Source organism: Python bivittatus, unplaced genomic scaffold (assembly GCF_059951505.1).
Source record: "Python bivittatus isolate LINGU-HERP-01145 unplaced genomic scaffold, Pbiv_v1 ctg000350_np1212, whole genome shotgun sequence".
Lineage (NCBI taxonomy): Eukaryota > Metazoa > Chordata > Lepidosauria > Squamata > Pythonidae > Python > Python bivittatus.
The window spans coordinates 21,982,184-22,126,362 of NW_028277074.1; the positions used below are offsets into that span (position 1 = coordinate 21,982,184).

The 144,179-nt window shown below is 39.0% G+C and overlaps 4 protein-coding genes across 8 annotated transcripts in view; 3 read left to right on the forward strand and 1 right to left on the reverse strand.

Moving 5' to 3' along the window:
* The first annotated feature begins 4,543 nt into the window (after positions 1–4,543).
* On the forward strand, positions 4,544–38,979 carry BACE2 (beta-secretase 2). Of its 2 annotated transcripts, XM_007436541.4 has the most exons (9): positions 4,556–5,329; positions 20,121–20,209; positions 21,452–21,668; positions 24,006–24,134; positions 26,654–26,788; positions 29,906–30,007; positions 31,432–31,581; positions 32,581–32,749; positions 34,485–38,979. In XM_007436541.4, the coding sequence occupies exons 1-9, from the start codon at positions 5,012–5,014 to the stop codon at positions 34,733–34,735; spliced, it is 1,560 nt and encodes a 519-aa protein (XP_007436603.2). In that variant the 5' UTR covers positions 4,556–5,011; the 3' UTR covers positions 34,736–38,979. The 2 variants fall into 2 exon arrangements, with proteins under 2 accessions (XP_025027871.2, XP_007436603.2); XM_025172103.2 differs by lacking the exon at positions 32,581–32,749 and having other exon boundaries at positions 4,544–5,329.
* Positions 38,980–45,769: 6,790 nt separating this feature from the next.
* On the forward strand, positions 45,770–67,313 carry FAM3B (FAM3 metabolism regulating signaling molecule B). Of its 2 annotated transcripts, XM_025172101.2 has the most exons (9): positions 45,770–46,011; positions 50,875–51,010; positions 53,583–53,726; positions 57,219–57,342; positions 57,695–57,753; positions 62,538–62,588; positions 64,833–64,920; positions 65,677–65,809; positions 66,965–67,313. In XM_025172101.2, exons 3-9 carry the CDS (start codon positions 53,588–53,590, stop codon positions 67,055–67,057), a joined length of 687 nt encoding a protein of 228 aa, XP_025027869.1. In that variant the 5' UTR covers positions 45,770–46,011; positions 50,875–51,010; positions 53,583–53,587; the 3' UTR covers positions 67,058–67,313. The 2 variants fall into 2 exon arrangements, with proteins under 2 accessions (XP_025027869.1, XP_025027868.1); XM_025172100.2 differs by lacking the exon at positions 50,875–51,010.
* A 70-nt stretch (positions 67,314–67,383) lies between these two features.
* On the forward strand, positions 67,384–107,115 carry LOC103052965 (interferon-induced GTP-binding protein Mx3-like). 2 transcript variants are annotated; one of them, XM_088144697.1, is made up of 14 exons: positions 67,386–68,757; positions 69,851–69,936; positions 72,629–72,821; positions 74,115–74,258; positions 77,608–77,762; positions 78,762–78,900; positions 88,411–88,609; positions 89,008–89,086; positions 89,504–89,626; positions 95,751–95,892; positions 99,350–99,508; positions 103,211–103,287; positions 103,965–104,183; positions 105,617–107,115. In XM_088144697.1, the coding sequence occupies exons 1-14, from the start codon at positions 68,670–68,672 to the stop codon at positions 105,845–105,847; spliced, it is 2,034 nt and encodes a 677-aa protein (XP_088000823.1). In that variant the 5' UTR covers positions 67,386–68,669; the 3' UTR covers positions 105,848–107,115. The 2 variants fall into 2 exon arrangements, with proteins under 2 accessions (XP_088000824.1, XP_088000823.1); XM_088144698.1 differs by lacking the exons at positions 103,211–103,287; positions 105,617–107,115 and having other exon boundaries at positions 67,384–68,757; positions 103,965–104,107.
* Positions 107,116–119,202: 12,087 nt separating this feature from the next.
* Positions 119,203–144,179, reverse strand: part of TMPRSS2 (transmembrane serine protease 2) — a 25,773-nt gene continuing 796 nt past the window's right edge. For both annotated transcript variants that reach the window (XM_025175397.2, XM_007441770.4), the window contains exons 2-14: positions 134,324–134,380; positions 133,791–133,992; positions 132,775–132,861; positions 132,162–132,281; positions 130,677–130,806; positions 129,735–129,845; positions 128,417–128,460; positions 127,742–127,916; positions 126,193–126,368; positions 123,641–123,736; positions 122,726–122,868; positions 121,815–121,967; positions 119,203–120,685 (exon numbers count right to left, since the gene is read on the reverse strand). In XM_025175397.2, coding sequence (XP_025031165.1) covers positions 120,674–120,685; positions 121,815–121,967; positions 122,726–122,868; positions 123,641–123,736; positions 126,193–126,368; positions 127,742–127,916; positions 128,417–128,460; positions 129,735–129,845; positions 130,677–130,806; positions 132,162–132,281; positions 132,775–132,861; positions 133,791–133,992; positions 134,324–134,338 — 1,464 coding nt within the window. In that variant the 5' untranslated portion in view covers positions 134,339–134,380 and the 3' untranslated portion in view covers positions 119,203–120,673. The remainder of the gene's footprint in view (positions 120,686–121,814; positions 121,968–122,725; positions 122,869–123,640; positions 123,737–126,192; positions 126,369–127,741; positions 127,917–128,416; positions 128,461–129,734; positions 129,846–130,676; positions 130,807–132,161; positions 132,282–132,774; positions 132,862–133,790; positions 133,993–134,323; positions 134,381–144,179) is intronic.

Here is a 144,179-nt window from a genome sequence, read left to right on the forward strand (position 1 = left end):
TTCCTCCAATTATAAAACCACATTCCACTCCTTTCAATCCAGCTTCCCTTAATATACATTTGGCATACAAGTTGAATAAATAAGGGGATAGTATACAGCCTTGTCACATGTTTTTGCCAAGCTGGAACCAATCTGTTTCACCATGTTCTGTCCAGACTGTGGCTTCCTGACCAGTATATAAGTTTCTTATGAAGACGATATGTTCTGGGGTTCCCAATTTTCTGAGCACATTCCACAGCTTGATGTGATTGACACAATCAAAAGCCCTTCTATAATCAATGATACATATAGTGACTTATTTTTGGCATTCTTTGGCTTCCTCAATTATCCAGTGGGCATCAGCAATAATGTCTTGTGTTCCTCAGCCTTTTCTAAAGTCAGCTTCACCCTCTGGCATCTGTTTTTCAGTGTAGGGCTCTAATCTGTGTTGGATGATCCTAAGCATTATTTTGCTAGCTCGTGAAATTAAAGAGATTGTACGACAGTTTGCACACTCTGTTAAGTCTCCTTTTTTTTTTTTTTTTGGTATTGGAATGTAGATTGACCTCTTCCAACCTATTGGCCACTGTGTCATTCTCCAGATTTGCTGGCACCACTTGCTAAGAACCTTAACTGATTCATCTTCTGTTGCTTGCCATATTTCTGTAGGTATTCCATCAGTTCCTGTAGCCTTCTGATGTGGTAATGACCGGACTGCTGATCTAACTTCATCTTCTAGTACTAGAGGTTCTTGTACATAGAGAATATTTTCTAAGGAAGTTTTGATGCTGACATCTCTACTATACAGTATTTCAGTATACCCCTTCCATCTTAGTTCTATCTCCTTTGAATCAGTTACTATCTGCAGGTGTCCTTTAGCATACCAATTCGAGGTTGGAATCTCCTTCTGAGTTCAGAGATCTTTTGAAAGACTTTCCTTGATTTTCTATGTCTGTTTCCAACTTCAATATTTTTACAGATGTTGTAATGCTGCTTCTTGTCTCTTCTAACAGCTCTGAAACTGTTTAGCTTTGGCTTCTCTTCTCTTCTTGGCAATTTCACAGTATGTTTTGACATGCAGTTTGGTTTCTTCTTCTTTCTTCATTTTTGGCAGTCTCTTTTCACATTCATCCTTAATAACATCTTTAAGTTCATTCCATAATTCATCTGGTTCTCTATCAATGAGGTTCTGGACTTCAAAGGTTCTCCTTGAAAATGGTGGGTATCTGTTCAAGATCATATTGTGGAAACTGACTGGATTTCTTCTTCTTTAGCTTAACTTGGAACTTGCACATGAGGAGTTTGTGATCTGTTCCACAGTCAGCACCTGATCATGAATTCAATGCTATAATTGAGCTCTTCCACCTCCTTTTGGCAATAACACAGTCAATTTGATTTCTATGTACTCTCTCTGGTGATGGCCATATACAGAGGTATCATTTTGGTTTTTGAAGACAGTGTTGGCTATGAAGAAATTGGAATGGCAGAAATTGATAAGTTGGTCTCCTGCTTATTTCAGTTTCCTAAGCCACACTGTCCAACTACATTTTCCTCTTTAATGTTTCCACCTTTGACATTCCAGCCTCCATTCACAAGCAGCACAACTTGCTTGAATGTTCTGTCAATTTCAAACTGAACTTCATCATAAAACTCATCAACCTCCTCTTCTTGTACATTGGTGATTGGAGCATAAACTTGAATGATTGTCAAAGGGTTGGCCACAAAGTCTAATTTATATGATTCAGTCATTGATTGCATTGTGGCCAAGAATTGTTCTTGCTAGACCCTTCCTAACTATAAAAGTAACATTGTTCCTTTTTTGTTTTTCCCATTCTGAGTAATAAACAGTGTGATCTTTTCACTGAAAGTGTCTAATCTCAGTCCATATTAGTTTACTGATACCTAAGATATCAGTCTGTGGTTGTTTCATTTCATCTTTCACAGTATTGAGCTTTCCCACATTCATACTTCTTACATCCCATGTTCCCACTATAACTCTGTCTTTGCAGCTTCGGATGTTCTTTTCCTGTGGCAACATCAGCAACTAGACATCCTGAAGGCTTTCATCTAACCACATCATAAAAACCATTAGTACTCCAGACGATCCTGTTCTTCCTCAGTAGCATGCTAAGTGTCATCCAATCTGAGAATCAATATTGCAAATCATTTTCTATTTTCTATGCATGTGGTTTTCTTGGTAAAAATACAGAGTGGTTTACCACGGCCTTCTCTTCTGCAGCATCAATTGATGCCTTTACCATTGTCACTAAAGTGATCACCTGCCTCCAGCATCTTCCTATATAGCTGCTACCCAATATAGGTGCCTGCTTGCTTCAGCTGGGCAGCCCTACACACCTTGGGTTATCCTGCTGGGAATATATACTGGTTATATATACTAACCCCCACTACGATGAGGCAGCACAGCAGGACCTGGCAGGGGGGCATGTCTCTGAATGGCCCAGTCATATATTTCTGTATTCTCTCTTCTCAATTAATAACCCTCTGTTCATGTTAGCTAGCAATTTTTTTTTCTCTCCTGGATCACATTCATAGAATGTTCCAGAAGTTTTCCAAAAACTCATTTCTGGTTCTGTCATCAGTCATTGGAACATACCCAGGAATATCTGCGAGGGCCATCAACGATATCAAAATGGCAGGCACAATCACTCAGTTAAAGCCATGGTCCTTTTTAATGTGTACTGCACACATCATATGCATGTAAAAGAAGAAAGACTTTGATTGCCTGGTCATATGCACCATTTAGATGTTGCTGATGACTCTTGTGGATGTACCCAAACATAACATGCAGTTATTATCAATCTATGGAAGCACACTTTCTGATTCATAACAAAGATTATATCAATTCATAGTTTCTGAGATACATTTGAATCATTTCATTCATTATTAAACCTACACTTTCACTTCTCTACATGTATTAATCAGCTCTGGGGGGGGGGTTCTTTTTAGATTTTTTTTTTATCTTGCCTTTATTATTTTTATAATAAATTAGGCAGCAAACATACCTAATACTCCTTCCTCCTCTTATTTTCCTCACAACAACAATCCTGTGAAGTGAGTTGGGCTGAGAGAGAGTGACTGTCCCAAAGTCACCCAGCTGGTTTTCATGCCTAAAACAGGACTAGAACTCAGTCTCCTGCTTTCTAGCCTGGTGCCTTAGCCACTAGACCAAACTGGCTCTCTTCTACAAGATCATTTTTATTCAGATACAGTATATTACATCCTTTCCCTTTATTTTATTTTCATAGACATGTAACATGTTTTTCTTTCATTTCATTCACTAATTCATGCTCTTTACCATTTACTTCTTTTATAAAACTACAATTTACAAATTCCCATATGCCACAGTTGTCACCAGATGGGCCCACAGGTCCTGACCCCCACTACCCATGATGGCTTTGCTCAATCAAGATTATCACATGATACTTGTAAATAAGATAGAGAATGTGTGGACTAGATTAGCAGCCTCAATCATTCCAGTGCTATCTGCAGCAGTGAGAACAGCAGTGGTCAGTTCTGGTAGATTTGGGATAGCATGTCACAATTGCTGCCGAATCCCAATTTTACTCCAAACATGCTTCTGTTATTCTATGCAAGGTAGGATATCTAATTTACAGACATGGAAACGCGCAACCCACAAACTAGGAGGTAAATCCAGTATACGGATACACAGTCAGGATATAGGAATTTACTGCACCTAGCTGGCATACAACTTTGATCAATTGATGGGGTACGGATCAGTTCTACCCTCCCTCTCCTTCACAATGGCCTTCTCCAGTTGCAGAAGCATGGACAAAGCTGCCTCTAAGCCAATAAATGATTATATCCTAATCTTCACAACTCTTACCCACTTCTTTCACTGCAAGACACATCCAAACATTATTTTTGGCACTAAGCACACTATGTCTTGTTCATACAATGACAGCCATAATTATGGCTTAACTATGGTTTGTTGAATGAACCACAATTTTTGGGATCACAAAAATTGGGATCACACATTACACTAACCCATAAATTATGATTTACAAATAAGGCAGAGGTCACACAACATGCTCAACCAAAACAGACCAATTTACACTATGGCATAGCCAAATATTTGGCCTCAGTTTACATATGACACCTTGGTAGAGTTGTATCTGGTGGGTACCACAAATAAATGCTGTACATAGGCACAATTAGCCAGGCCCAACATCTAGAAAAAGAAATGCTGGAACAACTGGGGCCTGAAATGGAGGTTTTCAGTGATTGCGCATGGGACATCTTTGGACGCCCGTGTGAGAGTCAGAGTCAGGATGGTCAGGAAAGATGTTGTCATTGTTCTGTTTCTCTAGCACGGGTTACAGGACTCTGAACCACGTGCAAATTGACCTCTGGGCTAATGAGAAAGTAGATTTTGAAGAACAGAGAGCGCTGCATCAATCAGCTGATTAGACCTTCTGTGCAACAGGAAAGCTTCCACACGGGCTGCCGCACCCCCAGGCAGTTTCTCTTTACAGACACCCCGCCCCCCACTCCCCCCGTTTTCTAACAGCATGGCTCTCGCTGTCGTCCGCCACCCCCTTACAAAAGCTGGGGGAGAAATTCCTCCCTCTTCCTCACTGGCGCCTTCTCCGCCTCCGAGGCGTTCGCGGGCCACGTGGAGGGCTGACTGGCCCACCGGCTCAGGCGGGGAGTGCTGTTTGCCGAGCTGACCGCCCTGCGGGGAACTTTTCTTCGGAACTGTTTTCAACCCCGTCACATCCGCTGGGAAGTTACTTGGCGAGTGTCTGGAAGAGAAGACGGCGCGCCCCGCAGTGGTAAGCAAAGTGCTGAGACGCTTGAGCTCCGGAAAGAAACTTTCTTTCTCTGGGCGTCAAGGTAGCTCTTCGCAGGACCGGCATGCGGGAAGGAGCGCCATGAAGCTGGGCCGTCCCGGCGCCCTCCTCGCCTCGCACAGCCGCGGCCGCTCTGAGAAGCAGCGCAGGGGCAGGCAGCGGCTCCCTCCTTTCTAATTGCCTCGGGTTGCGGCGACGGGATGTCGCGGACGGCTGGCTGTCTCTTGCTGCTGCTCCTGGTGGCCGTGGCCGAGCGCGGCCGGGCTCGCTTCGCCTTCCGCCTCCAAGTGTCTTCTCCGGTGAGCCCCGACGGCGCTCTGGTTCCCACGCCGGTGCTGCTAAAGTCGCGGAGCAGCGGCGGAACCGGCAGCCAGCCGGCGCTCCAGGAAGCCTCGGGCTTGGCCTTAGCGTCGGATCCCGGCGGCTCCCTCAACTTTATGGCGATGGTGGACAATCTGCAGGGAGACTCGGGACGCGGCTACTATATCGAGCTGCTCCTCGGCACCCCGCCGCAGAAGGTAGGGGCGGCGCCGGAGCGGGGCTGGTGGACCACCGAGGGAGGTTCCCTACAAAGTTGGCCCATTTGTGGTTCGGGCTCGGGACGGCTCGGCAAACGTCTCCTTCCCACCATCGCATCCTGCCATCATGGAACGGATCCCTTCCCTTCCCTTCCCTTCCCTTCCCTTCCCTTCCCTTCCTTTCCTTTCCTTTCCTTTCCTTTCCTTTCCTTTCCTTTCCTTTCCTTCCCTGGGCGATTCAAGGACCTGGACGCGGGGGTAGAGCGCTTAAGGCAGCCTTCATCCACAAGGCGCTCTCCAGGCGGAGTGTGAATTTAAGGAGTTACGGTTCCAACACGTCTGGCGTCCCGGTGGGGAAGACTGGCTTAATGCGTACGAAGGCTATTGTGAGAAATAGATGGGGCTTTCTGAAGTACTTAAAAGTATCTAAGATCCGACCGATCCTGCTACCTATTCTCCGTCGTGGCTAAATCAGATGCTTCCAGGGAGCCCACAAATTACCAAGGCTGTAGTTCTTTTCTGCTGTTCCCTTTCTTTCTCCAGCAACCGGTGTTTAGAAATACCTTTTCTCTGGCTCTGGGGTGTTTGGTAAATTGTCAACATCTTCATGTTTATAACTCTATTATGTCTTTGAATGCTTTTGTTCAGCCTGATGTTATTGTCATTCAGCTTTACTGGTTAATATCAATCAGTATTTTAAAATAATGTAGGTAATTTTTTATCAATATCTAACATTTAGTTATCTCTCTGAAAAATTTGGTACCCAAACCGTATTTTTTTTTCCTCTTTGAAGTGTGAGATTTTGCAGAAAAATGGTCAGAACTTTGAACTCTCTCTGTTAATTGTATTGGATGGGGTGAGGCTTTAATTAAAACTATGTTTCCACTTTTTGGGTGACATTTTGTGTCTCACTTCCGAGTGATGGCAGAAGTAGTATTAGAAGTCTATTTGAGTGAAACCTGATTGCACTATATACTTTTTAATTTATTGTTCATGCATCTGAAACACAGGAACAGTTTCTGGCTGGGGGGGGGGGGTATTTTAGTGCCCAGAAAAGTAAAATATTACTTTCCTTCCCACAAAAAAAAACCCTCTATCTCTCTTTCCCTCCCCAAGTATTGAGCGCGCTTATTGATGTCTCTTGATATTTTCTGAATTTTGAACAGCTCTATAATACTTTAGAATAACCTGAATTCTGATATTCATTGTGGTTTTGTTTGCATGAATAACATTTTGAATCACAAGCTGTGACCTTGCTACAGCATTTGCTACTTCTGAAATTGGGAACAAAGGATCTTTCTGTAACTATGTAGCAAAATCCTGGTATAGATGCTGATTCCAATGTGGCTTGCTGATTGTGTCACTGTAGGCATTCTATTGCCATTGTAAGTCTTACAGTTGGCGCATAAGCACGAAAGTGCTTCAAATGTGAGGTAAGCTTTTCCTGTAGATAGGACAGCTCATGTTTGTCTGACACTCCTTTTTCCCCACCCTGTGCCAAGCTGGATTCTGACCAGGTTGCACATCCTGCTAAGCCAAAAACAAATCAACCACATTATGGTTTAGACACTGTATGATCTAAGCCTTTATCTATGCGGATAGAAAGTATGATTGGTATATATTCCACATCAAGCCCCTTATAGGTATTTGAATTCTAATCCATAACCATAGAACCCCGCATAGTACTGACCTTTGTGCTCACTGACTTCTGTGAGTCACTAGGGTAAAATCTTTCCACTTTATTGTGATTGTGAGAATATTGAGAAAATAATCTCATAATTGTTAAGGCAACGTTTGTTTTAATTATGGCTTGATGAATGAACTACAGTGATGTGGTTTACACATTCTCCTAAGTCATGTGCATATAACTTTTTCTAAGCTTTTGAGTATCATGGACCCGGTTTTTCTCTGTTGCAGCATTTGCCCTCTGGAACAACATCCCTGCACAGATTAATTTGGTCTTCACCCTGACCTTGTTCAAAATTGCTGTTAAAATCTGCCTCTTCCCCCAGGCATTGAGCTAGAGTCTGTGACTGGCCCCTTGTGTAGTGTGTATGTATATATGTTTGTTTGTTTATTTAGAAATTTTTTTTTCTAGATGCTAGTTGTCTTTTGTTGTCTAGTCGCAATGGAATTAGATAGCCTTATAAAGTTATATTCTAAACCGGAGGGGCCAAGACAAAACTAAATTAGATTTATTTTTATTTATGTTTCAGTTGAAATGTATTATACTTCATACGATTACTCTCTGTTTATGTATTTAATCATTTTGCCCTTCTGTTTAATAATTACAATTTTATAACAATTCTTAGAAGTCTGTACACAATCCTTGTATGTTAGGATCTGCACCTAACAAAATCACAAACTATAGTTCACAAACTACAGTGGCTGAGTTCACATAACATGCTAAGCCAAAACCAAACAAATCATGAAAAGTGTGAATTTAGCCTTTAATGTGAATGAGCTGCAGAGGTGTCAAACTTGTACATTCATTCCCTGGCAGGCTGTTGAAAAGTGACCATTTTTGCTTTTAGTTAATCATGTTTTGGGACTTATAGTTACTATGAACTTTGGTAAATTTATCAGAAGGAAATGTCAGGTGAGGAAGTTCTAGTCATCTTGAGTTCATGTTAATCCTATTCTAGGTCTGAATAATGTAACAAATTATGTTTAATCCAGCAGAAGCTTTCAAACTCCTTGCAATTGTGAATCCATGCAGCTAGATCTCCCCTTCAGACACTGATTCATTGCAACAAGGTCTTGGAGTAGAAGAAGGCTGGACATGCTTGAAAGCAATAGTATGGATCAGAGTGGGGAGCCCCACCTTTCAGCCCATGTGAATTCAGATGAATGCCTGAATAACAGTAGGGAGCACTCTTTTCTGGGTCCAGCAACACCATTTCCCAGATAATTCCACCTCCTCTCCTTTCCATTAGTGCTGGGATCATGCTGATGATTGTTATTGTGCTGTTTATCCCAAAAGATAATGAAAGTTATAGTTGATAGTGTTGAGTTCCTAACTGAGAAAGGCTATTCTATGTGATAAACAATGAAGGAGACGAGTGAGGAAACACTTAAGACCTCCTGATTCAGTTATTTATCAGTTGCTGCTAGTTTACAAAATGTCTGGGGTCAGAGTTTCTTACAGGATAGAAATACGTGGTAGGGATGATCCATAGCTATTCAGGATGTTAAAACAAAATAGAAATAGATGCAAATGGACTGACTCAGTGAAAATTATAACTTTCTTCTTAAGTTCCCTTGCAGTTCTTTAGAACCACTGAATCAAAACAACTTTTTTAAAGAAAAATAGCATACTGAACATTACTACTGCTACTTTCGTGGAGTCATGGAATGCAGCTCTGTACACATTTACCCAGGAAATAAGCCTAACGTGGCTCTGTGGACCTTGCCTTTAAACAGGCCCATGTAGAACGGCATCGCTAATGCAGTCTTAAATGTTGGATTCGGCATATCAAAACATTCCTATAGGGAATCAAAGTTTAAAAGTGCATTAGCAATACAGTTCTGTGTGGGTCCATTTGGAAGTAAGGCCTACAAAGTCCAGTAAGGGTTACTCCCTGGGTAAATGTGTATTATAGCTGCAGCATATGACTTTGTAATAGTAGTAGTAATGCGCAGTAAGTTATTTCAGTTATCTCTCTCTCTTTCTCTCTCTCTCACACACACACATACACACACACACACACAGACATAATATGTAAGATAGATAGATAGAAAGAAAAATATTGTTTAAATAGATCAATAAGGTCAGAAGTAACCTGACTACTTATCTAACACAGGAATGTGCACACTCTGCTTTTAAGGTGATTACATCTTTAATCATTAGTTTATATAAGTATTTTTTTTCCTATAAGTTTTATCAGAAGCTGGAATGCTAAATTGCTAAACTAAAAACCTCAGTAGTTTGTTTATGTGCATCTTTGTGTTGTGTGTTGAATTCTTTGAAGTTTTGGAAGCTTAACTTTTTTTCCCTCTGTATCATGAGACTGCATGTGAAGACATCATGTCTCATTGGGCAGGATGACTGGTCAGATGATAAAGATCAACTACTTAATCCTCAGAATCTTCAGAGTCCTAAAGTGCATAAAAGTCAGTTGTGTTGGTTCTAAAGAAGCATTCTGACAAGCTGAACCTTATTTCCCCAAAGCCTGCAGGGCCTTAAACATTCGTTTTTGCAAATATAGTAGTTCTTTGTAATATTTCAATTAATCATTATAGGACATTGCTGATGTAAATGGGATGGGAAGGAAGGAAGGAAGGAAGGAAGGAAGGAAGGAAGGAAGGAAGGAAGGAAGGAAGGAAGGAAGGAAGGAAGGAAGGAAGGATGGAGAATTTCTTCCTCTGTTTCTGTTTTTCTCTGTTCCATTAGGTTTAACTCTTAATATCCTTTTGGCTGAAGTAGTGCTTGTCTTCCTCCTCATCTGATTTGGTACTATTGTCTTACCATAAAGGGAATTTTCTGTTTTTTTGGTTTTAAACATCGACTATTGGAAAGGATTTTCACTGAATTATCAGCATGCAATTAGAGCTATTCTTCCACCTGTTAAATATTTTTTATAAAGTCGCACCCACTGTTTGCGATTGTTCTACCAATGGACAGATGGGATTGTTTTGTTTCTTAAACAAATAAATAGGTTACTTTTCCATTCTTTTTCAGTTGAGGAGGCCATTATGGAGAGAGAAAGGCAGAGAAAACCTCTTTGTGAGCGCTTCTTCGAGTTTGGATTTTGAAGCCATAGTCTGAATATTTGCAAGGATTAAACATTTATGCCAAGATACCATCAACATATTTCTAACTACTTAGTGCGGGAGGAGGGGCATCTGCAGCCCTTTAGAAGCTCTAAACTACAATTCTCGGCAGCCCACTCAACTTGGTTAATGCTGAGGGATGTTGGAGATCCATAGTTCCTTCCCCCTGAGCTAGAAACCATTTGCCCTCTTCGTAACTGGTTCCCCACATGGATCAGACTATAGTAATTTTGCATTCAGACTTTCCTAAGCAGAATTGTGATTCCACACAGTGACTTCCAAGTAATCCAGTGGATTCATGTGGAAAGCCATTTACAGCTATAATCACAGTATTTCAAAACCTTGCATTGTTGGCAGCTGACTCAAACAATAATAAAATAAAAGCTGACACTAAGAATAAAATTGGACTTCATTATACTATTTTTCTAACATCTTTCTACTGTTCACTTGGACAGTTAAGATACTAACGCCCTTGAACCAACAGCTTCTAAAATATTTATTTCATTTGCTTTTACAGGTTTTGCTCAGCATTGTTTCTAATAGAAAATAGAAGGGTTAATAGCCTTTTAAAATGAAAATAAGTACTCCTCATCTAATATCTTCTAGCATACAAATTCAGGATTTCAGAATGTAGGTCTTCTGTGATTTTAATAGAAGGGACTTTTTCTCTTGAAGAGCCAATAACTGACTTTTTTTCTCCTATTTCTGGAATTTAACATGAACATAAATTGAATACTCGCCATGGATTTTCTTATGTTTGGGGAATAAAAAGAACTGGCCCAGTTTCTGTGTTATTTTTCTTTCTTTGATATCTTTGTATTACCTTTGTTTCCTGTTCTGTGTTCTTCTCTTGAATTCCACCTACTTTATAAAAATATTTCTAATACAAAAGAGAGTTGGCTGTAAGTAGTTAAGTGTTCAGAAGCAAATAAAAGAAATGGTATATTTCAGTCACTCTGTCAAAATCAGTAGGAAATGATGTGACAAAGTGACAAAGTTGTAGTGAACAAGGAAATGTTGTGGATATAATATATCTACCAGTGAAGCGTTTGATGAAGTTCCACATGACATTCTCATTGACAAGCTATTGAAGTGTGGTTTGGATGGCACCATGGCTCTATATCAAGTTGAAGATCAGGAACCAGTAGGGCTCTGCAGGAATCACTCTTGGGGCCAGTATTATTCAACATTTTTATTAAGGACCTGGATGGTGGGATTGATGGCCTGCTTATCAAATTTGTGGATGACACAAAACTGGATGGTCTGGGTAACATACAGAATGAGATCGCAGCCTAATCTGAATACGTTGAAAGACTGGACTGAGAAGAACAAGATGCCCTTTAACAGAGAGAAATGTAAGATATTACTTTTAGGGAGAAAAAATATAGGACATACATATAATATCAGGGACTCATGGTTTGGAAACATTACATCTGAGAATAGATGGGAAGCTACAGGGAAGGTGGCCAGAACTATTTTCTGTGGCAGGAGTTCTTAAACTTTTTGCCATCACATCTCCCTTTAGTGTAATCTTAATGTACACATCTCCCCTAAAAATCCAAACACCAAAATGAACACAAATGAACAATGAAAACAATACAATGAAACTTTGGGAAAGTTGGAGTTATTGTAACAATGTACAACTAAAAGGTTCTTCACACCTCTCCTGGAGGTGCGCCTTATAGTTTAGGGAACCCTGTACTATGGCTACAAAAACTAGAATTAACATCTATCTAGATCACATTTAAATATAAACTTCCTGACAGTAAGATCCCAGGAAATGTTTAAAAAGAGGTTGGACAGCCACTGCTCATGAGTGGTTTCATTGGTTTTCCTGCACACTGTAGATGGTTGGACTAGATAACTGTTGTGGTCCCTTCCAGCTCTACAGGTTTCTGGTGCTATATCATCAAAAGATTGTTGAATGTGAAGAGTCTTGTCAAGAAGGTAGATTTGCTTTATAATGGTTTCCTTTGTGATTTCAAATATTCAGTGCAACAGAATTTCAAGAACATGCCTGTTTTTGTTTCTTTATTGACATTGACAAATCAAGATAATGTGTTACACACAGCAAAATGTTCTGTCCTGCATCAGCACAAACTGCTGTTAAATTTGGAAAATACTCTGTGTATGTAAAACAGGCATTTTATATCAATACTAATAAAAAAATTGAAGGGCTATGTTGAATGCCTAAGTACAGGTTTAGTTATGTGGTTCTGTGGTTTCATTAGTATATTTTCCTTCCTGAATTCTTGCAGAACCTGGAGTCAGTTTTATTCTATACTAACAGAATAGTCTAGCACTGTGTCCTGATTTGTTACAGCTGCAATTAATTTGCCTCCAAGATTAAGGGCTGCTTTTTTTTTTTTTTGAAATTTTAAAGAAGTGTTTTATTTAATAAATGTTATATTTATTTCATTCACTTAATTAGAACAATTGTCAATACCAAATTTTGATACAGCATTCAGATAAATTTCGATATCAAAATTTAATATAGTTTGAAGTTTCTTTGCACTGCTTGTTACTTCCCTTTGCTGCTTTATTAATCATCCTTGCCTTTGTTTCCTTTTCCACAAAGACAAATACTTCTTTAACAGGCCAAAAAGTACTTTATAATCCTATACGGTACAAGAGTTAATTAGAGCAACTTTTTCAAGCTTGGATAATTTTGTGGCTGTGTGTCAAATTTAATGTGAGGCTGTTTTGAACAATTTGTGTAACATTAAATAAATATGGTACATACTTCATGCCACTTTCTCATTACCAGAATGACAGAAACTTTATTTTGGTCATTGATCAATAAAATACATTCATTAAACAAACAAAGCAAAGTTAACCCCTAACAACAATGACTGTTGGCAATCATTTGTGGACGAAGCGTGCACATAATGTAGCAAAATTTTGTTACTTTTAAAGATAAAAATTTATCCTGATTGTCTACCAAATAATGCAAATAAAAATTATCAAAGTGCCCCAGAAATTTAGATAAAAAGGGGTTAATCAACTGGTGACAAATGTCGCTGTAGAACTGACAGTACAAAAGAATATGGGCCGTAGTTTCTATAGCACCAGCATCACAGGGGCAGCATCTAGTTTCATAAGGGGTTTTCCTATATTTCCCTTTCAGAACAGCTTTGGGGAAAATATTAAATCTCATTACCATTCATTAATATGTGCTAAAAAGAATAGGATTAGTTCAGATCCAAGAAGGTTTGCAGTCCCTGGGCTTTTTCTATTGAGGACAGCTGTAAGGTGTAAATATCAGTCTTCTGTTTTTGTTTTTTCATTCTTATTTTAGCCCGTGACTGAAACATGAAAAAAAAATCTTGTGTCAAAGCCACTTTGCTTTTTAAAATGATTTTAGAGGTATCTTTGAGAAATATTCAGTGTGTATGTGAGTATATGTATGTGTGTGTATTATACATAGGTTTTAAACAAGTACAGTTCATATGTGGATATCATTATGCTGTGGGTTATGTTCTAAAACCCTAGCAGGTAGCAGTACTTGGCTGACCTTGTGTGGGCTTGGAAGCAAAGTCAGATTTGGTTAATCCTTGGATAGGAGACTACCAGGGAATATCGGGGCTGTAGTCTAGACTGCTGGGTCGACAAACATCCTGAAAGAATGAAATGCTAAATCATTTTCAAGTATCGCAGAACACTCTGGATGTGTCCATGAAGATACCCAGAATCAAACTGTATGAAAATGGTGGGTAATAAAAACTATAAGGAAGCAGAGTAAGAAAACTAGCCTAATTCCATGCATGAAATGAGAACAGAAATCCAAATCCTCAGAAGTTCAAAGTGTACATGGACTAAAATTTGAAACATCCTCACTTTGTATATTTCTCTAAGGAGAACATATTTTGTAAAGAATAGAAAATTGTAAATAGAATGTTAATTGTTGGGTGGATATTTTTTTTTCCACTGGTCAATAGAAGACTGGCTTTACTGTATTCTCTTGTATGTTGTATGAGGTTGTGTCTCCCCGCCGCCCCCGGAAGCCAGCTGTCCAAAAGCAATGACAAACCTTCATAGGTTTGATCCTAGAAAATTATATAATTAATAGTGAAATAAACTCCCAATGGAATGAGTACCCTAATTTCTCTTCCATTTTCTAAGAAATTCACTTGTCACTGTCTTCCAGTGGGGCCCTGCATACACCTGAAGGATCTTAAGTTGCAGTTGTTGTACCACTAACAGCAATAAATACAACTGCAGAAATAAAAATGATGTTCCAAAGAGAGGCAATCCAGGCCTCCAAGGTAACCGATCACAATAGTAACATACATACATACATACATACATACATACATACATACATACATACATACATTTAAATAAGAGTGAGATCATGATTCTTACTCCACCTGCATTTCAGGAAAATTAATGAGAATGTTCAATCTGCCTGCCTCTTTGTTTTTTTCTCAGAGAAACAATAACATTTGAGCACCTCCTCTGATATGATGTGCTACAACTCATCTTTGCTTGGGCAAGCATTTAGTAGTGCAGTGAGCCACGGTCTGATTTTTTAGTGGCCTGTCATTATATAGAAGGTTGTAGCCCCAGGGCTTCAAGGTTAGGCAAGACAAACATTGCAGGATTGATCAAAGATTATTTGGTTAATGATTTTAGAAGTCTCTGCACAGTTTAGTGTTAATTGTGGAGAATATAACATTTACAAGTCCTTTCCACATCATCTACTGCAGCACAGATTATAATTAATAATAGATTTTCATTTACTGCTCCAAAGACTCATTAATTGGTTAACTTTGTTCCTTGAGTAAGTTTTGCCAAATGAAAGTAAGAAGTTGGATACAAGCAAAAGGAGTTTGTGTAGTTAACATTTACAAATCTGAGTATTTCAAACCTGTTAGAAATTATTTTGAGAGCCAAAATAGAGCAGGAGGCATTGAAGAAACATAGCAGTATGTTTGTTTCTTTCACGCTTTATAGTATCAGAGAGAATTGTCTGCAATCTTGAGGGATCAAATACATGAAATGTAGGAGATCTAGTCATTCAAGAAGTCACATTTTTGCTTATCATGGTGAATATACCATGTCTTTTGGTGAATGTGAGGAATCCTGGCCTTTCCCTTTGGGGATGGCAATGGGATACCTCTACCACCTTCCAAGCTGATTGGATACCTGGTGGGGGGAGGCGGATGGCCTGGTAACTGAATTGCTAATGTACAGAAAAACACATGAAACCTCAGTTAGAACTAGGATATGAGAAGAAAGTTTTAGGTCAAAACAGCATTGGGACAAATGAAAGTTAATCTAGCCAGATGTGTTGTGTGAATACCAAAACCTATCCAGCTATGCATCAGACCAGAATCTCTTTCCACTCAGTCCCTTAAGAACTAGAGATTGTGGTTCTTAGCAGTATTAATTGCTGGCATCTGGGAGTCTCTAGCTATACCTCACAAACACTGATTGGCTATAGTGTCCAGACAGTGCTGCCTGGCCAATGGAGAAAGGGCAACTGAAGAATAAAGCCTTGCCAGTACACTCCTGTATCAGAGAGACCTTGAATTTCTCAGATTGGCAGTCTTTGACCCAATGAGTTGCTGCATGCAACATAAAGGAACTGTGATTGACCAGGTAATGTGTTAGTGAACTTAACCCTGTAAGACTGTAAAAGCAGCCTTTTCCCAGCTGCACAGTGTAATAAGAGAATGATGATTTACCTGAGGCTGAAGTGACTCTTGTGCATTACACTCATTCCTGGCATCACGGTATGTGTAAATTGGGTGTGAATAGTTTTTCTGGGGAGTTGAAACTTCTTCACAATCTTAGTTCCAAAAAAGATAAGAACACCCCCATCAAGGCAGCTTTCTAAGGGAGGAGATAAAGCATTAGGAGATTTGGTGGCAGGTCTACCCCTACCTCCATCTTATCTCTTTGGCCTTGTGTCTCTATTGTTAGCACAATTCCCTAGAAAGAAGTCCTTTTTAAATCAGTGGTATTTAGTTCTGGGTAAATAAGATTAGAATCATACTTTAAATATCCTAACAATGAAGGGTGGGAGAGTGGTGATTAACTTTGGCCTCTCTCTAAATCACAGGAGCAATGCTGTGTGTAAAATGCAGCTCTTAAAATAATGAAGTACTCCTTTTAAGTAAATGTGAGCAGAGACTGCAACCAGTTGAAATAGAATCTGAGTGAGCCTTGCTCTATGATCAGCCTGTTATCTGGCACTCTAAATGGAAAGACAATTGTTAACTTCCTTCAGTGCCTGCTGATCAATTGGGACTCTAAGATAACCTGAAGAGCCTTTGATGGCTACAAAGAAATTAACTGAGCAAATTCTGCTATAGTGGAATATCTCTGGTTTAACAGGAAAAGCAGGATGGTGCTGGAATGTGCCCTATCAAGACAACATGCCTTAAATTTTGGTTTCCCTTTATTGTTTCTCAAATCAGACTAAATAAATGTGTTTTGCAGTTTAATAGAATGTCCAAAATGCAGTAAAACAACTTTGCAGGTAAGGCTGAAAGGAAGCTCATTTTAAATAAATTGGATTGTTTCTGAGATAACAGTACATTAAATTAGACACAGGATATTTTATCTGAATATTTTGACTCAGTATTACTTATTCTCATGTAAAGCAGGTGCAAAGGCTGAAAATGGAACAGTTTGAAAGGAGAGACCTGAAATGGGTGGTCATGCTTGCACCTAACATTCTTCCATAATAAACCATGGTTTGAATTAATCTGTGCTGTTCTATAAAACCAACTTGCTCTTATTTTATAGATATAAACTTTAATGAATAAATGCCATCCTCAGCTGCATTTTTTTTAGTTCCCATCTAAAATTGCCTAAAAGAAATTTAAACTATATTTCTAGATCTTAGTTACTTTGAAATAACATATGAATTCAGAAGTACAAGGAAAAGAAAAAAATGTGTTGCTTTCTAAAAATGAGATTCCCACTCATTTTGCTCATAGTTTGATTTCACATTAAAAATCAGCAACTAAATTGCAATCACTAATTCTGTTTCTCCAAAAGCCAATATGAGTACAGTGAACTGGAGGAAGAATCATATTTACAAACTCAATGTGAGCAATAATACATAGTAACATTGGGCTAACGGCACACATTATAGCAGTTTGAGTGCTTTATCTTCTGTTTTGGTTGGAAGCGGCTCTTCCAGAATGAATGGTTGATGATGTAATTAGAGATTGTTGTGTTAAATGAGGCAGCATTTAAATTGGCTTCTAATTTTCCCACCTATTAACCAGCTTTCTTTTTTTCTCCACTTTTGCAAAAATCATTGTACTAGAATAATTCCCAGCAGCTGATTATTAACTATAGAATATTAAGAATCCTTTGCTCTAGCCACCAGAAAATCAGCATGCAGATACATATTTCAGTCTGGCTGACATTTCCTTATTCCTTAGATAAAAGTTCATTTTTCCTACTGCTTAATTAGTTTTGTAGAATTCACTATTGCTTACTGAGGAGATGATCATTTCTTAGATGGTTTTAAAATAGAATGGCAACAGAAGCTATCACGAAATTCCATATGATGGCAAAAGTCACCCCAAATTTCATAGGATCACCAATTTTCATGAGATTTTTCCAGGCTTGCCCTCAAACTTGTGAGATCTTACACAAGAACATTGGGATCTTGCACAGGAATGTTTGGCAATCTTCGAAGAAAGGAGATCTGTAAGATTTGTGATTAGCAAGTTCCACATAAAAGATCAGAATCATCAGAAAAGCAATATGAGCTCATCACTATTTTTTGTATTTGATCCAAACTAGTGGGTGTAAAGTTCTTACATCCAGTTCTTCACTAAGCAAGTCAGGATAGAAATGCAGCTGGTCACAATGACCATTTAGGTCAGGGGTCCCCAAACTCTTTAGCTTATTGACCCCTTCATGAAGTTTCAGATTGTTCACCAACTGTCAAACATTTATTATATGAAAATGATTTAATTAATGCTACTTTAATAGTACTATGAAAAATCATCATCATCCCTTGGATAATTCCATCAACACTTGATGTTGATATTGATCATTTTGGGGAACCCTGATTTAGGTGCTATTACTGCCTTTACAGTATTACAATCTTTGAAGAAAGGAAGATATACTTTGTTAGAGTGATTATCTGCCTGTTCCTTTTTATTCCATCCAATAAAGTTCCCTTTGTAGGGAAAAGAGGAACAATCAGACAGGTCCTTCTTTGGAACTTCTGTTAATGTGATTCTGTTCCCTTCCCCAGCTTGGCAAATATCTTAGGACTTCTAGAATTCCTATACAGCATGATTTCCAGCTGAGAATTCAGGGGTTTATTCTCCCAACACAACTGGAGCTGAGGAAGGCTGTCACAGATTTTTGTCTAAGACTATACTATTCTTGTTAGTATTATTAGTGATATGAGCTGGTATTCCAAGATTAGTAATTTTTACCACATAATCATTGTCCTTTCTCTTGTGCTTTTTACATTCTATGCCAGTTTCGTGTAATTGTGGAATGTTAATCTGAATAGCGATTAATCCCTGAATTCTGGTCATGCTAAAGTGGGTTTACCTATTTGGTATTTGACTAAACTGAATTGTAGATATTTTTGTTTGTTTAATAGCTAGTGGGAAAAAGTATGTTTTCAACAAACTGAACAAGATTTCAAATATGCTGCCTATTTTAAAAGATTTATTTGAATTCCTTAGTGATATCACTCAAAGGTGTCTTTGTGATGCTAATAATGTTTAACTGAAGCATTGTTTCTATTAGCTATTGTATGGTGATGTGCTTTGTCAAATAACAGTTTTACCCAACCATTGTGTGGGACTAATAATTTACAAATGCTTAACTTTGTCTTGAGAACTGTTGCAGTGAAGAATCAAAAATCACTCTAAGCTTTGTATGTTTTCTCTGAATATGTCCAAACTTTTCCATTGTGCTTCTCTACTAGCAATCTCTATATCTAGGTAATATATTATAGTTCCCAAGTTTTGAAGTATTGAAGACATATCCTTAACCTTCCTGAGTGTTTGTTCCTATTCCAAAAAACATTATTTCTGAATAGTCTTAAATTCTGGCTTTGTTAGTTATAAATGTGGCTTTATATACACGATCACGTTTAATTCTATGTAAAGTTGTTTCTTGATGATCAATGATTCAAGACAGGGGAAAAGAAATAATTCCCATCATGGTTTTTAGTCAAGGAATGCCCCTGCAGGTAAAGTTTTAAGAAGGAAAGCAAAAGCAACTTATGCTGCATGTCTACTCTATGCAGTTACCTGCTGAAATATAGCAATAATGTAGCAATAACTACAAACATATGGTTTGCTGAACTAAATAATTTACAGGATGTTTATTTGAATTAAAAAAAGGTACAAAATGCATTACTGAGATTGCTAAGGATTCTTTTTTTAAAACAATCTTTTTTTTCAGATCAAATAAAATCTGTGTTCTCGATTCTGTTGCTTTCTTCACATTCCATCCTTATTACTCTATTCTTTCTGCTGCTATTAATCTATACTTTTCCCACAGAATTCTTGCTTTGGTGCTACTCCGTACAATATGAAAGGATGAGAAATCTCCAGCCCCCACTACTTCTGATTCACCCTCCCTTCCTTGGTTTTTACCCTATTCATCTCTCAGCAACATGGTGCTTTGGCTTTTCAGAAATTATCCTCAAGCAAAGGTAGCCTTCAAAGTACCTAAGAGTTCCAGTTCCTACTACAGGTAGTCCTCGGATAAAAACACCCGGTTTATGGATGACCTGTGATTAAGAATGGAGCCTACTGTAGCAAAATTTGAGTTCAGTACACAATGATTCAAGTTAAATACACAATGTTCTGAGTTAAAAAAAAAAAATTAAATCTTTAAAATTTAAAGATCTGAAAATATTTTCAATAGCCAAGAACTACCAAAACCTGGTAGGAGGTTGAAAAGTTGAAAAAGTAATGATTTTTAAATTGCATTTCACACTTAGGTCACAAGCTTTTTTAAAAAATCATTTTTTCTGTATATAATACAATATATAACTCCCTTTTCTTTTCAACAGCTAAATATTCTTGTCGACACGGGAAGCAGCAATTTTGCAGTTGCGGGTGCATCCAATACAGATTTGACCTCATACTTCAATGCAGAAAAGTAAGACTTTTGGTCCCTGCCTCCCACTTCTTAGGAAAGAGTATTGAAGTTTCTATAATATGTCAGGAAAAAATAGTAAAGGTAGATGAAAACTTTTCTTTAGAGAACATTGAACGGGATGCAGCCTCCCTATTTCTCATTTAATTATTCCCACATACTTCTGATTGTGCATGTGTATTAGAATTATTTAACTGATACACCTGATATGATTTCCTCCAGTGGCCGCTCTTCAGCAAATGAAATTTGCTAAACACGAAAAGAAAAATCCTTATCCCATCCTAGTATTGTTGGAAAAGCTTGGCATGTCATTGTTATAATCTGCAAATATGCAATGGAATTCTTCTTTTTTTCTATAGCACCTGTGGCTCTGACTGCAGTAACAGTGCCACACAGAGTCAATCAGGTCTCTGTATAAGACTTATGCTTATACACAGGCATATGGATACAGGCTTATATAAAATGTGTATGTAGTGTGTGTGCGATGAAGCAATATTATTGAAATGATGAATTAATACTTCAACTCTGCTCTGATAGATGAACATGAACATGTGTTTTTTTGGCAGGAATTTTATTGGTTACACGACTGAAATTAAACTAAATGCTAGAGAAAGGACTAATATTCGGCAAAGAACTGCATTAGACAAAAATGCCATAAGGAAGGCTAAAATTGCAGTAACAAGTGCATTACTAATGCAGCTAAAGGTCATGTTGTCTTGAAGATGAAATAGTTGCACTCTTCTATTTCATATTCTGACATTGTAAACCATCTAGTAGCTGGACAAGCTTAATTGTGATGGAATCTAAATGACAGCTAACTTTGTACAGGAAACGGTGTTCATGCATAATATTTTCCCTGCAAAAAGGGAGATTTGGAGAGAAAGGATATCTAGCCATGTCTGAAGGAAGTCCTTTGCCCCAGTTAGGGTTTGTTTTTTTTTTTATGTTTAAAATTAAATGTATAATTTATCTATAAATTAAAAGACTGAAATGTATGCAAGCATATGTGGAGAGAGAGAATTGGCCTGGCTGATGTGGTATCTGGAAAATGGTGGCTGTACTACATTCTGCTTGGTTGGTTGTATTATATTATATCCCTGAGAAAAAAAGGTGATTTTTTTGCTGATTTTACATAACAGATACAGTTTCTATTCTTGAGAATGAGGGTTGACTGTGTATAAAATTACTACTTATATCCCAGAATATGGAACAACTTGGTTTATAACTTTTTATTTCTTTTCTTAGGTCAAGCACATATAAATCACTGGATGTTGAGGTTACTGTTAAATACACCCAAGGAAGTTGGACTGGAATTCTTGGAACAGATGTTATTAGAATGCCTAAAGGAATCAATGGCACTTATGTCATCAACATTGCAACCATTTTTCAATCTGAAAATTTCTTTTTAAAAGGCGTTCAGTGGCAAGGGATCCTTGGTTTGGCGTATAGTGCATTGGCTAAGGTAACTGGACTTCTTATTTACCGGTTCCTTTATATGAAAATAAAGGCAGGTATTGTGGACAAATGAAAATTTCAAAGCTCCTTGTAGGATTTTAACAAATTTGTAGCCTAATCTACATTCCTGGTATTCCCACAATTTCACATCCAAGCACTAACCAGGCTTAACCCTTCCTGGCTTTTTGAAATCAGCTAAAGTCAGCTATGCTTATTCAGTAGTGATAAATATTTTATGTTCTAAATAGTTTTAAATTCATTCTTATGAAGCAGAGGTGAATCTGCAGCTCCAAGGCTGCATGTGTTCCCATCCTCCAAAAATTACCCTCAAACTATAACTTCCAGTGCAAAGGGGAAATTATTAAATGCACGGGGAAATAATCGTATTAACTGTACTTAAATCTAAATGAAATGAAATTAATATAGCCTAAATCAAGGTACATGAGACTACATATGTACAATTCTGGTCATTTCCCTTAAAAGGGATGTTATAGTGCTAGAAAAGGTGCAAAAAAGAACAGCCAAATGGTTAGGGTGCCTTTGCTCCTCCCCTGCAAGGCAAGACTATAGCAATTAGGGATCTCTACTGAAAAAGGAGCATGATAGAAGTATATAAAATCATGCATGGCCTAGATAATATGGATAGGAAGAGGCTTCCCTCTCTCTCTCTGTCTCTCTCCCTCCCTCTCAAAATATTGGAACGTGAGGTCATGCATTGAAACTAAATGCAGGAAGAATTATTAGAAGGGAAAAGGAAATACTTTTTATACTATAAATGGTTAAACTGTGAAATTTGTTGCCAGTATGTTAAAGAAATGGCATCCAATTTCTTTAGGAGACTGGACAGGGTCATGGAGGACTGCTACCACTACTTGCTACTAAAATTGATGGCTGTTTACTACCTCCTAAATCATAGATACCGTAACATAAATAGTAGTTGTTGGGAAGCAAGAGCTTAGAGGGCCATCTCCCTCTATCTAAGCTTATGAGCATCCCAGATGCATCTGGTAGAGTCATTGTGAATATAGAATGCTGGCCTAAATCAGCATATAGCCTACAGTCAGTCACCAGATGTTAGGTATAAATGAGATACAAATGATGCATTAAATGTTATATAGCCTCTGCTTAAGCCTCCCCATGGAAGACTGTTGGGACTGAAAGTTGGTATAAAGGCATAACAGTTGAGGAAGTGATAAGGGACTTTCCAACCCCTGAAGGGCAGGGAAAAAAGCATAATCCATTGTGGCATAACATTTGATATGAATCTAGAGAGGAACTGCAGGTAGTCCTCAGGTTACAACAGCAATTGGGACTGGAATTGCCGTTGCTAAGCAACACAATCATAAAGCACAATATCATGTGACTATGTCACTTAGTGATTGCACTTCTGGCAGTCCTGGTCGCCATTATTAAGTGAGGACCACACGTGACCATGACTTCCAACTTGCTGCCGGCTTCCCCATTGACTTTGCTTGTGGGAAGCCAGTAGGGAATGTCAGAACTTGTGATCTCATGAGCACAGGAACTCTGCGATGGCCAGAACTCCAGGGACCAGTCGTAATTCCCCCTCGTTCAGCGCCATTGCAAGTTTGAACAGTTGCTGGATGAGTGGTCATAACCCAAGGACCACCTGTACTGAAGTTTTATCTTTTTTTTAAAAAGCTATTTTATTATTAGAATAATGAAATACAAAGAGAAAAAAAAACTATATTGGATAGTAACAATTAAATAACACAGAGAGAAACAACTACTAACATAGATAAAACATAAATAAAAGTAGTATGGGATAACTTTCTTATAACACATTCTTCTCTTCCCTTATTTCCCTAGATGATCACACCCTCATGACCTAGATAATTTCCCCTAGAAAAATCAACCTAAATGATTTCTGCAGCTGCTGGCCACAACCTAGATCAGAGTGGAAGACCAAAATTGGAGAATATGCAGCAATGGCAAAATTGACAGTTTATATCCATAATGGAAGTCTAACCAAATTTGAGCAAGAATGGTTCCCATATATATTACACAATGCACAGCATGGCAAATTTAGACATTTGCAATATGGTTTTTAGGAAGACAGTTATGAATCTAATCAAAAATAATAGATGAAAGGTTTTAAACAGATACTAGCAATTTTCTTTAATGTTTAATGTGTAGCATGAGTTTCAGCTTTTAATAACAATTCATGTTTTAATAATGTAGTGATGCTTAAATTTGTGATTCTTAAAATTTCTCTTCTTATCTAGCAAAAATAATCTGCATGGGTTGTTCTGTATCAATTTTTTCAGGGTGCTTCAATTTGTGTACAGCTGAAGTTTTGCAACTCTCTCTCTTTTTTTTACAGCCTTCAAGTTCTACAGAGACTTTTTTTGAGTCTATTGTGAATCAAGCCAAGATCCCCAACATTTTTTCCTTGCAGATGTGTGGAGCTAGTTTGCCTGTTTCTGGAACTGGTACTAATGGAGGTAGTCTTGTGGGTATCTGTCAGGCTGAATGTTAGGGAAAATATGCTTTTTTTTAGAATACTTAATGCAATTAAATCCAATCACTTGAAAATGTCCTTTAGAAACAATATGACTATGGCAGTTTACTAAATTCTCCTAATTGATGCTTAAATTGAAGAAACATAAATTTGTCATAGCTTTCCTTACTATTTCTTACAGGGAATTATCTTAATAGTGAATCAAATATCTGTGCTATTAAAGTTCAAGTTTGTTTTGTTTTGTTAAATCTAATAAACTATTGAGTCAAAATCTAACCTGCACAACTAAATTATAAATTTTCCAATACTTTGTTTTTAGTGACCTTGAAAACTGAATAGGAAGATCTGAGTCCTAATGGTTTCAAAATGAATATAGATTGAAACATAATTTAAAATACATATGTTCTGTGCATCTGAAAGAACTGCAATTACTCTTTTGTTTTTTTAAAGGAAAGTTAAGAGGTTTTTCTTCTTGTTCGTTTTATTTGTTTTTATTTAAAATTTGGAATTTTAAACATAACATATCTTGTAAGAGAAGTAGCAATAATCCTATTTGTATTTTATTTCTAAAATCTGTCCCATTAAGTTCAATGGTGCTTGCTTTCATAAAATTACATTAGAGGAATATATAGTTCAAAGTGTCAGGGCTAGCCCAAGGAACTCCAAGAGACAATGCTAATTCAGTTCAGCTATGTTTATTAGCTACAACCTCTAGCAAGAATCTTCCCAGACTAAAACCCCAGTTCCCAAAGTCCTCCAGCCACAACAGTGTGAATTCCTCAGGTAGGTGCCAGTCTCATCCTCTTGATCCTTCCACGCGGTTCTGGCGAGCTAAGAAAATGTTTGTCTCCCTGATCTTGGCCTTCACAATTCCATTCCATCACACAAAGCTATTTAATATTGAAAAGGACAAATTTTAGTTATATTTTGCACTACTATTGATGATTTTTCTCCCAGTTAAGCTATTTTTAAAAAGCAAACAATGCAAAAAAGGATGCAGAACCCCATTTTATTCAAATCAATTATTTGATTTTTTCACTGATTTCCTAAGTGAAAATTAATGTTTTCACGTAGGAAATGTAAAAAACATAAACGCCTATGCAAGCTCTTCAACTTGCTGACATCCAATTGTACTGGGACTACCACTCCCACAATTCCAATTCAATAAAGGAATGGCTGGCCAACACATGGATGGACACCCACCCACTTATGTGATCAGCTTGGATCAACATTTCGGTCAGCTGAACAAATAAATGTAGTAGGAAGTCACAAATATCACTGAACTTTGTTCTTCAGCCTTACCTGAACTTTTCCCCACTCTTCATCTTAAAAATGGGAAGGTGTGGAGAAAATGGTGCAAGCTATGTGAAATTGCATAACAGGAAGATATGAAATCTGATGGATTTTTTGCCTTCCCCATCTTTCTCTGATTACCAGATCCCTAGAATGCCCCATTTTCCATAGGAATGCCAACTATTGAGAAAGCTTCAGAGAAAGATTTTCCTCTTCAGCTGTGAAGGGAATACCTGAGAAATGAGTACAGTAGCCACAGGACATTCTCTTAAAGACTATGGCCTTTCATCTTTAGTTGATTAGCTCTCTGGTTAGAAATCAACTAAAGTTGTATATATTACAGCAGCATAACAAATGCACAGAAGTGACCTCATCATGTTTGAAAATGATGTGCAATTCATTGTTCAGAGATGGAGAAACTATTTAAATTATTTTAATATTTGTGACACAAGAATTATTTGGATCTCCTTGGGTTTTAACCAGTAATGTCTGAAACTGATACTGTTTATAGGAGGGAAAAAAAACAGCTCAGATTCTTAGCCGTAACTTTAAATATATAGCCTTAAAAAGTCAAAAGTTGTTTAGACATCAGGAATGCTAACTAGGACTGTACAAAGTATTATCAAGGGATGCTTTACAGAGCACCTCTCCTTGAAACATTAAAGAATCTGTGTCTTCTGGAAATTTTGCTATGGCTGCTTTGGACTTTCCCTGTTTTCTGTGTACCTATGTTGAGTGTGCATGCACATGTCCTGACAACCACAGAAAGCCTTTGATGTAATTGTGTAGCCTTCCAGAAGATGCAGTTGCGTTAATGCTTCAAATGCTTTGTTCACACCTAAGCATGTTGTGATGTCTCCTTTTCAAATTCTTTGTACAACTCTATTACTGTTACTAGAAAAACCATTTTATATTGTGAGGATATGGCTTTTATTTAGAGTCCTGTATTCCTTGCTTAAATGTATGTATGTGTGTAAGTGTGTGTGTGTGTATAAAAGTTTGTTCACAAGCCTAGCTGTTCCTGATCAACTGTTTTTAAAAACTGTTTTGATTGACTGACTGAAAAATCAGATGTCATATTGAATGTATATATGAATATACTTGTTTCTGTCACTGAATCATTTTGAAGATCATCTGTTAGGTTTGTAGACATGCTTTGTAACTTAATTATATTTTGATTATGTGATAAAGTAATTTTAATCTATATATCTCTTTAGGTATTGGGTGGAATTGAACCAAACCTGTACAAAGGAAAAATTTGGTATACACCTATTAAGAAAGAGTGGTATTATCAAGTTGAAATACTCAAATTTGAAGTTGGGGGCCAGAACCTTAACTTGGACTGCAAAGAGGTATTTTTAATAAGTAAAAATTATCATTTAATATTCTTCTATTTAATGAAAAATTCTAGATGCGTGGGATCTGCTCCAAGGGGATTCCTCCTGGCTCCTGTGTATATGCAAGAAGGGGCTGTTTGGAGTTCTGTCCCTGCATGAATAAAAAAGAACATGGACCTGAAAATTGTCCTTCTGTATGGTTGCCACCATATTCTGGAACTTTTTATTGGCAGGGGTTGCCACAGAGCCTTCTTATTGTTCTTCCTCAAATTAGTGAAAATGGTTTTGTTTAAATGGACATTTGGAAATAGATCAATGTGTGAAGTAGTGTTATTTCATTGCTGGCTTTAATGCTTACTTATATTGTACAAGTCTAACCAAACTTGGTAGTATAAAAGTACTGTTAAATAAATAAATGCTAATTAGTATCTGAGAGACAGTCCACTGGAGTTGGGCGGCCAGTAAATTTAAATAAATAAATAATTCAAATTGCTTATATTTGCTTCTCAGATATTCTCTACCTCTCCAGTTGCTCTGTAGCACCATTTCTACATGTCTGAACTTTAACTGAATTCCCAAAGCTCTTTGGATGTGTCTTGTGTTATACTTGTTTCTTTCTATAACATAGAAACTTGTCTGTCAGGTTTATAAATTCTGTACAGATTTAGCAATAGTGGGCACATTTCACTGGGATTATGCCCAGCGCCACTTTATTGAAATGAAAGGAAATTGCACAAGAGCAAATACCACTGTTGATATTAGATTTCTGATAAGCCAAGTTACTAGTTTAGTTTGTGACAGTTTCATCATCTTCTGGTTTCAAGTTCCCTTTGTCACATACTTTAATGCAGGTGAATGGGAAATATTAACATTTGGGATGGTGTCTGATCTTCTTTTGATCATGCAAACTGTGTTTGGTGAGCTTGCATTTCTTCTGGAAGCATAGGTTGCCAGGTTGGTTTTGTACTTGGATCTAGCGCTCATTTTGGATCTAGATTTCTGGATGTCCAGCCATGGTGGCAGTGAACGATTTTTGTCAGTTTAAGGCGCTTTGCCAGATGAGCCCCTCCATTGATAAGAATGAACTAGTCATTGTAGTCCTATACATATGCATATATAACATACATGTATCTCCTTGTGCAGCAGAGTGATACAGTGCTGGTACTGATGGCTTTTAAATGTATATAATATAAATGTCTGTGAAGAGGAAGCTTTTGAATCCAAAATGCACAGGCTTCCCCACTGCATGGAACTTTTGCACTTACCGGAAATACAGTCATCCTCAAAATAAGACGTTAGGGAGAGATGGTGGTGGCCCAAGTACTCACATTCTGAGGAAACGTCTGTGAGAACATTTTGATGGGTAAAATCAAAATCATGATGTGCTAATTGGGAAGAGAAGGGGAAGAGAAGAAAAGAAGATGAAAGAAAGCGCTCTCTCATCTGAGGGGACACTGTGACTGTTTCGTTGAGCATAACAGTGGGAAATAGTCATTTCTACTTTTTCTTTGAAATTTGAGTTAGTGTTCCTGATTATATTGGGAGACATTGCTCTAACTCAGAGGAGGGTAGAATGCTGATTGAGATCTACTGATTGGTAACTAGTTTATTTGTGGTAGTTTGAAAGTTTCTCTCTTTAAAACATTACGTTTTAATTTGAAGTTTTTTTTTAAATTAAAAACACAATAAATACAGTTACTTTCTTTTGGAGAGGAAAACATATTGTATTTTTTTATATGCTGCAACAGCATCAAAGAATCTTGTGAAACCTGGAAATTTTGTAAGCTTATCAATTAATATTTCTGATAAAGTGACACCCGTCATGCATATTTATCCCATCATAAACATGTTAGCCTTTAGAATATCTTAAGGCACTTGATTGCTTTTGCTTCTCTTTTACCTCCCTTAACTATTCTCTTCCGGTAGCTTCAGCCTCCGTGATTATACATGTAATACTATTTTCTCCACCATTTAGTGAATTGTTTAATGACAATGAAAAATTATAGAGGCTTCCATTTTGCCTGCTGGAAAAAGAGAGCATAGGATATAGGTTGAGGTAAGGAGACAGAAATAATGCATGCTCTTTGCTAAGTAGAAGGACTGGAACTGAAGAAAATAGTCTTAGTCAAATAGTCAAAGGCACCATGTTTTTTAATTGTATATGAAGACTGAAGAGTCAAGGGGAAGAGGGAGAAGAGTTATGGGAAAAAAAGAATTCTTACATGGATGGTTATGAAGATGTGCCAGAGAAATTGGAAAGAGAACAAGGAATGGAAAACAAGAGGTGTTGGAGCAGATTTGTACAGAAGATGAGGTTTTATTTGCTCTTTAAATTAAATGTGTGACAAATGAAATGTAAAAGTAAGATATTTCTTTTTTGTTTAAGAGTACCAAACAGATGCCCTGTTCTCTAAAACACTTAAAAGTATATATATATACTTACCATGCCTTGTGTTAACTGCTTCTCTGTCAGTTTCCATGTTCCTCACCTCTAAAAGATTGGACACCTTTGACAATTGTGTTCAGCTCCTCTGAAACTAACAGATAGTTCATTGTAGTTTGACCTAGTTGGGAGTTGAAGACCAATACAACTGGGGTGTTACTAGGTAGCAGAATTAACAAGCTCCATAAACATAATTCTATCATGCCCTCCTTTTTGTGTGTCCCCAATTGGAGGTTCTACTAAAAAATCCAAAGTAGGTCCTACAGATTTGAAAATAGGCCATTGTTGCTTGTGATCATTATTTCAATATCTTTACTTAAAGATGCTATAAAAATGAACTAGGTATGGAAAGTCCTCTTTTTCAGATAAGAAGGTTCTTTAAAGGATGAGGTCCATCAAGATGCCCTTAGTTAATTTACTGTATACTATAGAGACACTTGAGAAGTGAGGTCAAGGCTGGTCTTATGATTCTTTTTGGATTGCTGTGCTAGGGGAAACCTTACAGTCTCTTCAGGTCAAGATACTTCAGAGACTTGATTGCCTCCTAGCCCGGATTCGCACTGGGGAGATCTGATACTGCCCAGGCCCTTCAATCTGTGTTTTTACTCACCTCCCTCCCAAAAGAAAATGTTACTACTGTGCATACTGTTACGACAAGCTGATCTTTTTCTTACTTTTTCCCTGTTCAGTACAATTCAGACAAAGCAATTGTAGACAGTGGCACAACTCTCTTGCGGCTGCCAGAAAAGGTCTTCAGTGCTGTTGTGGGAGCCATTATACAGACCTCTTTGGTAAGCTATGACTCATGAGTTTGCCTTCTGAGATAAGTTGTTCTTAAAGGAACCCTTTTCAATGGTTGTAGTACAATGAGAGTTATTCTCTAATCAAAAGGTTGGAACTGAATGTGCCTCTTTTTTCTCCTTTTTGGGTGGAGGTTTGATGGAGGCATGTGTAAGTTAAATTTTAATGCCATCAAAACTGTATTACAGCACTTCTGTTGTACCAGTGTTTTGAAAACCTCCAGTATGCTGCAGGCTTTGGGCTAAAATCTTATTTTGTTAAAAATAAGAACCATTAACAAAATAATATTTAATCTGTTTATTTTTTTAAGGCATAGGCTTGTTTGTTTTAAAGAATGATCATCTACATGTGGCGTAAGGTCAAAAGTGTGGTACATAATTAATAAAATATTGAGAAACATATACACATCAAATCTAAAATTATGGCAATGAAGTCAGGATGTCAGAACTCTAAACTTCTTGTGCCTGTCCCTCAGCTAGACCCAGAATGATAGAGTCAGATATACCCAAATCAGGTAAGTAGCGCAGAATTAACCCGGGGTAACTCATATCAAGAATGGGCAGTGCTCTTGTGGTCTGGAACTGCACTTTTAAAAAAATGGTTTTGATCTTTGGGGGTTGCAGGGGCATAGACCACAATGTCATGATGTTGCTATAGTGAGTGAGGCCAGCATTTTTTGTTCTTTTTGTTTTCACTCCAATTCCTCAAAAAGTTGAAAATGTTGGTGCAATCCTTGCCAGGGATATTTGTGGGCAGCAAAAGGAGTATGAGAGACTGCCTGCAGCTGCTGGCTTGTTGTCTATCCCTGCTGTAGATATAGGAAGCAATTAAATTGCAAGTTGTGTAGAAATAAGTAGGAATTTCTTCTCTCCCTTTCTATTTCAGTGAAGAGGCTAGAAAACTAAAAGCTAATGCCCCAAATTTCATATATTCTCAGGTTACAGTTAATCTGCACTAGTGAGCAGAATAAGCAACCAGACTTCCTCTTGATTTCAATGTTGACTGTCCAAATAGTTGCACAGAATCTCTGTCCGTGCCCTGTTCCAAAGGGAGGGAATTCTTTGGCACCTCCCATGGCAGAAATCCCAGATCTACTGTTTCAACCACCTTTTGCTGCATATAGCAAATCCAGAACAAAAGTTCAACAAGATGAAAGTACCATATCAATGAAGACTTCATGTGGAAGTATGTAATGCCCCCAAACAATTAGCATGCCATCTTAAAGAATTGGCCTGCTTTTTCATATGAGAATAAATGCCATGGTTCAGAGAATGGTGCACCATTATGATCCAGCTTGTTAAACTGAAAGAAACACTGACCGGCAGATACTAGAGAGACATTTTATAGCTGCTGAGTACTAAGCATATTGAGGGTGGGGGCAGATTTTCTTTTTCTTTTTCCTCTTTCCGTATAGATCCAAGAATTCACATCTGGGTTTTGGAGTGGCACACAGCTCGCTTGCTGGGATAAAAGTGAAAGTCCTTGGACCCTCTTTCCTAAGATCTCAATCTATCTGAGAGATGAAAATTCCAGCCGGTCATTTCGAATTACTATCCTTCCACAGGTTTGGACAAGTCCTCTTATTTTACCACTACCAATCATCATTAGAGGGGAGTTAGAGCCGGATTAATCATGTGTTCAACTAAGTGCTGACAGGACTAGAAGCCATTCAGGTGCCTCCTATCATAGCTATCGCTGCTTTGTCTCTTGTTAAGGATTCCAGTAGTGCTGCTTTTTCCCATTAAGGGAGTGTGGGTGGGTTGATGACAGTAAGGCCAGCAGAAGGAGGCTTAGCTCTGCCTTGATGAGGTGTTTCATGTCATGGAGGCAAAGCAGTTCTCTGTGTCAATGGGAAGAAATGACAGGTGCTCTGAATCCTGGAGCTCCTGCTCCTGTGTTGTGTGTGGACAGAAGCCAGCATGTACAGCAGCCTTTGCTGGTTACTGGCGCTTCGGGAGGCCTCAGGACAATAGCGTGGCTGCTTTGCTAATAGAGTGGAAGAGCATGTGGTGTTTCAGAAGCAATTTGGAAGTTTCATTCAAACCTCTGTCAGAATGAAGCATCCTTGCACAGCCCTTCTAGCAGCTTAATTTTAAAAGGGCAAAGATCTTTTGAGTCATGCTCAGTTTCCCTACTGTTTTCTTTAGCATCATATGAAAATGCTCTGCTTTTGCCTTCTTCCAGAATATTTTTCCCAAGTTCTAGCTTACTCTAACCTAGCTTACAATGGTAGGATTTCCTGCTGGTTTCCCATCTAACCATTAACAAGATTGACTGCTTAGCTTTTTTTTTAAGTGGTGTTCCTCTCAATTCTTTAGAATTCTCTTTAGATTTTATCACCACAGTAGCTGTATTTAAGCTAAAGTGGATCTGGATAAAGCATACCAGTCAGAAGGTATTTAACTGTTGGTACGAAAGATAAGCTGGCCATTTTGACTGGTATCTGGTGATAGCTCTCACCTTTAAAGCTTTGCATTTTTTCTACAGTTTCTAAAAATCATTTGGCTTTATTGGATGTATATTTCTGTTCTTTAATTATCCTTTATTTCTTTAAAAAAAACAGCTTTACATTCAGCCTGTTCTAGGGATTGGGCAGAATCTAGCCTGCTATCGGTTTGGTATCTCCTCTTCCTCCAGTGCCTTGGTTATTGGGGCTACAGTGATGGAAGGATTCTATGTCATCTTTGATAGAGCCCAAAAGAGAGTGGGATTTGCATTAAGTACTTGTGCTGGTAAGAGATTGGTTCTAAAAAAGAAAAAAAAACCCACATCCTTTCAAGTTAGCCTCTTACTTTATTGTATCAAAAAGCATTTGCAAGCTGGCAATTGAAATATATATATATTTTAATGCTTGGAGCAGGAATCTTAATTTGGAGTTTTGAGAGTATGCCACAGACTGTCTCATAAATGGCTACCCTGATGAGAGGGTGGCTTCCTGATTCACAAAACAGCTGGTAGCTGTGGCCAGTCAAAAGAATACCCATTCCCCAGAGTGCTGTCTGTCTGTCTGTCTGTCTGTCTCTATTTATTTATTTATGAAATTTCTCACCCGCCCATCTCCCCACAATAGGGGAACTCTGGGCGACTCACACCGAACATTAAAAACAAATATATATAAATACATAAAACATCAGTTTAAAAGCTATTGAGTTTGCTCAGTCCTACTAATTTAAACCCATACCTGGATCCTCCCTACCACTCCACCTTACCTTTGTTTTTTTGTCACCTAGGTTAGCTCATTTTCAAAGAAACAATGGCCTGCAATCACCAGCTTCTTTCTTTATGAACACTTTCAGGGCTCATGTTAAGGTCCAAACATATTCTGGTAAATAAAGGAAATGCTGAAGGTTTATACTTTGCATTGCTTTGTGCCAATTTTTCATATGTGTGTTTTGAATTGAAAGAATATCTAAACAATTCAAACCTGAGGGACACAAATAGAAGTTACCTAGATACTCTGTGCTGAAGACCCTAGTTTACTTTGTGTTTTTGCAGTTTTAATCTTCCAAACAATCTTGCCAAATAGGTCAGGCACAGCAATTATGATTTTGAAGGCCTCCCATGAATTCCATAGGCTGGATTAAGAAACTCAAGCCATTTTTTTCATACACTTAGAGAAACTTTAGATATGTTTTTTCATGTTCAGTGTCTTATTTCACACTTTGCATTTGAAACTGATGGAACTGACAAGAACAACTCAGTGCATGCAAGATACTCTGTGTGCATGTTGATCAAAAGAAGAAGAAAAATCCACTGTGTCGCAAGAACAAAGTAGTTATTTTGATAATAAATTGAATTCTTTTATTTTGTATATACTTACACACACACACACACACACACACACACAAACACAGTAGAAGGAACACTTATTGATAGCAAGATGCGATTAATGTGAATCAGTAGCATTATTACTCTTCTGAAATATGAAGGTGTTTTTGTAAATGAAAGGGCAAAATTCACCTTAAAAATTAAAAATAAATAATATGTTATTAAGGCTCATCTTGCAATTCCAAACAGATTGATAGGCTAAAACTGTCTAGAATATCTTCAAATTTCACATTAATCATTAGGCAGGGAAAGATTTGACAGATAGAAAATGATTAATTGTTACAACAAAATCTTTTAATATTGTGGAACTAAAGCAGTGTTGTCCAAACTTGGCCACTTTAGGATGAGTGGACTTCAACTCCCAGAATTCTGGGAGTTGAAGTCCACTCATCTTAAAGTGGCCAAGTTTGGACAACACTGAACTAAAGAGTTTATGGTTCTGAACTCAACTCATTTTCCTAAGAGGTAAGCTGAATGTAAATGTGGGGTTTCTTTTGTAACATGCATATTTTCCTTAGTTTGAATTTAATAGGGAGGTGTAATAGTATTTAATTCTAAACATTTACAGACTTACAGTAATTAACACTTTTTGTTTCCTCTTTCAGTATTTATCTTTTTTTCTTTTTTTTTTATATATAGAAATGCACGGTTCTCCAGTATCTGAAATTGAAGGCCCTTTCAGCACTGAAGATGCAGCAAGCACTTGCGTATCAACAATCTCTCTCCATGAACCAATCTTGTGGATTGTGTCTTACACTCTCATGAGTGTCTGTGGACTTATACTTCTCATACTCATCATCTTGCTGCTTCTTCCACCACGGTGTCATTGCTACGCTGACAGCGACATTGTAAACGATGAATCATCCTTAGTACGGCATAGATGGAAATGAAGAATTTGACCAAATCATAAGGAATCCTTTTGTATTCTGATAGGGAAATGAAGGAGGAATATTTCCATTTTCTTCACCCTGATGTTCTTCAGATGGGTTGGGACTACAGTCCAGTGCCTCTATATCAGCATGGTTATATTAGCTGAAATTTACAGGAGGAGGAGGTTGAACACATCTGCAGGGCACAAGATTAGGGTATTTTAGCCAAAGGTGACAGTCCAGGCTTCACTCTGTAGAAGTGGTACAGTCAATCACCAAATCATCTCCAATTCCCTTGTAACATAAATTTAATTCTTTAACAATGAATTATTTTAGCCATGTTAATATATAATCATTTCAAATGCTACTCTGTTGTTTGCAGTTGAGCCAGTTAGTACACTTAAAAAAAAAAAAGCTAAAACTTTATTTCATAGTTCCAAGAAGGTTGTCATCTCCACAAAACAAAAACCTAAAAAGTACTCTTTTGATAAGCCATTCATCAGACTTGCCATAAAGAACAGAAATATTTCTTGCTCTTTGATTAATATTTTTTTCCATTAAAAATATCTGTTCCTTGGTGAATCATATCTTCATCAGTGATTGGTGGAAAGGGAGATCAGTCATTAAGCAGGAAGAAAGCAAGGCAGACTAAAAAAATGTGTTTTTTTTCCTCTTTTAAATAGAGCGTCTGTTCCTTTCAATGGTCTACTCTGTGATTCTTAGAAAAGATGAAGCAGGGGAAAACACACAAACCAAACCCATTGTGCAACTTTAATATGGAACAAGACTGCCTCTTTACAGGGATTCAATTCACCAGTAAGATGTAGGTAGATCTGGTGGACATAGATGCAGATCCCTTTCCACCCGCATACAGCACAACTGGAACAGCCCTTTAAAGCTTTTCTCCCCCTACCCGCCCAGCCCAGCTCATGACATTTTAGCATTTACAATTTTACCACCCACATAAGCGTCCTGGTTTTTCTGAATTCATGCATAAATGATCTTTGAAAGAGTTCTTTGAGCCTTTGTACATACAGTATATCCTGCAAAAACAGCATGGTTAAAAAGCAAAGCCAGTCTCTCCCTCCCTCCCTCCCTCTTTGCACCTTGTGGAGGCTCTAATGACTGGAAATCAAACTTGCAACAATCCAATTGAAGGGGAATTTCTTCACTTAAATGACTCAACTGTGACCTAGGCTGGGAAAGGTGAAGACCCTTTCCATGAATAATTGAACAATTAATTAGTTAACAATGATATTTTTTTATTGACTACCATTTCAGCATATAACAAATACAATGCTAGCAGGAACTTATTTAAATATTTTTGCCTACACTAACACTCCTTTGTCTTTGCATTGCCATGTGTACTTGTACCAGTAGGCCTTCACAGTACATGAACTTGCATTTAGAACAATGCTCATGAATGTGAGTCTTAACTTAAAAACTGTCATACTAGAAACGTCCTGAGGTTGGTTAGTGTTACTCACTTCTCCAGATTCATTTCCTTGTACATGAAGAAACCAGTTTTGAAGAAGTGGACTATTTTTACTGCAAAGAAGTACCAGTAGTTTTCCTTCCTCAAAATAGTGATTATTGCAAAAAAAAAAAAAAGATTTGTAACACAATCCAAAATCAGATTATGATCAAAATTGCATTTATTCAGTTCTTTTGTAATTACTTTTTTAAAAAATGTACTAAACAGCAGGGCCTGATCATAGGGTAAGGAATAAGCTGTTATCTCCATGAGGGACAGCAAAAGCCCTGGCAATTTACAGACTAGCTATGCTGATTTTGAAGGAAAAAATAATGCAGTGACAAATGTGGTGTTCTCAGATTACTCTCGAATGGCTTTGCAGACCTTTTATTGGTGCCTATTAACTCTCTTTTGGAATGTCTTTGGGCTGGAATGCCATAAATGCAAATACTTGAAAACAATAAGAAAGAGGGACACTGTGTGAGCTTTTAAAAAGCTTCTAAAAGCTTTGTCGCTGAAATATTGCTAACAAAGACTCTACTCTCTGACATTTGCTTGTAGCGCAACTCCCACCCATCCATCTAAACCGAGAGGAAGGGTGGCAGCTGGGTAAGTGTCACTGTGGCTCAAGCAGCAGGAGATGCTGGGCAATGGTGGGCCAAGGTCCATTTTTAAACTCAGAACACACTGCAAGTGTAACATGGAAGGTGAAGGGCCATGAGGTCTCAAACATTTCAACTGACATTTTCCTTATCATAAAGGTTATTTATACCTGTAAATAAACTTTTGTGTAGAACTTTCTATAAGCAAGTTGACTGATTAGTTAAGGACAGGTTTTGTTTAATGCATTACGCGTTACTTTTACAAAAGGTGCTTTCCACAAGAAACACAAGAATTAAGCTATTCTTAATCTTCAGTCCAGTGGAAACAAGAAGTAGGCTCAAATCAAAGCACAAAGGGGATCCAGTGTAAGAGTTAAGATGATTGACAACCCCCATGCGGGGAAAGACTACTACTAGACTAGTACTTTAGACTGCAGGTGGGGGAGCAAGCACAAATGAGCTCCTTTCAAAGTTGCATTTTCAGCACCAGCTTGTCAGGTGAGACTAAAATCTTCATTTGGTTTTGATGGATATTTCTCCCAGCTATCTGAAATGGTTCTATCTAGATCTCATGGACTGATCTGATTATATAAGATACAGTACCCAACGCATTTATATTCTGTCGTGAAGAGTTTGTGGTGATCTGAACTTTGGTGCAGAACAATTTGTAACAAAATTTCCATAATATTTAAATTTATAAAAATGCTCTTCACCCCTTGCTTCATCATGCTTACCATCTTTTATCTTTATTTTTTTTAATACATTTATTAAATTTCAAACAAGAATAAAATTCATTTTTATTCTTTTATTTTATATATTTTATTGATTTTATTGTCATTGCTTTGATTGTTGAGAGCCACCCAGAATCATTGAGAATCAGGCAGCATACAAGTTTAATTTATTATTAATATTCCTTAATGGTGGCAGTTTATAAAACATTACATTTCTACATTTTGCCTTCTTCAGTCTAAAAAGGACTAAACCCTATCTAATTTGCAGTCATGTGCATATTTAGTTTACCTCAGAGCAAAATGCAGTGAGTTGAAATACATCACGGCTCCTAAACTATATTTCACAATTAGGGAATTATACATGTCTTAATTCTGTCTAAAATAGCACTACTCAAAGTGTTGGTGGTGGACTGGTGCTGGTCCGTGAACTCTTTTTTTCTGGTCCACAAGAAGATAAGTACAGAGAATCCCTGGGTTAAGAACGCCTGGTTTAAGGACAACCCATAGGAACGGAGCTTATTGTAGCAAAATTTGAGTTAAATGCACAATGATTCAAGTTAAATACACAATGGTTTGAGTTAATTACACAAAACTACTTATACAGTATTATACAACAATACTGTTCCAGCTTTCATACAAATTCGACTTACGGACCTTGGGAACAGAACTCATTCTTAAGCTGGAGACTATCTGTACAAAATTTGAAAGTAAACATTTAGAAACTTTTATAGCAATTTGACATTGCCATGACATCCTACTGGTCTGCAACAGATTGGAAATAAAAAATTAGTCCTTCACTGAAGATCGTTGAGATGCACTGATCTGAAGAGCGTTCCAGTGTTTCTATTCCTAAGGCCTGGTTGAAATCCAAAATAACAATGCCTACAACCCTCTTTCCGTTAACTTATTCCTGTTTATTTAAGAGTTCCTTTGCTGATTTCATCTTCAGAAATACCTTTATTTCTTTTAAATGAACACAAAGTTTGCTAGGCTATGAAAAATAAAATGAGCGCAACTTTAGCATATAGTATCGCCAGGAAATGTTTGAAACATTTATTTAGATTTTATTCCTGACTAATGTGAGAATTCTGTATGTGAAAATAAAGTATCTGCTGTGAGGCTTTTATTATGGCACGCACACACATGGTCAGAAGTAAACTGAATGCTGCAAAATCTATCAGCAACATTTAAAAATAATAATTAAAAAATCTGGCCCGGTGGTAAGAGATGTACACAAAATCATCCTGATATTTAATGGGAAATACACAAACTTCTAGAGATAATATTTGCATAAGATGTGATTGTTACCAAATCTGAGCTGGGATACACAATGATTCTGGTTGGAATTTATTATCTCATTTGTTCCTATTACACCATTTGTTTTCATGAAGTACTGCCAGTAAGAATGTTGAATTCTTGCTTGTCCACAATATTGTTTGATTAAAACTTTGTGATGAAGGAAGGCATTTCTGTGATCAAAATTGGCTACTGTAAAGAATGTGTGACTATCGGCTCTGTATGATACCTACTGTATTACTAATTGTGTGTTAACCATAACTCCATATATGGTTAAAAATTTTCATCCACTAAAAAAAAAACACAATATAAACAGTAGAATTTCAGGACTAATGTTCTAAAAAAGACTATTTACTGAAATAAAATTCTGACTATAGTGGGAGTATTTGCTGGTGATAATGAAACCACAAGCCTTTTAAGAATGCTTTTCCTTGACCACTATAAGGAATGAAAAAAGACAGTATTAAAAATAGACCTTAGAAGTACATATGAATATTTCCACTTCCTCCAATCAAATTATCAAATTAGCATGGTTAAAAGAAAAGAGTATGGCTAGTCAATAATAATCTGCAATAGAATATGAAAATATTCAGAAAATAAGCCTTACTTTTCTAAAAGCCAAATTAAACCAAGGTAAGTCTGTTGACAGGACCATCCAATGACAATCAGTTATTGTTGCTACTGCAGTGAGGTGGGCTAGGTATGTTAACTCTGAAATAGCCTAAACAAATGTCCTTTCATCTTAGCAGTCAGTTGTTTAATGGTAGAATGGAGATGAACTCTAATGGAGGACAGTCTCTGGGGGAGCGTCCTGTATATAAAATTGCTCACAGCTGTTGCCTAGTAGGTTTGTTTGTTTGTTTATTTATTATTTATATAGCCACCCGTGTCACATAAAAGTGACTCTGGGCACTGTACAATGCTTAATTCAAAACAATAAATGCATAGAAAACAGTCACAGAAATAACTATAAAAAGCACACAAAACAAGAGGGGATGATATCAATCACAGTAAGGGAGCCATCACAAAATCTCCCTGGTCCCCTCACATAGCCAGGTCTTGAGGGACTTGCAGAATGTTGAGAGGGCTGGAGCTAATCTCGTTTCTGGGGGGAGAAGATTCCACAAGGCGGGCACCATGGCAGAGAAGGGCCGCCTCCTGGGACCCACCAAATTAATTCCTTGGCAGACAGGACTCGCAGCATGTCTTCTCTGCCAGACTTGATGGGGTGGGCAGATGTAATCATGGAGAGGCAGTCCCTCAGATAACCCGGCCCCTTGCCATGAAGGGCTTTAAAGGTCAAAAACAGCACCTTGAATTGGACCCGGAAGCAAACCGGCAACCAGTGCAGCTCATAAAGCAGAGATGTAATGTGTACCACTCTAGGGGCACACATAACTGCCTGCACCGTTGTATTTTGCACCAGCTGAAGCTTCTGGATACTCTTCAAGGGCAGCCCCATGTAGAAAGCATTACAGAAATCCAAATGGGAGGTGACTAGGGCATGAGTGACAGTGAGCAGAGCCCCCCGATCTAGGAACAGGTGCAACTGGCACACAATATGAAGATGTGCAAAGGCCCTCCTAGCCACGACTGCCACCTGCTCTTCAAGCAGGAGTCGTGAGTTCAGGAGGACCCCCAGATTACGCACCAGGTCTGTTTGGGGCAGTGCCACCCCATCAGCACCAAAGTTGGCATAGTCCTAGAACCAGAGGGTCCCAAAACCCAAAGCCACTCAGTCTTGCCAGGGTTCAGCTGAAGCCTGTTGCTCCCCATCCAGACTCTCACAGCCTCTGGGCACTGGGATAAGACATTCACAGCATCGCTTAATTCGCCAGAGGCAGAGATGTATAATTGAGTATCATCAGCATACTGATGATACCTCACCTCATGGTGATGGATAATCTTACCAAGAGGTCTCATGTAGATGTTAAATAGGGGGAGAGTACCGAACCCTACGGCACCCCACATAACAAGAGCCGAGAGTGAGATCTCTCCCCAACCACCATTGACTGGAATTGGTCCAGGAGGTAAACTGGCACAACATCATGCCACCCACTCCCAATCATCTGAGTTGATCCAGAAGGATACCATGGTTGATGGTATTGAAAGCCACAGAGAGGTCAAGTAAGGCAAGGATGGATGCACAGCCCCCATCCTGTCCTTGCCAGAGATCATCCAAAAGTGCGACCAATGCTTTTTCCATCCCATACCCAGGCCTGAATCCTGACTGAAAGGGATCCAGATACTCTGCTTCATCCAACATCCTCTGAAGCTGCTGCACAACCACCTTCTCAATCATCCCCAAAAAAGGGAGCTTAGATATTGGACAGTAATTGCCCAGTATAGTGGGATCCAGAGATGGCCTCTTGAGAAAGGGGCAAACCAAAGCCTCCTTAAGAGGTGAAGGAACCACCCCTTCACTCAAGGAAGCATTAATCATCGCTAGAACTCACTCACACAACACCCCCTGGGCTGCTTTAGAGGGGCATGGCAAAAGAGCAGGTAGCTGACCTCACAGCCCTAAAGATTCTGTCCACTTCCTCAGGTCCAACAGGTTCAAACCATTCCCAGATAGAAGACTCCTCCCTAGGCATCTCCACCGGACCTGCAACAAAGCCAGCATCCAACTGAAAATGAATCTGAGCAATTTTATCCAACAGATGCTGGGAAAATTCCTCCGCGCACCCCTGGAGAAGGTTCTCCAAGCCATCCTTGCCCAAGAAGGCTCATGTCACCTGAAACAGGACTGTGGGGTGGCTATCTGTGGACATAATAACAGCAGAGAAGTAATGACGCTTCACTACCCTTACTGCCACTAGGTAGGCCTTAATAGCAGCTCTAATTCATGTTTGGTTGAGTTCCTTCCTCATCAAGCACCAGCAATGCTCTAGACATCTCTTCTCTTGCTTCAACTCCTTCAGCTCCTGCATAAACCAAGGGGAGCGCTGGGATCCCCAAGCGGGGAGAGGTTGCATGGGCGCAATCTGATCCAAAGCCTTAGCCACCTCTTTATTCCAAGCAGCGACCAAGGCTTCGGATGGACTGTACAGCAGACCAGCAGGAACACCCCCAGGTCCCTCTGAAATCCATCCGGGTCCATTAGTTGTCAGGGCAGACCAATATAATGGGTTCCTAACCCTGCAGTGGATAGTGACATTAGAGAATCCCATCATAATCAGGGTGTGATCCAACCATGACATGGGGGACACCAAAAGCTCCTCCAGTTTCACATAGCCACTGCTCCAATAGGAACAACAGATCTTATGCATGGCCACTGTCCCGTGTCAGGCTCTGGATGATTTGGGATAGGCCCATGGTTGTCCTGGTGGCCCTGAACTCATGAGCCACCTCAGATCCCATCCCTAGAGAAGGCAGATTGAAGTCCCCCAAGACCATAAGCTTGGGGAACTCCACTGCCAACCCAGAGATTGCATCAAGGAGCTCAGGCAAGGAAACTGCTGTGCAGTAGCGAGGGTGGTACAATAGCAGCCAACCCAACTGATACCTAGAGCCCAACTTAATGAACAGGGTTTCACACCAAGTGACCTGTGGTGCAACACCCCTGAAAGCCATAAGAGATTCCCAGATGACAATTGCCACACCTCCACCTCTGCCCCAGGATCTCGGCTGATACCACACTTGAATCCTGTCTGGGCATAACTCCAAGAGGGCTCCTCCACCTCTGGATCCAGCCAGGTCTCAGTTATCCTATTCAAAGTGATTGTTAGGAGTATGTTTTTGAGAAATTTGTACAGTGGCTATATGACTATGCAAAGAGAGATATACATCTTTTGCCCTGGGACTGCAGAATTGGATAGAGGATATGCTGGTATCAGCCATCCAGGGGTTACCTATGCATGTATAGCTGAAAACAGGGAGGCCCCCTGTACAGATCCAATGAAATGCCAAGATCATGTAACTTCAAAAATTGGTATCTGTATTTGCTTGCTTTCATGTTCCCTTCTAATTCTCTTTTCCTTTGGTAATGATTCTCATATGATGAACATGTCAGCAGGAACACCTTTACTTTTCAATCTTTGTACAAGAGTAAGAATAATGTAAGTGCATTATAACTGATAAATAAAACCATAAAACTTGTCAAAATTGTGAGCTACCATGTTTTATTTATTTAGTCTTTAGTGATTTTTGAATTGTTGGAGTTTCTTTAAAAACCTTTCTAGGGTAATCTGTTCTCAGATGTACACAATATAATACAGTATTTTTCTCTAAAGTTGTTTATGGATCTAGCTTTTTAATGTATGTACTTGTGCTTAATCCTCATAATGCCATATATATTATACCTAGGTGAACATGGCACCATGTTACATATGCAAGTCCATACTCTCCAAAACATACCAATGAAAATAATGGGAAATTTGAAGGCAAAATGTGAGCAAACAATGTATGTATGTATGTTTTTTTATACTTATACTGAGCCTGATTGCCTCAATAGATTTGGGCTGCACAGAAACTAAAGCTCTTTCCTGCCCTTGAGTGATCATCTGAAGTTTTGCATGGTTATCAAAAGCCATGCAAAAGGAGCTTGGAAAAAAAGAAAAGAAAAAATGGGACGCCTTACATATGGAATGGAGGACCAGTAGCAAGGTGGATGGACTCAGTTACAGTTGCAATGACAGCACCGTTAGAAGATCTGAAAGACCAGGTTATGGATAGATCGTCATGGGGAAAAACTACGTGGTCGGTAGGAGTTGAAAATGACTTGATGGCACATAATCACCTCTGGAGTAGGCAGCTTTTACATCAGGAGGAAAATAGCTCCTTTTGTTTAAAGGCAATACTGCACACCGAAGTAGGTAAACTTTTGGGGCCAGGCGCACATTCTGAATGTGCATATGATAGACATACAATATAGCTGCCATGAGAAACTTGCTGTTTACAAAATGGCTGCTAAATTGTTTAAGACCAGTCACAAAACAGCCATTGATAAAATGAGGAACCAGCCCAGCAGCAACAGCATTCTTAAGAAGGGCAGAATGTTGAAAACAGCATGGCACTATTACGACACAGGCCCTCCCCCTTCTGTGCATGCATAATGATGTCATGCACGTGTACAAGTGGGATGGAGATTTTGACATTTTGATGAAAATAGCAAGAGCCTACAGTGCCGTTCCTATGAGACCCAAATGTAATGCTGCAAATAAACATGTTGTGGAACATGCCAGGTTCTTATTGCATGCTTTTTATTATAGGAAACATTTTTTAAACAACAGCAGGGGGCAGGGAAATGTCTGAGATCACATTGTTCAATAAATAGTTCCACCAATAGAGGACTGTAAGGTTGAATGAACAGAGTAATTTAGAAAGTGGAAGATCTTCAGTCAAGATAGGATGACAGAGTAAAAATGAGACACACCCCCCCCACAAAATAATGGGATTGCCCTACCATGACAGGATATTGGTAATGGACACAACTGAGGTGTCATATCAATGTAACTAATGAACTTGTTTTGTTGTAATTTTATTGCCAGGGTGAAGGAAAACACTCCTAGGATTCTCTCACAGAAGCCAAAATAACTGAATCAACTTTGGTTGCCGTAACAGTGTGGGTCACTTGCTTCTCCAGATAGTAAAATTCCTTTTCCTTTCCCTGTAAACATTTATTTTCACATGTTGTCCTGTACAGAAATACTGCCTGAAAATATACTACAGCTATTATGACAGCAGCATAAACCCCAATTTTGTCTTAAGATCTGCGGCACTAAAAACAGAATTTGAGGCACTACACACAAGGAGGCAATCTTACATGCTCTCCCAAACAAATGATCTTTGTTTTTTGTATCCAGTTAAGAGTTTACTTATCCTCACACTCCAATCATAGGGGATTTAGAACTACAAAAATGAGAAAGCAAAAAGCACTGGCAAATGTATCTGCTGGAACTGAAGCATTAATAATACAAAGGAAACTATGAGGTCTAAACTACCACTGAACTAATTATTCTTCGTTTAGGTAAGCGTATGTTGTAAAACTACAGAAACTGTATGTTTTCTTTCTTGCTTGCTTATTATTCATCCATCCATTCATCCATCCATCCATCCATCCATCCATCCATCCATCCATCCACCCATCACATTTACTGTATATAGCCTTAAATATATATTGGGTTTTATTGAAGCATGTTGGTTGGTAGCTGAAAAGCAGGGGGTGGGGGGAATGCCAATACTGTAGCTAAAGAATAAATCATAAATCTGTAGCACAGGATAATCTTTTATATAAGTATTTTAGGAATGTAGTAGTAAAGCCACAGTGCTGTTTGGAATTTTGGTAGATAATTCAGTGAAAGAAGTATAATATGAAAAAGGGTGTTGGATATTATTTTATTAACAACATTCATTCATTCATTCATTCATTCATTCATTCATTCATTCATTTGGAAATGGAGGACATAATTGCATATCCTAAAGAAGAGTTTAGTCTTGAAATAAGATACAAATAGGATAAATAAATGTCATAAATGCTCTAATAAATTAGCTGAGTTTTGCAAAAACTTGACATTAACAATCTTATATTTATGCTTTTCTCTGGGTTTTTAAAAATTATTTGTTAAGAGAGAAGAAAAATACATTGTCCAATGTCTTCAAAGAAAAAGTGCAATGTGTATAGAGGTCAAAGAAATCATCATCATCATCACCCCTAACTTTGTATGGGTTTATACATAGCAGTTTTTTGCTAGCAGGAGGAAGAAAAAGCTTCTAAGCCACAAGCCAACATCTACGCTTGGCACCTGAAGGTCAAAAAGCCCTGTCATAACAGCTGGCATTTCTTTCTAAATTATTAAAGTGCCACAACTTCCCTCCTTATTTACTAAGTTTACTTTAGAACTTGTTTCCCAGGTAGGACAGGCGAACACTTGATGGGCAGGAAATGTTCAAAAGCTCCCCAGCCGGCTGATTACACAACCTCCAGGCAGTTCCTTTTCCATCAATCAACCTTCCTTCTTCACCACTCCGCTGGACGTGCCTTCCCTTTGCTCACCCTCAGTTGTAACTTAGGGTGTGACAAGGAAACAGGCAGGTGCAGCAATAATATGCTTCCAGCTTTTTCCCACCAGCTAAAGCTATTATTTGTGCAGTGGGCTGAAGTTGTCATAAAGATTTGCAACTGGCTGAAGGGTGGTTTTGGAGAGTCCTAGAAATTCACAAAAATGATGCTGATGCGGATTGGCTGCAGGGGTGAGTATTCTTTACATCCCATTCTGTCCCATACTCTACCTTGGTTTTTTCTTTTCTTCTTGTTTTTCCAATCAGCATTTCTAACAGAGCTGACTGTTTTGTTTTGGGGTTTTTTTTCTTTTAATAACAGAGCTTCAGTGGGCCCTTCCCTCCAAATTTACTAATATATCAAATATATTAGCAGCACAGCACAGCAGCACAGCAAAAACTTCTTCCTTCAGGACAGCGTTACAGAGCACCATATGTTAAAACATCTAGACATCGGAAAAGTTTTTTCCCTTGTGCCATTGCTCTGTTAACTATATGACTTGATATATACTGGACAGTGGCTTCTCCCTTTGAAAAAGTTATTTTACTGGGCAGTGTTATTGTTACTGTTTATTATTTTTCTGTTGCTATCCAAACGCACCGTTGATCTTGCTGTTCGTCACTGAAGACAAATTCCTTGTATATATTTTATACTTGGTCATTAAAGTATTTTGTATCTTTGTATCTTGTATATGATATATTAGTAAAATGGCACCTGTGTGCTAGAGCAGGTACAAAACTTTTGTCTCTCAATTCGTAGCAGCTGCAGCTCAGCCAAGGACCTAGAGGCAGGGCCTGTGGAGGGCAGCATGATCATTTCTCAAATTCAGAAAGAGCACCCTATTTCTGAGCGTACTGAGTGTTATCTGTGTGACAGAGAAACAGTTCTAATATATTCTATCATGGCTTTTGTTTATGATTGTACAATGTTCTTCTGTTTCAAACAGAGATTCTCTGATTTTTATCATGGCAAATATTGTAAGATCAAGAAAGGGAAGGGCCTTATTCTACGTCTCAAAATAGTATTTTCCAGTACTATAGAAATCAATTCCCACTTATTTCACTGTGTCTCCTATGTTTAAAAAATATAGTACCTTTACTTCATAAGCTTGGTTCAATAGCCCAGAAGAGAGGCTAGAGAAGTACATTTCAGTGTCTTATTTTACACTCCAGAATTTATCCAGGCTTCTGGCTGCATAGTAACTTCTAGCTTTCAATTTCCACTATTCCTCCACAGCAGAATGAAATATTTTAAGCCAATGAATCTTGTTTGGTAGGGCCTTAGAGTAATTGTACAGTGCAGAATAAATTGGAAATAATTGCAAACCCTCTGTAAAGATGGGTCTAGCGCACAATTGCATTTGAGGGATTGAGCATGTTGGCTGTGAGTGGTAGGACCCATAGTTCAAGGAGGGCACTAGATCATGAAGGCTGTTGTAAAATGTTGAATGCTAAATTAATGGTGATAGGCTTGATAGTATGTGTGTGTTTTAACAAAAGAAATGAGAGAGAGAGAGAGAGCCAGAAAGAAGGGTAGGGCTTGTATGCAGGTTTTCCATAGTCTGTTAAATAGAACTGAATATTATAACGCTCTCCTGCAATGTAACTTTCCATGGTTGTTGGCTTTTAATGCTAAATAGAGTTCAAAGTCCAGATTCTTATTTGCTTTAAGATATTAATAAGACACTGTGCAGCCAGAATGGCTGTATTATAGAACGACATACATTACTCATCAATGTATATAATTTGTCATGCATTAGTAGATGAAAAATATCTGATTAGTTTTCAGAATAAATGCATAACAGTTGATTTTTATTTCTGCTGCAGTATGCTCTCCCCAGGCTTAAAAGCATTAAACTATTCCCTTGTTTACTAGCTGTTATAATTCTGACAGCAGGGATTGGCAACTTCCTACAGGTTCAGGGTTTAACTTCACCAGACTGTGGTGGCTTTTAAGAATAGAAATGGGACCATTTTCCTCATGGGGATATTGCACTCCCATTTCTAATCTTAATCCAGCCCCTCCAAGGCGGGGTGGTGGTGGAAGGGAGGGAGCAAATGAGGACACATGTGTGATTACATTCTCACATAAATGACATAACTTGGCACTTGTATCAGACGTTGTGACACATGTATGTAAGTGCAGCATTTGCCCTATGATATCATCACAGTCTGTTACAGGCACCTCCACCTGTAAATCAGACAAAAATTGCACTGCCCCACATCTTGCTGCAAAATTTTGACGGCACAACCTTTGATGCTTCAGGGGCCATATGCCATCCATAGGTTTCCTGACCCTATTGTACGTATAGTTTGTCCCCTTGCATTTTCTGGAATGATTTTCTTGCCCCCCCAAACTATGGAATACTGAATTATAAACTTTCCACTCTGTCTTTCAACAAACATTACTGAAGATTTATCAGAAATATTAAGATGATTCCCACTGTTCTCTAATTCCTGCTGAAGCCACTTCTGCTGGGAAATGGTTTAAAATGGTTAATTAAAAGGGGATAATAGAAGTGAATTTAGTATTCATTGGGAACAAACATGTACAAAACACTTTAGTCTTGGTTCACTCTTTTTTTTCTTGTGCAAGTAAGTGGATCGAAAGGTTTTCAAATGATTACATACAGGTGAAACTCGAAAAATTAGAATATCGTGCAAATGTTCATTTATGTCAGTAAGGCAACTCAAAAGGTGAAACCAATATATGAGATAGACGCATTACATGCAAAGCGAGATATGTCAGGCCTTATTTAGGTATAATTGTGATGATTATGGCGTACAGCTTATGAAAACCCCAAATTCACAATCTCAGAAAATTAGAATAGTGTGAAAAGGTTCAATATTCTAGGCTCAAAGTGTCCCACTCTAATCAGCTAATGAATCCATAACACCTGCAAAGGGTTCCTGAGCCTTTAAATGGTCTCTCAGGCTGGTTCAGTAGGAATCACAAGCATGGGAAAGACTGCTGACCTGACAGTTGTGCAGAAAACCATCATTGACACCCTCCATAAGGAGGGAAAGCCCCAAAAGGTAATTGCAAAAGAAGTTGGATGTTCCCAAAGTGCTGTATCAAAGCACATCAATAGAAGGTTATGTGGAAGGGAAAAGTGTGGTAGAAAAAGGTGCACAAGCAGCAGGGATGACCACAGCCTGGAGAGGATTGTCAGGAAAAGGCCGTTCAAAAGTGTTGGGGACTTTCACAAGGAGTGGACTGAGGCTGGAGATAGTGCATCAAGAGCCACCACACACAGACGGATCCTGGACATGGGCTTCAAATGTTGTATTCCTCTTGTCAAGCCACTCCTGAACAACAAACAACGTCAGAAGCGTCTTACCTGGGCTACAGAAAAAAAGAACTGGTCTGTTGCCCAGTGGTCCAAAGTCCTCTTTTCTGATGAGAGCAACTTTTGCATCTCATTTGGGAACCAAGGACCCAGAGTCTGGAGGAAGAATGGAGAGGCACACAATGCACGATGCTTGAAGTCCAGTGTGAAGTTTCCACAGTCTGTGTTGATTTGGGGAGCCATGTCATCTGCTGGTGTTGGTCCACTGTGCTTCATTAAGTCCAGGGTTAACGCAGCCGTCTACCAGGAGGTTTTGGAGCACTTCATGCTTCCTTCTGCAGATGAGCTTTATGGGGATGCTGACTTCATTTTCCAGCAGGACTTGGCACCTGCCCACACTGCCAAAAGTACCAAAACCTGGTTCAATGACCATGGGATTACTGTGCTTGATTGGCCAGCAAACTCGCCTGACCTGAACCCCATAGAGAATCTATGGGGCATTGCCAAGAGAAAGATGAGGGACATGAGACCGAACAATGCAGCGGAGCTGAAGGCCGCTATTGAAGGATCCTGGTCTTCCATAACACCTCAGCAGTGCCACAGGCTGATAGCATCCATGCCACGCCACATTGCAGCAGTCATTGCTGCAAAAGGGGCCCAAACCAAGTACTGAGTACATATGCATGCTTATACTTTGCAGAGGTCCGATATTGTTCTATTTCCAATCCTTGTGTTATTGATGTCATGTAATATTCTAATTTTCTGAGATTGTGAATTTGGGGTTTTCATAAGCTGTACACCATAATCATCACAATTATACCAAAGTAAGGCTTGACATATCTCGCTTTGCATGTAATGCGTCTATCTCATATATTGGTTTCACCTTTTGAGTTGCCTTACTGAATAAATGAACATTTGCACGATATTCTAATTTTTCGAGTTTCACCTGTATATCCAGAATACTTTAAAGCAATACCACAACTACACAGGGCACATCCACACAATTGCTTCAGTGTGCTTTCCTCCAGTCTATGAGGTGGCAAAAAAGAATGCCTGTGTAAGTTTCTCTGCCTCCACTCTAATGCAACAATGGGCCTAGTGAGTGGTATTGCCCTGATACCTTTAATGTGGAACAAGTGAAGAGAAGCAATCTGTGGATTTCCTGCTGGTGGAAAAAACAGTTGCTGTCCCTATCGTGGAACTGGGGCTGGGGGAGGAGGCAAGTTTTAACAGATGGCTAGATGCATGCATTTAGCTGTTGGTCAGAAACTGATCTGTGGGAAGCAAGGCTTTCCACCCCTCCTGCTTTATCAGGAACCCCCCACTCACCCATGGATCAGGCACTGAAGCCTACAATCACCCCACAGATGATAGGCAGAGTTTCTCTCTCATTCCGTCTCTCATGCTTTCTCCCTTCCCCAGCCTTTTTCACTTGCTCATCTGTCTCTCCCTTGTTCTTACTCCAGCTTACTTTCTTTAACTCCCTGCATAGTTTTGGCCTCTCTCGCTCTTACTTTCTCTCACCTGCTGGTCTCCGCCTTGTGCTCACCTGTCTCTCTTCCTCACCGTCCTTTCACTTTCCCTCTCAAGTATTCCCTCTCTTGTCCTCTCTGGTTCACTCTTGCTGGTTTGTTTCTCATATTCACCTTTGTCTCTTCCTTGCTCACTCTTTCTCAGTTTATCTTTCTGCCTCTCTTTCATAATAATCTTTCTCCCTCAATTTATCCCATTCTTTTCTTTTTTGTTTTCTCTCCCTGTCTTACAGACAAGACCGTCTTTCTCTTGTGGTCTCCAAACAACTGATGGCTGTTGACAGGCTCTGGTGGGTGCCCCCACCCACCTTCAGCCAGCATCATTCTGCCACATGAAAGTACCAGTTTTATGTGGATAAGGATCCTGAAGTAATTCTGTTTTGGTGCTTTTCAGATTGCCAGTCTGGCATTAAAGGCGGCCAGATATCTCATCTGATTGGTCTTGCTGATCAAGCCAAAAGAAGTTGCCAACAACCAGGGGTGACAGGGGATAGGTGCTGTAGCAGCCAAAAGTAGCCAATAGGAACTGGGCAGGTATCAGTTCCTAACCATATCATAGTTGCTGAAGCACCAGAAATCATACATATAACAAGACTTCTGTTGGGAGTTGATGGAGAATACCACTTCAGATAAATGTAAACATGAGGTAGACTGAGCTGTGTGTTAGGGATGAGGCAAAGGCTGTGACACACAGCTCTGCCTTTAAAGAATGGTTAATGAGTCACCTTCAAGGGATAGTTAGGGGGAGGAGTGTGGAGAATAACAAGTTTCAGAGAAATAGGAGATAGAAGGCTAGAGAGACATGTTCAAAGGAGGAAACAGCCCTGAATTCTCAAGTTGCTAAAGTAACCCCTTCAGGTTTTTCCACTGTCTTTCCATGGTGCTCTTAATAGGGTCCAAGTATACCCACAAAAGAGAAAGATATGTACATGTACCCAGTGGATGATCTACCCACACTTGGTGCCATTATTTCCACATCCATGGGAGTGAGGGAATAGAGCTGGGGTTGCTATCTGTGCTTGGGAAAAACAGGCAGAAATGCTTCCCACCCCACTTCCTTAAGGCTCAGCACAGCTCAGACTTTTTCCCAAAGGGCCCCAGAAATTTAAGAGATGGGCTCATTCACTCACTCACTCACTCACTCACTCACAATTTACTCACAAGCATCCGTGCCAGTGTTCTAGCTGCCTGGCTAATTGAGCCACACTGGCATTTTCAGGAACATGCCAGTGTCCAGAGGCAGCCTCACCCCACCCAGGCTCTTAGCCTACAAAAGGAAAAGCTAAGACAGATTGTGGGTGGGTGTGTAGGAGAAAAGGAGATAGGAAAATGGCAAGCAGGCTAGGAAGCAGGAGGCAATGTCCAGAAATTTACAGCTATTACAGGCAGGCAAGAGGATTGTCAGTCAACTGCCTGGACCACAAGCTACGGTAAGTAGTGCATCCTGGTAGGATTCCTACCTGGAGCTTGGCTTGGGAGCTCAACTGGAGCTCTCAGAAGCAACATTGCTTAAGAGCAGAGCTTGGAGCTTGGCCTGGAGCTTGGCAGCAACCAGAAAAGGAACAACCACACTGAGGCAGCACCTCATCCCAGCCAGCGCAAGAACATTTGGAGGGAGGCAAAGGTTGTATGCCACTTTACAGACCTGAGACTTTTGTTTGTTTTAGGGACTGAGTATTAAAGACCTATTTATGTGGCTACATCAACTTGTAAGGCTTAGGAGGGTGGAGTTAACCCAGAGCAATAGCCTGTTGTTGGGGAAGATGTAGGCCACAATAAAGCATTGTGTACAGAACTGCTACACTGTGGTGTGTCCACCCCTTGGAAAGTAAAGAACCCTCACAATGGGTACCAGGTTAATGCAAAACAAAACCAAAGGTCTGAGCTGGTAATTCTTCCTCTGTGTGTTTGTGTGTGTGTGTCTATTGAAAATGGTGGGTTTGGCTCTTTTTTAAAAAAAGATTACTGTTTTCATATCATGTGTAAAACAATTTCTTGATAGATATATAGATTATGGCCTAGTTTCATATAGCTACTTAGCTGGATGTGAATTTCAATTGACATCACATTCAGTTTGGCTCAAAACAAGCTATCAAAATCAGAAATATACCAGCAGCCTGCTCCTCCATTTCTGATAGCTTTATATATTTGTCAGGCATTGATTTTGCCTGACAAATCAGGCATTGATATATTTTTTCAGGCATTGATTTTGCTACTGTCAAGTGGAATATGTGATACTTTATTTTTTGTGATTTTTCAGAACAATAAATACCAAAAAGGAGCTTGAAGATTCACACATTTATTACAGCATAAGCTTTGTAGATCTCATATTTTATTCCTAGTTATTATTGGTCCCAAAGATATGAATAATTTACTGCTTTATACCTAGCTGATCTTATAACTTTGGACTACTGTCACAGACCTGTTTCATGTTAAGTCTGCTTTAACTGAAAGGAGAGGACACCAACTCTACTTGCCTGATTCCCAGACTTTATATTTTAGCTGCTTAGAAATGTCAGTCTTAAAATGCGTTATTAAAACTGGGTGTTTTCTCCTTTTATTACCTGAAACTAACATTCTATTTTATTTAGGAGTAAGAGTACAACACTATACCCAGAAATACATCCTACTGAATTTTTTGGACTTAGCCTAGGTCCATATATTCATTGAAGAAAAAAATTAATGAAATGAATACATATTTAATCAGGGTGCTCAGAGCCTGCATACAGCTATCTTAGATTAAGCTGCATCAGTTAAATAATATATTTTAATTTAAGCTATTCTATACTCTCTCTGCTTCCGGATCAACATAGCAATAGTAATCTACTGAGTTACATGTCATTTGATATATTCATGCATCAATGAGTTAAATCCTTGCCTTCCCCCCCCCGCTTTCTGGCCTTATTTAGGTTTTCTTACTTGTTTTGTTCTATTTTTTCAGATTTTATGAAATTTGGAGGATTTATCTTTGCATCTGCCTGCGCTTGGTATTTGGGGTCATTATTGGCATATTTCATACCTCAAGACGCACTGGTATCAACATTTGACAAACTTCAGAACCTTGCAGAAAACCCAAAAATGCATAGTATGTGATCACATTTCCAAAATATATGTTTAAGATGTACTGAGTTTTCATTTTTGTATCTGCAAAAGAAAGTCTGTCTTCTTGTATGGACTATGTGTTAATGTAGGTCCTTTGGTTTCTGAAGCCTTTGACTGTCATCTGCCCACATATCCAGTTCATGTTTAGTTAAACCAAGCAGATGTATTGGCATAGGGCACACCCTCACTTCACCTCATTGGCTGCATCTTGTGTCGGACAACTTGCATCAAGAAATGGGAGATGAAGGCAGGGAGTACAGATTTACAGATGTCATATCTTAAAGACGCAATATATTTTATATTCTTGCTAGTTAAGATGGTTGGTCAGGTAGTGTTTTGTTTTATAAAAGGAAAACTTTCACTTCTTAGTAAACACAACTTGCAATGTAAATATTGACCCAAATCCAAAGAGTGAAATATGTTGGGACTTAGTATTAGGAGCAGTCATGCAGCATTGGGGGGGGGGGGAGGGGGAGTAAAAAAAAGTCAAGGTGATGTGACCAGGCAATCAAAGCCTACCCATTTTTTACCAACATTGTGTGTGCCACATTTGTAAAAAAGTAATAGGGCTTTGACTGTACAGTTATGGCTTCCATCTTGAATTTTTGACAACCCCTGGGGATACCCCTACTATGTAATTTCAGTAAGGTGACCTAGGGACTGAACTGTTGTCACAGTCTAAAAAACTGAATAAGATACTTTTGTGGATATGTGTATGTTTGAGAGAGTATATTGTATTGAGGTGAAGTACATAACTAACATATACACCAATAGCTTATTTGCTAGACTCACCAAGTGAATTTATTAAGAACATTTGAAAAGATAAATAGTTGGTGCAATTATTCCAGCACCAACTGCTGAACCAGCTGAATCATGACAGCTTGGGGTTTCCACTGACTAGTATTGTCTTCACAAATGAAAAACAGGGGTGTCCTCAAGTATAGGAAAAAAAATCAAGATGGCACTGAAACAGTGCAGTGAAAACTTCATCTATGTGCTATCATTTAGTGGCCATCTGGATTTTTGCAGTGAGATACAGCGATACTGAGATACAGTACTCAGGAAGTGAAGAGTAGATAGCAGTTGGGAGAAATACATTGATTACTAGGGAAGGTAAAAGAAGAAAAGTAAATGAAATAAATCTATTTGTATACAAAAAGTTTAAACTGAAAAATCATTTTTAAAAATGTCAATAGAGAAATGCAAGCATTCCTTATCAAAAGAGATACAGATACATCGTGAGAAAAGAGCAGCTGGAAATTTTACAAGAAAAGTCTAAAAGAAAATGAAAAGCTTGGGGCACACCACAAGATGGCAATGTATGCCAAATTAATACTGTGGATAACAGGACAGTTTCACAGAGAAAATGATATGCTCTGGAACACAATCTGAAGCAGGAATAGAAGTTCCCTAACTTGTACAGATAAATAAGTACATAAGACCGTGAGACTCTGCATTACACACAAACATGAATTAAGAACCTAGTGCAAATTCTTTGCTAAAGTAAGATACTGAAATAGAATCTTCTTGAAACAAAGGTATTCTGCTTCCTTTTACCTTTTGATTAACCATGTGCCAAGAAGTCAGTATCAGCTCTCAGAGACCACTTAGCTAGGCCTTCTCCTGGATGATCTGTTCCCAACCCAACTCTTCAGGTCTTCTGACAGTGTATCAATCACCACTGGAATCAAGCCCATTCACTCTGCTGCTGGTCATCCTCTTCTTTCCGCCTTTTCACAGACTTATCAAGTGAGCTAGGTCTTCATATAATGTGTACAAAATATGGTAATTTGAGTTTGGTCATTTCTAAGTGAGAACTCTGATTTGTTCTATGCTACACTTAATTATTTTCTTGGGTATCCATGGTATTCTTAGAAGTCTTCTCCAATACCAAGTTCAAAGCACCAATACTTTTTCTATCTTGCTTCTTCAAATCCAACTTTCACTTCCATAGAGTAACACAGGGAAAACCATTGCCTACATAATTCTGATCTTTGTCGATACAGACATATCATGGCATCTGAATGCCTTTTCCAAGGCTTTCATTACTACTTTATACAGTACTAGTCTGTGGTGTATTTCTTGACTACTGGTTCTTTTAATGTTGATACTACATCCTAAAAGGCACTGAAGGTATCTTCATTATCTGTTCAAAGGCTGATTGCTGTACCTGTTGTCATTAGTTTGGTCTTTTTTATATTTAATCTTCATTCATTCATTCATTCATTCATTCATTCATTCATTCATTCTTAAATTTGTATGCCGCCCATCTCCCCCAATCATCCCATTTTCTCATTGTGCTCCTTGACTTTCATTACTAGAGTTTTCAGATCATTTGCATTTTCTGTTACCAGAGTAGAGTCATCAACATAACACAAGTTATTGATGTTTCTTCGTCTGATATTAAAACTATGCTCATCTTCTTCCAATCCAGCTTCCCTTAATATATATTCAACAAATTGGTTGAATAATGAAGAAGGGAATACGCAAACTTGTATCCTTCCTTTGCCAACCTGGAACCAGTCTTTTCTGCCATATTCCATCCAGACAATGGCTTCCTGACCTGTGTATAGGTTTCTCATGAGGAGAAGTGAGAGGTTCTGGGATTCCCATTTTCCTAAGCATGTTCTATGGTTTGATGTGGTGATACAATCAAAGGCCTTTCTATAATCAATAAAGCACACATTGACTTCTTTTTGATATTCTTTGGCTATCTCAGTTATCCAATGTGCATAAGCAATAATGTCTCCTGTTCCTCAGCCTTTTCTAAAGCCAGCTTGAACATCTGGCATCTCTTTTCCACGTAGGACTCTAATACGTGTTGGATGGTCCTAAGCATTATTTTGCTAGCATATGAAATTAAGAATACTGTGTGATAGTTGCATATCTGTTAAGTTTTCTTTATTTGTATTGGTATATAGATTGATCTCTTCTAATCTGTTGACTGTGTTGTTTTCCAGATTTTCTGGCACAGTTTGGTTCAGACCTTTACTGATTCTTCTTCTGTTGCTTACTATATTTCTGCTATATTTCTGTAGATATTCCATTGTTTCCTACAGTGTTCCAACAATGTCTGGATAGCTGACCTAATTTCATCTTCTAGTACTAGAGTTTCCTTGGATAAGGAATATTTTCTCAGGTATCTTGGATGTTGATATCTCTACTTTATTTTTTAAAATTCTTAATAAAGTTTTTTTAATGTCTTCTTTATGTTTATAATGTACGTGATTTTTTTTACTATTCAACCACTCATGTATGTTGTTGTTGTAGTTGTTTGTTATATTTCACCAACAAAAAATTAAACATAATTATAATTTTGTCAAGATCCTGACCAATGAGGCTTTTCAAAAAGATCTACAATAATGAGGATAAAATGAACAGAAATTGCTTAAACAAATTAATCTCTGGTTATAGCTACTAAGATTCAGTTATGAATGTATGATGTCAAAGACTACTTCTCTGTTGTCCATTATAGTGCCATTTCCCAAAAGACAGAAATGTGGCCACTGGTCTCCATGTTTGCCTAGGAGCTATGCTTATCACATACGCAGTGGAGGTGGGAATGAGAGATTTCCCCAAATCTGTTTTGAAGATGAACTGTAAGTATTTAAGGCCATATTGGCATTCAACATCACTGAGACCTACCAAAGTAGCAATGCTCACTATAAATTCTAGAAGATAAAATCCCAGCTCTCCAGAAAGAAGGAGATAGTAGGTAGAACTGTGTGATTCCCTTAAATCACCATTTATTATTAAACCATAGCTTTAAAAAAGTTACGAGAATCGCATCTAGAAAAGTCCTTCATGGCAAAGCCATTTCCTAAATTCATGTGGCTCTGAAGCTTCCAGCATCCTATTAAAATATTTATCTAAAATACTAAGGCACACAATAATTAACTTAATGGGAAAGGCTTATCCTATATTGATACTTTATATTTATTTCGATTTCAGACTAATAAGTGAACAACAAGAAAATGCTGGAAGAGGAATAAATATTGCCATTGTAGACTGTAAGTAAAAACCCATAACCCTGTAGCTATAATCAATTTCATGCAAGCTGTCACAAGCACACATTTTCTTCATTTCCCAAACTCCCAGCCTACTAGAGGAGATGTGAGAGGTACAGAGGGATTTCAGGAAGAAAAAAGATATATTTCATTGACAGATACCACTGAATGAACACCTATATGTTTAATTTTTTGGGGAAAAAACTGCTAGGTCTTCCAGGGGATATATGGGAAACTAAAGACACCTCTGCGAAAGCGGAGCCAACAACTGCAGCAAAGACCAAGGAACCGGTGAGTAGACCAGTTCCTTGGAACCTCTCCAGATAAGCAGAGGACAGGCGATTGCCCACATGTGCTCTGGATGGCTGCCTCCCACGAGGAGACTGCAGGATAGTGGTTTTCTGCAGGTTTGAGTGCAGGAGACAACAGGATTAACCATCTTGCTCGCAATCACAGCAGAGACTGTTAAAGGAGACTAAGTTAGTAAACCTCACTTTCTAATCACTTTTGGAAATTGCTTATTAACTACTTCTAAGGTATTGGAGAGCTTCGGAATGACAAGTTTGAAAATGCCGGGTGAGTCTGTCTTTAATCCTGAATGAAAGAAAACGTTAATTATAAGCTTAAGAATTTAAAGAATCTGAAATAAACAACAAAAAACTAAATAAGATTTTGATCTTAGAAAGTTATATATGGATTAAGGGTCCAGATAAAATTGAAACATTGAAACTTTTACAATAAGATTTTGGGATTAATTATAAAGTACAAACAGCTTCTCATGGGAAATAGATTCTGTTTTGTTTTTTACAAGACACAACATAGATAAATAATTTCTTGATTTCAAAAACTGGACAATAGAGGGCACTGAAGATTTTAGGTAGAGGAAAGATATACAGGCCTGCAAAATAGTTATAACAATAAAAATACTGAAGACGACTTTTGAAGAATGGATTCAGAAAATAGTAGCCATGATATCAACAATGTCAGTAATGATGTCTGCTTCTATGGATAGACTGTGTCCAAAAGATATTATTGAAGAAATGTCAGATGTAGAACAAAATTTATCTGGCAAGATAGAGATAGTATTGAAAGTGGATTCACAACTGACAGGCCAAGATAATGATTTAGAAAAGGTTGTTTCACTGGATCTAGAAAAGAAATTGGCTGAAGTTTTCAAAAATAAAGGGGAAATACAAATCACAAACCAAAAAAGTGACCTGGATAATTTTTTTCCTACTGGATTTACAAAAGAGGCTTGTTAAAGCCTTGAAGAACTCTCTGCAATGGGACAAGGAAGAAATGAAGAGAAATCAAATCCTACGACAATATTTGAATGAACAAAAGATTAATAAAAATAAAAGGAAGGAATATAAAGTTGGTTTATTTAACCAAGGTTAAAATAAGACATGTTGTTACTTCTGGCTACCCTTTTTGGACTTTCTGCTGACACCAGGATTGAAAAGATGATGTTTTATGGATTTGTTTATAGATAGGAGATGGGATGAAGAGATAAATGTAACTTTAGAGAGGGTGAAGAGTTACAAAATTTGTTTATACTTGTTGTGATGAAGGTTGGAAGTCACTTACAGTATATATTTCTTTTCTCTATTATATTCTTACTTTTTCTTTTCTTTTTCTTTCCTTTTCCTTGCACTTTTTACTCCTCTTTCTTTCTTTAAGTTTAGTTTGTATTAGATTTTACTATTATAATCAAATATAATATATAATATTATATGTATAATATATAATATTAAATATATATATATATATATATATATATATATATATTTGTTGTTGTTGTTTAGTCGTTAAGTCGTGTCCGACTCTCCGTGACCCCATGAACCATACTGCGCCAGGCCTTCCGGTCCTTCACTGCCTCCCTGAGTTTGCTCAGTTTCATGCTCATTGCTTCAGTGATGCTATCTAACCATCTCATCCTCTGCCGTCCTCTTCTCCTTTTGCCTTCAATCTTTCCCAGCATCAGGGTCTTTTCCAAAGAGTCCTCTCTTCGCATTAGGTGACCAAAGTATCTGAGCTTGAGCTTCATTATCGATCCTTCCAATGAGCAATCAGGGTTGATTTCCTTTAAGATTGACTGGTTTGACCTCCTAGCAGTCCAGGGGACTCTCAAGAGTCTTCTCCAGCACCACAGTTCAAAGGCATCAATTCTTCGGCGCTCCGCCTTCTTTATGGTCCAGCTCTCACAGCCATACATTACTACTGGAAAAACCATAGCTTTGACTATGCGGATCTTTGTCGGCAAGGTGACGTCTCTGCTTTTTAATATGCTATCTAGGCTTGCCATAGCTTTCCTCCCAAGGAGCAAGCGTCTTTTAATTTCATGGCTGCAGTCTCCATCTGCGGTGATCTTGGAGCCCAAATAAATGAAGTCTGTTACTGCTTCCATTTATAAAAGAAAAAAAACTGCTAGGCCCTACTTGAAATACAGGTAGCCCTCGGTTAATGACCACTTGTTCAGTGACCATTCAAAGTTGCAACAGCACTGAATGAGTGGTACTTAATAAGTGATCCTTGAAGTTATGGCCATCCTAGCACCCCCGTGGTCACATGATCACAATCTGGGCACTTGGCAACTGGCTCGCACTTATGATGATTGCAGCATCCTGCAGTCATTTGATTGCCATTTGCAACCTTCTCTGCCAGCTTCCCACAAGCAAAGTCAATGGGAAAGCCAGCAGGGAAGGTGGCAAGTCACTTTGGTATGTCTCCCCCACCAGCAGCAGCCACCCCCAGCCTAGCCAGGGTCACACCTCACTGGCAACCAACACACCCTTGTGCACCTTCCACCACCCAGCAGCAGCCAACCCTGCCACGCTTGTGCCACACCTCACCGGCCAACCATGCAGCCTTCTGCACCCACCTGGCAGCAGCTACCCCCAGCGCTGCCATGCTTGTGCTGCTCCAGCCATCTGTGCACCCTCATAATCCCTCCCCACCTGGAAGCAGCCATCCCCAGCTCTTCCACACTCACACTGCACCAGCCACCCGCACCCCCACACACACCCTCCCCCACCTGCAGCAGATACTCCCAGTCCCCACCATATTTGCACTGCTCCGGCCACCAGCACACTCTCACACACCTTCCCCACCCAGCCATAGCCACCCCCACCACACTTGTGCCACACCAGCCACCTGCGCAACCTCCCATACCCGGCAACAGCCACTTACCTGCCTGCCAGCCTGCTTGCGAGCCACTTGGGACTTGCAACTCCCTGCTGGCTTCCCCACTTACTGTGGTTGTTGGATGCCAGCAGGAAGTTGCGAGGAGCTCCTTGCTTAACAACCCATGATCCCTGCTCAACGACTGCAACAGGGACTGCTGGGATTGCTGTCACTAAGCAGTCTGGTCATGTGACATCACGCTTTATGACCATATCGCCTAGTGATGGAAATTCCAGTTCCAATTACCGTTGTTAACCAAGGACTACCTGTAAATGTAAAAGAAGTGCAAGAAAATGATCAAGATGTCCCAGTCAAAACTTTGCTTCTACAATTAAGTGTCCACTTGGCTTTATAGAGACTTACTTGGCTTTTTAAAATGTGCTGTATAATATAAATCCATGGGCATCCATGGAAGAACAAGGGGCAGGGAACAAGTGATGAAAGATATATCGCAATGCAAACTCTACCCCTTATATCCTTATCGGGGACATCATGACACAAGTACAAAAAGGTGAATAGGTCATTGTGACATCAGGATGCACATTTTGTCATTTTAGCGCCATCATAGTGCTAGCCATATGGGTGCTTCTCTTCGCTTCTCTATGTACATGTGTATACATTGATGCGTGTGTGCGCGCACATTATGTATTGTGATGATGTTTCAGCAGATTGTCTGATTTTCAGAATGTGATTATAAATTGTTTTATTTATCATACTGCATGGATATTGGACATATAAAAATGTAAACCTTTTTTCTGGTAATTGTACTGCTATTTTGAGCTGCCCTTAGAAGTCTGTCAATCAAAAGTAGGGTTTATTTATAAATAATAACCGTGCCATGTGCATTCTAGTCAGACTGTATAGATCTGTGAAACCTTTTCATTACTGGGGCCAAGTGTGGCATGAGAGGAGATGAGCAAAATCATCATCATATTTATTTCGGTCATTGACCAATAAAATAGATACAATAAAACAGACAACAATATTACCCCTTTCATCAATAACTACTAGCAACCATTTGTGGGCAAAGCTTACACATTATGTAGCAAAATTTTGCAACTTTTAAAGAAATAGATCTGTCTTGATTATTTAACAAATAATGCAAGTAAAAATTATCGGAATGCCTGGGAAATTTAAATAAAAGAGGGGTAATCAGCTGAAAGCAAATGTCCCTATAATACTGCCAATACAAAAGAACATGGACTGTGGTTTCAATGGCACCTGTACCACAGGGACAGTATCGGATGTCATAATTTGCATTATTTGTTAAATAATCAAGACAGATCTATTTCTTTAAAAGTTGCAAAATTTTGCTACATAATGTGTAAGCTTCGCCCACAAATGGTTGCTAGTAGTTATTGATGAAAGGGGTAATATTGTTGTCTGTTTTACTGTATCTATTTTATTGGTCAATGACCGAAATAAATATGATGATGATGAGCAAAATCAATACTTTGCAATCACAGGAATTTTATTAAGGCTCCCTACCAGCTTATATAAGGAAATTAAATATTTGGTTTGCAGCTTTTTGAATGTAACGCCAAAATAGTTTTCCATTCTATGTATTTCTCACCAGTTTTGAATATATATTTTGTTTCTTTTAGATGACACTGGAAAAGTTGTTGCTGCAAAATATTTTGACATGTGGGAAGGAGGTAAGAAGCTAGCTCATGTCCAGCATCAGCTTATGAGGACAGTATCTCTGTGATCAAGTACATTTGAATGACTCCTGTAGCATGTACTGTATCTGTAACAATGCACCTTTGGTCATGGTCATGGATATCTGAGTCAGAGTGTTTCCTGACCGTGTAACGTTAGTTACACAAATGAGGCAGGTTAATGGGATTTCTCAGGGGATCCAAATGACATCATCATCACTGACCTGTAAACTGTTTGCAGTTTCCCTGCAGGAAAGTGATTAGTGGATGTTCTTTCCCCCCTGTCAGGAAATCTACCTATCACTGCGCTGGCCTCATGACTCAGGCAAAGTAGAACAGATGACTGGGGCAACCAAATTTTCCTGGCATTCCTTTTTGCAGTCTCTCAGACCAGAAGAAAGCATGTTAAACCAGCTTTCTGGGTGTACTTTGAGAGTCAACGTCAGCTCCATTGAGGAGCTCTGAGGGGAGAAAGAGAAGGGCCCCTTTCTTTTTCATCTCTGTGCATTTGGATGGGAGCTCTTTTCACATGTTCCAGTCAATGCCATAACTGGGCTTACGAAGCAGTGGAAATCAAGCCCACACAGGTTTTCTTTCCATACTATAAAAATGAGTAGATGGAATTTTAAAAGTGTCCAGATAGGATTATCTCCTACAATACAGATGTTCAGGAATTCTCAGTGGAAATAAATTGATTTGACAGCCCAATTTGCAATCATGTTTACGGTAAATATGCTAGCCACTGTCCACTTACCTGTGCTGTTGGCCTGTTTATTTGTGAAAAAGACATGAGAATTATTTTATGATAGTATAGGACAACTAGTCATTTAAAAAATAATGTGATCATTTTTAGGAGAGCACATAAACATTATTTTCTACCCAGGCAGATATCAGTCTCAAAATGTTGGAAGAGAGAGAAGTGAGGAATGGGAAGGACAGAATATTGCAATGATTTTGAGCAGACTCTTTAGAATAGTTTATTCTAAATTTATCTGGCAGTTGTTTGGATGGTCAACTGAAATACTACCTCTACAAAGTATTTCCTCTGTATTGCTCCTTTGCCTTCACTGGAAAAGAATTGGACTGATAGGTTTCTATTTTTCATGGAAGGGGTTCTCTCTATCAATGTAAAGTTGTTGTTGCTGTTTTAAATTACCCACAGCTGGCCATTGTTTAGAACAGGAGTAGCCAATATTTTGGTGGCCAAGCAGAGGTGAACATAAGTGGCAGGGGAGGTAAAAAAGTCAAGATGGTGGGCGTGATCTCATGATCAAAACTGTTGGCCTCTTTAACATTCACGTGTGCAAACATGATAAAAAAAGCAGGGCTTTAATTCTGCCCATCTTGAGTTTTGACTCCCTGGGGACACCTTGTGGCCAAAGGCCACATTTAACATTTTGGGTTGGCTGAAGATCTCAAAAGTGCAGCAGCATTACACATATGAACAACGCTAAAGTTCTGAGAGAAACTTGGACTGGGTTTATGTAGTTTTTAAAATTGTGATCTGCCAATTTTAGGGCTTACAGTACAGTGTTCATGTTTTTATCAGCTCACAAAGGCAGGAAACTCTGCTTTTAAGTAATCCCAGCTAGAGAAGGCTCCAAGGTCAACAAAACTTGGCTGGGTCAACAGGCTGGGGGGTCTCAAGGGAACGGTGATCTGTTGAGGTAGCTCCACCATTTGTGATATCCAATGCTCTCACCTAGCCTTTTTAAATAATAACATCAATGTTTTTAATGGTATTGTGTTTTAATACTGTTATTTAATGGTTTTATTAAATACCACCGCCTGAAATCATGTTACGTGAGATGGGCAACCATATAAACATGATGTATAAATAAATAAATAATACATAAAATGAATGTATTGTGTTTTCACAATACAAACCTATGAGTTATGGACTTAGGTCCAACTTTGGGATGTCAGTACAAAAGGCTGGGGGTTGCATTAAGACATTGCCACACATTTTTTGTCCTTTTTTGTCATTGTTGTTTGTACTGAAAATCTATAAAAATGAGGCCTCCGGCCCATCCCTGATTCAGGGAGTCTCCAAATTATCTGGAGTCACACTAGAGAGTATGTAAGAGCAAGGGGACGTTGCTCTCTCACCTGTGGAAGCTGAGACATCTCACCACAGATGTCTTGGATCTCACCTCTTCTAGAAATACAGTTGAGGCTTTGGTGGGAAAATGTTTCATTTATAAGGTATTTCCCTGAGGGATTTTTTTTTTCTACCCACAGAATTCTCTGGACCAATGACTGATTTTATTCACAACGCTCCCCAGAGATCTCTACTCTTTATGGCGACCCATGACGATGGAAAGTCAAAGTAAGCAGATCTAGACGTCTATTGAACCTCACAACCTTACAAATACATTTAACAAAAAATATCAATTTATGATCAGTTCTACTCACCAGTTTTGCCAAATACGCATTGCTGTGGATTTTTTGTCATAATCAGAAACTTGTTTATGTGTCACAATTCAGTTAATGTTTCAAACAATGCCTTTTTTCCAAAGCCATTGCTTCAAATGGATGTCTAAGGCTTCCCATTTTTGAATAGTACTGATAATTACATGGTAAGTTCCATGAGGATATTTACTAATGCATCTACTACATCTCCATTCACTACAAGGTTATCAACGTAGTATTGTAATTGGGCAGTGTTATTAATATTGCTACTCCATTATGTAAAAAGTTTTAATGTTCCAAATTATTTCTTAACTTGTATATTTTTGTTGCGTCCTTTGTCATTCTCTTCATTTGCACAATTTTAAGGGAAAGTGTTAAAAGAGTGAAGCACTTGACCTTCATGAATTTGTATTTCTTGAATCTGAAGGTCTCCTTGAGATCTGAGGCTGGATTACAGATCCTAATATTTGAAACTGATTTTAGCAATGTTCCCAAGCTGGGTTTCCTCCATACATGTTGATACCACAACTCTAGCCATTTCAACTATAATGACCATGTCTGGAGGGAGCCGGTTTTGGGAAAGCTGCCCTACAACTTGACCACAGTAGCTGCTGATTTGTGCTGTCTGAGTCCTAGAAGGACCACATTCAAGTTATTCTCTTATCTCTTGCAGGTTACAGGAGGATGGGAAAAAGGCAATAGCAGAATTGGGAAGTAAGGAAATATGGAATTTGAAGTTTAGGTCAGGCTGGGTCTTTTTAGCTGCAAAAGGTTTTGAACTACCAGAAAATATACAAAAGGAAAAGGTAAGAATTATTTAAATTAATCACCTCAAAACAAGAGTGTAATCCTGTTGTAAGGTTCACGGCTACCCAGAAAACTTGAAATCAATCAGCAGCACAAAATAAAAGACTTCAAGCAGGGACTTCTCTAAAGCAGCATTTTATTTGGCCAAGCAAAAGTCTGAGTGCTCACACCATGCACCAAGAGAGAGCAGGGTGGCACACCCTTGGAGACAAAACCACAGCCTTTTATAGGATTTTTTAAAAGGCAGATCTTAGTACCACTATAATAGAGATGAGTTTTACAACCAGTCAAAGAAACTTTAGCAGAATACATTATTCCCTGCCCTTGTTTGCTTACATTAATTCTATTCCCCACCCTTGTTTGCTTACATTAATTTAAAGGAGTTCCCCCTAACTCTTATACCTTGTCAGTCTCTGCAGACCCTTGTTCTGGGTCCTCCCTCCTCTTATCAGGCCTCAGACTTAGTCTCTTGGGAGGAGTTTTCCCTAGTATCTGAGCTAGCTCATCTGTGGTTAGTTGCTTCCTCTTGCAATTTCGCTAAGTGCTGTTAGTATTGAAGCTTGGCTATTGAGAACTCTGCACATACTCTAAAGCTATGAAGTTAACATTGCCAATTTAGATATTGCCAGTTTAGTTTTTGATCCCTTCACTATGATCTTTGTATGTGATAGATGAGCTAATAATATTAAAGTAGGATTTTTAATTAATCTGTTTCTGTTCCCTTAATTGCCATTAAATTTTACTTAGATCAGGCTTTAAGACAGAATGACCAACTCACACCAACCCTGAGCACCATATCATCCCCATCCAAAGCTTGGGCCTTGCTTACAAGTGTTCTCCTTTTTCCTCTGTGGCTGGGATTAACAATGATATTCCTTAGCAGAGCAGGAGTGTTTTTGCTGTTGTTCTGTTTTGTTTTGCACTAATCAATAATTAAAAATCTGTGGAAATCCTGTTCTGTGCTGGAACTCTGTCTTCCCAGAAACACTCAGTGTGGGAGTTTGATTTAATATATTTCTCAGAAGAGTATATTTTCTGGTGTGTTTTAAAGCCATTCTGTATACTTCGTTTAGCAAATCACAGAAATATTTCCTTTCTTAATGTTTTATGAAGCCATACATTGAATTACAATTTGTATGTATCTTTTTAAACAGATAATTCATCCTGACAGTAGTAACAATCGATACGATGGCTGGCCAACTGAAATCCAGATTGAAGGCTGTATTCCAAGAAACCTAATAAGCTGATTCTAAAACTATTGGCGAAGTGGTGCACTGCATCTTTGCTTACCTAATATGGAACTATCTGCCCTAAAAGGGACTGTCTAAAGCTGTGGACAAAAACAACAGCAACAACAAACTCTAGTTAAAATCAGTCTGAAATGCTGAATTCAGTTGCAGAATTGAAGCGAATATGTATAGCTCAGGGTTGAACTGTGGAGTCCTTAGGGTTCTCTGAGCTTGGTTGTTTTCTTGCAAATGTTTCAGTACCTGGCTAGGTAACATCTTCTAGCACTGAAAATGTTACCTAGCCAGGTAATGAAACGTTTGCAAGAAATCAACCAAGCTCAGAGAACCCCAAGGACTCCACAATTGCAGAATTGGTTTTTATCATGAATAGTAAATAATTGGAGAAGCCTCCCCTCCCCACTCCCCTGCTCCATCTTCTCCTTTCAAGGTGTTGAGCTGCAACACCTATCATTTCCAGCCACTATAAATCAAATTGAGTTGGAATTTTGGAAATTATGGTCTTAGACATCTGACACACGTTAGGCTTGGGAAAGGTGAATCAGAAAAGATTTTCCTATTGATGTTTTATGCTGTCACTTAGAAAAGAATCCTGTATCGTAAGCAAGGACGTACCCTTCAAGTGTATGTTTGTAAAGTTGCTCTCTCTCTCTCTCACTCTCACTCACTCACTCTCTGCCAGAATGCTCAATAGAGCTGAAAGGGGCACATCCATGCACCCAGTTTGATGTGCCTCCAGTCTGTGGAATGGCACAAAAGTATGCTGATGTAATTTGCTCTTTCCCAAATATCGGATGTGCCCCCCTCCCCATCTATCCGTAATAGTGATGTCTGGGATGTGGCTAGAATAAGATGAACTCTCTCATCCATTTTAAAAGAAATGTTTTTTCAAAGACTACATAAATCAAGACTGAATTTATAGGCTGGGGGTGGGGCGGAAGGGATCGTATCCCTTTCTCCTCCAAAGGTTAGGTGGATTTAAATGTATTTCAAGCCTGATGTGGAAAAGATGAACATTTTAGGGGAGCACCACATTGGGAAGATGGATACAGAGGTGGGTGCAGAATCTGGGACTATTTACAGATTGCAGCTCTGCAAATCCCGCTTCACCCTGGAGAAAGAGTTTCGCTAAATCTTCAAAGTCAGATTTCTTAAAAGGTCAGAGGAAAGCCCATGGAGTACTGTAGCTAAAATATGAATTATGCCTCTTTAAGAATTCATGGTGGACTAAACCAATTGCTAATTTATTAATTTCATATTTCTTAATTTTTAATCACTGTATTTTAGCAGTTTTTAAAATACTTTATAAAAAATACTAGGCGTGCGCAAAGCAACGAATAAAGCAATGGTTACTGGCTAATCCTTTTGAGAGAAAGTAACGTCTTTGGAGTTGAGATCTCGAAAAAAGCAAAAGCGTTTTTTAGGTTTCATTTCTTTCCTTCCCCGCAAGGCCTCGGAAAACGATTCAAACTGGCAGTCAGGTTTCAGAAATTAAACTCACTCTTGAAGGAAACGAGTGCCCTGCTTTTCAGGAAACAGAAAGCTCTCGGTGTTTCCGATTTCTTTCGTTTCCAGCTTAAGTTTCGATAAGAAACTAAACGAGGTGGAGTCAATGCTGCGTTGCCGATCCCGAAGTCTGTGCCTGAACTGCTCTGAGAGAGCCTCGTTTTCTCCGGTACTCCGAGCTCCAAGCCTGAAAGGTAAGAACGCTGGCTGGGGAACTCTGGAAGTTGAAGTACACACATTTTCAAGTTGCCAAGGTTGAGAAACATTGGATGAGCTAAAGGGATTTCAAATTGTAGGACCTTCCCTGGCGTGAGAGCATCGTTTTGACGGAGTCTGGTTCGTTTCAGCGGAGGGAATTGAATAACGCTTCCGGAGGACCTCTAATTATCCAGACTGATTGGGGGGAAGGGAGGGGGTCCGACATGACATGCCCGAAATGTTTGAATAACAAGAGGAGGGGGAGGATCTCGAAGTTATTGTTTGCTTCCCCGCTGAGAAGCACAGAGATCCTTTTAGAATCAGGAAAGATACTGAAATCCCAACTCATCACTGACTTGGCAGATTGAAGAAATGACTTCCGTGCAAATTACATATGTTAAATCATGGTTTGCTTAATAGGCCATGATATCTGGTTTCTCAGAACAAGCTGACCTAGAACCGTGGATCACAAATCACAGCGATACAGCTTAGTTAAATATGTGAACTGGGCTTTCTGCTTGAGCTTGAAAGCTGCAGATGAACTGCCGGAGTGTGGGAGCTTGGAGTGAATAACATTAATTTAGCAGGAATTGTCAAGGCCCTTTGAAAATATGTTGTATAACCTCATATAAATTGCAAATCTGAGGATGCCTGTCTGCAATTAAATGGTATTTAGTTGAATGTAAGACATGGAGGCTGTTGGTAGAAGATGGCTTTCAGCCCTCTAATCTTCAGGGGCTTCTTGAGACCCTGTGCTACTGGCTTGTAGCTGCTCATTTGAGCAAGGATGCTTTTACACAAGAGGACCCAGTTTTTAAAGCTATCCAGATAACAGTTAAGCACCAGACTTTTTTTTCTTAGTCTGAAAGCAACGCACAATTTATGCCACAATTATCAGTGGTTTTTTAAATGTTATGATGATGTATTTACCCTGCTAGCATGCTCTCTAAATTATTATTACTTGGTGATACAACCAGTTAATAATGGACAAATCAAAACCACATAATTCTAAGGGTCAGGTGAGGATTTCACTGATATTATCATCAAACATGGTAGCATCTTTGTGGACTAACAATGTTTTTATTCCAGAAATATTTTGCCGCATAGACTGTACAAAGTTTGCCAAGAGGAAAATGGACAATACCCAGTCTCCAAAGAGGAAAAAGGCCAAAAAGGTACTGCCATGCCATATGTCCAAATTATATTTTATGTTGCCCAATTAGGCATGAAAGCCAGCTGGGTGACTTTGGGGCAGTCACTCTCTCTCCCAGCCAACCCACCTCACAGGATTGTTATTGTGGGGAAAATAGGAGGTGGGAACATTTGGTATATATGTTACTTTTACATACAGTACATACACACATAGATGTATGTATATGTATATGCAGTATATGCATGTATGTATACATGTATCTGTATACTACTAAAACTCTTGTGTCTGTAATGTTCAGCTGGGTGAAACAGTGCATGGGCAACAATTTTTGAACCAAGGTACCTCAAATGGGCTAACTTACAGAATGTGTCCAAAATCCAGGACCCATGACTTCTGTGGGACTGAAATTTGGGGAATTTGTGGCTGCTTCAGCATTGCTATGGTGCCATGGTCAGCCAAGGTCATGTGATTGTCATGGGCATATCCCCGACCCCTTTCCTGTCTCCCTCTGTCCCCTGTGCCCAATTGGCTGGCAGCAAGTCCTGATGGGCTACTGGCGATTTGCTGCTTTGGAAATGAGGCCAAAATTTGGAATCTCTTAACAGCAGTGGGCATTGAGGGAAGGACGAGGGAGTGACGAATGCCTTCTGGAGAAGTAGGGCTGGCTGGGGAGCGTCAGCAGTCAATGCCTCCTTCCTCCATGGAGGGAAGAAGGCCCTTGAGGACACACTGGAACAGAGAGTGAGGCTGCAGTATTCCTCACAGTCCATGGCTCCCTTTGTTCCACCTCCCCATAGCAAAGTGGCAGGCAGTTCTGCAGATCAGTTGAGGAGGAGGAGGATGCTTCACAGGGACTCTCCTGAGGGTCATGAGGGGAGGACAAATAGTGAAAGCCTATATTATATGTGGGAAGGCAGGCAGGCAGGCAGGCAGATAGATTTCTGACGTTCCCTGCCAGGTTCATACAACCAAAGTCAATGGGGAAGCCAGCAGCAAGTCATTCACACTCCCACTGCTTTTTGAATATATATATATATATATATATATATATATATATATATATATATTTCAAATTTGGACACCGCCCATCTCACAAGGAAGTGACTCTGGATGGTTTACAATAAAAACAACAAATAAATATTAATTAAAATACAATAAAAATAGTATAAAAATACAATAAAACCAAATACATACATAAATAATAGTATCTTCCAAGGTGCTGGTGATCGAAAAGATATTAACATATGGAAGCATCTTCAAGGTGCTAGCCACCTCCAGGGTTGGTTGCCTCTCTTCTCACCGTATGCAAGTTGGCAAAGCCAGATCCTGACTGCTTTCTGGAAGGTCAAGAGAATAGGGGCCTGCCTCACCTGTGGGGGAAGGGTATTCCATAGGGTGGAGACCATGGTAGAGAAGGCTCTCCTTCTGGGCCCTACCAGTCGACATTCTTTCATTGACAGGGTCCACAGCATACCCTCTCTGCTTGACAGGGTGGGATGGGTCAATATATTGGGGGTGAGACAGTCCCTCAGGTAACCCGGTCCCATGCAATGTAGGGCTTTAAAGGTGATAACCAACACCTTGAATTGGACCTGGAAGTAAACTGGGACCCAATGCAGCTCATGCAGCAAAGGATATAAGAGGGGGCCTTGTTGTTAACTGACCTGGTGTTAAGAAGCAGCAGCCGAAAGCCAGGGCCGCCATGGATCTGGCTCTGAGTATAGAGAGCTAGAACACGCCACCGGTAACTTTAGTTTTTTCTCTTGCTCATTCTGTTTCTCTGTTTAGGTAAGGAAATATCTCTGAAACGATGACCCAATGGGTATGTAGTATGTATATAAAATCATACCTGGAAAAATATACAACCCTAAAAAGCTAAAGACAGCAAAGCTATACAGGTAGTTAATGCTTAGCAACCACAACTGGGACTGGAAACCTGGTCGCTAAGTGGAAAATCATGTGACTGTGACAGACTTATGATCATATTTCCCCTTTGGTCATTAACTGAAGTGTTGCAGTCACTAAGTGAAAAATCACGTGACCATGACTTATGATTTTACTTCTGCCTTTTCTATTAACTCTGCTTGTCACAAGCCAGTTGCAAAGTGTACAAACGGTGATCATGCAACCGTGAGATGCTGCGAGGGTCGTAAATGTGCCCCAGTTGCCAAATGCCCAAATGGTGATCATGTGACCACAGGACTCTGCAATGGTCATAAGTGCAAAGATTGGTCCCAAAGTTTTTTTTTCCCCCTACCATTGTAACTTTGAACAGATGCTGCATGAAGGTTGGGTATGGAAGGACTACCTGTACTTTTTCTTGAGTCACCAGCTTAATTGTTCCTAACAGTGCTTTACATTTCTCATTCCATGCTGAAGTTCAACATGTAAACCAGCCCATAGAATGAAACACATGGAGCCAACTTCTTGTGAATTCACATGTTCAACCATATTTTTCACAAAGCTATTGATTGTCTTCATGAGGAACCTATATATAAACTGAATTGACAGGCACTATTTTTATGAAGCAAAGAATTGTAAGGTGCAATCTTATAGTTTGTTAAACAACATATTACCTGTTCTGTATCAGTAATTCTTTTCATGAAAAGTACTGGGAAGTACAGTTTCAGCTCATCTGACATGTCCAGATTAAGGAAGAATAAATTCCATTGTCAGCCTAGGAGGCAACTTTGTGTTTTGTTTTGTTTCCCTAGGAAGCAGAAAATAATTTTTGCAGCCAGTATGAGGAGAAGGTCCGTCCCTGTATTGACCTCATTGATTCGCTGAGAGCCCTTGGAGTGGAAAAGGACTTGGCATTGCCAGCAATTGCTGTGATTGGAGATCAGAGCTCTGGGAAAAGTTCAGTTCTAGAGGCCTTGTCTGGAGTTGCCCTTCCTAGAGGCATTGGTGAGAATTTCCCCACAGCTTTAGTTCTCTGAATATCAGACTTCTCCAACTGGTACCATCCAGATGTGTTGGACTATAATTCCCATCACCATTGACTATGTACCTGGGGGAGATGGGGTTTGTAGTGCATCTTGAGAACCCCCTGACTTAGGCAGGTTTTAAGTTGGAATGAAGTTTTTGAGAGATGTTTAGTTAGCTTTATAAACTTGAGGAGCCTAGGATCAAATGTGGACTTCCATACTTTTCTAATCAGAATATATAAACCCAACTATTCTCTACTTATTTTCCTATTTATTATTTTCATATTAACTGCAATTGAATCCAAATAAGTTTGTGCTAATTCTCCAAACTAGATGGCTTCTATGTGTATTCAAAAAACCTTCTAAATCATACCTAAGGACAGCTACCACCTAACACATAGTTGAGTGGCATTCAGAATATATGGAACATTTTTCATTTGCATTATCTTATATTCTTTTTCCAAAAAAATAAAATGAATATTGATACATGATATTTTACCAATGGTATTGATTGCTAAAATCATTCTCTAAAAAAACATTGGAAATCCAGTAATTGGGCTGGTGGCAATGCTATAAAGCCCAACAACTCTGGAAGATGATCTATAATAGAATGGAATACATTTTAAATTCCCAACCAGTTATTTTTATGTTAAATATTACTGAACCTCACATTCATCCAAAATACAGTATATTTTGTATATGGCAACAGTTGCTAGTATGCTTCTTTGCATAAAATTGCTGCTTTATGCTTCTTATTGGAAATCATATATAGTTGTGAGAGTAAGCACTGATGAAAAAATAGTATTTGAAAAACAAATCTGATACAGAATTCAATTCAACTTGGAATCTGTTTCTTTGTTATAATCCTACATTCTGGCTTGTGCTACATGCAAAGTTTGGGCATCTATTATGGTTTTACTTCATAAGTTTTTGTTTGATTTGCTAATACAGATAGAATAGTTACATTAGGCAGAAATTAGTGTAATCTTTAATTTTGATTTATAATTTATAATTCTGATTTATAATACATACTTTACCGGTTATTACTAATAATTACATACTGATTTGATTTTAATAATGATCTGAAGTTTTAAATTGATCTAATATATTTTGAAATGCAGAACTAATATTACTTTGAATTGTTATCTAATAATACTTGTATATCTTGTATATTTACTAGCTATTTCTTCTCCATTTCTCTTGACTGTGTTCTTAAATATCTAATAAAATAAATAATATCTTTAAAAACAAGAAAAATGTTTTAATGTTGCAGGGATTGTTACCAGATGTCCCTTGGAGCTCAAATTGAAAAAAACACATAATACAAATCCCACAAAGTGGAAAGGGAAAATTGTGTATCCAGAAACAGAGGCGGACCTGAAAGACCCATCAGAGGTAGAAGCTGCAGTTAGGAGAGGTAACTTTCAGTGACAACATAACATAGTTTTTTCCCCCCTTGAAATGATCAGTATATATAGAATTTTAGCTTCCAATAGTTCTGTAACTGCAGTGAAGGCTAGAAGTAGAATGAAGAAAACTCTAGTAGTTTTCAACAGCTTCACTTCTAAACAAAAAATTGTTTCTGATTGTATTGGATATTTGACTTTAATCCCCTTGACTTTTAATTTAAAAGTTGAATCATGTTTGCTGCTGTTAGAAATTTTGAATTGTATTATATTTCCACAATCTTATTTTAAAATCTTTACTGGGAAAAGAAGGAGAGGTGTAAAGCAGAACCACTTCGCTTAGCAATGGGATTGCCTGCAGTCCCGGTTGTTGCCATTAACCGAATTGCACTGTTGTTAGGCAAGGGAACTTCCTGCCGGCTTCCTACAACTTAAAGTCAGTGGGGAAGCCAGTGGAAAGTTGCAAGTCCCAGGCCAACAGGCAGGATAAGTGGCTGCTGATGGATGGGGAGGGAGCGCGGGGATGCAGAGGCATGGGGAGGGCTGGGGAGGGTGCGAGGGCATGCATAATAGGCGTGGGTCAGGGAAGTTGCACAAGGGTGCAGCGTGGGTTGAGGAGGATGCGTGAGAATGCAGCGCAGGTCAGGGGGTGTGCAAGGGGTTGTTCAAGAGGCACAGAGAAGGTCAGGGAGGGTGCGCAGAGGTGCATGAGTGGCTGGCACAAGCACAGGGGGGCTGGGGAGGGTGCACAGGTGGGGGAGACTTACCCCAGTGACTTGTGACCCTCCCTGCTGACTTCCTCATTGACTTTCTGGGAAAGCTGGCAGGGAAGATTGCAAATGGCGATCATGTGGTTGTGGAGCGCTACAGCTGGTCATAAGTGTGAACGGGCTGCCAAGTGTCCAGATCATGATCGCATGACCGTGGGTGTTCTGGGACAGCCGGAACTCCAAGGACCAGTGATAACCATCATTCATTCAGCACTGTAGTAACTTTGGTCACTGAATGAATTTCGGTTGTAGGTCGAGGACTACCTGTATGTATCCAGGTTCAATTTGGCACAGCAGAGTAACCACCAAATATTTAAAAGTAAAGGTAGTCCTCACTTAAGAACCCTAATTGTGACTGGAATTTCTGCCACTATGTGAAGCGGTTGTTAGGCGAAACATCACATGGCTGCACTGCTTAGCAATGGCAGTTCTGCTTGGGATCGTTAGGCCAGGACCACACCATCATTAGGCCAGGACCTCATGCTTCTCCTGCCCTGGCGTGCTTTCCTCTGCTTCACCTCCCATGATCGCCCTGCACTCCATCAGCACATTGCTGATGAGGTGCACCTGCCCTGACCCTTCATGAGGCACCTGCTCAGGAAGGCCTCAGGAGATTTTGGGAAAGCTGCATGTGGCCAGCAGCTGCTTCGCAAATGGCCAGGTCGGGCACAGCTTGTCAGCAGTGGAACGGCAAAGGTCAGCTGGGGGCGGCAGGGACAGTGGAGTGCAGGGCGGTGGGGGTACAGGACGGAATGCAGGGTGACGGGCAGTGGAAGGCAGGGCAGCCAAAAGGGCAGAGATGGGGGAAGATAGGCAGGTGGAGGGAATTGTAGTGCACCCTGCAGTTGTAAATGCAGGCAGGCTGCCAAGTGCCCAAATTTTGATCACATGACCGTGGGGGCATTGCAATGGTCATAGAGTCTGGTCATAAATACCGTTCATTCAGTGCTATTGTAACTTCAAATGGTCACTGAACGAATGGTCATTAAGTAAGGACTATCTGTATTCAGATTGCTAACAATACTACTGCTGGTCTCTGATCATCATCTACTGGATTTGAGGTCTAGGGCCCAGAGACAAATCTTGTACAACCCAAATTAATCCCTTTACACTACATTAACACCTTAATACAATTTTTGTTTTGTCTTTTAGTGATATGGCTACTTTTGTTTATGATGTTATTACCATTTTTATGTTTCTGCTGTAATTGTGTGCTCTTCATCTGTCTGGTCAATTATGTTTCATCTGACTAGTCAATCAATATGCTTTAAATGATTAATTTTATTAATTTGATATGGAACGTTACTGCTTTATATTGGAAGCTGCCTTATGAAGAAATTATTTTGAAAACCAGCTAGAAAATGTAGATCTCTATGCTACTTAACAAAAATATATTTATGCAGTAATTACAGAAAAATCAAGTGCACTTCATAATCAGTAAGTCATTTCCTTTGGGTCTGGAGAGAAACCAATAAGAGAAAAATGCTTCTATTAATGTGCTATGAATTATCCAGGCACCTACTTTAGTGCCTACCAATTTTCTATGCTACCTAACTTCATTTCTTCAAGGTTCTTTTATTTTTATGTACATTCATGCACACATCAGGGCAAAGTTGCTGTGCTACAAAGCAAAGTAGCCCCAATATTTTCTTGATTTCCAGAAATGTCTATGGATCCACGTAAGTATTTTCTTTTTTTTCTTTTTCTTTTTGTAGAAAATAAAAACTAGAAGTAGGTACCATTCAGCACTTGATTTGGAAATGTGCCAAAATTAAAAAAGAAATTTTGGGGGGTGAAAAAGTTTTCTGGAAAGCTAGTGAAAGTGACAGGAAACATTATTCTCTAGTCTGCTGTTGGAGTTTGTATTTGTTTTTTTAACAATTTGCAGTATTTTGTAACTGGTTGTGCCTCCTGTGCTAACTCTTTTGCAAGAATATCCGTGCCGATGCTTGCAATTTTTCAGATGTTCCTACTAAATCAAGTGGGTTGCCAGATGCTGCAATCATTCGTTCCTTTTAGTTATAGCACAGGATCTTTTATTTTTGCTTTCTGCTTTCTCACTGGGCAGGCACTACTATCCTGCTTTTCAACAATAAATTAAGGTGAAATATGTTTCAGCTTTGCTGGGAATCATGATAAATGCTAGGTAGCATTGCCTTTTGAAGCTGTTCCATAGATCATGTTTCTAAGGTCATCTCATTATAGCTATGAAAACAGAAATAATGCTGTAGAAGGAGTTAGCACAGTAGGAGGCCCCTTGAGTAATATTTATTAAATACTTGCACAGCTTTCCAACTTGGCTTTTTAAGAATATAATATCCAGTATTATCCATATATCACATTGTAAAATTTGAAATGTATGTGTTATGAAATAATCTTAGCACACTATCTGAAATGAGTTACGTTTGAGTACGCAGAACTACTTGCATGCTTATTTTACTTGAAACGATTACAGGAAACAAGCTTTTAAAAAAAAATATGCTAAGCTGTTTGCTTCAGATGCCTTAAAACAAATGGTGATTTGATCAAATTGCTCTGTATGAGTTTCCCATAACTGAGCTGCTACTTTGTTCTGCCTTACACGATATAGCCCAGAATGCAATAGCTGGTGAAGGTCATGCCATTAGCAACAAATTAATTACCCTGGAAATTAGCTCTCCAGATGTTCCAGATCTCACCCTGATTGATCTGCCAGGAATTATAAGAGTGGCCGTAGATGATCAACCACAAGACATTGGCGATCAGGTAAAATAAAAAGATGTTCTAGAGCGATAAGTATCTGACTATCAGTTGAGTTAGGAGCATGAAGATATGAAAGCATTGTTTACTGCTAACTTTTGCCAGGAAAGACCTATTCACATTTCAGGAATGAGATGTAGTCCTTGCTTATTGACTGCCTTGTTTAGTGACCATTCAAGCTTATGTGGTTGTAAAAAACATAGCTTTGCTATAAAATATAAATATAAATATTAATGTAAAATATAAAATATCCTTGTATTTATGACATTCACACGTGATTACCATGTGTGTGCTTTGCAACTGGCTTGTGACAAGCAGAGTTAATAGAGAATGCCAAAGTAAAGTCATAACTTGCCATCATGTGATATTTTACTTAGTGACTGTGGCACTTCGCTTAACATCCATATGGGAAGTAGGGTTATAAACCCATCATAGTCATGTGAGTTTCTGCTTAGTGACTGTGGCGCTTAACGACTGAGTTGCCAGTCCTGATTATGGTCACTAAGCAAGGACTACTTATACAATTTGTCTTGCCTTTAACTGGTCTTTGTTCAATAAATGGATTCTAGAAATTCTGCTGGGTTCATGCTGCCTAGTTAATGCATCTTGGAACACTAATGGAACAGAATAATACACACACACACCCAAGAAATCATGATACCCCGTTGCATAGAAGCCTACAATGTTAACCTGGTTAGGCTTCCTTTTTTCAGAGACTGCTCTTGATATACAGTATAAGCCTCTGGGCAGAAGATACCCAGTGTCTAGATAAAGTGGAGGGGCACAATGTCATTCCTTCACAGATATTGAACCCTCTACATAGATGGCAGCATCTATGGAACAAAATATTTTGTTAAGGAGCAAAGTAAATTGCAGATTATATATGTGCCCCTTATACATTAGTTATGGTAGCCTTGGGGGAGTAGATAACTTCCTTGTTCCAGCTTCACTGAAAATCATTTTATTCTCTACCTCTGAGTGACATAAAATTTAATTTTATTACAGATCATGAAATTAATTAAAAGTTACATTACCAAACAAGAAACCATAAATTTGATTGTGGTTCCAAGTAATGTTGATATTGCCACTACAGAAGCACTGAAAATGGCTGAAATGGTAGATCCCCAAGGAGAGAGAACACTTGGTAAGTTAATGAGATCACTAAAGGATTTCTTTCTAATCATGGAATAGGGTATTATTGTAAAAGATTTTTATTATAAATACATAGGTTTTTATTGGAATTATTGGAAGTCTAATTTTATTAAATTAGTTTCTGATTATTAATGTAGTTTCATTTGTCAGATATGCTAATAGTAGCTTGCTGGAAATCTGGAATAGCATCCTCAGCTGGTGAGAGAGAGAGAGATAGACAGACAGACAGACACAAGGAGAAAAACTTTCCAGATACACACATGCTGTTCTTCTCTAAACTGTAGTGAAGTTTATTGTTACAGGTAAATAATTCATGTGCATTTTTAATAATTCTAATTCTAATAATTTCAGACATTAATTTATGGATCTTTTTACAGCTTCTTAACTGCCTCCCTAATTTACACAGGTGTTCCTTATCCCAACTTTGACATGTTCATTCCATTAGACAGCTTCAGTACTTTCACTTCTCAGGCTTGTTTTTAGCCTAGAGAGAATAGAAAAAGGGAAAATAACTCTTTCCTGAGGTTCTTGGACTTCCAGCAAGCTGACATGTGGTCTTTTCCACCAGCTACTCCACTCGCCAGATCTCTCAGGTTCTGCTTGATGCTGCTGAGTCCACAGCTTCAGATTCCTCCTCTAGTTGTGCCTGGATTTGCACATCAAGTCTAGTTCAGACCACACAGTGTCCAATCCAACAACTTCCTCTGTTACTTAACAGATCTGCCCTTTATATAAATGTTAATTGAAAGGCAGATATGCCTTTCATGTGTCTTAATTAGGTAGGAAGCTTCTAGGTGTCTGGGTGACACTTTGCATGAGTTTTGAGGATTGGCAAGTCTGGGCTGGCAGCAGGTGAAGCCTCTTTGGTTGGGACTTTATTGGTGACCAGGCAAGGTGACCTCCTGCATTCTCTGCCGTCCTCTCAGTGCTCAGCTGGAAGTTGTACATGAGCAGATGCTAATGCGGTTAGAGCAAAAAGTTTGTTATCTCACAGTTTACAAGAGTAAATAGGAAGAGCTAACTAATCTCTCTATCAGGTGTTAATTGAAAAATGCAGGTCAATCACAGGACATACCTTCCTTCCAATATTGCAGAGGGTAATACACTGAAGCAGGCTAAAGCAAAATCTCTACTGTATGATGAGCAGGTGACGTTAACTAAATAGTACGCTGACCTGCAAGGTCTCCTGTTTGTATCCTGCCAGTTTCAGGATCTTAATATGCCCTGGTCTGCCTGGAGAGCTATGTCAAATGCCTGCCACCAGCTTGCAGCTCTTGCCTTTAAAAGTGCCAGGGCTAAGAGACCATTACTTGAGAAACCACACTGACATAAATCACTTGGGATCCTGACTTTTCAAGAAGAAGTGAAATTAATAAAAAGGATTGTGGTGGCCAGGGAATTACTGGAAAAGTGCAGCTGGAGCCAGAAATGGAGCCCGCATAGATGGGCCTAAAATCCAAACGAGTCAACCCAGTTTCTGAGTGAAGTGCTGCATTGGAAACACAGTGGGGTACACAGAATAACACTCTTAAGAATCTGGAGTATATTGTGTCTAAAGACTTTAGGTTGTTGTATGTGATATCTGAGACCCATATAACATTTGAGAAACAGATTTAGCTTTCCAAATCCTTAGGGTAGTCAGTATATTCTTGCCTCCTGTAGTATGGAAAAAGGTAGGTATATCCTTAGCACTATTATTGCCCGTACTGGAAATAGATTTAATTTATTACCACCAGATTCCAGGGTATTATAATGCTATGCTGAGGTATTTGAAAGATGAGACTTGGTCCATAGTAACTATTTATCTGCCATCAATGTTTATGATGCCGCAGTCCCTCTGAGAAAATCAAAACTTTGGTTTTAGAATGATTTCTTCTTTACAATAATCTGATGAAGTCCTTAGACTTCTAAGACCAACCTCAGTGAGAGAGAATAATTAATGATAAATAGCAAAGGAAAAAGAAAATTACAACTTATTTAAGCATATCACCTATATATCAACTGTTAAAAAAATATAAAAATTTCAGAATTACAAGAAAATAAAACTCTGTTGTTCTAAAATATCATGAAATCTGTACAAGGGAACACATATTGCATCATTTAATGTTTAGTAGAAAAATTACCTCTTCAGAAAAGGATAAATTACACATATCCTCAATCCACTCCTTAACGTTCATCCAATTTCCAAAATAAATTTCTTGGCAATTTCCCATGCCCATCAGCCCTACTAGGTAGACCAGATCAAGAAATCACCTACACAGAAAGGCTAAAACTACTTTTTATTGAGAGTGTTCCAAAACACCTTGCCTTGAAAACTGCAAAAGGACTCGTCCAAGCAGTCACTGCAGATTCAGTAACGACTGAGCGCAAATAAAAATAATAACAGAATCTTGCAAGTCTGATTATGTTGTACCTCCTACTACTATTTACAGTTCAGTGAATTAGACAGGGATCTATCTGAACTGTTTCTGAATATCATCTCTTGTGGACTTAAAATATGGTTTATCACTTATTGCTCTGGCAATGGATTTTGCATATCTCTATCAAGGTCATCTTCCATACACTGCCCAATATAGCCACAGTTCCTGAAAAACAGTCAAATTCCATGTTTTGGAATATAATTCAACATAACTTTAACATGTTTAACATTGACAAATTTCCCCATAAAGCTACTTATATATATTAAAATGTTGTAAAAGGATGCTACTAGTTCATAAGACCAAAAGGAATGTATATGGTAATATGAATTTGTATCAGGCTACCAAATTCATAAAGAAAAACCCCAAATGCAGACATAAAACTTGGCAGAGGAGGAAAAGCAATACTTGTTTCAAGAAACAGTGTTTAATACTATTATAAAGAAGGTCAAATATTTAGGAATCTATTTGACAAAAAGTAATGAATTATTCCAAAATTTACCTTTTGAGTTGGAAAGGATAATAGCAGATATTTCTAGTGTAAGGTTTGCCCCGTTCGACAGAGAAACTCTTGTGACACGTGTGGTTCACAAAGAAGGTTTACTCATGCGTAACGTAGTAGTCACAAGCAAAGCCAGGACTGGCTTGGTACAATTGCATCACTTGTTATATTCCCCCCTTCCCGCGCTTTTTTCCCGCCCCGCGATCACGTTGCAGCTGCGGATTATGGGCCCCCAATAATCCCCCTTGATTGTTCATGATGGCAGGATCGGTCAGGGTCTATTGTCCTTGATTGCCAGTCCCCCTCCGGCTGGGTTGGTTCCTCCCCGTTACGTGCAAGCCCGCGGGTTCTGTGCTGCGTTGCGATCTTGTTTCGCTGCCTGCGGCCCCGTTCATTGCTGGCTCGCGCCGTTATCAGTTTATAGTTAAAAGCTTCCGCTGCGGTTTTCCGGTCTGGCTGGGCGCAGGTGGCCCGTTAATTAGCGGCGCTTTCAGTTCCTCTTTTCCCCGCTAGCTACCGTCGGTGGATTCCGCGTGGTCTGGCTGCGAGCTTCCCTGAAGCCCCGTGCTGACCGAACCTGACATACCGCCCCCCTGAAGACAATTCCCCCGGCTCTATTTCGGCTTCCCGGGGTATTTCTTGTAAAAGTCCCGCACTAGGTCCAGTGCCCTTATGTGGGTTTTACTCACCCATTCGCTGTGGGACTTGGGAAAATGTTTCCATTGCACTAGGTGCTGGGTCTGCCCCTTGTGCCTCTGGGCGTCCAGTATCTGGTTGATCTCGAAATGCTGCTCCCCCCCGACCATGATGGGTGGTGGCACTCCCTCTGTCTTGTGCCAGGCGTTCCCCGGCTGGTGCAGCTTTAGCAGGCTGCAATGAAACACCGGGTGGATCTTTCCGAGGCTTTTCGGGAGCGTCAGCCTGACGGTTACTGGATTGATGACCTCTGCAATGGGGAACAGCCCCACAAACCTCGGGCTGAGTTTTTTCGATGCCTGGTGCGTTTTTAGGTTTTTGGTTGACAGATACACCTGGTCCCCCACTTTCCACTGCTCCTCGGGGAGCCTCTTGTGGTCCGCGTGTTTCTTGTACTCGGCTTTGGCTCTTTGCAATGCCGCGTGCGCCGCTCGCTGGGTCGCGTCGATTTGGGCGAACCAGGCGTCCAGGGAGTTGATCTGGGATTCCGGCTGAGGCAACTCCAGCATGGGGACGAAGTCTCTCCCGGTGGCTACTTTGAACGGAGAGAACCCGGTACTCTTGTGGACGGCGTTGTTGTATGCCACTTCCGCGAATGGTAGTAGTTCTGCCCAATCGTCCTGTTGGTGCCCCACGTAGCAGCGCAGGTACTGTTCGAGCCCCCCGTTCAGGCGTTCCGTGGCTCCGTCCGTCTGCGGATGCGCCGCGGAAGAAAGGGCTTGTTTCGTCCCCACCCGCTTCAGGAACTCCCTCCAGAACCGCGCGATGAAGTTGCCGCCCCGATCGCTGACGACCCGTCGGGGCGCGCCGTGGAGCCGGTAAACATGTTGCACGAACAGTCTCGCCAACCCCTCTGCCGTGGGGACTCGCCGGCACACTACAAAGTGCGCTTGTTTAGAGAATAAGTCCGTAACCACCCAAATGGCGGTCTTCCCCTTACTCTCCAGGAGCTCTACTATGAAGTCCATGGCGACCTCTTGCCATGGGCCGTCGGGTTCCGCTACCGACTGGAGTAGCCCTCTAGGTTTGCCTTTGGCCCCTTTCGCCGTCGCGCACACCGGGCAACCCCCCGAGTACGCCTCCACGTCCTTACGGAGCGTGGGCCACCAAAATTGCCGCCGGATTAAGTGGAGCGTCTTTACAAAGCCGTAATGCCCCGCGCTCCGGCTGTCGTGGGCTCTTTCCATGACCTCCCGTCGGCAACCCTCGGGCACGTACAGCTTTCCTTCATGCCACCACAACCCCTCTTGGCTGGTTAGCGCCTCTCGGTTCTGCTTGAGCCAAGCGTCCCGCTCCGCCGCCTCCGCGAACCCTTGCCTTACTTCAGGCGCCGCGTCCCGTCGCTCCCCCTTGGTCTGGCTTCGGGTCACCGCCTTTGCAGCCAGTCTGCTGGCAGGGATGATGGAGTCCACGATCTCCTCCCGTAGGCTGGCGTGCTGGGGCATGCGAGACAGTCCATCTGCTAGGAAGTTGCGCTTCCCGGGGATGTGTTTTAGTGTGAACCTGAACCTCCCGAAGTACTGGGACCACCGCGCCTGTTTGGGGGATAGCTTACGCGGGGTCTTCAGGGCCTCGAGGTTCTTATGGTCCGTCCACACCTCGAACGGTTCAGCTGCCCCCTCCAGTAGATGCCTCCACGTGGCCAGTGCCCACTTGACTGTGTACGCCTCTTTCTCCCACACCATCCACCTTCTCTCTGTCTCGGTGAATTTGTGGGAGGCATAGGCGCATGGGTGGATGGCCCCCTCCGGGCTGGGCTGGAGCAGGACTGCCCCCGTTGCCACGTCTGACGCATCTACTTGGATTATAAACCGCCGATCTGGGTCAGGATGGTGCAGGATCGGCTCCGCTGTGAACCGCCGTTTTAGCTCCTCAAACGCCCCCTGGCATTCTGCAGTCCACGCAAGTGCCATGCAGGACTTGGGGGGTTTCCCAGTGCCCTTGGTCTTCAGCAGGTCGGTTAGGGGAAGGGCGATTTGGGCGAAGTTCGGGATAAACTGTCTATAGAAGTTCGCAAACCCTAGGAAGCTTTGGAGTTGCCTCCGGGTTCGCGGCGCTTCCCAGCCCAGGACATCCTTCACTTTCGCCGGGTCCATCTCAATTCCCCGGCTGGATATTCGGTAGCCGAGGTAGTCTAGTTGCTCTCGATGGAACTCGCATTTCGATAGCTTCGCGTACAGCTGTGCCTTCAGCAGTCTCTGGAGCACCGTGCGCACCAGGTTCACGTGCTCCGCCAGGGTTTCGGTGTAGATGAGGATGTCGTCCAGGTAGACCAGGATGCCCCGATAGAGTAGGTCGTGCAGCACCTCATTTATTAGCTGCATAAATACCCCCGGGGCCCCTTTTAATCCGAACGGCATCACGGAAAACTGGTAGCTTCCGAGCGGCGTGTTGAACGCCGTCTTCCACTCATCTTTTGCGCGGATCCTGACTCTGAAGTAAGCTTCGCGCAAGTCCAGTTTTGTGAACACCCTCCCCTTAGACAGATGCGACATCAAGTCCTTCATCGGGGGAGGGGGTATTTGTACTCCGTGCTGATTGCGTTCAGCCCCCGGTAGTCCACGCACATTCGAAGCGAGCCATCCTTCTTCTCCCGGAATAGTACCGGGGCCGCTAATGGCGACTTCGCGGGTTGGATGAATCCCCGTGCCAGGTTCTTGTCTATGAACTCCCGCAGAGCCCCCATTTCTCTCCTTGACAGGGAGTACATTTTCGGCTTAGGCAGGGTCGCCCCTGGCTCTAACTCGATGGCGCAATCACTGGGCCAGTGTGGTGGGAGCTGGTCAGACTCCTTCTCCCCGAACGCTGCCGCCAGGTCTCGATACTGCCTCGGGATTCCGCCGCCCGTCGTGGGTTCCCCGGGCCCGGCCTCTCTCTTTGCGGTTGTCTCGCCAGTCGCCGCTGCCTCCCCACGCCTCGGGATCGTTGCGGGTCCCCGGGGTCCCGGCGCTGCTGCTGCTGCTGCTGCCGGCCGGGTCTCAGGCTCCGTCTGCTCTCGCCCCGTCTCCCGGTGTCCCGGACCCTCCACTTGCCCGTCTGTGGTTGCGGCCACACCCGTCTCCACGGCTCGGTCCCTTCGGCTCCCGCACTTCGCCGGCCTGTCGACCCCGAACCGCACTGCCTCCGCCGTCCAGTCGACCCGTGGGTTCCGTCGTCGCAGCCACGCCAAGCTGAGTACCCCTGCGTAGTCGGCCACCGGGACCACCACAAATCTCAGTTCTTCCCGGTGAGTCCCGATCGTCATCTGGACCGGCTCGGTGTAATACTGAGCTGGCCCCCCCCCGCCAGCGTGCCGTCTGGCTGGCTGAATGCAATGGGCTCCCGGAGGCGCCTCAGCTGTAGTCCGAGCCCCGAGACCACAGCTGGGTGCATCAAGCAGTGGGTGCAGCCTGAATCCAGTAGCGCCCGCAGCTGTGCCTCCCCTCCGGATCTCACCCCCCGGATGTGTATTCTCACCCGGAACGGAGGGCAGTCCTCATCTCCTATTGGGTCCGCGCGCCTCGACTCCTCTGCTCGCACTGGGACGCCGTTCAGTGCGAGCGCGCCTCGTTTCCCGCCGGCTCCGAGTCCTCTCCGGAGGACGCCGTCTCCGGGGTCGACCACCCCCCGCGTCCTTTCTCGGTCACCGCCGCCACTGCCCCCTTCCGCGGTCGGTCGCCGGCCCTTTTCCCGGTCGCACGCGGGGGCTTGACTTCAGGCCGTGGTGGGGCTCCTTCCCGCTCCGTCGGGCACTGCGCCGCTCGGTGGCCTCTGCCTCCGCACCGGAAGCACAGGTTCGGGGCTCTGGTCGCCTCTCGCACCCCGGTGGACTGCTGCCGACTGCTCCGCCTTTCCTCGGGGGTTCTCTCCCTCGGCTGGTCCCTCGTCTGGTCCCGTCGCCTCGCGCTCTGTTGGATCTGCCGCCATGCCGATTCTGCCGTTCCGGCCAGCCAGATCCAATCTTTCACTGTGGACGGGTCGCCCCGCCCCAGTGCCCGCTCCAGGATCTCTGGATTGAGCCCCCTCTTAAAATACTTCACCCTCAGGGACTCCGGCCAGTCCGTGAGCTTCTCTGCCAATCTCCGGAACTCCAGGGCGTACTCTGATACTGACTTGCCCCACTGTCTGAACTGCAGGATGTCGTCCTCCGCCCGCTTGGTGCTCAATGTGTCCTTGAATCTGTCCCGGAGCGCCTGCATGAAGTCCGGGAAACTCCGTAGTTCCGCCGCGTTGGCATCGTATAGTCCGATCACCCAGCTAGCTGCTTGACCATCTAGCAGCTCGGCCACGTAGGATACTCTATCCTCGTCCCTAGCGAATAGGTGACCACCCCTCTGCATGAACCCCCTAACGTGCGTCAAAAAGTGCGGCAGCTGTTCAGGGTCCCCTGAGAACTTCCCAGTGATACCTCGAAGTCTCAGGGCGTCTGCCGCCCGTCGGTCCACCGACCGGGGCGTCGTGGGCGGTGCCGGCTGAGGTGCCGGACCGCCACCCCTGTTGCTCGCCCCCTCGCTCACCGCAGGTGGTCCCACTCTCTGTAGCAGGGTCTGGAGCATCGCCTCCATGGCGTCTAGGTGCCGCTCGACTCTCTCCTCTAGTCGGGCGAACTTCTCGTCCCACTCGCGGTTCCGGGACCCTGAACCTCGGGTCATCGTGACGCCTGAACCGTCTGGCCCTTGGTTCACGCCCATCGACCACCGCTCGGCTGGAGGGCGCCCGGTCCTGGCCGCTGTCCCGTCGCTCCCGGGTGGCTCCGACCGTCCCTCCTCGAGCCTGGGTTCCTCGTGCTCCAGCTGACCCACAGATTCCTCGTCGCTGGTCATGCCTGTATTGGAAAAGGAAACGCTCCTCGGTGGTACCGGGTAGCGCTAACGGTGAGTCCTGGCTTTATGTAAGGTTTGCCCCGTTCGACAGAGAAATTCTCGTGACACGTGTGGTTCACAAAGAAGGTTTACTCATGCGTAACGTAGTAGTCACAAGCAAAGCCAGGACTGGCTTGGTACAATTGCATCACTTGTTATATTCCCCCTTCCCGCGCTTGTTTCCCGCCCCGCGATCACGTTGCAGCTGCGGATTATGGGCCCCCAATAATCCCCCTTGATTGTTCATGATGGCAGGATCGGTCAGGGTCTATTGTCCTTGATTGCCAGTCCCCCTCCGGCTGGGTTGGCTCCTCCCCGTTACGTGCAAGCCCGCGGGTTCTGTGCTGCGTTGCGATCTTGTTTCGCTGCCTGCGGCCCCGTTCATTGCTGGCTCGCGCCGTTATCAGTTTATAGTTAAAAGCTTCCGCTGCAGTTTTCCGGTCTGGCTGGGCACAGGTGGCCCGTTAATTAGCGGCGCTTTCAGTTCCTCTTTTCCCCGCTAGCTACCATCGGTGGATTCCGCGTGGTCTGGCTGCGAGCTTCCCTGAAGCCCCGTGCTTCCCTGAAGCCCCGTGCTGACCGAACCTGACATCTAGATGGAAAAACTGCAGTGGTGCTTAAAAGTTTGTGAATCCTTTTGAATTTTCAATATTTCTGCATAAATATGACCTAAAAAGTTATCTGTTCTCCATACAAGTCCTCAAACTAGATAAAGAGAACCTAATTAAACACACAAATATGTAGCTTTGGATCATTTTCCTCCATAAATCAATGAACCAGTATAATGTTTTTGACTCACTGTTTAATTGGGTTCTGTAAAGCAGAAGTCTAGTGGACCAGGGCCTACACATGGCTCCTAACTTGGAAGGCCACTTCCCCAACCCCAGCAGTGTGGAGAGGGACATAACTACTTGGTGGTGAGAATGTTTAGGGACACTCACTTTTTCACACTGAATGTAGTTCAGGAGTGAAGCCTTTATTAGATTAAGCCCCAACTTGTCTCAAGTAAATGAGCAGGTCTTTATTTTCCATCAACTATTTTATAGGTATCCTAACCAAGCCTGATTTGGTTGACAAAGGAACTGAGAATGAGACAGTTCGTATTGTCCGAAATGAAAGAGTACCTCTGAAAAAAGGATACATGATTGTTAAATGTCGTAGTCAGCATGACCTCATTAATAAACTGAGCTTGGCTGATGCAATCAAGAAAGAGAGGGAGTTTTTTGAAGAGCACAACTTTTTCAGGTAGGATTTAGAAACAATCCTTTTGTTCTATTGCTGAGCATGGTCTTGCAAAATGTGCTCCTTTTCACATCAACTTTTGTGTGTGTGTGTGTGTGTGTGTGTGTGTGTATCTATCTATATCTGTCTATAAACTAAAGACCAGTGAAGTTTCATGTGTGAACTAGACTCTGAGACATTTTTCTCTCATGTGCTTAGCACTTCCAGTCACTGAAGTGCTAAGCGCATGAGAGAAAAACATCTCAGAGTCCAGCTCACACATGAAACTTCAGTGAAGTGAATGATAGTCTCAGTCTCAGTCCATCTATAAGGCACCACATTGAGGAAAGTTGAGATACTAAAAATTATAACTTCAAATTATTGAGTAGTATTTGAATTTTATTCACTCTAATCTCCTGCAGTCCTCTTTTGGAAGAAGGCATTGCTACCATCCCACTTCTGGCAGAAAGGCTTACACAAGAACTCATTGAGCACATTCAGGTAAGGAACTGTCAGTTCATTTAAGGTCGAAGAGGAAAGATACCATTGTGTTACATGTACAATTTCACACCATGATCCTAATTATGCTCCGTTGCATGCTGCGATGCATGTATTAGGATCCCAATTACCCTGTTTTTATAGAGAGAATGAAGGATTTGGGGGACAAGTTGACATTCTACTCAAGCTGCGTCCCTGAAACAATACATGATGACTATATATGCATACAGATTTTTATCCTTAGGCATCTCCTTCATTCTGTAGAAGAGATTCCCAGGATCAGCCCTCTTTGTGAATATTGTTATATTGCTTGGCAACTGCTAAAATTGGTGGCTTCACTACTGCAGAATGTCAGATTTATCAATGAATGGTTTTGTCAATCCACAATACACCTTTTGTTTTGTTAACGATTTTTTGCAGAAATCACTGCCAGCTTTAGAACAGCAAATAAAAGACAACTTCCAGAAAACAAATGAAGAACTTCAGAAATATGGTGAAGGTGTTCCTGAATCCTTGAATGACAAGAATATTTTTTTGGTGAAAGTAAGATTAATTATATATTGAAAAATAAAGGCATACATGAGTTTGTATCTGGTCATGAAGCAAATTGTTACCTTGTTAATCAGTCAGTATTGTTGCTGGGGACTTACTGCTATGCTATGTGTATAAAATGGCCAAAATACAAAATTGCGTCACCAGGTGCTAGCTACTATGTTGGGCAGACTGAAATACTTACATATTTATTTTCTGTTATTGTTTTGTTCTTGGTTTTGAATAGTGAAAGGAATTCGGGGGGGGGGGTGGCTTGGCATGGAACTTGAGGAAGCTGGGTGATAGCTGGGTACAGGGAAATGAGACCAAACTACAACTAAACTGCAAAATGGCTGCTGGTTCTTGTTTGTCTGAATTTACTCCTTTTTATTCTGTACATTTTGCATTAATCCTTTCTGAAAGCAAAACAATTAAAAATGATTTCATAACCTTTGATATATCCATAAAATTGTCCATAACAAATACATTTTTAAATCTATTTCAAATAACAGATGTGTTTCTGTGTGTGCAGATGTAAAAAAAACAGCATATAAGGACATAGATATAATTATTTATACTGTCATTGAATTACAAACAATCTCTGAAAAGAAATATTTGACTGAATAAGCTTATATATATATATATATATATATATATAAGTTTTAAGAACAAAGGTGAAAAGTAATACAAACTAATATAGAGTAAGGGTTAGGGTTAGGAAAAAAGAAAAAGAAAGAAATCAAAGAGAGCTAAAAATGCAGGAAACAAAGAAAAAAAGAAAAGAAAAATAGAAAAGAAAGAAAAAATACAAAGTAGCTTCCAATTTTTACAGCAGTTATAAGTACAGTATAATTATAAATTTACCTCTTTCTCTAAAGTTACATCATGACTCTCTTCTTTCTATAATCTATCCTATCTAATCATCAAAACCATAAATCATAAGTTCATTTTTTTTCTGTTTTACGTAAACAGTCCATAAGGGGTTTCTAGTTAGCAATAAATGTAGATAATGTTTTTTCTCCGATCAAACAAGTCAATATGGCCATCTCAGCAAGTTCCACAATCTTCACCAACCATTCCTCCATTGTAGGTATTACCAAATGTTTCCATTTTTGTGCATACAATAATCTCACTGCACTTATCCATATACTACTAAAATTCTTTGTAACCATCAATTAGCTGAAATGGTGTATCATAGTGCAACAATTTTTGAATGAAATTAGCTAATTTAAAGAATGCGTACAGTACATTATCCAGGACCCATTACTTATTATAAATTACCCATTATAAATTTAAAGGATCTTCACACCAGTTGTATTGGCAAAGTTGTGGCCATTGCTTTGCCGCCATGGTCAGCCATGGTCACGTGATTGTGATTTCTGATGCTCCCTGCCAGCTTCCACAAACAAAGTCAATGGGGAAGCTGGCAGGAAATCAGAAATTGCTCCCACTCCCACTGCTTTTTTGTCTACCCATGGTCATTCTGTTGATCTGTTTAGATAAGTAAATATCTCTGAAATGGTGTACCAATAAGTCATAGGTTGTCTAGTTATAGACAAAAACAAAGTTCCATGACTTTTTTCCAACTGTTTGTCCATCAATCCCAAGAGAAAGAATTCTGGTCTCAATTGTATATTAAGCTTTAAAATTCTCTGAATCAGTGTATGTATTTCAATCCAAAATTTTCTAGCTTTTTTACATGTCCATGGTAAAATGACCCTTCTTGTTCACATTTCCTATATAAGTACCTTTATATATTCTACACTTGAAGTACCTTTATATATTCTACACAATTTCTCTGGTGTCATATACCAATGGTACATCATTTTATAAAAGTTCTCTTTAAGATTATAATGTAGTGTAAATTATAGTCCTTTCAACCACTTATTTTCCCATTGTTTGATCTGTATTTTATAACCAAAAATTTTAGCTCACTTTATCATACATTCTTTCACTTCCTCTGTTTCAAATTTCACATTTTAGCAAATACATGTTCATCATTTGTACATCATTCTATTTCAAAATCATTTAAAGTGTTCAATACCATAAATTCTTGTGTTTACTTTAAATCTTTCTGATAACTGTAAATAAGAAAATCATTGGCAATTATATCCCTCTGCCACCAGTTGTTCTCTTGATTTTATTTTGTAATCCCCTTGACAAAATTCTAGTATCTCACAATAAGTTAGCCATTTGTGTTTGCCTGTTATTTCTCTAGCATCTATAAAATGCTTCTTGTGCTGAGAGCCCCAAAGGTGTTTTTGGGGACAACCTGGGTTTGGATCTATCCCATATTCTCAATATGGCATGTCTAACATAATGATTTTTAAAATCCACATTAATCTTGACTTTGTCGTACCACAAATATCCATGCCACCCAAAACTCAGGTCATGTCCTTCTAACTCCAAAAGTTCTATTTCTCAGAAGCACCCACTCTTTCATCCAATCCAAACAGCAAGCTGCAAAATACAATTTCAGATCAAGTAGACCCAATCCTCCTCTTTCCTTTGGATCTTGAACATCTTACATTTAACTTGTTGTTTTTTCCCCTGCCACACAAATTTAGATATATCCTTTTACCACTGTTTAAATGGTGCATCAGTTGTCAAAACAGGTATTGTCTGAAACAAAAACATCATTCTAGGCAAGCCATTCATTTTTAGCATAGAAATTCTCCCCAGCAATGACAGTTGTAGTTTCTCCTATCTTAACATATATTCTTTAACTTTATTCCATGTTTTAACATAGTTATTTTGAAATAACATACAATTCATATTTGTCATAGTGACACCCAAATATTTTACTTTCTTCTCAATCTTAAAACCCATTTTATTCATCAATTCTATTTGATCCTCTATTTTGATGTTGTTTTTGTTAACATCTTTGTCTTCTGTTTGTTAATCTTAAAACCTGCTAATGTACCAAATTCTTTTAGTTTTCCCATAATGTTTCAATCCAGAATACCCCAAAGAAAAATAAATGCAAGAAAGCAACAGGGCTGTCTGATGAGGCTTTCTTGTTCAAAGTTTTGGAAGATATGAACTTTGGAATGGATAAAATGGATAAGATTGATTTATACTTCACAGAAAGCACATATAATTGTTAATGAAGATCTTACAAAGATCTTGTGAGATACAAAAAGGAACAAGACAGGGATGCCCACTGTCTCCTCTCTTGTTTATTTTAGTCCTTGAAATATTGAATAGAGATATAAGACAAATGAGAGGATTGAGGGAGTAAAGATTAAGAAATAAACTTATAAGTTAGGGGCTTTTGTAGATTACTTGGTTTTGGTTTTGGAAAATCCTTTAAAGGAAATTGAAACATTTAGTTGTTGTTCAGTCATTAAGTCTTTGTGACCCCATGAACTCCTTCTTGTAGTTTCAATATCATTTTCTTTTTCTTTTCATAATTTATATGCCAACCATTTCCCTGGTTTGTTTGCAAACTCAAAATTTTTTCCTTTATATAGTTCATTTTTATTTCCATTCCTCTTATTGTTAACATAGATACCTGACGTTGTAAAAGCTTAATTTGTTGAGAAATACTTATCTTCTCTAGAAATTTCTTTATTTTTTTTCTTTTTTATTTCATCCTAAATAGCTTGTGTTTTCTCTTGCCTCTTCATTTAGAGTTCACTACTGTGTGGTATGAAATAAGCTCTGATTAAAGCTTTGCTTGTGTCCCAAACCATTCTTAAATCAGTACCTTTATCTAAATTATTTTCAAAGAATTATTTTAATTTCTTTTTACAATCCTCCACTATTGCTTCTTTCTGTAGCAACATTTTCATTTAGTCTCCATATAAAAGAACTACATTTTGTTTTATAAACCAAACTCACAGGATTATGATCCGAAAAAGTATTTGGTAATATCTCCACTTTATGAATCTTGGTAACCAAATTCTTCGAAGTCCAAATCATATCTATTTTTGCAAAGGATCTATGTCTTTCAGAAAAATGTGTATACTCTCTTCAGTTGCTATTTTTCTATCTCCATATATCAACAAGCCTTAAATTATCCATCAAATTTAAAAATTTGGCCTTCTTCAAGTCATGTGTGGCCTTTTCACAAGGCTTTGGAAGTTGGCAGGGAAAGTCGCAAGTCACTTGTGTAAGTCTCCCCCACCCAGCAGCAGCCACCCCCAGTCCCGCTGTGCTTGTGCCACAACTCGCCGCCCCCTCATATACCCTGCAGCAGCCACCCTGAGCCCTGCCATGCTTGTGCCATGCCTTGCTGGCCCCTCATGTGCCCTGCATCAGCTATCCCCAACCCACTTGTGCTCTACCAGCACTTTGTGCACCCTCCTGCACCCTGCAGCAGGCACCCCTAGCCATGCTCACACCACGCCAGCTACCCAACCTCTCCCACTTGGCAACAGCAACTTACTTGCCTACCAGCCTGCTTGCAAGCCATGTGGGACTTGCAACTTCCTGCCAGCTTCCCCAATGACTTTGCTTGTTGGAAGCCAGAAGAAAGTTGTGAGGAGGTCCTCACTTAATGATCTGTGATCCTCATTTAATGACTGAACGGGGCTGCTGGGATTGCCATCGCTAAGCAATGAGGTCACATTACATTGTACTTTACGACCACATCACTTAGCAATGGAAATTCTGGTTCCTCTTACCATCTTTAACGGAGGACTACCTGCATATGAATTCTGCAAATACTTTCCACTTTGTTAAAATACTAATAGCAAGTCAACAGCATATTCATACATTATTAAAGATTGAAAATAAAAAATGTTTCGTGTATGTTATCAGTAAACCATGTAGGAATATTCAAGCTGCACCTCAATACCCATTTTGACCCTTCCCAGAACTAACTTCTTATGAATTTTCCTATTTTTGAAGAGAGTTTGGCTTAACTGCCAATAACCTCTGGTCAAGTCCATATTGTGAATCGTGCTTTAACAAAGGCTATGCTTCCTTCATGCATTACAGTGTTTTGTATTCTACTCTTCAGTTTCCAAGATATCACACCAACTTGCACGGCACCAAATAAATCATATCTGAGCTAGTACACATAGTAAAGCTCTGCAAGAAGTATTGCTTATAATAACAAATGATGAGAGAATGACCAATAGAGCAACTGCTCCTAACAAAATACTCACTAGCTCACTACTTTTTGTTCACCAAAATAGGAGAACGAGGCCTCTTTGAAATGTGATCAGGGGTGTTACGTAGCTGGTTTGGTTTGGTCTCCACAAAGCAACTCCTAAATCATTTTCTAAGTACTAAGCAGAGGAGAACAGTGACCTAGCACATTTCACATGCCACGTACACAATTGGCAGCATGTAGACTCAGGGTCCCTGCTAAGGACAGAACAACCTGTCTGCTTGGCCTTCAGTGGAACTTTGCAGGCAGTAGGTTTAAAAGGAAAAGGGACAGTGGCCTAGCCTTCCTGAAAGCATCTGTTTTTGCCAGCCCCAAAGTGCCAGGGACTAAGCACAGAGCAGGGCACCACTCCCACTACCCAGACAGTTAAGTGGAGGAAGGAGTGAATCCTCTGTCCACTGCACAAAGCCATGTCTGAGGACACAGCTATTGCCAGCTGCTTCTTCCACTTGGCTTGTCCTACCCCTTACCTCTCAGGAACTGGATGTTGCCTTATTGCCCTGCTGTTGGCACTCTACCAATCCCGAGAAGAACATAAAAGACGGGAATAAGCAGAATTCTAATTAAGTAGGGAATTGTAAGTATTTTGTGTTATGATTCCCATTGGCAAGTCTTCTAATCACCCTCTGCACAGTTTTGTTAAGACTGACTGATCTGGCTTTGTGTGTATGAGAATATATCTGATCATTGTCTATACACTCTAGTATTTTTTATACATAGTCGTCATAGCTGCTCCTTTATCACTTGGTTTAAACATAATTCCCAGATCCTTAGCTTGTTGGCATATTGTCTTGGACTCGATTCTACCTAAATTATACCAATATGAATATTGTCTCTTCCCAAGCTGTTCTAATTCCTTCAGGACTGATCCCTCATAATTTTATACCTAGGCTTATACTTAAGGTTCCTGGAGTCATTGCCTAGAGACCGACTGTCCTTCTGGAACATATCATTTGTTATACCATTTTAGCTGGTAATCGTATTTTTTAAATGATATAATTCTGTTGTTCTTTCCAGAAAATCAAGCATTTTAATGAAGACCTCTCAAGAATTGTACAAGGAGACGAGGATATACAAGATTTAAAAGATACAAGAACAATTTCAGATATACGAAAGTCATTTGATAAATGGCAAAGTATAGTTAATGGTGTAATTAAAGGTAAGTGAGTCATTTGTGTTTGCCTATTATTTCTCATCTTTAAAATGCTTCTTGTACTGAGAGCCAAAAAGATGTTTTCGGGCACAACCTGGGTTTGTATCTATTCCATATTCACAATATGGCACATCTAACGCAATGATTTTTAGAATTCACATTAACCTTGACTTTATCATACCAGAAATATCCATGCCACCCAAATCTCAGGTCATGTCCTTCTAACTCCAAGAGCCTTCTATTTCTCAGCAGGATCCACCTTTCATCCAAACCAAACAGAAAGCTACAAAATACAATTTCAAATCAGGTAGACCCAATCCTCTTTCCTTTGCATCTTGTAACACCTTATATTTAACTTGTTGTTTTTTCCCCTGCCACACAAATTTAGATATATCCTTCTGCCACTGTTTAAATGGTGCATCAGTTGTCAAAACAGATATTGTCTGAAACAGAAACATCATTCTAGGGAAGACACTCATTCTTATCACAGAAATTCTTCCCAGCTCTGAGAGTTTATATTAACATATCTTTTTTAACATAACAATTAATGATAAAATCATTCATTCCATGTCTTAGAATATTTTGAAATAACATACAATTCATATTTGTCATATTAATATGCAGATATTTTACCTTCTTCTCAATCTTAAAACCCATTTTATTCATCAATTCTGTTTGATCTTCTATTTTCATATTTTTTTGTTAACATCTTTGTCTTCTATTAATCTTGAAACCTGCTAATGCACCAAATTCTTTTCATTTCCCAAATAATATTTTAATTCCCTTTAAAGGATGTTCCAGAACCAACACCAAGTCATCTGCAAAAGCCCTTAACTTATAAGTTTCCTTTTAATCTTTGCTCCCACAATGAGTATGATAGGTTCTATACAGAGGATCTGGAACCTCTAGCCATTCTCTCTTTCTCATGTGACATAAATTCCACTTAGAGCAATGTAGTGTCATAGACCTTTGTGCCTGGACCCAAGATTTGATAGATATGAGCTGGAAAGATTCCAAAGTTACTTTTTTATTCTTTGAACATTCTAGAGCAGTGGTTCCCAACCTTTTTCTTTATATGTACCACTACACTCTCTGAAAACGTTTGAGGACCAGATATAGTTCAAGTCTTCATGCCACACATAGTTTCACAGGTGGTGTCAAGAAGACCCCAAGTTAAATATTTTTTAAATTTTCAGATTACCAAAAAAATTCAGATTACCAAATTTCACATGCTTTTTAATGTTCCTGAGATTTTGAAAAAGAATGCTGAATCTCAAAATCTAGCAAGATTTCAAGTAAGAAAATTGGAATTTTGGCTGCTTAAAAGAATGGGGTGTGGGAGGATTTGGTACCTACAGCAAGGGTTAGGGTTCAGCATTTTTGCAGACCAGTATACCCAGACTACAAGTTTGAAACCATTGCATTTGTTTTCACAAGACAAGATCAACAAAGAATCAACAAAGATTCAAAAGCTGTAAACAGGACAAAGCTTTCAATAATACTTTTATCACAATCCCCACTCTGGTGATCTTTGAGAAAATACTTTGTCTCTAGGAGGACCAAAACATAAAAACCCTTTTTGATCCATGGGAAAAAAATTACAGTTAGCTAAAACTTTTATTGGGAGAAACCACAATTACTATAAAAGTATACACACTTTTGAGTTTAAAGAACTGTTAAACACACAACTGGGTAAGGAGTGACAAATAGGCTGATTTTATAGCAATATCTCAGAAAGTAGTGGTATCTGGCCAATTTTGCCTCAGCTTTGAAGGTAAACAGGGTCAGATTAGCTAGTTTTTAAATGGGGGACTCCAGGGATACCAGCTAGAAGAGAAAGTTAGAAACACCTAGAAGGCAAATCATTTCCATACAGTTGCCAAGAAAACTATATGGGTGTGCCATGTAGTAACCAGGAATTGAGCATGAGTCAAGTATGTCACCACCCTTTTTTTTTTTTTACCTGTACCAGGCCATATTGTTCAATGAAGTGATGAGATCCCTTCAGCCATGCAAATTGGTTCTTCAGGTACAGAGTGTTACTCGATTGGATAAAGATTCCTCCAAAGTTGAGAACTAGTAACAAGCAAGTGAGAGAAAAATAATGATTCCTTCCAGGTCAGAGCAGAAAGAGCCATTCTGTTTCTAGCCATAGGTGAAGCGTGGCAGATAATAGAAACAAAGGAACAACTTTAAAATCAAGGTGCACATTTTATGGCCAGAGCTTTATTAACTCTCCAAATACTTTTTGAACATCCAAGGTTCTCACAACACAAATGCCAGAAACCAAAGGCATCAAAATTATACATCTCTTGAAAATTTAGGATCACCAGTAAGCACTTTAAATACTTAGAAAACTACAATTTATAAACTATATTGGAAAACCAGAAGAATGTTTAGCTGTATGCTTTAGGAATACATGAAAAGTTCATCAGATGTATACAGTACACTTATATAATGAATATTTTAAATTAGTAAAAGGAGTACTTTCTGAAATAAGTCAGACAAAGATTAAACAATTACCAGAGCAGCTCTTTTTGTTTTTAGCTATTATGATTACTTTCTTCTGACTGGGACCTGCTGAAGCAAGAGACAGAATAATTCAAAACATTTTGAATGGCTGTTCGTCCATAAATACCTAGGCTTTCCAGAAACCACAGTTCCAGTATTAGCAGTAGACAGGCTTACTGTCCCTCTGAAGAAGCAGCTGTGTGACCTGAGGATTCTCCTGGACTCACAACTTGCTTAAATAACAGGTGGAAGTGGAATTACTTGGACTGGGAAGCTATAGGAAGAGTTACTCGTACCCTTAGCACCACATCTCTTAACTGCTGCGAGACATTCTGTGTGGATCTGCCTTTGAAAACAACTTGGAAGCTGCAATTGGTACAGAATGCTGTGGCCCGATTGCTAGCACATGAATCCAGCTATTGCAGTGCATCACCAATTTTTGCAATGCCCTTACTGGTGGCCAATAGGCTTCTAGGCCCAATTGAAAATACTGGTCATTTATAAAGCCTATATGATGCAGGATCACATAGGCTTTATATGATCCTTTAACTCCCTGTTAAATTAGGGAGTTCAGAATTATTCTACTTGTCTTGTGAGATAAACTGTGAGTGGGGCATGGACTGGGAGGCAGTCTTTCTTAGGGGGCCTCAAATCTGTGGAAGATGTTGACCCAGAAATGTGCCTAATTCCTTTGCTGCTGGAGTTCCAGAAAGCAGCAGAGAGACTTCTTTTTCATTGGCATTTGATAATAATCCAGTAGTGATGGGGGAGTTGCTATGGGATATGCTTTGCTTGTTTATATACTGGATTGTTTGGGTTGAATTTGTGGGATGTTGAAGAGTATTATTTAGAGCTAATGTTTTACACTGATATTTTAGATTGTATGCTATCCAGAACTGTTCATGTGAGTGATACAGAAATTTGTAAAATAAAATAAAAAATTATTTTGCAGTCGATTGGACTTTGGAACAACATATTGAGAAATCTGAACGTACATACCGTGGTAGAGAACTTCCAGGGTTTGTCAATTACAAAACCTTTGAAAACATTGTAAGACAGCAAATTAAGCAACTAGAATCCCCAGCAATTAAAACGTTGAAAGAAGTTTCAAGTAAGTTCTAATTTTTATGCTCTCATTTACATAAAGTACTTCCATGAATGACTCCTAAGAATATTTTGCCCAGTATGCAGTTTTTGAAGTGCATTGCTTAATACATAAATACAGTGTAAATAAACCCTACTGAATATGGTGATGCTTAGTCTAGGAGAGTGTATATAGGGGTGTAATTTTATGAAGGGCTTTTGTGCTTCTTGGGTTGGCCATTGTATGGAATATGTCTGCTATGAAAGGTCTCCCTGCTGTACTGATGGAAAGGCTGTTCCCATAGTGCTAAAAATGTTGCACTGAAAGGTGGTATATTTGGAGAGGAGATCCATAGGATCTATGCCCCACAAATTCCCCCAGTCATATACGTATATGTTCTAATTGAGCAACGGGTTGTCTCAAGCTTTCAGTAAAAGCAGCACTGGGGTGTTTAGAAAATGAACACTGATCATGTCTGAAGCCTCTGCTTAAAAGCAGACATCTTAAGTGAACAGGTGGTTCCACAAAGATGCACCCCTTCCCATAACTGCCTCAGTCAGGCAGAAAGTTCACAGCCCTTAGGATAATCTAATTAATAATTGCACCTGAAAGGGAAAGGAAAAACAGATTAACATTCTCTAAGTGCTGTGGGCTATTGACTCTCTCTAATTAGTGAGTAGTGTTAAATTGGACTACAGTGTATATTTTAAAACATTTTTGGATGTTGTATTTTATTATTTTGTACAAAAGCGTAAATCTTTATTCAGCACAGTTTAGAACTATATCATTTCTACAGTGGTGTGTTTAATTTGGTCCTATGCTGGCTGCTGTCCTATGGATTTAAGTTACCGAAAAGCAGATTCCAGTTGAAAGTTAGAGGGGAAGACTTCCTAACACTAAGAGCAGTTTGTTAGTGAACCAATTGCCCAGAAAGGTGATGGATATACAGTATTCAAGTGTTTAATAGACCACCACCTGTTGGGGATGCTTTAATTGGAATAACTGCACTGAGCAGAAGGTGGAGTTGATGATCTAAATGTCTCCTTCCATTTTTGTCATAAAATTGGCTGCCCATATTGTTAGTATGCATCCTACATCTGTTGAGATTCCTGTCAAATAGTAATTTGTCCATGTAAAGTCCCCCTTGGCATATCATCAGCCTATGAGAAATAGTTGGGGCATTGCCGCACAGATGAGGTGAGTCTGATATTATTCTGCAGTTCCAGGACTCTACCTTGTCTTCTGTAGGCTGGTTTGTATGCCCGCCTTCCAAATCTTTTTAGGCATCGCACAATTTCAAAATAATGTAAAAGAAAAAAGAAAAGGTGACTCCAACCATAAAAGCAGGTACAAAATAATTTAAATTACACAGTGCTAAACAAATTCTAATTTAATTCAGACATTTCATAATTAAAGACACTCAAGGGACATCAGGAATAATACATCTTGCCAAAGATAAATCCTGGAGAACTGCATAAATGAACTGATGAGGTGCTGGGCAGTCACCCCTCTTTCTTGGCACTGGGGTTGAGTTGGAGTGGTCAATAATTAAAACTGTCAGTTAAGAGGAAACTGGCAAATAATCAATAAAGCCTAGTTTATCATTATTCATTATTCTCAGCACAATACAGTGAGAAAAAGCTCATAAAACTAGAGACTGTAGTGACTTTCTTATATACTTTCCTCCTTTCAATAAAATTGTGGAGGCTGCCTCTCTTCTGTTCTCTCCTCTCCTCTCCTCTCCTCTCCTCTCCTCTCCTCTCCTCTCCTCTCCTCTCCTCTCCTCTCCTCTCCTCTCCTCTCCTCTCCTCTCCTCTCCTCTCCTCTCCTCTCCTCTCCTCTCCTTTCCTTTCCTTTCCTTTCCTTTCCTTTCCTTTCCTTTCCTTTCCTTTCCTTTCCTTTCCTTTCCTTTCCTTTCCTTTCCTTTCCTTTCCTTTCCTTTCCTTTCCTTTCCTTTCCTTTCCTTTCCTTTCCTTTCCTTTCCTTGAAGGGAAGCCTTATGAGCAGTTGATTTCAAAATCAAAGAGGAAGCAAGTGGTGATGGATAAAGGACAAAATTCAGAAACAAAGCACTAATGGAGAGGGCAAATGTTGAAGAAGAAAAAGCTGTGGTGGAAGATGGCAAGTGACCAGAGGCAAGGTTGCTGTTCTTGCACCTGCTAGCATGTCCAAACACATCTCTGATAATACAACAGGCCATATGACCTCTGCTCCAAAATAGCCAGTGGCAAAATATTAGTGATTTTGGATACCTTGAAATTAGTGGGACAATGTCATATTTTACTTTAAAAGTGTTGAAATAAGGCTTTTGAGCTCTTTTGCCTTATTTGATATGCAAGTGAATAGACGTGCAATTGCTTGAACAACTGCACTCAAAGAGTGCTCATAAATGGTCTTATGACAGCCTGGAGGGAGTCATTGAGTGAGATCTCACAAGAGCTTTGTTCTCATCCCAGAGTTATTCAGTATCTTTACAAATGAACAAGAGGATGGAATGGATACAAAGTGAATCTGCAATTATACTAAGCTAGGGGGATTAATTAGCACCATAGAAGAGAAAGTCATAGGGCAAAATCACCAGGCTCGTATATAGGGCAAACCCAATGGGAAAATGTTCAGCTACAAGATTTGAAAGATCTAGCTTGATAGCAGTACATGTGAGAAAGATTTACTGGACTAACTTGGAAATAAAGAATGCAATGAGCAAAAAAGGCCATTACAATATTAGGTGCCGTGCTTCTGTCAATGTAGTCCAATGCCATATTGCACTGCATTAACAAAAACAGCTATAACAACTGTTATATATGGGATAGAGTGAATTTGTTCTGTGTTAAAAATCAGGGAGGACAAGATTGAATTAAAAGGAGATTTATGCTAAGTAATTTAACCTGTTTTGTTTAGTTTGACAGTTTTTGCGCTGATAGATTCCTGCATTGAGAAAAAGAATCGAACTACATGACCTACAAGAACCCTTCCCATTCATACTTTTTCAGTTCTGTGAACTCCTGAGCTGGGAATTAGATTAAGCCAATGTTGTGTGATCAATCAGGAAGATTGATAAAGGCTTGTCAGGGCATTATGGTGCTACTTTTAATTATGGTTGGGCCTAGGATCAGGGAGTCACAGGTTCAAAACCTCATTCAGTGTTGAAGCATACTGGAAGACTTTGTACCAAATTTAGTCTCTCCAATACTGTAACATAGACAGTTCTTGGCTATGACATTGGGACACTGGCACATCCCTATTTTTAACTTAAAATGTAAGACGTATAGGTAATAAATCAATTTTACATAAGAACTAACTCTTATAAAATTGTTCAGATTTTTCCAAGCTCTCTCTGAAACACACATATATGCTTATACAGTATATTGTATACTGAGCCACCCAGAGTCATCCCTTGGGGAGAGATGGGTGGCATACAAATTTAATAATAAATAAATAAATAAATAAATAAATAAATAAATAAATAAAATATTGGATTTAAATAGAAGCCTGTAGACGTTCATGTGGAAGTAAACTTTGTTTCTTGCCTGATGTCACACACCTCTCCTGATTTGAACATACATATTTATATAGGTACGTAGACCAAAGGAGGTGTAAAGGCTTTAATCTCAATATCCAAGTGTTGAATGTCCAGTTGTTGTATGGTGTACAATTGGGAATTGCATCTGCAGGGTTTTTTTTAAGTTGTTCCTATCATTAAATTGCTCCCTCTTTTTTTTTTCCTAGAATTGGTGCAGAAAGCATTTATTAATCTTGCTAACCAACACTTCAAAAATTACTCTGAACTCTGCAAAGCTACTCTGGTAAAAGATGGTATTATTAGCCATACCTGTAATAAATTTCCAAAGGGGTAGCCATGTAGTTTGCAGTGAAAACAACAAAGCACTTTATGACGGACAAATTCATTATTTTGGAGGATTTCATGGATCACAGTCCACTTCAGATGTATCTGGTTTTGTGGGTGAATGTCTGACTAATGAAAATGAAACCATTTACATTGATATCTTAGCACAGCTAATTGTACTGATGACATAATGGATGGTGTGACATGTCCTAGAGATTGTAATTTGGCTCACCATCTTGAGTTATCTGCTATATTTTCTGTTTTCAGGCTAGTGTAGAACTGCAATCCTGAGAGCATTGTGATCTGTGGGGAATCCCCAGAATTGTATTTCTAGTAAATTCAAGCTGCACTCTAACTCTGTACACTTTAAATGAGCCTTCAGTGATAGGATTGAAATTCTTGTAATTCCCAAACCTTCTGAAAAGTATTGTGTTGGGGAAGTCTACCTTATCTGAATAAAAGTTGGGGGTGGAGAAATGTATATAAATTCTGGGTGGCTAACAATGATCCACAAAAGCCATATAATAAAACCTCTGTAAATCAAGCAAAAAATAGAAGAACCATAATACAATAGACAAGGCACCATATAATTGTCTCAGTCACACAAATGAGGCAAAAATGTTCTTTGTTATGCAGAGCAATATTGAAGAAATAAAGCTTACACAAGTGAAAGCAGAAGATATGATACTCACTCAGTTTAAACTGGAAGAAGTGGTATACTGCCAGGACAATATTTATAGTGAAGATTTAAAAAATGCAAGAGGGGAAACAATTCCTAATTCATATCCAAAAATGAATGCGAAAGAACTGTGCTCAAAGAAGGAAATGCTTTTCCACTTGACTGCCTACTCCAAAGTAAGTTCAGTAGTTTGTGAGTGATTGGTCTCTATTTTTTTAACCCCCCTTTGTGTGTCTCTTTTATTTAGCCATTAGCAGGCATAATTTGGTAATTTTTAAAATATATAATCTTCCCTGAGAATACATCTATGGGTCTCCCAGTATTTATTGTTAAATTGTTCACTGAAGCAAAAGGTGTATATTTATTTATATTAAAATACATTTTACAGATTAAAATGGGCAAAAATGCAAAAGCTTCACAAATGTAGTTATGGCACAGCATTTGCATGATCAAATCATTAACTTGAAGATGTTTGGACTTGAAACATGACTCCCAGCCATGTGGCTAGAGAATTCTGGAAATTGAAATCCACACATCTTCACATTGCCAAGGTTGAGAAACACTGATGTAGAAATACTGTGTGTTGGCATATACACAGACACACATGCATACATGTACCACATACACACACATACAAATTTACATAGTGTAGCAGTAACCCAGAATTGTTTTGCTTGGGGCCTCCTGATCTGGGTGGAGTGCTGCAAAGACAGGATTGCAGCTTCAATGTTCTCTTCAGGTTTCTACCCAGATCGATAGTTAAGTTCTTAAGCCACAATTTTTCCAGATCCTAAAAATCAGAGTGTATCTATGGAGCATAGAGTCTGAACCATGGGAAATAATTCTTCCCCTCTACTCTGTTCAGACTTTACTTGGAAAGCTACGTCAGTGTGGGGCACCATAGTTCAAAAAAGATAGTAACAAATCAGAGCAAGGTCAGAAGGGGCTACCAATATGGTGAGGTGTCTGAAAACTGAGCTCTATGAGGAACAGTTGAATGATATTTGGGTATGTTTACCTTACAGAAACAACTGAGGGAAATATAGTAATCTTTAAATGTCTGAAGGGTTCACTCACAGGCAGAGTGGACAAAAGGAGCTCTACAGTCCTTTGTAGTCCTATAATTTTGTGAGAACAATTCATGTGCGCTTGCTGGCACTAACTTGCTATGCTCCATCCACTTCATTAATCCATGATGATAAATTGTTGGTGGGCCCTCCTTTACTCCTCTCTTTTCTTAATCTGCCACCCAGTAGAGATATATTGTAAGTGCATTCCATATTTGCAATTTTGAAACTATAAAATAGGGCTTTTTAGTGCGCATCTGCAAGTACATTGCCAGAAAGTTTGGTATAACTCCCTGCATTCTTCTGTCCCTTCAGCTGTTCAGTGGTACACAAAGAGCTGAATGTGGGGACAGTATCTTGGGGAGACATCTCCCAACAGAAACAGCTTGACTTTCATTTCATGATGGGGTAGAACTTCATAGGGGACAAGGCTTTGTTACAAACCTTGACATTTTGATAGGGAGAGGTTATGGGATATCAGTGTGTCTCAAGTTATTTATATAATCCTGGTATAATTTTTCCCCCCTTAACTCTGCTTTCAGAGTGTAAAAACCCGTCTTGGGACTCAGATTCCCATGATCATACACACATACGTGTTCAAGGATTTTTCTGAGAAGTTACAGGACTCAATGTTGCAACTTTTGCAAGACAGAGATAAGTTGGGAATTCTCCTTCATGAGAATAAGAATACTATCAATATAAGAAATTGTTTAAAAGAAAGGATCAAGCGACTTTATGAAGCTCAAGAACAGTTGGCAAAATACTTCAATTGAACAGATGGTTAATATTTTTATATTAAAACTCTTCAACTTCAACTACTGAAGCTGTTCCTGAGAGGAGACAAAGAGAAAATGATAAGAAATCAATTTGTGGGATATTATTTGATGGAATTAAAGACCAAGTTTCTTAAAAGTAAACAAAAGGACTATAAAGTGCATTTATTTGATAAAGGTTGTTTCTGGTAGCTATTAATGGGATTTCTTTTTGACTGGGATTGAATGACAACGTTTTAAAGATTTGTTTATAAATGGGGAGAGATTGCTTTTGCTTTATTCCTCAGAGAAAGTGATAAGTTGAAATACAAAATGGATTTATTTGATTAAGGTTAATATATATGTATGTTATTATTTCTGGTAGCTCTTAATGGACTTTTGCTGCATAGGACTGAATGATGAGTTTTTACAATTTGTTTATTGATAAAAGATGAGATATAGGAAAAAGATTTTTTTTAATTATTGAAATATTAGAGAAGGTGTTAAGTTACTAAAGTTCTTTATACTGGAGGGAAGAGGAGTCTTTTTAAAAATTTCTTATTTTTTCCTTTTTCCTTTTTTTTCTCTCTCTCTCTTTGCACTTTTCTTTTTCTTTTCTTCACATTTTATATTTCTCTTAATTTGTATTAGTCTTTTATCTTTGTATTTGTAAACTTTAATAAAATTATTACCAAAAAAACCTCTTCTACTTCCAGTAGCAGTTCAGTTCTGCATCTCTTAGATAAACATATTAATGGCATTTGTAACTTATGTTTAACATTTGTAAAATTATTCAGTGATGCTGCTTGACTTAAATAACACATTCAGAACTCTGATTAGCAAAGAAAACAACACTGAAGAGAATAAGAATTTGTGTTTGCCATTTTACATGCACAATAGAAATCACTGGCCAGTTACTATGGACCTTTTCCTGCTGCTGAGTCAAAATGCTCTCTGCCCATCCACTACTACTACACTAGCATGAAGTTTGCTGTCCCCATTGCCAACCCCATTCTGTCTTCAAGTAACATTTTCCCGATTCTGCATGTGCAACAATTGGTTGTGTTCTCTGGCTTTTCTGCCCTTCTGCTTCAAAACAGCGGAAAGAACCTCTCTCCCCCATTTCCAAGGCTGTAGTAGGAAAGGAGTAGGTCTAGCTTCAGGACACTCCATCATTTTTACACTCCTTCCTGTGTGTGGCCTATACATTCTATTATAACCCAAGCTGAAGATAGTTTTTTTTTTTAAAGAAGAGAACTAAGTCATAAACTATTTAGAATTTCTCTCCCTTTTTCTTTATATAGGGAACAGATATTGACATGTTCCTTCATGTAAAAGTTTGGGAGGTGATGTGGGGGTGGGGAGGGAGGGAACTGGTTCCATCATTCAATTTTGGAACACTTTTCCACTTGAGATTCAAAGGGCCCGTACCCTTTTAGACTTCCTGAAGGCCATGAAGACCTGGCTCTTCAGCCAAGCATTGGGCTAGAAATTGTTATTGCCACAACTAATGTAACAACAATTAAACTTTGTTATTGTCTTCAGTTTGGCAATGAAAATTCACATAGGATAAAACAACATTAAGCAGAATTCAGTGTCAAAGTCCCAGATTTTTGCATGACATTACATCTGAGAGATGTGCTCAGAAACATAATAACATGAACTCTCCAGATCAATCATCCATGGAAATTTGAATTCAGTTATTCAAATGAGCATTCGAGTAATACCTGCAATATGCTCCCACCAAAGATACCACCTGAAATTAAATAATTTATTGCATGAAATGTGCTTATTCCAGTGAAAAATGAAACCTTTGCATTCATCTCATCAGCCACACCAAGGGAAGATAAGGCACATTTAGGAGAACAAAAATAACAAAACAGTACCTTGAAATTCTTGAGTTCATATTGGAGAATTTATAATATGCTTTGTAATCGCAGACATTTTGCAAGTTAGAGTGTATTGTGTATACTCACTGCTAAAGTAAATAAATATTATGTGCTCATTTATATGCCAAGATAGGCCACATTTAGTGAAGTAGTAAATTATGCAAATGATACAAATGTGCAAACTGTCTTAAGTGGCATGATGCTATTGTGTGTGCAGATCAGAAGCAATCACTTCAGACACTACTGAGATAGATGGACTAGTAGTCTGAGTTTTGAAGAGTCAGACCTTGAACACTTAGGAGAAAAGGTGGGAAATCTATTGGATCAATTAAATAACCATTTGTTTAAAGAGGTGGGTGACCTCCTCAGCCAGCCTTCTTGAGCTGTAGTATCATTCCATTTCATTTCATTGCTTTTTATGTGTTGGTTTGTATTTTGTTGAAAGCGTTAGGACTTGAAAGCAGGTAGACAAGATCCATGCATGTAGCTGCTCCCTTTCTCCAACCTCCATATGTTCAGCTGCGAAGTCGGAGGCAGAGATGGCAGAGACGGAGGCAGATGTACTTGCTTGAATGGGAATATGGTATGGCTTTCCTTCAGACCTCTCAGCTGAATGAGTTGGAGAGCAGGGAATACACATCTTGTTTCCAACCCATCATGTGTTCGAGCAAAGGCATCAGGAGGAATAGTAATCAAAACAGATTCAGGAGTTGCAAATTCTGTGGCCAGTATGAGTCTGTGGACTTGACAGGGCTTGTAAGTTTGAGCAGAACCAGGGGCTAGAAGCCCTGCTGCCACCTCTAGTTAGCCTTAAGTAAGCATTCCACCCTGCCCAAATCTGCAACCTGGGAATAGTAACACTGACTAAGCAAGTGGCAGCCAGGGAATTTTAAGTGGCAACCAGGGAGAGGACCTTTCTTTAATAAAGCTCTAGAGTCACAGAACATCCTCCCTGGGTAGTTGAGATGTTTTTATCTTTGAGACAGATGGTCAGAGCCTTTTTACTGAATGTTTAATGAGCGAATAAAGGATGCTGTTTGTATTGTGCACTCTGCCTTGATATAATTTTTACCCTGTTTTATTACTATAATATCTATTTTTAAAACTGCTTTTGTTTATGTGAGCATCAAGTGTAAACCACACTCAAGGTTTTTTTTAACAGTAGAAAAGCAGGAGGTTTTAAACTTCTAAACAAGAAGATAAAAACTAACACAAATTAATATAAAGAGGGGGAAAGAAAGAAAAAGAAAGAAATCAAATGAAAAGCAAAAAGTGCAAGAAAAGAAAAAAAGTTGAAAAAAAACAGAAAATAAGAAGATACAAGAAGTGGCTTCTGATATTCTTCACAACAGTTATAAATATATTTTAACCTCTCTAAAGTTACATCATATTACTCTTCTTTCTATAATCTATCCTATCTAATCATCAAAACCATAAATCACATTCATTTTTTTCAGTTTTATGCAAAAAGTCCATAAGAGGTTTCCAGTCATCAATAAGTGTAGTTAATGTATTTTCTCTAATAAAAGAAGGAATTTGAAACAGAAGAAGAATAAGTAAAAGAACATATGATAAAGTGGGCTAAGAATTTTGGTTATAATATACAGATGGATCAATGGGAAAACATGTGGTTAAAAGGGTTGAAATTTACACTGTGTTATGATTTCAAAGAGAATTTTTTATAAAATGATGTATTGTTGTATATGATGTCAGAGAAATTACCTAGAATGTATAAAGCCACTTCAAATGTATGTTGGAAATGTGAACAACATGAAGGGACATTTTATTATGCTTGGTGGACATGTAAAAAAGCTAAAAATATTTGGATTCACTTTGATTCAGAGGATTTTAAAGATCAGTATTCAGTTGAAGCCAGAACATTTTCTTTTAGGACTAATGGATAAATGGTTAGGGAGAAAAAAAGCCATGGAAGATTATTTCAATATATGATTATGGTGGTGAGATTACCATATGCACAGAGATGGAAAGATTCAACACCACCTACTATGGAGGAATGGTTGGTGAAATTGTCAGATTTTGCTGAAGTGGATAAACTGACTTCTTTGAAAAGCAGGAGGTTTTGAATACATAAGAACTAGAAATAATGGTTTGTGAAGCGTTTTGAACCCTCTAGAAGTTTTCAAAGCCCAGTCTCCTTCATATCTGTGAAGATCAAGCCCCCATGATTTACCTCAGGCAGCATCACTAGTTGCCATACTGACTGGGGGGGGCAGGGGGGGTCACAAGAGTTGAAGTCCAAAGTACCTTCCCCGAAAAAACTATTGAAATAGTGCATGTGTATGTGTATCAAGCATATCAGATTTTCAGTAATGTTAATTTAGGTTTTGTTTTTGGTTTAAAAACATTTTAAAATACGTTGAAATGTGCTACTTGAACCTAAGACAGAGCATCACCACTGATTCCAGTCAGAAAACAGAAATTTTTTATACAACCTGTAGGAGGCAAAGATCCATCCCTGTATTGACCTCACTGATTTGCTGAGAGCCCTTGAGGTGGAAAAGGACTTGGCGTTGCTGGCAGTTGCTGTGATTGGGGATCAAAACTCTGGAAAAAGTTCATTTCTAGAGGCCTTGTCTGGAGTTGCCTGCCCCTCAGCCCCTGAGAATTGTAAGAGAGACTCCATGTTTGGTTTTCTTTTCTAAGCCTGTCTGAATTATTTTGCCTGTTCCACAACATCCACAATATAGATGAATGGCAAAGGAAGAAATATTACCACTTGCATAAATTTGTGAAACACTAAATGGGTATTCTGTAAAAGTATTCTTAATACTCAGATACTTAGTAGATCTATGATATACTATTGGGATCTGTAAGACTAAGCACACATTTGAACATGTTATTTTGATATTTTTATGATCAAAGCAACATCTTTTTTTTCCTCTGTCAAGTAGTACGGGACTCCTGGCTACTATATGGATAAATTCATAAAGTTTTCTAGGCAACATTTTTAAAATTAGTTTGCTATTGCCTTCTTCCTCAACCTGAGAGGAAGTTACTAACCAGTGATATTACAGACTTTTTGCAAACACTTTGCTTTGCCTTACAGTATCTTTCTGCAGGAAAAAAAAAGCCACAATTCTCTTACTGGCTGAGAAACTTACAAATGAACTTATGGAACACATTTGTGTAAGCTGGCAAATAACTTCATGTTATGATTAAAAAAAAACAATAATGAAAGAACAGCTAAAATATTATTTTTCAGGATGAGATAGTTCAGCACTTATATAAATATTGTTTTTAGAAATCTATTTTTAGAAATCTTTACCCACTTAAGTATGTTACCTTGTGGGAGGACTGCATTAAATTTGGGGTTATTGTCCTTTCAACTAATATCGTAATTCCTTTCTGGGATTTGATTATCCAGTTCTGCCCTTATTCCTTCAGTTTATCATTCTTTTCAATTTTAATATTAGCTAAAAATTGCAAGGAAACATCTTCATTCAGCTACTTAGAACTTCTGAAAATTATGTTACAGATAAAAATCACACCTGCTTTTCCCCTATAAATTGATTTTTGGTGGGAGGGGGGGATATGCTTTTAGTGATTTCCAAAGGGTTTTTTTCTCTGTCAGTCTTTTTCTGTTCATGTGGAGGGCACCAGGTTTAAGACAGCTAGACTTTATTCACAGGGAAATTGGGTATCCCCATCCTTGTTGTAGGGGGATTGTATTATTATCTGTGAACCATCTACTTTCTGTTGCCATATTCTGCTCAAACTGGATGGGAAGGAAGCAAAAAACTTCAACACCCAGTTCATCATACACTTTGTAAGGTCTTCAAGAACTGCACTTGACTTTCATCCACAGGTAATGTATATAAGATGGGAAGAGAGATAGGTTAATGTCTGGAAATTCTAATCAGCCCACTGTTTTTTCCTCAGTGGTTCAATGTACAGATTATTCTGGTTATGTAAGGGAATCCATTCACATGTTTGGCTCTGTCTCAATTTTACATTTAAAATTTATAAAGTTATAAAGTTAAAAAGGTCCAAACAAAAAGTTCAAACAGTTACTCACTTGCTTATTTAGTCTGAGTCAGGTCATAATCCCTGAAACTTCCCCAAACAAATCTGATTGTAATTCTAGAAAGAGAACTTACACATTTGTTACTAGAAGTTAAGGCCCTACAAGCAACATGTGAAACAAATTGTCCGCTGATAAAGATGGCAATGTACTGTATCTTGAGAGCACTACAGGTGAAATGTAGTCTTTGCAGCCTTTCTTTGAGAGTAAAGTATGGTAAACAACTTTGATCTCCACTTTTGACCCAAGAATAGTGAGAAGTAGTAGGTTTCACTATTATGATATACTGATGGCTGAATGCCATCATCTGTAATAGGGAATTCCAGTGTTGGCTATGAATTTTTAGAGCTGTAGTCTCAACACATCTTGAGGGTACCAAGCTGGGATAGAGTGCTATGAATACTGTCGTTCATTTCTTTGCTCTCAGAGATGGAATTGCAAAGCGTTTTCTATGGTCTTTTCATTCCAGAATGCAGGCAACTGTCTTTCTTGTCAAATTTCTCTAGTCATTCAGTACTACATTCTGAAGAAATATGGAGATAGCCTGCAGACAGAGATGCTACAATTACTGCAAAACAAAGAAAAGTTAACTCTTCTGCTTTAGGAGCATGAATATGCTGCTGAACATAGGCAGTTGCTAACATATCACATTCAGCATCTGACTGAAGCTCTGAACCATTTGGCAGCATTTCCAGTGTAAAAGGAGGTGTTATGAAGCACTGTTTCCAAAATGATAGTACACTAAGCAGCTTTTAATAGATAAAATTAATTTCAGTTTTAAGAAAGAAAAAATTTCCAGTTCTTTAATTAACAGAGTTTTTGCAATCTTCTCCATCTTTGCTCTATGCAACTATAAATGGCCAATCTTTATCTTACTTGCTTCCAAAAATCTCACACACCTCCCTCTTGATTTGGGTGCACGTTAATGGAGCCTTCAGGGAGCTCCACAGATGTATCTAAGGTAAAGCCTAATATAGTTATACTGGATAATTTCACTTATTTGGCCTGAAAATATGGACAAAGTGATTAGTGGGCTTCATCCTTTCTTGCCATTTGCTCCATTCTTGTCTTTCTTGGCTAATAACATTCAGTAGAAGTCTGACTGGTGGGTTTGAAGTGGTCTTAAAGTCAGTTTGAAAAAGATGGATGGAAAAGTGTTCCTCAAACAAACAAACAACCCTCCACTTCTACAATTTCAGCTATGAGTTCCTGGTATGAAGAGGGTGGGCTGGAGGGTGGAATTATTTAAAATAATTAAATAGACCTTTTTTCTCCAAGTGTTCCCTGATAAAAGATAATTATGACAGACTGCTATCAGGATTAATCTCTGACACACCCTAGTCTGTTTGCAGACTCAGGAGGGGGAGTAAAAATGGAGTTTGAATGTATGCTCACTTGCTGCAATTTCTTGCTGTGGATGTAGTGCGACCATAGCCCTGGACTTGGAGTGAGATGTCAGTGAGGACTTGCACTGATTTAAAGAAGCCAACAGTTTCCTAGGTCAGTGGCCAATAAGATGAAATCTAGTCTGGGTGAGATAAAACCACTTAGGTCAAATGAACCTGGGTATTTCATTTGATCTAGAAAGTGCTGTTTGTGTTCTAAATGGAGTTATATTCTTTCCAAGGATTCCAAGTTCATATGTAGGGGCTTAAATGAATTTTGTATTTGTATGTGATGTGGAATATATTAGATTACATTTACAGATACAATTTATCTAAATTCATTAGGTTCAAAATAGTCTTGCTATCATTGTTCACATCCAGTAAACTCTAGGTGACTATAATGTGCATTTTTCAGTTTGCGCCAAAAAAAGACAATATTTTATTACTATCCTTAGAGAATGCGTACTGACATCTCTAAAGTGGCTTCACCAGCAGCAGTTAAATTGTTGGATACATTATAATCTGGAAAACTATCTACATTCTCTAACTCAGGGGTTCTCAAACTATGGCCCAGGGTCATTTATCCAGCCCACCTGCCTGATTGGCCGCCGCTGCTGTCTCTCAGAAGCGGAAGTGTCGGGGTTGTATCAGGAGCTGCAGGCGAGGCACAAGGAGGGAGATCGCAGAGCTGGACTCTTCTACATTACAGGTATACCGGGCCATCTGGTGGCTCTCCTCCTACTCCGCGGGAGGGATCTTCCATGCAGGGTGATTGGTGTGTCGTTCTCCAAGCTGCTTGTGTCATTCTTTTTCCCAATTGCCCACCCTGTTCTTGCAATCCCTCGGAAACCATCTGGGCTTCCCCAGCAATCATGAGTACAGGAGCCCTATTTGGAGAATGGCAGGAGCCCCATTCTCATGGTGCTTCACGTTTGCATTTTATGTTCCTTCCTGTTTTACCCACACAATGGATTTCATTGGGAATGTCATTAAAATATTACCAATAACCTGCTGCCATGACTAGGTTTTAGTCAACCGAAGGCACTATCAGTGCCTGAAACTTATTTCCAAGATTAAATTCCAGTTTTACAGGGACAGTCCTGATTTTGGGGAAGGCATCCTCGAACTAATGGGAGGGCTCAAGGTAGAGCAGGCAGAACAGTATGGGAATAAGTAGCCAAAGAAATGATGTCTTTCCATTACTCATCAAGTCTTGGGGTACCTTTTGATGGAAGGGAACATGGGAATGAAGCTATTCCATTATCCATTTTACTGGCTGATTGATTAGTACTAGTCTGCAGAAATCCAGAATAAGAAGCAAAGTTAGTGTTTCCTGTATCTCTTTGCTGACAACTAATGGATTTTTGCAGATCAGGTCTGATAGCCTTATGATGGAGAGAGTGGTCATGTGATTGTTAGTCATTTATTAAATTAATTTGGCCTGGAAATAATTTTTCACAGAGTGTAAAAGCACAACAGGGAACAGGAATGTTTGGAACTACTTAAAGTTGCTTCATTCCAGAGAAGCTCTTCTAAACATCTTTGTGTCCTTTTTTTTCTGGTAATTTTTGCCTGTGACTTTGGGGAAATTGACTTGTAGATTTGTATACATGTATGCATTTTTTAATATTCGTATATCCAAGTTTTTATTTTTGGAAATCAGGTCAGCCTACTTCTTTGCAAATTATCAGGACTGCAGAAAGCATTGTACTCAGTTTCTGTTTCTGTTTCACTTTCTCTTCTCTTCTGTTCCTTGCATTTATATCCAAACTCCTCTTCCTTGCCCAGACCTGTTTCATCATCTCAAATTCTTTGTACAGGTAGTCATCGCTTAACAACCATTCATTTAGTAGTTATGCTCAGTCCCCAAAGTTACAGCTGTTGCAGCACCCCTGCAGTCACATGATCAAAATTTGGGCACTTGGCAGCCCGTCCACACTTACAACTACAGGGGCACTTCAACTCATACTTCCTCATACTCCGCAGGAGGAATTCTCTGTGCAGGGTGATTGGTGGGGTCCAGGGCGCCCTATTACTTTCTCCATTTGGGCTGTGTGGTTGCCCCTCAAGTAGGAGAATGGGGTTTATGTTGGTTAAAATTGTTCTTTATTTTAATTATTGTATTGTTTTTTTCCTGTTTTTAATTATTATTATTATAATATAAATTGTATAAATTGTATAAATTATAAATTGTATTTATAATAATATAAATTGTATAAATTATTATACAATTTTAATTATTGTATTGTTTTTTTCCTGTTTTTTTTTGTACTACAAATAAAATATGTGCAGTGTGCATAAGAATTCATTCATGTTTTTTTCAAACTATTATTGTGAGCCGCCCAGAGTCACCCATTGGGGGAGATAGGCAGTATACAAGCTTAATAATAGATAGATAGATAGATAGATAGATAGATAGATAGATAGATAGATAGATAGATAGATAGTCCGCCCCCCCAACATTCTGAGGGACTGTTTAAAAGTTTGAGGACCCTGCTCTAACTGATCTTTGCTTCTGTACTAAAACCATTAGAAGGCCACCCTAAGATGCTTACCCTCTAAAGATAAATAGGTGATCACTAGTAGCTGAACATCTTAAATAGCAGTGACATTTTAGTGGAATGTTGCAAAAGAGGGATATGACTTGGCACTCATTTTTTGGGAAAGGGCCAAGAATTTACTGTCAACCATTTGTCTTTTACATACACCAGTACATCCCTTACTTTTCATACAAATACAATAGAATAAATTGTAGAATAAATAGAATAAATTGTAGAAATACAATTTAGGACAAGTGGAGGTTGATGTGTTGGGACCGTAACTCCCAGAATTCTGAATTCAGAATCTGCCAGCATGCCTTCATTACAATCCCAAGATTGCTGTAAGACACCAAGCTGGAAAAGACCTAACTGAAAATGAGCTGCACACATGTGTGCATACAAGGAAATAGTTGTATAGTTCAATAGAAACATTGAATCAATACATTCAGTTGTGCTACTAGACTGAATATTTGTATGCTTTGGGAGCAACAAAGGAAGATGGTTAAGTCACAGCCACCTCAAGATCTACATTTTGATCATTCAGCAAATAAAGATTGCAAACAGCAGTGGATCTTCAAAAAGGAATGGTTAGTTATCATGGGATGTTATATTATTATAGTCTTCCCAGCCTTTGCTTGGATTTAAGACTTACTCACTGTTCAACAGAAGCAGGTGGATCTCTCACGCTGCAACAATGCAACAAAGAATGGAATCCAGGGCCAACTAAACATTGAGGTCTCAGTAGTTGTGATGGAATGGAATCATGAAGGCCAGACTCGGAGAAAAACATTTTCTTTCATCTCCTGAGTCGCGGGGAAGAGCTAAGAGGATGAGGCTGGCACCTCCCTGAGGAATTCACAATGTTGTGGCTGGCATTGCTTGGGAGCTGGAGTTTCAGTCTGGGAAGATTCTTGCTAGAGGTTGTAGCTAATAAACATTGGACTGAATTTACATGGTCTCTGGGAGTTCCTTGGGCTAGGCCTGACAGTAGTTCCCTTTAAGCAAACAAGCTGCAATTTTAGTGTCAAGGGAAGGTACCAAAGCTTATCTTTTAGAGCCCAGATCACCTGGGACCAGTTTATCCCTCAGTCGGTGATATCCAGAGATGTTCATTTCTTAACTATTTGCCAATGAGTACATATACTTGTATAAGTAAACGTTCTGTAGATTATATTATTTAACATCTTTATTTTTCATAATGCAACTCAAAATGACCGATATGGGGTTCCCAACCAGTTATTTATTCAGGTATTAGCTGGACTATGCACAGCACAGCACAAGGCTGTAGTAAGGAACAATAGAAGGGAAAAAAGCTAAGTCTCCCACAAGATGCAACATGAATATGTGGCAAAATATGGATAAAATCATTATATACAGTATTTGACTAACCACTGTTTGACCCCTCTGGTCCTTATGGATGGCTTCTCAAGGCAGATGACATGCTTAACACATTAAACAGTTAAAAGCCCAATTAAAAACATATAAATGACAGATAAAATAACTATGATTCCAGATTAAAAGAGCGCTGAAATTTTTAGGTTCATTTTCTAAGAGCAAAAATAGCAGGGCCTAAACATCTCTCTCAAGTGAGTAAAGATAAGGGGAGGGCTATCTTGTGCTAGGCTCATTGAAATGTATAAATAATTATTATTCCTTTGCTTGTAACATGATTTTATTTTAGTTATTGCTTCTCTGGAAGCTCACCACTTTTAGACAGTTATATGAGGGTTTGCTGCAAAGAAATATATCAGAATAGAAAATACAGTCCACCTTTCCTTAAACTCTCAGAGCAGAGAGATATGGATGCTACATTACATTATGTCCCACATACAGGGTTTTACACAAGTCTATTTTTACACAGTGGTGTCTTCACTTACATTGACCACCAGGAAGCTACTCATGATTAGATCCATGAGGACTTATCAGAGATATCTTAATTCTATGGGGTTCAAACACTTTTACTGGAAACTGAACTCATAGACCTGGATATACTATCCACCTTCCATTAAACTTGCAGAGTAGAAGCCCTATAAAATAATCCAATAGAATAAATTCTGGCTATGTACATCTGACAAATCCCATTGGTCACATATTGCTTTCTGGTAGTCAATATATCTGAAAACACGCCACAATATATACTATACACTGTAAAAATAAATTTTCTCCTCCCCCAAAGGTGGTGGTGGAAGTCATGTAAAACTCTGTATGTGGGGATATGATGTAATGTAACATCCATCTCTCTCCACTCTGACAGATTAAAAAAAAAAAAGAACAGGTTATTGATGTGGAAGCTCCAGATCCTGGTTGGACTGGATGTCCAGGTTTCATTTGGAGGATTGAATCCACTTAGTAACGATGAGCACCTTTTCTTCAGCTCCTGGATCCTGCCTTTATAGTGTTCCACAAGCTTTCATCCCTTCACATCCAATATGTACATGCACCACTGGAGATGTTATTGCATCTCATAGGCTGTGGCATCATAGGTATAGTGTGAGACCCAGCCCTGTATTTGGTGGGTTTATATTGGTGCTGCCTCAGTGCTGATACTTGCACCCGGATGACCGTGAAGTCTGCAGCTCAGCCTTGATAAGGTCAAGCCTTGATAAGCCCCAATTGGAAAATAAGAGGAAGCAACTGGGAAAATGACCACAAGAGGTCAGCAGAGTGTCCTTATCCAAGGAATAAGATCTGAGAGTCAATTTAAGCCAGCCTCTTACGCCATCTTTGGTAAATGCTGTGGGTGCTGTGGTCCAGAATTGTTATATCAGCTGAGGCAACTTTTATCAGGTACACTGTTGGGCTGGCTTCTCTTTGACCAATTTAGAATCTTTGTTCCCAGTGGGCAACAGGATATGTTTCAACAACAATCACATAGTTTTATTGATTCAAAGTTCCAATATAACTGATCCTTTAGTGCACTTCTCAGTTTCAGCAGAACTACCCAAAGATATCCACAATTGATCAAACTGCTTTCTCAGGGGCTGCATCTGTGTATTAATTGGGGCTACCAGGAATGTGTCCTATTGTTCTCCAGTTTCACAAAGGGAGAAGTTTGTTCAGTTTATACAGATTAGTATGAGAGAGAGAAAGCACAAAAAGCTTATAACAAATGGAATAGAATTAGCTAATTTCACTTCATTTCTTCACACTCTTTCCATACAGTGTTCCTATTCTCAAGTCTGGTCAAACATGACTTGCCACTGGAAGTATGGGAGACAAGACCACTCCTAACCTTGGATCTTTACACTGCAGACAGTGTAAAGTCACCACTGTTACCAAGTCACTGCTGACGTGGGAGCACAGCTGACAAATCATCTGGGATGAAGCATGTTTTTACCCCTCTCCTCCCAACATCATTTAAAATGTACAATCTATGCTGAAATATTTATGCATATCTTTGGTTTATTCACCTTTATTCACTTTCCCTGCCCCAGTTCTCACTCATTTCAGTGAAGATCTGCCCTACATCTGATAAACTGTGCAGAAAAAACAAAAATAGCTATAAAGATAATACTGTATTTGTAAAAAGTTTATTTTTCAAGTTCTTTGAATACAAGACAAGGAACAGTGTATTTCATTCTCAAAACTTAAAAATTCCCTGATATGTACTAACTAAAATTGCAGTGACGATTAACAATTATGAATGATTTATATTAATTCATTATACTGCAATACATTTAATGTTTTCAGTAATCATTTCAATGGCACTTCACTATATAAAGTATTGCACTTTCAAAACCTGAAGTGGAATTTTCCCACCAACAAATATATTTTAAAAAGTGCTTTTCAATAGCAGCATAATTCATTATGTCCAAATCACAGGACTCATAGAACCAAGATTTTACTGCTGCAATAGCAGCCTTTCCTAACTTGGCATACTCCTAACATGCCAATGATTGGTGATTATACTAATCAATTTGTAAAATTTTAAATCTTTGCTTCTGTCTTCATTATTAAAACCATAAATAGGATTTTTTAAAGAAAAAAACAGACCAATGCAGTTTCTCAACACATTCCAATTTTGTCACTGTTTTATAAAACGAGGTAGTTATAATTAGATCATTATTTTTATTTTCCTCAGCTGAGTTTTCCTTTTTTCCCTGTTCCAGAGATCTGGAACTGACGGATTCAAATCAGTATGTAATGCACCTTCACAAAATAACTTTCTATTCTTTGCTTAGAAAAGAGGCAGAAGTGTTAACTATCCCTTGCTTATCACTTTCAGGTTCAACAGTTAAGGACCTATCTAGCACATGTCCAGCTGCCAGACCAGAAACAAAATTACTGACATTTTAGAATACTTGTTATTTTGTTCATTCTGCATCAAAGATATGAGCCTGGAAGTCCAAGATATTTCTATTTTTTATACCAAACTGATCTTGAATCTATCCACATATTTGGGAAGAGACATAGTGTTTATCAAATTGTATAGTTTCAGAATCATTAACACCAATGGGAGAATAAAAGTAATAAATACCTGAATACAAGAGATGCATAGTAATATTCAGAAGAAATATATCAAAATGTTCCCGTGGTTCTTTCTCACTTTAAAAAACTGGGCCATCCAGCAGCCCTGATATACTCAACATTAATACCCTAAATATTAAACATTATTATAAAACATTGAGATGTTGCATTTGATTTCAAAGGCAAAAACAGAATTGGTAATTTACCAACATGATTCTTAACTTAAAAATAAAATCCAACTGGTAGGGAATCTTCAGAAATAAAGGAAATCAGCAAGTAACTGGTAAAAATGGGTTTGCCACCTGACGTTAATACCAGATTCAAGAAAACAGGCTCTTGTGTAACTTCAGCTGCTTGATGTGATGGTAGTCAGTGCAAATGGAACCAGTTTGCAAACATTCCAATTACTATCTGCATATGAAGTGTTGAGGACCCAGAGTTCATTTTTAAAAGCACAACCAAGGATTTACAAGAAACAAAAGGACTGATCCACTCTTGATTGAAATGATTCAAAGGAAACAATATCATCTGTTTGCCTGTTAAGAAAAACAAACATATTTCAGAGATTCCTGTCCATAATTAGTCAGTTTCAAGATTGGTGACATATTCAAAGGGACAATCAGAACTTAAATAATATCAGTGAACATCCGGCAAAATGAAGGGTCTTTTATGCCCAGATACATGAACATATTGCGCTCTTGGATACATGAACACAGAGACATAATTTTTGTCATATGGAATTTTAAACTCCTAGGACATGAAAACCATAAATCACCACAGACAGTGGAAAAGAGCATGACTATATTTGTGTGTTTGTGGGCGTATGCTATGTGTGTTGACTTCTGACAACTGCCTGGACTAGTCCTTGAAGTTTTCTTGGCAAGGTTTCAGAAGTGGTTTGCCATTGCTTTCTTTCTAGGCATGAGAAAGAGTGACTGGCCCAAAGTCACCCAGCCAGCTTTCATGCCTAAGGTAGGACTAGAACTCACAGTCTACCACTTTCCAGCCTGGTGCCTTAACCACTACACCAAACTGGCTCTCTATGACTGTATACAACTTTGAATTTCTTCTCCACATAGAAATGTTACATAGGAATTGTGTCTACTTTTTGATGGTCTAAATGTCCATTGCAAATTTTATTTGATAAATTAAGTCAAAGAATCAGATGCCAGGAGATCCACATGTCACAGAAGTGGACAAATTTAATTCTAGAATGGAAGGAAAATGCCAACATTTTCTATGTGTTTAATATGTAAGTACTTATTGTATTTCCCCCCAGTAAATTAAAGAATAAGTTATGGACACAGCTGTAGCATGACTTGTCATTATGCAAGAACAAAATGGGGAGTTATAAAGCCAGACCCAAGTACCCAAAGCAAGTTCTAATTTTTGGTCAGGGAAAGTTGGCAGATAATTCTCTTGGTCTCTTTCCATAATGAGCAAGATCAATAAAGCAAGGGAGAAAAAACTGGGAGTGAGGGCTAATAGGACAAGGCAAATAGTTTTCTACAAATTGCATGAAATTAAAAGTCTCTTCCTCTAGACCAGTATTTCTCATCCTCCGTAACTTTAAGATATGTAGATGCACATTTTCCAGTTATCATGTCATATTTGATCACCATGAAAAGCAAGTTAGGGTTGCTCTACCAAATATTAGAAAGTTACCTGCATATTTCGGTAAATCCATTCTGTGAACATAGTAATGTTACCATAAACTCCAGGTTTAAATTGAGTAGCACAGCCTGTTCCCCAACTTGTGTCACCCACTAGCCACCACAAAACATTTTTCATGGTTACCAATGGACCACCGCTATCACCCTAAAACAAAATACAAGGCATAAACTTATTGTAGCATTTCTGCCTCAATGAACTGAATAAATATCCCATCTGAGAAGGTATACAAAATCTGACAGCTATTTCCAACTAAAATGTTATAGATTAACCAATGTTCTCTTAAAGGAGAACAGTTATGTATAATGAAAGGCTGTATCTTGAGCTTCAAGCAAAAGTTTCATGGAATGCAAAAGAAATTACCGATGTGTTAGGCAGAACTGAGTATCAGGTGGAAGGTTCTAATCTGAGGTTGCTGGGCCTGCAACCTCCTCCAAGAAAAGACTTCGAGTGTAATTTGCTGAAAGACTTCTGTGAAATATCATGTTGCAAAAGGTCTTAGCTCCACATAATTTGCAATAAAAAAGCAGGATACAGACAAGAAGCTATAGAGAAGGCAGGATGTCTGTTTTATATTAGTATCCATTATATTACATTTTTTTTGAAGCAAGCATTCCCTTAGTTGTATTAAGCTGTAACTCCAAAGGCACCCCTGCTTTCTCAGAACAATCTGATCATTGTCCATTTGGCTGGAGCAGAAACTGCAGGACACCCGGAGATGACAGAGAACAGCAATAAGGGAATTGTTACATGGGTTGTTTTTAAATTTCCCTAATTGTCCCTAATAAGAATTGTAGCCTCCCCATTTTTATTACTGATTCCACTTATTTTGGACTGTCCTATCTTGCATTCCACTACATGTCTTTGCAAAATTATATTAAAATACTTCACATTTCATAACTTACCTGACAAGAATCCACTTTTCCTTGTAAGTAGCCAGCACATATCATCGTAGGCAAAATGATTCCATTATAAAAATACCTTCCATTACATATAGATGAGTCTATCAGAGGTACAAGCGCTGCATTCAATTCTTTTGAAGTGTTACCTAAAGTTGGAGAAAGACCCAAGAATTACACATGGAAAAGCAAATACTAAATTTTCTCACAGCATTACCCAAAATGATGAAAAGTTCCTGGGCAAGGCTTATCTGGGTTTAATTTCTCCTCTATATTTTATTATTATCCTTTTTAGCTCATTCTTCATTTTTAAAAAATGCAGGGGAGCGGTCATTTTACATGTTTGGGCTCATTCACAAAACTGTATAAGGAAAATGTAAGTTGGGGGTCAGTAGTTATAGATCTCTCAGTAGATTTCTATGTGATTCACAGTGGATCACCAATTCCCACCTTTTCCACATTAAGAACTTAACTCTTCCTCCCCCTCCTCCCTCACTCCGTGTGTGAAAATATACATACACACTTCAGATTGGATTGTGTGAAAAGTTTCAGGAGCTTGGCTTTGGAAATGATTGCTAATTCCCAAGCTAAGATATGTTCAGAGACATGTTTATTTAATTCTTACTACACATCCACTTACCTTAACCAAGCATAAAATCTGTAGGAGACAAGCAGCTCATGTTCTTGTAAAGGCAGCAAATCTACTTCCCCATAACATATCCCAGGATAGACTCCTCACTATTTTATGATGCTTACAGCCCTCAGCTAACACTCTGCCTTAAACTGTTTGAAAGGTTTCTAGAACATGGAGGTCTAGTAAATAGTTTTTGGTTTTTTTAATTAGAAATAAAACAGCATTTCTGTAACACTGAAGAACTGGTAATAATTAAAAAATGAGGTTTTAATGGCAACTCATTTTACCTCCTTGGTATTTGGCTCCCCATCCAGATATCCAACACTGTTGGTCAGTCTCGAACATCATTCCAGCATTGGGCAAACAAACAGGTCCTATAAATTCTTTGAAGCAAGGACATGTTGTTAATCAGTAACCATCACAGAAAACAGAACTTGATAGGAAAACTTTGGTATTCTAAACCTGAAGATTGTCAGAGACAGACTTGGGCTTTTCAGATACACTAAAGTCCCCCAAAACAAGAAATCTAGGGTAGTCTAATGTCATATCAGAAATCACCCTGGCTGGTTCAGGAGGAGACAGCTGTGCAGAGGTGTGGACAGTATACTAGCAGAATTCCAAAATCAGCCATCCCAAATCAGCAACAAATTCTAAAATTGGCAGACTATTGGACAAAGCTGCTGGCCAGTGAGATGGCTCTCCTGTAGACTGCTATCATCTCTCACTCCTCCAACTGCATCACAGAGTTGCCTGCTGGATAGAGCCAGGAAAGATCAATCTCCTTCTCTTCTCTCAGACAGATCTCCATAATACAAGCCAGATCAGCACTTTCATCAATTAAATCCTAGATAACAAATGTTTAACCAGCAATTAACCTGGCTTTAAAAGTCAGAAGCTTTAAATTTAGGAGCCCTCCTTTACTAATACCTTGATTTTTCTTGGTTAGACAACAACCTGAAAGGAAAGGAGCTGAAAAGGAACTTGCTCTCTTTTTCTCTAATGGTGAGGCTCCCAGCAATAATATTTTATTGGTGAGTCCTGAATTAGCTTAACACTATTATAATCTTCACAACTTTCATATTTCACTGCATTAAGGTCCTCCATAACATGGCCTCCTAGCATGCACTCTTACATATTTAGTTTGTAAAATTTTAATTACTTAAAAATCTAAGATTTCAAGCAGAAGCTAAAGAGCTGTCTGTTGGGAATGGTTTAATTGAGATTCTTGCACTGAGTAAGTGACTCATGGATGGACTTGGTGGTTAAAATCACTGAATGCCAAGTTCACAAGTTTCCAGGTCACTCTTTGACGATATCTTTAGGAACCATAAAACCAAGCTCAGCTTTTCACAAACACCAGTAGATATGTCTACTCACAAATATCTGAACATACAATTAATTAAAATTAATATGGAAGAAATCTTCCTGTCCCCCTCCTGCCATAAGGGATCTGTGTCTATACAACAGTTACAATACAATACAATAACATATCCAAAAGTTGTAATCCCACCAATTATAAAAATAATTAGGGTGCACTCTCAGTGTTACCAACTATTACAGAAAGTAATCTAAAGTCAGTGTGAAATCTGAGGTTTTGTCAAGATTTTATGCTGGATGCTTTTAAAGCACTAGATAAAGCACTAAATTAATTTCATAATAATACTATTGAAAGTATTCTTATACTAAATGATAACATTTGATAAAGTGTTTATATATTTCTGATAAATGATGGGCACAGAGATGTTCATTCTTACCATGAACAACATAAAGATTGTATATACAATTGTAACAATTTTCTAGCATATGCAAACTGAATTTCATGGGACATACTATCATAACATGAACATTTGGGTTGTGCATCAGTTACGCCCTTTCCTGGATCAGGATGCCCTTCGAACAGTCACTCATGCCCTTGTTATCTCCCAGATAGACTACTGCAATGCACTTTACATGGGGCTACCCTTGAAGAGTATCCAGAAGCTACAGCTGGTCCAGAATGTAGCTGTGCGGGCTACTTTTGGAGCCCCAAGAAGGACCCATATAACACTGTTGCTCCGCAAGCTGCACTGAGTACCAGTTTGCTTCCAGGTCCAATTCAAGGTATCGGTTATCACCTTTAAAGCCCTACATGGCATGGGACCAGGTTACCTAATGGACTGCCTTTTCCCCATGACTTCAACCCATCCCACCTGATCACACAGAGAGGGCATGTTCTGGACCACCTTGGTAAAAGAGCTCTGACTAGTGGGGTCCAGAAGACGGGCCTTCTCTGCTATAGCCCCCACCCTTTGGAATATCTTGTCCCCAGAGGTGAGATTGGCCCCCTTACTCCTGGCCTTCCAGAGGAATTTGAAGACCTGGCTCTGCCATCTGGCCTTGGGTGGGGAGGGAAGACATCAGGTGTGGGGATGGCTAGCCCCTTAGAGGCCTGGCGTTTGCTGCTCTGAACCATCAGCTTCCCAGACTCTTTCTTTCTTAGTAATTGTTTTGTACAGGTTTTAGGTTTTATGTAATTGTATATTTATTTATTGTTTTAATGAGTTGTGAGCCACCCAGAGTCCCCCATTAGGGGGAGATGGGCAGGGATAAAATGAATGAATGAATGCTCATCAGACTAGGTCTGTCTAATCCAGCCTAAAATCTGTTATGAACATTAACTATGGACAACAGGAAAAAAATCATATTTTAAATTATTATGACTTGTCATACAACGTACTTTATTTTAAAAAATTGATACTGATATGATACAATGGGGGTTTATGCTATGTTGATTCCCATAGCATAACTGAGCTTCTAATAGTGCAGTTTATATTTTTTGATCAAGTAAATTAGTACATACCATTAAAACTTAGAGGATATTGTAGCTTCATAAGAGCAACATCATTATTTTTGGAAGCTGAATCATAGTTGGGATGAGAAATTATTCTGGCTACTCTAAATCCCTTTGAAGGAATCATTTCTGACTGTCTCAGAATCCCAGCATAAACTGTCCAGTAGGATGGATCAGAATGTGCCCTAAAAAACAGAATACAGACTAGTGGTTATTCAGTCAGCATCTTATTGCCTTATCAGTAACAAATGCCAAGCTATCAAGAACTTAATATATCCAGGTTAGAATCTGAAATATAGATAACTGAGAACCATGTTGAACTTCCTGAAAATTAAAGCTTTTGAAGAATATGGATAACTCATGATGAGAAGAAGGGAGACAGTAGCATAAAACAAAAGGGAGTATTTAAATAAAAGGGGATATGATATGATTTTACAGATATTTTCTAACAAGCATCATCCATTCTATTTCAGTAGAATTAGGCAAGTAATGTATATGTCCTTCATTCAAAATTGAAAAACAATTTCATCCAGACATCAAAGGGTGTGAAACAAGGCTATATTTTAGCCCCATATATTCTCTGATTAAACTTTCCAAAGAGTCAACACCATGCGTCCAGCCTAGATGGCAGACACCTCCCAATTCTAATTTATATGGAGAATGCAGTTCTTCTCTCCCTGGCATCCTACTGTAAAGAGGAACAATTAGTCTTCATTATGATAAATCCAAACTTTTAGTTTTCTCTAATAAAAGGCAAAAGCACAAGTGAATAATTGACTCTGATGAACTAGAGCAAGTTAAAAATTTTAAATATTTGGGCATAGTCTTTCAGGCTTCTAGGAAATTAAAGCTCATGTTATTTCTGTCACTTCTACTGCCCAGAGAAGTGCTATAGCTATAACCAAATGCTATAGACAACAAGGGGAAAACTACATTCTACCAGCAATTAAACTAAACCGTTCCTGGATTTTATTGTCAAATATTAGAGTGCCACAAGCCCTCTACTGCAATCTATACAATCTAACACAATCTAATCCTGAGTAGATTTTTTTTTCTGGAGCCCATTTTAATGCTTCCCCTTCCACACTATCAGTGGATAAATGTCAGAGACTTTGCCTTTGTGACTCTGGGAGATAGAAACTCTTGCCCACGTATTCTTACAGTGTCCCTTATATGATATCCTGAGATGCACTTTGCTCTTCCCAATTATTTCCAAATTTCAGGGTCATAAAGATAAATGTTATGTTCAATATCTTTTAAGGACTGTTAACTCTTCGCTCACATTCCAAGCTGCCAAATACATTTACTGAGCTATTCAACTGTATAAGTTGTCCTATTGTAGGAATTTCTTTTATTTTCTACTTTGTAATGCTGGTCAAAGGCCATAATAAAGAAATTTCAATTTCAATTGAAAACCATAAAAGCAGCTAATTGAAGTTGCAAGAGAAGTGTAAAATCATGTTATATATTTTTTTCTTTTCTTTTTCTTTTCTTTTGCAGAATAGTGTTGAAATAATTTTTAAAAAAAATGTTCTGAAAGAAATTGTTTAGAACTTACCCTTCTACACAATGAGCTGCTGTTACTATCCATTCAGGGGTAATAATAGACCCTCCACAGAGATGAGTCCTCTGGATATGAAGGCTGACTTGCCACGGCCATTCTCCACGCAATGCAGCATTTCCACCCACAATTCTGTTTTGGGGACTTGTACGTATATTTGATGTGCCACACCCTTGTAAAACGTAATTAAGAAAAACATTAAAATGATCTTCAGAGGTTGTTCCAGATACTAATTCCTGCTTTCCCTATGCCTGTTTTGTATCAACAAAAATGTTCATATTCATATTCTATCTTTCTTTGGAAGAATACAGTGGACATTGATTGTCCCATTTTAAAAATACAATTACAGTGCCTTTAGTCAGATTACACATGGCTGCTTTCTATCTCAGTTCATTATAAAAGCAAGTATCTTCATTTCAGAAGCGGCTAGAAGAACAAACAGCTAGTAGTTCTTTATTCAAGGGAACTATGGCTTCATACTGAGGCTATAAAAATGAAATCCCAGAATCCCCAAGTGAACTAGCATAAATGCATTTTGCCTAAATTTCAACCCAAATCTGTATAATTTACAATTACAAATTAATTTTTTTTCAAGTTAGTCACAACAAAAACAACATCTATCCAAGTAAAACACATATAATTTAAAAATTTAAGTATTATTATAGTACTTACTTATGCATCGCAGAGATACTGCATGCTCTGATGGACACCAGTTGCTGTAACATAAAAAAACCAAATCAAATTTAAAAATATGAACATAATGAATATATATTCATTTAGGCTTTTTATGTTTGCCCTCAATAGAATGGGAACCATTTCATGTAATCTTATTCTACACTTACACACACAGTAAGTAATAAAACAAGATTTGTAATAATGCCAAACAGTGTATAAATGTAGTTAATAAATAAACGTGAGCATAGATAAATATATAATTCTTCCCACCCAATCAGAAGATTCCTTCCTGGCAGGGTATCAGTTGCACAGAAATACATCCAATCAGCCCACCTATGGATTTGCATTATAAACACTCAAGTCCTATTCTATGAGTTCAAATATATATGTAGATTCCAATATCATGGGCGTAAGCATAAAGGGGGCATCAGGATTGATTTCATTCACAGGAATTTATCTCCACTTCCATTTTGGAATTCTAGACATCTTATTTCCTTGCAAATCTCTTTTCTGCTACCTCATCATAGCCAGTACTTCTTTACTAGTGGACTTTTAGGCACACACAGTTATCCCTAGAACTAGTGGATAAATAATTAATCTTCAAATGGTCTAAGAAAATCTCCAGATTAGTATAGTGAATCTTTGTACGTTAAAAAAGAGTGTTTCATTTGCAAGGACTATGTTTTAAAACCGTCTCCACATAGCAGCAATTGTATTTGAGCTCTAGCAATGCTGAAGTACAATGCCATTGCGATATGTTAATACTTAGCAGCAAAATTAAAATTAAAAGACGCTTGCTCCTTGGGAGCATGAAACTGAGCAAACTCAGGGAGGCAGTGAAGGACAGGAAGGCTTGGCACGATAGGGTTCATGGGGTCACAAAGAGTCGGACATGACTTAACGACTGAACAACAACAACAACACTTAGCAGCAATACTTTAGACTACCATGCACATAAAACAGATATATGCACATACACACACTGTGCAAAGGGCACTTCACACGGACACAGGTAAGCAAAGCACCCCTCTGAAATGCTTCTGCAAAGCAGACCCTGCTTTTAATCAACAAAGTGGAGCGAGCTTCCCACTTCACTGGCTTTTGTGCGTGCCTAGTAAATGGGCAGAAGTCTCTCTTTATAAGGCAAAGGAGCTCCATCCAATTCCTTGTCAAGGTGGAACAGTAGAATCCTGCAAGGTGAAGTGTTTTATGAGGCAGATTGCCCATAATGAACTCATCAAGGGCAGAGACAAACATTTATATATATATATACAGTATATGTACCTATATGTATAAAAAATATAGAAATCCACACCTGTTATACAATTTCTTATACAGGTCTATGTCCCCAGCACTAGTATTGACCCTCAAAATGTTTGCAGATCCACTGGAAATGGGGATTGCTTTGCTGTTGAAATAGGTGTTCCTGCCAAAAATATAACAATCAGTTAAATATGTCAAATCCCACCCAAATCCCTTCTATTTCAACAAAAAGAGATTCAACTTTAGTCAGAAATTAGATTAACTATGCTGTTAATAGTTCATTTTTCCCACGCTTTAACTATTACACAAAAGTTTTGGCTGTGTTTGGGATAATTCGGTATTATGCTTCTGGAATCACACTTCCTCAATATAAGCAAAAGTGACAGAAATCTCTATTTGCAGCATTTGAATCCAACACTGTAAACTTTCTGAAAGATTTTATGTACTTTATCAAAATTAAATTTTGATTCTTTCAGCCAGCATTGTCACTACTTGAGTGTAGAAACTTTGCTCAGTGGCTGAACAAAACTACTTTTTCCTCTGCGATATCTGGAAATAAATTCGTAAGCTCCTCCAACTTAGACTAAAGTACTCATAGTATCAAATATGGTTAGGGAGTTCTACCCAAAAATAATCTACTTCAAAATTTCACCATACAGAAGTCAGTGTATGAGGCCCAATGTCAGCTACCAGTGCCCTACCCTGATACAATTTCTTCTCTGCTCCTTAGCAACTGGTACCACAACTCTTATTCCAGATCCTTCTCGGATCTCTGCCACTTTCCATGGCTTAAAGGACAGGATGAAGCTAATAGGACCCTGACTCTTTGGGGTTAAAGCAATAAGACAATGAACAAGAGTCTAAACCAACACAATAATTTAAGCTGGGGGCAGGGAACAGATACATCTGATAATCTTTTAATTGCATTCAGCTAAGCAATTTATTCTCTGTATATTACTGCAAAAGAATAAAGAAAATTCAGTATATTACTTACGAGTTATATCCCAAGTCTTCACATGCGGTCTCTCCATATTTATCATTCCAATCATCATAGCATATAGAGTACCAATCTTTGTTTTCAGATAAATAGACTTCCAAGAGAAATTCTGGTCCATAAAGTCTAACTACAATAATAAAAATGCATTAATGATAATGATGTTGATGTTTTTGAAAGTTTTAGAACATAGGAAGCTGATATATAAAATAATTTAGTTTCCACATATCCAAAGAGTTATTCATTCAGACAAGCACAAACGCACTGCAGCAAACCAGAACACCAGAAAAAGGAGACAAACCACCTATACATTTCCAACAAAATGGATACCCACACAACACTATCAAAAAGTGTCTGACCACTCAATCCACTACAGCACAACCAACACAAACTATGAAAAGAATAACACTGCCATACATCAAAAATGTCTCAGAAACAACCAACAGACTATTACAACCACATGGCATCACTGCAGCACACAAACCAACTAAAGCCCTTCAAAACATCTTAAGTAAACCAAAAGATCCAGTAGCCCAAGAAGAAAAAACAGGAGTGATCTACAACATACAGTGTAAGGACTGTAACAGCTACTCTGCTAGGCAGAAGACAAATAGTCTCCCATATATAGACTTATTATTCATATCAGCCCACCAAACTATTTGTTCAAGTAATGACAAATTAGATATATCTAAATATCTAAAAATCCCCAATAATCAAATTCCCATTGTCTAAACGCAACATTTACCAAAATTGGCTTTCAGGGATCACAGGTTTTTCATTCATACTGTGCAACAATTACTGATTATCATTTACTCTACCAATCAACAAAAACATGAACAAATGTTTTAAATTTTTGCCATTTAGTCAGAAAACAACTACTGGTTGTTTTTGGGTGACTCTTGGTTGAATTTTCTGTGATTGACAAGTGATTACTTAACATCAACAGAGAACTTGCTTTGTCTTTGTCAGATGGAACTAATCCACAAAAAATTACGCCACAGTAACTATATTGATCTAAGGTGCCATAACCCTTCAGTTTTATTGCTATATGCCATCACAATTTTCCTTCTGGAAATTACCATTCTACTGCAGAGTTTTTGCACTTCTCTGAAACATACATAAACATCTTTATAGCCTCTAATGTATTCATACAATTACTGTGCAAAGGTGCTATAACTGGAAATAGGTATCAGCTTATTATTGGCTGACAATATGGCCAAACTATATTTTCCTATATTTGTAGGTTTTCCACAGCTAATCCTGCAGATTCTGGATAGGGTGAGGAATCAGGTTGAGATAAGCTATACTACTGTAAAGTTTCTTGAAAGACACCAATAGCTGCTATCCATGAGATTAGGCTGATTGCAGCATTAACTCACTAGATATAATTAAAGTGTGATGAGGGTGATTAAAGTGTGTGAGGGTGAAGGGGGCAAATTTATAGGCAAATTTTCAAGGTCAGAAAGTGTCATTATTCAGTCTTACCACAACGGTTTTCATCTTCACCATTAGGACAATCTTTTTTTCCATCACACCACTGAGATGGTGTTACACACACTCTTGTTGCACCACATTGTATCTTGGAGCCAAAACAACTATCTATCACTATGAAGAAATATAGGAATATAATGAGATCACAAAAATAAGCTACCAAAGGCACTATTTTAAATGTATATTCTGTTTTATGGATTATCGTACAAACAGTAATTTAAGCACATTCATCATGATGTCTAGTATTGTCAATTCCTTTGGATTTTAGATGAGATCTTAAAGCAATAAAACAAGAAGGTTATGGAAGTTTTCCAGTCATCTGAAATTTTATGTAAATGTTAATGGTTCTAAACCACACATTGATCGTTATTATCAGAAATGGAAGGACTAATTAACTTTTATGTTAAATAATTTCACCAAAAGTGCTATTATAGTGCCATCAGAATTAAATTGTTTCTAACTTCAAAATCAATAAAGCAAGGAAGGACAGTGTAATGGCATAAAAAACTAAAAGCCACCACCCTACAATTTAAGCAGAAGGACATAATTAGTGAGTGGAACGGCCACATCAAAATATTGCATAATTAACACTTTTATGCATTCTTACCAAAATACCAGATGAGAAAAACAGAAATTCCAGCTCCTATTATTAGTATTGCAATTGATAGAAGGAGACACAATGCCTTTTTGGTTCCTGCAATTAAAGAGAAAAAAAAAATAAGTGTCCATGTAATTTTAAAGGAAGTTTGTTTCAAATGATGCCATCAGTTTATTAAATATCTTTAACTAATAATGGAGTTAATTCCTATTATTAACTGAATATGAACACGTTTTGATATAACTTGAGAATGATTCCCCAAATTGTGCTTCCGTATTATTACTTGCCACGCTAACCATGGCAGCTGATCTCTAATGAACCTGACAAACCTCAGCCTTCTTTCCAACACTGATGTCCATTTACTGATCTTTTTGTGAGTCACTCTGGGAGACTTCAAATGAAGAACAGATAAAAATGCTATGAACAAACTGTTGGTTTAGATCTTTGGCCAGCTCCCATCGAAACCTCCGCATTATACCACTTAAAAAATGTCTGTTCTCCTAGCTATATTGGAAAAATAAACTATAACATGAAGCATACATGCTAATCTTTGTTTCATGGAAAGTACCATTGTTTTATTTTGCACCAAAGAAACTGAATAAGCCAAAATACTTTGCTTAGATTACTTTACTATAAGCCCAGCCAAAATAGCAAGCACATTCTCTACAGCCACAGTGCACAGAACTCACACACAAGGTCTTTTTGGAACTTAAAATGGAAAATCTACCCCATAAGTATTTATTTTCCTTTTTAGCAGTAAAATAAATTACTTAAATATGCATTATTTATTAAATGTCTTTTTATGACACCAAAAATCTGCTACCTAGCCAGGGCAATTTGAAGGTCAGAAGTGAGGGTCCCAAACTCATAAATTACTTACTTTGTACAGTTGCAACAGTAGAATCATAATCAGGTAAAACATGTTGGAAACATATAAATTAACCAAAGAATTCTTAAAACATAGCTAAATAGGTCTAATTTGCATCAAAACATTTTTAAAAAAATAAATGGGAAGCAAAGCTTACTTGGTGTGCATTTTGCAGATTTGGCCTGCACTACTGGCACTGGAATTGACTGTTGAGTAGAAACTCTCGGAACATAATGAGGCCCTGATGAAGGATAATATGTAGGCGTGTTATGTAGATACACATTATAGTCTCTGGGAAATCTTGGAGGAGCAACATTTTCTGCCTGGTAGGCATAGTTTTCATAATATGGAGCTGGCCTCTAAACAACCACAACAAAAATACAAAAATGGAAAATAATATAGGCAGCAGTTGAAGGTGAAAGCTTCTATAACCCAACAATAGTACAGTGAAGTATAACTATCTAAAGATAAAAACCAGAAGTCCACAAGCTCTGGATTGCAAAAGTGTTTGCTTTTTAATAAAATGAAAAGGCGCTACCAGATTCCTTCTGGTTGTCAGCTACCACAGACTAACACAGCACTCCTCCACCAGCAACTAGCTAGCACTTGGAAAAACTTTTCCCACACACAGGAATATTTTTACCAACCACCCTATACTGTAATAGCATACGTTTGAGACAACTCACTTACCAAGTTAGATGCCATCTTGATTTTCAGCAACTGAATTATGGCAAGTTTGTTATAAACCTATGAAAATAGAAAAAGGTTTTCTACTTTTGTTTTTATTACAAAATAAAATTTCAAATTATTGAGCCCTTATTTTAGTGAGGCTATGTATCACATTCCAGCATACACACAAAAGTAAACAAATACATGGTCACTGGAAAATTATTATTTCTCTAAAAGCTCAAGTGCCTACAATTCTGGATTACATTTCATTCCCATAGCAGACTCTTATCTATGATCAAGCAAAACAGGGAACATTTATTATTTTGCTTATGGTGTATGTATACCACCCATAACAAAGATATTAGGTTGGCTCCTAATAAAATTTAGACATTAAAAATTTAAATGGCAATAAAATAGAAATACAGCAGTTATAAAAAAAAGCAAAGAGCGATTTAAAGAATGGAAAAAATAAAGCATTAACTAGCATTAAGGAAAAGAAAACACATCAGCCTCCCTGAGGGAGATCCCCATGGGAAAAAAGTTCTCAGAATATGTCAGAGAACAATGGTGTAATTAAATACTGTACATGCTTGCAACTGAGTAATTAATTCTGGAGATTAAGCCTTGGCAAAACTGATCAGAAAAGCAGACACAAGACTAAGATATTTTGTTATTAGCATTTGTGTTTAATCTAAACATAGAAATTACTATTTTAAATTGTGAATAATTGGAATGATCAGTGATGGTGGGTGAACACTCTTTTTCCTCTTGTAGGGTATGCACTAAAATTGAAGGAGGCCCCTTTTTCTACCCTATCAGCCCTTACCCACAAGTGTACTTCTACAACTTCATTAAGCAGCTGAAGCACCAACACCTTACCTGAGCAACATTTAGCAAACTTTCTGTTACAAAATCTGATTATAAAATGTAAGTTATCCATTGTTATATTTTTTCAAGTTTTTGTGCAGTTGTTTCTTGTTTGTCTCGTTTTTTCCTGTTTATTAAATAAAGTCTAAATCAATCAATCAGCCATGTATGTATTAACAAGAAGCCATAAACATAAAAGTGTAACAACATGACAGACACAACTGGTAATAGTATGACCCCAAAACGCAGCCAAAGAAGTTTCTGCATGAGTATTCCTTATTAACCTTGGAAGCCCTCCTTAACTATTGTACATATATCTTGAAACTTCTAAACATTTCATTATAATAGATAAATATAACTTGATGTTGCTTCATTTACACAACTAAAATTCCAAAATGCCTGAATTCTATTAGCAGTTAATGACATTTGAGTGTATTTTCTTGTGCTTCCAAATGTGTGTTGATGCTTTTATGGCTGTCATTTACTTAGGCAAATTGGGTGATAATTTTTATTACTTATGTTTGTCAACAGATTCCCCAAGGCCAGCAATTTCTTCAAAGCAGATACCCTGAAGGGGCACTATATTTCAATTTTCAAATAAGCAGCAGCCCAAAACTATCCCAAACCACAGTTATTTCTGATGCTGCTTTATATGATTGCTAGTCATACCCCTTCTTCAAGCACCAATCAGGAGGCAGCTATTTTCCCAATATTACAACTTAGTCATTTCAAGATGGAGGTGTAGGTGGAATTTCTAAGTTTGAAGGTTCAAGCCCTGGATATTTTGGGGTCATTTTTCTTCCCAGCCAGGTCTGGGAGTGGGGTGGGGGGAGCTGAGGGGCATCAGGTTCAGAAACAATAATTGCTTAGGGGAGAAACAGGAGAGAATAATGTAGTCAGTTGTAATGACTATTCAACAAAGGCAAATGAAACAAGCAAATATGGCAGAAACCAAAAGAATCCAGAAAATACAGTGGAAGATGCTGTTTACTGGTGTTGGTACATGAACGCTAGGAGCCTGTGGGCCGAAATGAGTGAACTGGAATGCCTGCATATAATATTTCTATACATTGTATTACTCTTTCATGACACCCTGTAACTACAGGCAAGACAAATGACATTTTTTAAAAAAATTCTAATAAAAATGCTTAGAAAATAAACATGTTTGTAAATCTATCAGTCTTTCCTTTCTTATAAATGCATTTTCCACATTATTTTGTGCACTTTTTCTCAAGTTTCTTCAATCAGAAAACTCAGAGTGATATAGTAGGAGTTTCCAAGGGTCTTTGTCATGTCTCCACAGACCATGTCCTGGTAATTCACAAATAATCTGCATGCTGAAAACCAGATCTTTCTAGATACTTTTCTTTTGAGTCAGGCACATGTATTCAGGTCAGTAATTTACAGCTTTAACTATACAACTGGAATTTTAAGAACATACAAGGAAGTAGCAATCAAAACCAACCCAGTGAAATGATTGACACAAGCAGCATATGTCTGAAGGAAAAATCAAAATAGAGTACTAATTCAACATCTCTAGTGTTACTCAGATACACATCAGGTAATTATTTTAAAGTTATGTGATGAAGTTCACTGACCATACAGTTTCCAAGGGCTAATGTTAGTAACCAGGATAATTCCAGGTAGAGATTTACTGATCTGGTCTGTAATTTATGTACATAGTATACTGTTTTTTCCTAGTGAACTTTCCTCAGCATACCTTTTTTCCTTAGGCAGTTCTCCCTCCTTTTTCAAAAATTCTTTCCAACTCAAAGGAGCATTGGAAAGACATTATGGAAAGGGACTCAGAATCCTGCCACCTGTCTATCAGCAGGGTAACTCTCCAAACATCCAACAGAACAGGGACAAATTTGATATGGTACAAAAAGCCAGCAAAAGAAAGATCAAGTTTGAAAAGGAGCTGTATCTCATTATGGGCTGTGGAGGAAAAAATCCCCTCAAATCCCCTTTACCCATCTCTATGGGACAGCAAGTGGGCAGTCACTTGGAATGCTACCAGTTCCTTCATTTGAAGTGCCCTCCTTCTCCCTCACAGTCACATGGCTCAGAGCTGGGAGTATGTAGTCCATCCTGTACTTCCCACATACGCACAAGCAGATACACAGAGCAGACACAGACACGGAGATGCAACACGTTACTTTGATGCACAGAAAACACAGATGCCTCCTACAGCTATTGCTGGTAAAAAAAGCCATGCTCTGCATTTTTCCCTCCATTTGATTAAATGTATTAATGTATTTCCCTCCATTTGACAAATAAGTATTTTGAACCAGGCGCTAACAGAGAAGAAACCATGTGTTACATGGCTATTCATGCTGTAATAGATTCTATTTGGGTGGATCATGCCATATCATATGAAAAGAAATCTTTTATAACACTAATTCTAGTAGTGCTGTCCTAAGCCTTAGACTACAACACTCAAAGCTACCTTTGAAGAATTTCTGACATATCAGCACTGCCTCAGATTAATAAAACTGGTTAAATCGTTGTCAGCCCTTGCAGCAGTTCAAGTCAAGAAACAGATAGGATTACAGGCATCCTCATTTACTGTTGTAGGGTATAACAACAGTATCTTGAAAACCTGTCCAAGTTTCTCTCTGCCCATTTTCTCATGACTGAATTGTCTTTTTTCCTGATGAATGGCTCACCCATTCCTTTCTCAAAGCTGTCTCTACATTACTTTACTATTGTCTACATATTTCATTTTGGGTGAGGGGAACAATTTACCTTGGACTATACAGCTTCCCGTAGCATGGGGAAAGCACACATTCCTGCTAAATAACAGTACAGAAATCATTTTCACATTTTAAAACAGGTTTCCATAGTTCAATACCCAAATATATGCTTTGCACCAAGAGGTATGAGGCCTCTTCAGAACTTAGGCTCAAACCCAAATACCTGCAGGAAGGAAAAGACTCAGGATAAACAGTATAAGGGTAAAGCAATAGTTTCACTAGCCTAAAGCACCTTTCACTGTGTTTCACTTTGTTTCCAGAGATGGAACTACTGTATGTTTTATCTTTTACCACTAAAACAAAAAAATCATGTTTAAGACTAAAAGCTGTGCCACATGGCAGAATAAGATGCTGTCATCCAGTGCAGGTATGTTGCAGCCAGGTGCCCCATGGTAAAGCTGCGTAGACAATGCGGCAGCACTGTGGTGATGCCATGGAGAAGTCTCCTGTGGGACTGCCAGCCAAATAGCCACAGCAGTTCCACACTTATGCTCCAGAGGCAGCTCTTCCACAGGGCTGCTGGCTGCAGACACACAGACATGTCCAGCAATCTCCCCAGTGACCTCAGAGCTGCTGTGCCAAAGCTGTGGGGGACAGGCAGCTGTACTACCCCCCACTTCAGTGCTCCAGCACCAAAGCCTTTGGGAAATTCTTGCAACGTGTCCAGCTGTTTTCTGGATAATCAACAGACACATGTATAAAAAGCCCCTCCCCCCCATCGGCAGATGCTGCCTGAACCATAAAAGTGGGCAGGTGCTGGCTGAAGACATGCTTCTACTGCACTCCTCTTCTCCTGTAGCAATGGAAGTGGAAAAAGCAGATTTTCAGCAGTCCATGGGGAGAAGTGGGTCTTTTGGGGTCCTGAGAACTGGAATTAAAAAGATTTGATTCTCCTATTTCTCTCTCTTGTCCTCCTCTGCCACTGATGACAGAGAAGGTAGGGAGGACAGCTCTGTTATTGCAGGTTCTCTGATAGCTTAAACACATCACTCTGTGGGAATGAAATCCTGATTGCAGAAAATCCATTTTCCCCACCTTATTCCATGGTGGGAATGGGTTTTTTAGATGCCACTTCTCACATGGATTGGCGGGAGAAACGGGAGAGATGACTTTTGGGCATGGTGGGAAGGCCCTGACTTTTATGCTGCCAAAAGGCAAATGGCCTTGAAAATCAGTGGCCAGGAATGGGGGAGGAGGCATCCCCCCCTCTTTTCTTACATCAGTAGGCCACATTTCAGATGGTATAACTCATGCTGAGAGAACCTTAAGAACACCACTTTTGAAAGATGGACAGAAGATCCCTATGCAGTGGGCAAGTTGTGAAGTTGCACATTCATATACTCAATAAATGCTTTTAAATATTTTAAAATGTTTTAATAGGTTGACTTTGCATGACAGCAAATAGGACATATGAATGATCCTTTACTTTATGACTAACAAATTATCCAACCTTTTCACTAAGCTTTAAAAGGACTTAATAGCAGTAAAAAAAAAAAAAAAAAGTATATTCTTGCTAGATGAGTTTTTTGAGCCAGTTTTGCCTTAATAACCTACAAACATAACATTGTCAGTTCTCTTGATTGTATCAAATGAGTGGGGACTTCCAGGGAAGAAATGGTGAACTGAAGATGACTGTGGTGGAATGAAGAGCTGGCGAGTAGACCAACTCTTCATAATTCCTCTCCAGACAAGGAGAGGACTTGAGTTCACCCAGAAGTGCTCCATACAGTTGCTCTTCACGAGAAGACTGCAAGACAGTGGTCTCTGTGGGTTTAGAGCTCTGGGAGATGAGGGAATAACTATTTTATTCAAAGCACAGTTGGCACCTTCAAGGACACTGGGTTTGCATACTTCCTTTTCTAATCACTTTCGGAAATTGCTTGTTAACTGCTTTTCAGCTATTAGGAACCTTTGGATCAACAAGTTTGAAAACACAGGCTGAGTTTCCTTCAATCGTTAACGAAGAAGTGTTAAAGACGTAAAAAAAATTGGGGGGGGGCATAAAAAACAAAAGGATGATTAGAACTTTAATTTTGGAAAGTTACCAACAGACTAAGGGTCCAGATGGATTTGAAATAAGATTTTGGAATTAATTATAAGAATCCTTCCAGTTGGAAAATGCTTTTGTTTTGAATTCTCTTAAAAAAAAAAAAAACAGGATAAGACTTTGAAGGTTGGACACTAGAGGGAACCAGAAGGAACTAAAGATTACAATTAAAGGAAAAACGCTTAAATTTGACTTACTAATACAGAATGAAGCAAAATATTTTAATGCTGGACATATTGAAGGATATTTTTGAACAATGGACCTAGAAGTTAATTTTAAGAGTGTCTGCCTCTACAGATAGACTGTGTTTAAAATATGTTATGGAAGGGAACAAGTTTTACCATTGAGACTGATCTGACAGTGGATTTAAAAATGACAGGCTACAAGAATGATATGGAAAAAGATGCTACACTGGACATACAAAGGAAACTGGCTGTCTTAATAATTAAAAGGGATACACAAATAACAAATCAAGACAGTGATCTGGAATTAATATACAATTTAGCTTTGTAACCCTGAGGTGGAAGTTTGAATCTTCTCATCAGGATCAGATGAGAAAAATGTAAATAGTTTCAGATGCTTTGGGCAATGTTAATTGTCAGGGTTCAAAACTTCCTTTATGCCAAGCTGTTTTGTAGCATACAAATGCACTTAAATAAAAATGCATTTGCTGTGTGCATACCTTAAAGGCTATCCATTTGGAAGGGTCTCTTCAAGTCTAGAGATACAGGAAGTCAAGAGTCTCAGTTTCCTAATGCATCCTCTTAATTAGATGTTTTCATGTACAGGAATGTTCATGTATTTTACCTTAGGGTTACACAATATACTTAAATTACCTATAAAACTCCACTAAGCCCAAAATTCCCACCTTGCTTCTCAGATGACACATTACTGCATTGACCACTTGAGGCCCTTGATTCAAAAGTTTTAAATTATTTTAATTTAATTTTTTAAGCTGCAGTTCCTAGTTGCAAAAGAAAGAAGAAAAGCTGTCTAGTATTACATTATACTTTTAAGCACATCTAGACAAAAGAAAGGTTCTATCTATATGTATTAGTACTATCTATATGTATTAGATATCTGTAAACAATTTATAATTAGACCACTGCCCAGCATCTCTAGAAAAAAGTCAGTAGATACTGATGTATTTCTAACAAAGGAATGTCCAAAGGATATCAAATATGGAAACATCCTAAACAATAGGGATGAGTTACACTCTTTAAAAAAAAAGCAGTAATTTGGAGTCTGACTTGGTCCTGAGTCATTCACCTGCCAATGTGAACATATGGCCTATGAATATTCCCCCTTTACTCTATTCTAGCAGTTGGATTGAGGAAAATAACACAGTGCTATGCAAGCTATAGTTTCCTCTGCTTCCCTTTCCTGGCAGTTAGAAACTTCTGACTAGGAATATTTGAGAACCAGGCCGGGCCCAATACATTTCCCTGCCTAAACAAAGAACAAGATGTCCCCATCTGTTCCACATATCTTGGTTAACTGGACGAGCAGTTGAATCTGGCTGCAGCGCTGGCAGTGGAATTGTATTTCCTGCTACAGCTGAACGCAGTAGTTTAACTGCTGGGACATGTGCAGGATACATTATATATGCACAGCTCTCGTGTTGCTCCCTAGAAATGGCTGCTCAAGATACTCATCTCACTCAGCCTAACATCAGAACCCAACACATTCCAGTTTTTACAGCTTTCTCTTATAGCAAGCAGGTACTAGGGACATGGAAAACAAGGTGCTTTCATGTTCCAATTTTTCCTGGAATGGGCCAATTTGAGTATCCAGGTGGGGGGGAGCACCATTTGAACATTTTGAGGACAATTTCAGAAGATATTCTCCTGGTACACCAAAAGCCACCATTCTTGGAGCACATGGATTCGCCTCTTCTACCCCCTTGCACATTCCTAATGAGTATGTACTACATAATTTAACCATGTTTACTTAGCAGTAAGCTACTCCCATGTAAAGTGTACAAAAGATTGAGTCTCAGGTGTCAGTTAGGATTGACACTTGAGATTTAATTTTATGTACACTTACATGGAAATACATCCAAACTGAAATTTGCTTTTCAATTTTTCTGTATTATTTATTAATTTTGGGAGACATATTTATTCTGCACATAATTTTTACATGAAGGGTTATGTTATCCAGGAGGAAAAGCAGAAAAATCCTTCTTGGAAAAAAATTGTTCTATGGGTAACCAGCACGTAGCTTTTTTGTCTTCATATTTTTTAGCTTTTAAAAAACAATATAAAATACCACAGTTAAGTTTTCCTTGAACTACACACAGCAACTTTGTACTCATACATACTCCTGAACTACACAAAGAGACTCATATAGCACACCCAGATGACATGGCAAATTTATGCAGAACTTCTTCCTCCTTGGTTAGTATTTCAACTACCTTCACGAGGGTCTGCACTCATGTTCACTTTCCCTCTCTCCAGGAAAACCTCACCATTTTTCTAGAAGATCACCTGATCTTTAAGACATTATAAGAAAAGAGCCATGTTAGCCATTGTCAAAAAATCAGAAGGAGTCTAGTAGCCCATCTTCTGACTTACACATTTTTAAAAGGCCTAAGCTTCTGTAAACAACTCTTACAACTACAACTGCTGATAAAGTATGCTATAGTTCATGAAAATTTAAGCCTTTTTAATAAAATTTTGTTTGTTGGCAACAGTACTACCAGACTCCTTCTGATTTTGATCCTTCAGAATGAGTTTTAGGAATAGTACATTGGGGACAGGATAGGAAAATGAAAATAGTTTCTTTCCCCCATTTACGTATAGATAAACTCCACTAGATCAGAGTCGTTTTTCACAGCAGAAAATGCCTGAAGCCAGTTCAGAGTTAACAATTATCTTCAAAGGGAGATAGGATGAAAGTGGTTGACTATCTCAAAAATAAGATCTTTCAACTAGCATACAGCTGATGGTTGTTCCCATTAAACTAGTATTTACACAGCAGGTGTTGGAAGTACTTCACATACCAATGTCACTTTACACTAAAGCAAATAAAGTAACTGACCTTTATGGTTATGATTTATTTTCTACTTATACAAACAGTAATTCATGAAACAGACGGAAATCCCAACTTGATTAGAAGGGGCAAGGTGATCTCTTTACTTTCCAAACCTAATTCCCTAGCTCTTTCACCCAGTTTAGGCAAGCCTAAATGGCAGGTCTTCTCTTTATCAAATGGGGCTTCTCAATTAGTATACTGCTAAGGAAGTGCCACATGCACTACAAAAGAAGAAACAATAAAGCAGAAAAAGAACCAGTAAGACATCATATATCACTCTCCAGGTCTGCTATCACATATTAGAATAGAAGATTACAATCAATAATATGAATAGTCCAATCTTCAAACTCTGTTTTAAATTACTTTAGTTGCACGGAATTCTGACATTGAAAGAAAATCATAATATGCATATAAATTCAAACAATATTTGTATTGAAAACCTAACTTCCTTTGTGATTCAAAGATCACTGGTAGTCAATAGTTTAAATCCAGGGTATTAACCTGCATCCCACTAATGTCCAGGAAATAAAATCAATTTAAGTACAAAATAGTTTGCAGAATGAAACTTGCACCACCTTTTGAAGAAACATAAAACTTTGGTCACAGAGCAAACACCCTAGTGCCAGCATAGTTCAGCTCACCAAGGGAACCCAGGCTCAAACAACTCTGCTCCTAAAGAACCCTGGTCCATCTTTAGAAAGTCACTAGCTACGCTTGCATGAAATATGCAGATCTGGAAATGATTTAACCACATTTTAGCCTGGTGTGCTGTGGGAACAAAATCCCTGTGGTACTGCAGGGGTTAAGGGGTCACCAGTATGCTGCCATAAATGCCCCAAAAGAAGAGAGAGATCATCATCACGTTCAGATGAAGACACTGAATAATGGAAATTACAGAGGAAGTTCACATCCGAACAGATGAATAACAATCCCTACAGTTCACTCTACCCATGATATGCTGGGAAACATCACAACACTTTTTCAGCTCTCGCCATACAAACTGTGTATTATATGCAAGACTGGTTCCGAATAATTCAGGAGAAACCACAGGTGCTGGGGCTATAGCCCTGGAATGCTTTATCAGACGCAGAGAGAGGGAGGGGTGCGGATCGTTTCAAGCACAAGGGTAAAAACCGAAATTAGCAGTCTCCTCCTTGAATAATTACGTAAATCA

Bases quoted from the DNA above. Each gene is read 5' to 3' on its own strand.
- BACE2 (XM_007436541.4), top strand. From the start codon at position 5,012: ATGTCGCGGACGGCTGGCTGTCTCTTGCTGCTGCTCCTGGTGGCCGTG. The intron at 5,330-20,120 runs GTAGGGGCGGCG...TCTTTTCAACAG, and splicing joins TCGGCACCCCGCCGCAGAAG to CTAAATATTCTTGTCGACAC. The intron at 24,135-26,653 runs GTGGGTATCTGT...ATATCTCTTTAG, and splicing joins GTACTAATGGAGGTAGTCTT to GTATTGGGTGGAATTGAACC.
- FAM3B (XM_025172100.2), top strand. From the start codon at position 45,984: ATGATGCTGATGCGGATTGGCTGCAGGG. The intron at 57,754-62,537 runs GTAAGTAAAAAC...TGTTTCTTTTAG, and splicing joins AAATATTGCCATTGTAGACT to ATGACACTGGAAAAGTTGTT. The intron at 65,810-66,964 runs GTAAGAATTATT...CTTTTTAAACAG, and splicing joins AAAATATACAAAAGGAAAAG to ATAATTCATCCTGACAGTAG.
- LOC103052965 (XM_088144697.1), top strand. From the start codon at position 68,670: ATGCTGCGTTGCCGATCCCGAAGTCTGTGCCTGAACTGCTCTGAGAGA. The intron at 68,758-69,850 runs GTAAGAACGCTG...TTTTTATTCCAG, and splicing joins CCGAGCTCCAAGCCTGAAAG to AAATATTTTGCCGCATAGAC. The intron at 77,763-78,761 runs GTAAAATAAAAA...ATTTTATTACAG, and splicing joins CACAAGACATTGGCGATCAG to ATCATGAAATTAATTAAAAG.